Source organism: Rhagoletis pomonella, unplaced genomic scaffold (genome assembly GCF_013731165.1).
Source record: "Rhagoletis pomonella isolate Grant_MI unplaced genomic scaffold, Rhpom_1.0 Rhpom_scaffold_00010, whole genome shotgun sequence".
NCBI lineage: Eukaryota > Metazoa > Arthropoda > Insecta > Diptera > Tephritidae > Rhagoletis > Rhagoletis pomonella.
The window spans coordinates 36,400,164-36,526,163 of record NW_023458564.1 but is presented as its reverse complement, the minus strand read 5'-3'; the positions used below and the strand labels follow the sequence as shown (position 1 = coordinate 36,526,163).

The window sequence follows — 126,000 nt, the reverse complement described above, 5'->3', positions numbered from 1 at the left end:
TTTTTTTTTTCCAGTTGCGTTGCCGGCTGGCAACCCAACCGTGGTTGCGTTGCTATCCGTAATCGACCCATTAATGTCTGGTGAAAATCCGGCATTATTTTTTAAAGAAGTGCAAGTTTTGCAAAAACATCGACGATATATATTTCTTGCAAAAACGGAAAATAAACACTTGTTTAGTAAATAAATTCAAAATTTGTCCCTATGAACAGATCCTGTTGAAGTTGCGCACTTCCTGGGCCTCCCCTTAGCTGAAACAGTAGCCGCTACAACAACAACATTTTTATTTAGTGTTGGGAAATATCGAGTACTTTTGAGGATCGAGTTCTTTGGTGTCCATACTTTTAAGGATCGGGTATTTTTCAGAGTACTGAGTTCTTTCTTTAAATATACAGTTGTTGGTAACATTTCAATGATTAGTGTAAAAATCTCATAAGCTGGTAGCACTTTATTCAAATTAATATATTAATCCCAAATTACGTTAAATGAATGGCTTCTTTAAAACTATTGAAACTTCAAATTGAGTGCAATCATTTCTACTTAGTACTTTCGAGTTCTTTTAGGTTCTGAGTACTTTCGAGCTCTTTTGTGAGTACTGGGTACTTTGGAGTACTCAGTATCGATACTTTTAAAAATTGGATGCTGTCGATCCTTTCGCGAATCGAGTTTCGAGTACTTTTGGTATCGATAAAGCCCAAACCTAATTTTTATTGCTACCTACAAATTTTTTTTATTCTTTTTTTGTTTTGGATGAAAGTTTCGCTCCTTTGTATTTATTATTAAAATGGCGCGTTCAAATTATTAAACACAAAAAACAACAAAGTTATAAAAATCAGTTTAAGCGAAAACAAAAAGCAACGCCCAAATAAAAGTGAAATGAAAGTAACGGAGCACGAATTACTGAAAATTTGCCTGCAGAGGTTAATTTTTGATCAAGATAAGAGTTCTATAAATGAAAATTTTAATCATGCAACATGCCTCTATATTTAATGATTCCTTTTATGTCGGTTATACATACATAATATAATGTTCGTTAAAGGCGGATTCATCGTTATAGTTAGATCTTTTCTTCCATGTGGTTGTTGTTGTGTTTTTCTCTCTGGGATAGCAAATGAGAAAAGTTCTGAATGCTTTTGATTTGTGAACTCAACTTCGACTTTAATTCAGAACTAGAACGATGCATCCGCCTTAACGTCTACGCTCCTGATTTGGATTGATGGCTGGTAATAACTAATTTAGTTATCGAACGCAGCTAATGTCAGAGTTAAAATGCACTTACTTTATACCCTGCTTTTCTGGTACTTTAGCATCTCCAAATAACGTCTTCATATCTTTACGTACCAACGTTACGGTAACAGTTACTATAGCTCCTGCTGTTACTACGTTAGTATTCTCATCATCAATAACTGCAAATTATGTACATATATGAAATTCAGCTGAGTTGTGCCTTCCTTATTTATAATTAATTTACCTTCGCAACGAATGGAAAAGTCAATCAATGGCAATTTTCCCAGCACTTTCATTACATTTTCGTACTCAAAATCTGAAAGACTTTTTAACAACTGTCTGCATTCATCGGGTTTCAACTGTGCGAATTGTTGCAAATTCTTGATGTGCCGCTTTTTATTTATATAGTAAAGATGTTGGTCTTCTGTGAGGTGAGGTAACTGAAGTAAGGGGGATTTGTACTCCCATAGACCTTGTATAATCATAGGTGACAGTTTCATACAATTTTCTATTGTTTCAATGCTCGGAAGACGTGGAACTCGTCTCGCGTATGCCAACATTACCAACTGATGTACACAGGAAACCATTTCTTGAATAAGATATGGACATTTTTTTACAATAAACTGCCGATCTTTCTCTAGAGTTTCTGGATTCAGTGGCATGCGTGATAGGTGAGCATGTAAAATTGCTCGTGCTTTAATGGAATACATTCGGCATAGAGGGTGTTCCTTGCACTTCTCATTCAAATTAGGCAGTTGCCTAATGAGCTGATTAAAAAAAAAAAATAATGCTTAAGTAATAAAAGTATAACTATTTTACATAGCTACTTGTACTCACTGCTGGTACTTCTTCATTGTCAGATTGCCGCTCGACTACTTGCGAGTTGTGCCGTTTATCGAATTCCAAGCTAGCTGCTAAAATCATGAGCGCACGCTTCAGCAACATATGTGGCGTTTTATGTATGAAAAAGAAATACATTTGCGAGGTATCTAAAAGAACTTTGTCACCAGAAAAACGAATGGAACGATACCACCACATGCCCACAACAGATGGTAAAGCCACCATGAAGATCAAACCATAAAGTCCCAACACCCAAACCGAGTTTTCTTTTTCCACAATCCATGAAGGCAACGCTATGCCAAACGACATAGCACCTGGCCCATCTGGATTACCATATTTCTCATAATTCTGTTTGGCTGTTTCATCGGTGAGAGCCTGATAGGCTTTGCGCAGCATCATAAAGGATTTCTCATCTCCAGTTGGCTTATCCGGATGTAAGACTCGTGACAATTCGCGGTAAGTTTTTTTTATTTCTTCCATAGTTGCAGTTGGTGGCAGCTGCAGGATCTCAAATGGATCAAAGCTGGCCATTTCATAATCGAATTGCGAAACGCGATAAGCCAGTAATATGAGTAGTGCCCAACCAAAAACTATACATAGCTTTATAAGGAATGACTTCAGCATACGGTATGGCTCCGCTTGTGCCAAGATGGCTTTCTTTCTTATACAGTCCGGACATTGGCATTCCTCTTTAAGTTTATTAGGATCTGTAATTAAAAATAAAACATATATACATAGATACATACAACTTAAATAAAAAATGTTTTTAAGTGAACTGCTTAAACGCTGTAATATATTAGATACTTTAAGAAATTCTAAACAGACAATTTATGTGTGACAAAATGCAAGTTAATAATCATTGGCAAAGTTTCTTTCAAACCCTAACCGCATAGTTTATGTAAAAACTTGCTATGAATAATAATTGTAAAATGCACTTCCGTCCCCGCGGGTCTTCAATCTAGTTATTACAATTGAAGCAAGCTCGTCACTTGAAGTCGTGTTTTCTTATTGGATTATTCCGACAAGCTTTTCATTGACTGATGTCGTCGCATCGTGATATTTAGTGCTGCTAATTTAAGCCGCTTTCACCACAACACGACTTTTTGTGCTTCTTAATAGAACGTGTCATTTATAGCCCCGTTGAGTTGCTACCTTTCCTATCTGATCTACTTGCCCAACTTATTAACCGCAAACTGCAAGGGGAGCAGCTCAATCGAAACTGCTACTCGGTATTACTCACCTTCCTTCTTTTTACGTGGCCAATAATAAATAGTCGTTGGTACAAGTATTAATGCCAAGAAGGATAATAGAAAATAATAAAATGTGCCACCGCTTTCATCGTATTGAAATTTTTGCCCCGCCATGTTGACTCAAAACGTTTTCCGTCTGCCCGTATTTGACAAATATTTACTAATGCGTCTTCAGGTTACTCCGCGCGAATACAGTATCCTTTGTGGAGACGGAGTACTTAGTTTAGTTTAAAATTTGTTGAAATTTTTACTCAAATTAAAAAAAAAGTAAAAATATTCTGCGCCGCGAACAAAACACCAATCTTCATTTCGATGTCAATTGACACGTCTGTCTATTTGTTGTATGTCAAGCAGCTGTCATTTTTGTGGAAAAACGACGACATCTCTCGGTTAAAAATGAACCACAATTGAGAAATTTCTCAGAAAAGATTCATGAAACAGCGACATCTAGTGACTAGCTAAAAGTAAAATAACCAAGTATATTTACGTTCTTTGGATCGAGGAAACGTTCTCTATAGGCTGCATTTCTTTATTCATTCTGAACGTTTGGAATAAACTTTTTTGTTTACTTATTCTTTAGAACGTTCCTGATGATATGTTAACGTATATTTCAAAGGCATTCTGTTTATTCCGGCTGTGAAATGGGATTATCCGGAATGTGTAAAGAAACGCAGCCATAGATTTCGTACAGTCAATCAATAAAGTTAGGGTACAGCGATTTTTTTGCAATACGAGCAACTGCTCTTAATTATTTTATTTTTCGCAGCTTGTTTAAAAATTTGGTTAATTCTACCCCAAAAATTCGAGCTCCAAACCTTGTGCAAAATTAAAGAAAATTCTGAAAATTTTCATCAAAATATAACCATTTTTAAGTACAATCTTGAGAAAAAATCTAAGTATGTTTTTAGCCCATTAAATTTTAGTATAATAATGTGCAAGTCTGAGGTAATCGAAAATTTTTTTATATAGAGATAATGAGCAACACCTTCAACAAACAAATTTGTCAAAAATCTTTTTTAAGTCCTATACTAAAATTGAATGGGATCAAAGACGGCATACTAAACTTTTTTCAAAAGACTGCAATTAAAAAGTGCAACATTTGAATGAAAATTTGCATTTTCTTTAATTTTGTACAAGGTTTGGAGCTCTGATTTTTGGGGTTTATGCTGTAGAATTAAACATATTTTTATAAAAATTTGAGAAAAATAAAATGTACCTAAACTTTATTGATTGACTATACGTTCTCTGCCAATATCGCCCTTTTAGACCAATAGGCATTTTGGTTTGCTGCATTTCACGTACATATATAAATAAAAATAACAAAAATGATGACCCACATTTTTGTTGTAAGAAAAGTGAATTATCTATTTTGTTTTTTAATAAGGCTTACACTTTTTTAAGTAAAGTAAATACATATGAGCTCATTTAAATTAATATTTACTTCTGAAATTATTTACAATTTGAATTATTCCATTGTTACATCCTCAGGGTTTTCCCCGTCCTTTTCACAGCGTATTAAGCATTCCTCATAGGTCCATTTAGGATAAACTCGTTTGTAGAGATACATAAAAACTGTGTCATACGATCGAAGCTGCCCGTCAAATACGCATTTCATATGTCCGTGTGTTCCTAGGGATTCCTTTATATGCCCCAAGCGTCCACATTTTGTGCGTAGCTTAACCGGCTTAAAGTAATCCACATCTTCCTTATTGAAGAACATATAACGTACAGTGGCCGATTTGCGGTTGATACGCATTGGATGTCCGCTCAAAACGATGCGCTTAAGCACAACACGATCAGGATTACAAGATAACAGACAACCGCGTGCAACCAACGCTAAAGTTGAATCAGGATTTAATTTAAATGCTAACACAGGTGCAGGAGGGAACTGTATTGGCGCAAAAAATGTAGCACATACAGTTGTATGTGGCCGAAAGTAGCGTTCGTACTATAAAAAAAAAAATAAAATTATGCAAACGATTTAGTACTTTCGTTTTAATAATTTTGGTATTTTGGCTTACTTTGTGCTTATCGCCATTGGTGTGTTGACTGAAGATGGGATTAACAATAAAACGGCGGTAACCACACTGTATGATTAAGGTCTCTTTCGATTTTATTGGGGCCTCTGAGTCGGGTAACCGTTTGAGTACAACGTTCACCACAGACATTTGATGTTCATGAGGGAGTAGCCCATATATCACCAAGATATTGCACTTACGAGCCGATATATAAGCTCGCCACTTTTCGCCTGGTACATTTATGATGTATATTGTTACGTAAGCGCCGTGCTAAATAAGTACATCCGTAATTTACAACCTTTTTCAGTTGGGAATCAGACATTTTACCTTAAATCCATCAACGTCTTTGGCCTCCGAAACGATTCGCCGTTTTGTCCGATCAAAGTTCTGAAACTGATAGATGCGAGCATAGTCATAAGGCAGATTTTCTTTTGGATCCCATGGCGATGTTCTAATAAGAAAAAATACTTAGAAATTTTTAAGCTGCTACTTTAGTATTTTTATTACCTAAACGATTCTAGCCCACGATATTTTTGAAACCTGTCCCTCGCTTCGACATCTAGAGGTGTATCAATTTCATCAGGCCATAGCTCATCAACGCGAGCATCTTTAATTTTTTTCATTGTTTCCCGCTCTTCGTGGAAGTCCATTTGGAGATCATATTTTTCGTCGTTTATCGCAGCGTCAGATACTGAAGCAGTTTCTACGTACTCCTCTGTATCAGAATCGGGTTTTTGCACTTCTTCATCAAAGGACTGATTTTCACACGACATAAATTCATCGTCCCCTGCATTTTCTTCGTCATCAGATTCGTTCATGTCTTCTTCACTTGCATCTTCTGTGGCTTCTACTGCTTCGATGTCAGGTATCCATGCGGCCTGGTACGAACTCCACCCTTTGGGTACACGTTTAATCAATTTCGTTTTTTTGGTTTCTTGTTGTGCTGCTTTGATTTCGTCCTCAGTTGGCCACGTTTGTTCTGCATCCATAGCGTCTGGTACATTTTCGCATTGTAAAGATGTTTGATTTTCGTGGTCCGATACCCGAATAACAGGAACTAGCTGCGACTCGGGCCGTTTATCTAACTTGTAGTCATCAAATGCAGTTTTAATTTGTTGCATCTGAAAATCTCCCAAACCAGGAATGTGAACAAGTGAGTTTTCACTAAGAGGTGCACCGCGTAAGAAGCCTGTTACTTTTAAAGTAATTTTGTCATCTAATTGGTTCGGATCAGATTCATATTCAACTTTATCGCTACATAAATGCGGCCGGTTCGCTTTATTTGGAATTACAATTTTTTTTTGTCCACCAATGCGACGCATAACGTTCAGACCTTCAGCATTGGTATCTAGCTGCATTACTTTTTCTTTTGGTAGTAGTTTGGATATAAATTTTTGCACAGAGGCTTTCACTTCGCTCCGTTTTTTGGGGTTGATCGACTCTAAATCCATTAGTGCCACAATAGGAGTAGGTAGACCTTGAGCAGATATCATGTTAAAAATACGGTGTCCCCAACGATCGAATACATCGTTCTCTCCCATGGCCGCAGAAGTTAAAAGTAGAGTGGTATCACAAACTTTTAAGTAATCTAATACCTCCACTTCATTGCCTCGTCCAATGGGGGGAATTAAGAAGGAAAAGCGCTGCTTAAAGCGTGGTAGATTTATATACGTAACACCCGTTTCTGTGCGTTGGACCACAGCTTCCTCATCACAACTTTCTAGTATAGCTAATGCAGATCTTGCATCGATTTGTTGATGCATTGGCAATATACAAACCAAAAACGGCGGAGAGGTTTGAGTTCCCAACTGTTGTTTTTCCAATCTCGCTTCTTCACGCTTCTTTTTTCGAATCTGTATACAACAACTACTTTTAAAAGTGTAAAGATCAATTTTAATATACGCACTTGGTTCATTTGGTTGCGACGCTGCTCTCTGCGTTGTTCCTGTTTGTGCTTGTGTGACACCGCTTTAAGCGAAACACGTCCCTTTAATGCACTTTCAATAGCTCCTTTCGACCGATGTCGCCCGGTTTTATGGGCTTTATTGGTTTGTTTCAACGGACCCGGCCGATGGAAAACCTCCGCCATAGTGTGCTAATTATTTTATAATCTGAAGATTAACTCGGAAATTTGCCCAAAACACCATGTGTTCCAACGAAAGCACGTTCGTAAGAAAAGATAAACGTCAAAGTAAAAGTTGTCAAAATGACGTTTTTACGTAGAGCTGCCGTTCATACTTAAAATACTGGTTCGAAATAGACTGCCGACCAAGAACGTAAATAACGTAAAGATTTACGTTCTTGGTTTTTTGCCACCTATTTGGTCGAGCTTCTTCGATTTGTGTGGCGTACGCCTTAGGGCCAATTTAGGCAGAAGTGCAGCATACGACGCGTTAAAGTCCAGTATGTAGCTATCAAGAAAAGCAAAAACTCCATATAAAATGACGTACAAGAAATGGCTCAGAAATTTTCTCGAGTCAAATTTCCTTAAAGCAGTACGCAAGAATGATAGAATACAAGATTGCGCCGTCCTGGCCGTTGACATTTGTGTACCACAAGTGCACTGCACAAGTACGCTGCACCGTGAGCAGTAAGCAGTTTTTAAGGAATTTGCTACGCTTTCTACTACGGTTTTCTAAAGTTTTTTGTGAAAAAGAGCACAAGGCAACCCAGGTTTTGCAACAGAAATATATGCCCGTTCCATTATTTCTTGAGGAAAGAGTGAGGCAACAGGTTATGAAGTATCAAAAATGTCAAAATTCCTCATGATGCAATAATACAAGGTGGTATCAGTTGTGACAGCTCGATTTTGACACTGCCTCAGTAGAATAAGAAGAAAAACGGGAAGAAATTAATCCCCGTTCGGGGGAAATGTATAAAATTTCCTATTATCTTCTAAACAAAATTTGCTTTTTTATAGTATATTCGTAATGAAATTTTTCATTTTCATTTACTTTTGCGTTTTGCGTTGTCGTAAAAATCGTACGTTTTTATTTTTGGGTGCTCTTGAATTCGCCACTTTTTGTTATCGATAAGTTCCATTTTCAACATCGTTTCCAGCATTATGCGCGTTCCTTATCTCCCAGAAATAGTCAGAAAAAGCCCGAAGTAGTCAGATTTAGTCCAAAAAGCGTTCCTTAACTCGGAAATGACAGCAAAAATGAGAGAGCAACAGTCAGTGAGAGCGACTCTCATCAGTCCGAAGTAGTCAGATTTAGTCAGAAGAATTTTTTCTGGCAAAATCCTGAAAAGTGTCAAACTCAACTGAATTTAAATTAACGGAAATTAAAGAATACGCAAAAAGTGAGAATAATCTAAAAAGTAAAAGAAATGAATTGAAATTGGAAGGAGGCAAAAAATAATTGATATAGCAAGTGTTTATTGTGCTTGTGCTTGTGTGAATGTGTTTTGTACATACATTTCTGTTCTTATTTGACGTTAGTTTTGTTGTTGCCATTCTTTGGACTAAAATCTGAAAAGTGTCAAAATGCCAGAGCGTAAGCAAAATGCGCTCACTAAAAGAGAGTAACAGGAAAAGTAAAGGAACGCAAAAAACCAAATTTTTAGTCCAAAAAGATAAGGAATGAACCTATTATAAAAAGCCAATCCTTGAAGGTATGCAACAATTATCGCACATGTATCGTCCGCACCAAATCGTAAATCTTCGTTGCTTCGATAAACTTTCGTTGCCCAAAACGGAGATGTGTATAATAAATAGTGAATTAAACAAATAAAATCAACATATAAAGTTAATTTTAGGACGCCAAAAATATCGCAAGATATAATGGGCATAATCAAAAATAAATTTAAACTAAGCTAGCTTGTTATTTATGTTAATTTGCCGTTTACTTTTCATTCCACCGTCTCATCGGCAACCGATTTGAAACCGCAAAAATTTTCCGATTTGCGAATTTTGGAGCACGTTGTTTTGCGATTTGAAAACTAATGCAGCGTTTTTGCTGCATTTAAAATGCAACATTTAGCACTTTCGAACATATGTTTTCGAAGAGCGTTCATGCTATAGCATTTAGCAAATGTACATTTACGCGAGTTCGAAATCGTATGCTTTTGTTAAACAGCCGTGTTCCAGTCTCTTATTTAGATCCGTATATATTACGATCAATTCTCACGCAGAAGAAAATGTGCAAAAACCATACTGAAAAGGAAAAAATAAATTTTAAACCAAAAATTCAATACAAAAACTTGAATGATTATAACCATAACCAAACATTTGTTTGTGTATATATTCATTTGTCGGTGCTGTCAATTAAAATTTCCTCACCTAATTAGGAAACAAACCAAACAGAGTTGATCACAAATTGATCCAGATTTCTATCAGCATCACATCGATGTTGAATTTGCTTAACTTTTCTTTATCCAAATATGTAATGTAAAATAAAAGAAATCTCAATCGGCGATCACTGAAACGCAGCTAGCAACTGTATACTCGTAAAAGCAATGTTACCACTTTTTCTCTTTAAACCATGTTCGAATCGTGGAAATTTTGGAAGATCACAGGGTTGCTTTGGCATTTAGATTCTTAATGCAAAAATGGAGTTGCATTTAGTTGCATTTAGGTGACGAATTTTGTATGGATAAATGTACATTTAGAGTAGCATTTAGAGCTAAATGCGCTAAATGTGCTTTTACGCGTAAGCAAAAACAGCCCATAAAACGCAAAATTTTTGCGAATACGGAAACGGGAGCCCAGCTGAAAATAACATTTTAAGAAAACAAAATGTGTATACTGAGAAAAAAATATAAAAATTCAACTATATTATTAGGCAAAGAAGTGTTAAAGAAGTAACACCGTTTCAACTAAGGGTCAAAACATAGTGGAGGGTCGAGCAAAGCGAAGAGCTAGCATCGAGTAAAGCTTCAATTACAAACGTGTATGTATGCTTTGCTCTCCACTATGCGCTTTCCCATTGAAACATATGCCTTTGAAATCGACGCTTTTGCTTAATGCTCTTTGCTCGCCGCTCCACTATTTCTTACCCTAACAGTAGCTACACACGACGAGCATATCCGCGCATATGCGCGGCTTGCGGGTCATGCTCGTCGTTTGTAGGGCGGTTTGCGAGCATGCGCGTCAAAAATCAAACAATTTTGATTTTCAGCGAGCATGCTCGTCGTTTGTAGCGTGGTTTGCGAGCATCGCATTGGAAACAAAAACAACAACCTCATTTTGTGTTGATGCTTGAAGTGTGCACATCGGTATTGTTTTCGCGAAGTCGATAAATTAGCAAGTGCGTTAAAGGCAGAGTTTTTTGGCTTATACAAAGTGGAATTTCGTTACTAAATATATATATATAAAAAAAACCTTTAAAATAACAGAATAGTGCGAAGTGTTTAAAAATGCCTAATGCTAAAATAAACTTGTCAAGACAAACGAGAGCCGAAAGCAAACGAAATCTTACGATTATTTTACGGAACACACTGGTAAAGCACTGAACAAATCTCTACGAATAATTTGTATATTGTATTCGTAATATTCACGTATGGTTTTAAAATTTACGAAATCTACATCTCTGTATTCGGAACCTATTCGTATGCATATAAATAAAAGACTTAAGTCTTATTATAGGTAAAATATCATTTTTTATTAATTCTAAACTAAAGTGTAATCAGAAAATTCTTCTTTCGTAGAACGTATGATTGCTTTTAACACTATAAAAAACATGACTAAAATTATTGCACAACACTTTCATTATATTTCAATCAATAATGTTAAGCGGGGAAAATTTTAGTAGACGGACGGCAAATTCTAGAAAAAGGGGGGATGAGGGGGGGTGGAATAGGACCCCCTGATTTCAAAACTACCCCCCTTTTTTCTAGCAACCCTATAGTTCTTATATAATTTATTGTTAAAGTTTTCATATAAACGATGAATAAGATAGCAAAATAACATACAACTTAGTGCTACCAGACTGGAATTTTGAATAATAAAAGCGGATTTTTAATTCGGAATTTTTACTTAGTAGAATTATTATTTCTGTGTTGCCGAAGAAGGGGGGGGCTGAACACATTTTGCAGAGAACACTTTTTTGCGTAGGCGGCCTTCGGCCGCACTTAGGGATTATAACCTTCAGGCAGTAGAATTCTCCCTTCTGTTTTGCGAAGAAAAGGAGCTGAACACCTTTTGCAGAGAACACCTTTCTGCGTAGGCGGCCTTCGGCCGCACTTAGGGATTATAACCCTCAGGCAGTAGAATTCTCCTTTCTGTTTTGCGAAGAAAAGGAGCTGAACACCTTTTGCAGAGAACACCTTTCTGCGTAGGCGGCCTTCGGCCGCACTTAGGGATTATAACCCTCAGGTAATAGAATTCTCCTTTCTGTTTTGCGAAGAAAAGGAGCTGAACATTTTCTTTTGTATTGATTTCCCCTGTATTCCTTTTTAATCATTGCCTTCTTTGTATGTATTGTTTTGTACAATATGGCAACACATGTTATGTGTCAGTTTGAAACCATGTCTTATTGTAAATATGCGTGAAATTCAATGTAATTTACAAGTCGATAAAAGTTTAATTAAAGTGATTTATATACAAGATAAAATAAAAGAAAAGTGTGTAAAGTATTAAGTACAGTGTTATGTGCATTTATACACAAATGCTTTTTTGTTAAGGAACCAAGTTTAACGACTTAAGAAATTTTAACAACAAATAACTTATAAACAATGATATTATTTATATTTTTTAGTTATACATGTTTTAGAGGATACCTCCCTTAACATCCTGACCAAGTTTCATTTGTTAATTCCACCTGGTTTTCTTAAAACACAAGGTGCGGCTGACTACTAAAGCCCACCCGTTAAGCGTTTTTGCAAAACGTTTTGATAAACAAAAAGTTTTAAAATTAACGAAAAAAACAAAATAAAAGTGTTGTGTTATAATTCGTAATATGTTTTTTACAGTGTGCAGAATGAAAGCAAAATAGCACATTCTACGAAACAAGAGCAGATTTTACGAAAGTTATTTCGTTAAATATACGAATTATTTCTGTGCATTTTACAAAAGTTCGTAACAAAATAAAGAAATAGTACGTATTTTTTTAGTAAATAGTACGAAATTCTTTAGTAAATAGTACTAAATTCTTTAGTAAATAGTACGAATACATTCGTAAAATGCTCATATTTTCGTAGTATATACGAAAACGGTTTTGTACAATCAACGAAAACTTTCGTGGCTCAAAATGACGAAAAATTTCGTAAGATTTACGCAAGTTTTCGTTATAATTACGCAGATTTTATTTTCAGTGTAGGAACGATGCCTGCATTCGGAATTAGATCTGCGTTTATTTATCGACCTCAATGAATTTTATGAAAACGGTGTCTAAATTAAGAGAAGAAACTGGTAACCTCTCTTAAAATGCGTTACTTTAAACAAAAAACTTTTAGAGCAAATTTTAAACATTTTATGTGCAAACTGTGTAATTGTGAACACTAAGAAAATTCTATGGAAATTTTTGTAGTTTAGTATAACTAATGATTTAAAATAGTTAAATTAACGGCCCTAAGGGCCAAATTCACAGTGCTGTACTGAAAATCTGTAGTTAACTGCCGATTCTGAGTTAACTACGCTTTGTGAATTTGGCCTAGAGTGTTTAGAATTCAACAAAAAAATTTCAAATTTGTTCTACGCCACACATATGGTAAGTAAAAGTTAAAAAGCAGTATTTAAGTTGATTAACAAATTTTACATACATTAAGAGAGGAAACTGGTTACCTTTTTTAATATGCTTGAATTCAAACAAACATTTTTTAGAGTTTAGTTACCTCGGCAAATATTTGTTTGTGTATTTCACTGACGAGCTGGCGGTATTCTATTGCAAGTTTAGTAATCGAGTTGGTACGGAATTATCCAGAATTATATAATTTGGCAATAATTGCCAATTAAACATTAGTAAAATAAGTCATCTTGGTTTCAATGAACTTCATTTTACTGAAAGTACCCGACGACGTGCTACGGATGTGTGTGAATTGGTATCCCTGATCGATGCTGACTAGCAATACCTAACTGATACGGCACTGATTTGTGACGATAGATCTTAACTTTTATTATTAGTACCAACTGATTACAACACATTATATGTATGTACTAGGGTTACAATGGCCGGCCAGATGAATTATGTATACTAATAAAGGCAAAATTCTTCCCCTAAAGAGGCTTTCCCATTTGAGTTTCAATACGGTTTCTCCTTAACTTTGATGCAAAATTACTCACGAGGCGTCGCGAAGCACGCCGGGTATTTGCTAGTCAAGTTATAAAACATGTTTCACCATTTAAATTAAGTAAATCCAAATATATGTGTGTTTCCGTTTAATATGGTTTGCATTTAACAAAATTATTTCATTACAAATATTTTTTTGACCACTTGGACTTGTAAAAAAAGCATTAATTAATATTATCAAAATAAAAAAGTTCAATTACGTTATGTTTTATTAATGATGTGAAGCGAATCTCTAATATTTCATACATTTGGTGCTTAAATTTTTCAGTTCGTTTACTGGATATACCGAGGTTTGTATTTAGGTTAAAACTTTAACAGAGTTGCCATCTGTTAAAAGTTTTTGTTCAATTAGTGTGATATGGCTATCAATGGAAATGGCTTTGAAAACGCTTTATCTCTAAGCAACCTCTCACCAGTTGCCATGTTGTAGGTGTCAACTTGGAGTAAATAAGCGTCCTCAATTACTGAAACAGAAGGTTACTAAGTGCACCGAGTTTGGTACAAATTGATAAATCGGTTACCGAGATATACATTTGTAGTCATAAGTGGGCGACGCCACGCCCATTATCCAAAAAATGATAATAATCTAATTTAATGCTAAGAGTTTATACCAAGAATCGATTTATCGCAGTTTTCGTGTTTCTGTAAATTACCGTTATATGGGTAGTGGGCGTGGTTATCGCTTGATTTCAAGTATTTTTAGCGGATGTGTATGTGTGATATACCCTAAGCAAGGCTCATAACGGATACTAAGATACAGCATTTCATCATAAGTGCCCGCCACTCCCATTATCCAAACATTTCATATTAATCCTATTTTGTTCCAAAATTTTACTTCACAATTTTCAATCCAAATTACAATATTTACTGAAATATCGTGGATTTATCTAAATTGACATTTATCTAAATTTTAACGCTTGTATACCCAAAACTATTTCTTTAATCATCACTTATATAACATCAATGTAAAAGAAAATAAATGTTTATTCCGAAATACATAACATAGTTGTTTTCGCTTTACATGCCCGCAGATTTCTAGCAACGCGACCGAAAGGTCTATAAAACATGACTTTTGCTTATATATCGAAAACTATTTTTTTTTTATTTAAATAGATTCATATTCTGGTTCAGTGGCTTTAAATTCGTCTAAAAAGTTTAAGTTTAGTGTTAAAATAGATCTAAAGTAGTGTTACTATATAATAGTTGCGTTTTAAGATTTTTCTTTAATACATTTTCTAAGTAGAGAAATACCACTTATATGCCATTTTCTGTGGGCAATCTTTTCACAGTACATTACCAAATTTCAATTGAACATAGAATAATAAAGCGATTTCTCCCGGGGATACAAACAAATTCCTTAATATTAAAAAAAAAAATACTAGTGGAAAACCGCTATTTTCGTAACATTTAAATTGAATTTTTGCTTCATCATTTTATGATTAAAAAATTTAACTAAAATTTAATCATTACTTTTTAAGAATACAATGCAACAATCAAAATATTTACATAAAACTTTCACGATCTTTATAGAGAGCAAACATTTATTTATAAGCAGCGTTAGAGTATTCTGTTTCCGGTCAACGGTGAGCGTTCGCTGTGCAAGTTAGAAAAGTGAGGGAGACTGGAAAATGTTATTTGGAATGTTCTCTATCTAATGTGACTATTTATTTTAGTTTCCTTTAAAATTTTGTCAAATTGGTTTATGGCCGCCTAAATCGTTCAAATACCCCTATGTACACCGTTTGAGTGCCTGGGGAGAGAGGAAGATTCCATTTCCTCTAATAGCGTGGAATGACAGACGGCGGCAAACGCCTTTGGCGTTCTCTAGCAGTACTGAATTGCTATGCAACTTCGTTTCTTGGATCGCAGCTACCAATATGCTGCACGACCCATGAATACGGGTATCTCTTCGATTTTGCTCTCGAGTCCGTTGCAGTTCAATTGTGTTACGTTTCGTGTGTCTTAGGAGATTGACCTCGAAGTGGAGGGTGAGAGATGTATGAGGTGTTCTACCTTGGTCCAGTTGTGCTTTCCGCTCTGGTTGTTGCTGTCTGGTGGTATATGGCTGTATTATAGGTGTTGATGACTGTGGCCGCATGCACTGCAAGAGGGGGCGCGGTAGTCACTTGTCTCTTTGGGTTTGGGGTGGGCTCATTGCCGCTTTGATGAGGACGCCTGGCACGAGAGGTCCATCGGCCGGGTAGGCTCCGTTAGCATCCCAGACGCCAGTCGCTCGCTACCCTCCGAGGGTTTGCAGCTACCAACGCTGGACTCAATATTAGATTTAAATGGCCGTGAAGGCTTCTTCGGGACCGCTCCAGTGGCTACCGAAGATTTCTCTTGACTATTTATAACGCCGTGTCCGTCGGCGTCATTTTTACCCGTGCAGGGATCCGGGGCTTCATTATTCGTATTCATAGCATCTGGTTCTTTGGTCGCCTACTGAGCCGAAACCGTTCGGCGACCGTGCATAACGGTAAGGGGAAAGAACGGTCGGCCACAGCAGAGCCCCGTGCTGCGGTAAGTCCACCGTTACTCCCGGAGCCGGACAGGTATCCGGTATAAAATACAGTCGGAAGAGCCCCCTGACTCCAAACCATCCAATAGGTACCTGGTACACCCTGGATTAGGGGGGCGTTTTATACCTACCGCCAGGTACCCCCTAGAAATAGCCTAAGTATGCCACGCTGAGTACCTACCTCTTCGCAAAAGAAGAAATAAATGATACTTTATTATAGAGATGGCTAAACTCCCGTATTACTACTTACCAATTCATTTACAACGATATTAGATCATCCTATATTATGACCGCATCTTAGGTATAAACAGAAAACTTCGTAAAATTGTTTCTTTTATTCGTTAGTTGTGCACAGTAAAGAAATTAACAAAATATGGCATAATAAAACCCAATAATCGGTATGACAACACTTTTTATATTAGTTTGCACTGTGGGAATTACAGATTTATTAAATGATTATGTTCATAAACACAAATATAAATACTCAGCTGCTTTTAAAAATTTGAACTTTTTCACTTAAAATAATTTACAAAACCATTATTATTTTTTATTATAAATGCAACTTAATAATAAGTTTTCACTTCAAACTCTTAAGGTGGTATTGTTTTCCAAATAACTTAAACCAGGCTAGAATGACAGCTTAAATTTAGTTCTTTTGAAAAGCAGGGTAGAAGAAGCCTGGATAAACTGGCACCTGAAATAAATACATAAATGTTTTTTTTATGTACATACATATGTATTTTCTTGTACGCATTTTGCTACACTTGCTCACACAAACATTTACGTTGTCTGCCACATGTATGTGAACATTCATTCAAACATCCCTACAAGAATTAATAATTCAATTAATGATTGAGAATTGACTCGAGTGATGGAAACTAACACATTCTCGATTATGTTACTAACATATTTGCAAATTTTGCGTTGGTTAAAAAGAGACTATTAAATAAGGCCATAAGTTGAAGAAGATGGGAGTGTTTGATGAACATTTCCATCATCAATGAGTTACATACGATTAATAAAATGATCTTGTAGGGATGTTTCTTCGTACATCACTATCATGCCTAATAAAGCTATTCAAATTACTGAACATTGCCACATAATCCTAATCTTCAATCTTCAAGATAGAATACTCGTATTCCATCTACTTCGCTTCAAAATAGTGTTCCATATTTTCTTTGGAAAGTAAAACCAAGTCTACATCGACTTGCACTGCGCACACATTGTTCGTGCTCGCGTATTGTCGCGTACGAAGTCATGGACATTGAATTTTCCATCATCGCCATTTACGGTGCCCCGACATTTTAGTTGCCTTAAAAAGAAAAAAAAAATAATAATAATAATTTTTAAATAGATACTTATCGAAGAAGTACAAAACCGCGTATCAAGAAAATGCAAAACCGCGTATGTTAAGTCGCATAAATTATTTTCTAGAGAGTAAAAACACCCATATTTCAAAAGGTTCTCTTTTTTTATAAAGAAATCGCATTTTTGGCTAGTATATTTCAGGATGAATGGATAAGGATTGAGCCAAGGGCTTGTGTGAGCAAATCCAATTTTTGGCAGCCAATGTCAGTTACGCGGTTTTGCAGAATGACGATACGCGGTTTTGTACTTTAAACGACGTTATATATATGTGTATTGATTAAATGTACATATGTACATATGGTAATAAGAATATAACCTCGAATAATTATTTAATATCAGCCAAATTCTGAATACCTCCAAGGAGTTTGTTATCCGGGAATTTGTTTCTCCTGAGAAAGAAATCCTCCAATAATTAACTCCCAGGAAGTAGCATTTTCCCCGAAAGTTTGGGAGGAGAAAATTCGAACTTCTCAACAGCTGTTTGACACTTCAGCTCAACACCGCCATTTGATATAAAAAATCCTCAGGGAATTTTTATTTATGATAGGAGAAAAGGGAAAAGAGAGAAAACTCCCAGGGAGTTTCTGTTCAGAATCGGCCTGTAAATATATGTAGATATTTTCGCACAGTGCATCGTACAGAAATAGATAGGTACTACGACTGGGAGTTCTGTCCGGATTTGTTGAATATCCGTATAATTCAGACAATAAAAATTCGAATAACCGGATGCTTTGCTCTATCGGCCATTGCGACTGTTGCAGCGCCGCGAGCAAAATGGCATACTTATAAGGGTGTTCGATTATTCGCCTTTTTTCCAAAACTGGGTTTCGAGTTATTCGAAAAATTGCAATTTGAAAAGTTAAGAAAAAACTGGAGGAACAATTTTTATTTTACATAGTTTTTATACAGTGAAAAGGCTCATGTTGGTATGAAGTCATGTCCAAAAATTACAATAAAATTATTATTATTAGCGAAACAAAATAAGTTCAAAGTTTTTTATATCAAAAGTAAAGCAAATAAGAGTCAGTGGAAAATTCAAGTTTGGTAATATTTTAACTTTTTAATACTTTATTGCACTTTTTCTGATTCCTTTCGGTTTTGAGTTCAATTTAAGGTCCCAGCGACATCAAAAACAAATTTTTTTTTTAACCTTCGATTGTATTTCTGCTATAAAAAAGCATAAGCAAAGGTGGAGTAAAGGTGTAGGTCTCTCCATTTGTTTCACAACATCAAGAAACAGAACAAAAATTGAAGAAGAAGCTCGGCCAAACATGTAGAAAACGTTTAAGCACATTCATTTATAGGAATCAAATATAATATGTTGTGTACTCCTAAATATCCTAGGATAAAATTTTATAACTATTTAGGGGTTTTTTTTTAAACTGGAAAAAGCTTTGAAAACTTCGAAAAACTTTAAACATTTATTATTTATTGAGAGGTCAAGATTTGTATGAAATGAAAAAAACGGCTTGCTCGGTAATAAAATCCGGTTTATTTGATATTCGAAAAATCAAGTTTTCAAAAAACCGCCTGTAGACAGCCAAAAAAACGGGGGAAACTGGTTTGAAAAAACCGAGCCAGTCACCCTAATACTTATGCTTTCATGGGGAATGAATTGGCAGACTATCCCATTAAATGATATGATGCTACTAGTATTTCTACTACTAGATGCTGATGTATATCCAGACAATTGAAATCTCGTAGGACATCGCCATGTTAAAACTACTAGTCGCTAACATTGAAAAAGGAAAAATGTAAACTAATTGTGCTGACACGCAAACTGCTAGAATTCTAGTTCATAACTAGTAGCTTTCGCTGCAGGGTTCACTGCAGTGAAACCCCAAACTAGTCAGGAAAAATACTAGTTTACAACTAGAATTTCCTGACTGAAACCGATTCGAGTTCGAAAATGGCTAGACTTGTGCCAAGTACAAAACGATTTATTCATGCCCGGTTTTATTTGATTTCGACAGTTTAATACAAAGTACACAAAATATTATGCCTTTTATTTGGGAATATTGTAAACCATTGAGGCGAGTACAAATTCAAATATACCAGACCTGTTAAATAATGATTTATAATCGTAATGATTATTAATTAAGGCATATTTTTGTGGATAACCGTTTGATGATTAAATACCTATATTAGCACATTTTTAATGATTAATAATCTATTAAAGTTGTTAATTTAATATGATTATTTGATTAATTTCAATTATCAATCAACAAGCCAAACTTTAGACAAAAATTAAGAACATTTGATTACTGCAAGAATTATTTTTTTACTTTGTTCTTATCCAAATCTCAAATTTTAAGCGTTAATAATTTCTTTTATTAAATTTTAAAAACAAGTGAAAATGAAAACTTTTATTTTTTTTAAGTTCACTCGAAAATGAACTAAAGTATTTATTTTATTTTTAACTAATTTTTTTTTTGTATATTTAATATTATTAAAAAGTATAAAAAGATGTAGTATTTATTGTACCCAAAAGCTTTTACTTTTAATAACATTTAATGAAAAATGCATTTAAATTTATTTTTTCCTTTTAATTAGTACTCAAAAAATTGTACACTAATTATTGGCAAATCTAAGGCTGCTATTAAAGTGTACTTATTCAAAATGTTTTTATTGTATATTAATGAATTCATTTTATTTCTTGACTCCCATAATTGGACTGGTATTTTTTGTGTTTATTTTGAACTAGTATGAGACTGGTATATTTTTGACCAAAGTCTGACAATTGCCATCTCGTAGGACACCCCCATGTTAAAAATACCAGTTGATTGCATGGAAAAAAGATAGTTGGCTGACTAGTTGTGCATGCGGTTCATACTAGTTGTGAGGTAGTTTGCAACTAATTCATTTGACTACAGGGGTTGTTATGGAGATATGTATGTGAAATCAATCCCATAATTGGACTGGTATTTTTCTGTCTATTTTGAACTAGTATGAGACGGGTATATTTTTGACCAAAATCTGACAATTGCCATCTCGTAGAACATCCCCATGTTAAAAACACCAGTTGATTGCATGGAAAAAAGATAGTTGGCTGACTAGTTGTGCATGCGGCTAATTCATTTGACTGCAGGGGTTGTTATGGAGATATGTATGTGAAGTGAATCCCATAGTCATGGAGGAAAAAAAGGTTAGTATAAAGGGGGTGTGGCAACTCCCATGCAAATTGAGTATTTTATGCTGCATTCTCTGGGAGCATTTAGCTAGAATATTAAAAATTGGTATTTTATAAATGACAGCTCTGAAATTGCGTTGGAAAAAGGAAAAGGGGGCGTGGTACCTGCAGGAGGTTACACGTTTACGTGGCGATAAGAATGAGCAATGCGATGCGAAAGGCAAATACATCAGGGGTTTTCCCTTAAATTCGTAGAAGCCTCGTAAACTTGTAAAGCTCGTAAATTTACGAGCCTCGTAAAAAATGTCAAAATTTGTACGGAGCTCTATTTACGAGCCCCTCGTAAATTTACGATGCAAATTTGATGTGCAAACGGCCTCGTAAACTTCAGTGTTACCGAGGAGCCGAAGATTTTATTCTATGTAAAATGTATGATAAAATACTGAAAACAGATGAAAAAAATAATAGGTGAATAAAATTAGTGAATTTCATCCACCAACTGCATTTACATGGGTTTTCTATTCATTCTCGCACTTTTAATTATATTTTAGCTTTCATTCGAGCTGGCGGGCTATTATGAAAAATACTACGAATCGAAATATTCACAAAACGCTTTTCAGCTTGTCGTCACATCAGTCACAGTCACTTTATGCACCTATTTACACAATTGCAAAAGAGGGCGTACCCGTAACAGGCTCGTAAACTTACGAGTTTTACACAGATTAAGACTTTACGGGTTTAATCGTAATTAAATGCTTGAATCCTAATGGATCTCTCGCATCGCATTTCTTTTTCGTATCACATTGCAGAGTGGCATCGTTTTACAGTAACCTTAGAGGGACGACATTTTATAATTTCATAGTTTTAAACAGCCTATATTAACTCCTTTTAAGCGAAAATACAGTTCTAGCAAAATGGGCACAAAAATAAAATATATCATCGCACAATTTTTTTTTATTTAAGAAAAAAGGAATATAGTTATAAATAATAATACTACCTACGAAATACAACAAACACTAACATATGTGTAAGCGCCAATCTATTATTATTATTATAAAAACGTTTCTTGAAACTCGCTGTATCATGTAGTTGTTCTTAAGTACGATTGCCAACTATGCCAATCACAATGAGGTGTTTAAGCCATTTAAAGTTACCGGTCAGCAATTTAGCAATCCCACGAGTTGGTCACAGTCTCTTCTTCTCAGTGGAAGAGATACCTAATTAGACCTTTTGAGATTGATGGCAATATAGGGCTTGTTTGGGTTGCAATCGGTGTGAATTTCTTCCAGCGTTTTATTAGTTGGAAAGTTGCAATAGTTTTGTAAATAGCATTGTAAATAGTATCTCTATAGAAAAGTTAAATAGGGCCTATGATCGTTCTCACGACAGTCGGGTCTACGTAATCGGAACGATGCAGATTTATATCTGGCCAATGACTGTAACTTCAGCAACACTCCCCAAAAACTCTTTGGGTTATTTGTATGCTGTTACATTAACAACAACATAGCCTACGATCACTTTTTTACATAAAAAAAAAATATATTTTTGTATCTATGAATTTTTTTGTAAGCCTACAAGCCTAAGATACAAGATGATGGTAGATAAAACAGAGAAGATCATCAACTGCTAGGCACAAGAGAAAAGAAGAATGCTTTCCAATTTGACATATGAGCATATTGAAATCCTTCTGCGTGAATCCTAATGGATTTCTTGGATAAATCTAATTTTTCCACACATACGTCACTTTATGCCTTAAAGCCGGGGAAGCTTCAAACATCAAAGTGGAAATCTTTTTTAAGGTCGTTAATAAAACTCTGCAGTTTTTATACCCGAGCGCACTTGTGCACAAGGGTATTATAACTTTGTTCACATAACGGTTGTTTGTAACAGGCAAAACGAATCGAGATAGATATAGACAAATGTATACATAAATGATCAGAATGAAAAGAGAAATCGATTAAGCGGTGACTGTCTGTCCGTCCGTCCGTCCGTCCGTCCGTCCGTCTGTGCACACGATAACTCGAGTAAAAATTGAGATATCTTAACGAAACTTGGTACGTGAACTTCTTTTGGGCGTGGGACGGATGGTATTGAAAATGGGCGAAATCGGATAATAACCACGCCTACCTCCCATATAACGGTAATTTTCAGAAATACGAAAACTGCGATATTTTAGTAACTACTGAAGATAATTCACTCAAGATTGATACTTACAATGAGTTTCAGACGGAAAACATGAATATTATAAATTTTTGGAAAATAGGCGTAGCCACGCCTACTTATGGTTACATGTGTATATCTTGGTAACCGCTGCACCAATTTCTTCCAAACTTGGCACAGTTGTTGGCCTTAGTACAGCATACTAAATGGCTGAAAATTTTAAAAATCGGACAATAACCACGCCTACCTCCCATATAACGGTAATTTTCAGAAAAACGAAAACTGCGATATTTTAGTAACTACTGAAGATAATTCACTGAAAATTGATATTTGCAATGAGTTTTAGATGAAAAATAAGAATATTACAAAATTTTGGCAAATGGGCGTAGCACCGCCCACTTGTGATCACATATATGTATCTCGCTAACCGTTCTAGCAATTTATACCAAGCTCGGTATGGTTATTGTGCTTGCCACATAAAAGCAAACCGTTGAAAATTGTTGAAATCGGACTAAAATTGAGGCCGCTTTTCATATAACGGTAAATTTCAGATATGCTTGAAATTTCAATATTTCGAAATTTAAGGACACTAATTTACTTAAAATGTATACACCCCGGCTTATCATCTAGCGGTAGCTTTCGGAAAGGTGGAAAACATATATTTAATACTTGCGCCGGGTATTTAATGTTCGGCTCCGCCCGAACTTAGACTTTCTTACTTGTTTTGTTTACAATCGGTAGGAAGCAATCTGGACCGGATGATTTGGAGTTGTAAAAGATATAATAGCATATCTTAGGGTATTTTCATTCGTCTGTTAGGTTCTATTAACAAACCTCAAAATGTGCTATCATTACTTGCACAATAACGATCAGGCCTAATGAGTGAACCTCGCTCTTTGGTTTGGGTGAGATACCAACTAAGCCTTTTTCCCCGAGATTTCAATATGACTAAAGTACTCAATGATCTTTAACTTTTCGCAAAGGAATTTTACTAACCGGCTAAAAATTAGTTTTGAAAGCTCGGTTAAGCAAATTTTCGAATCACTCGTGAACCTCTTAAGTTCCTTATTCCATAAGAAAGCATTAGTACGGCTGAGAAGTGGACGAGCCGGACAGGGAAAATCCCAACTAGAACCAAGGTTGGCTCGGAGTCGGGAACGTCGGTGCAGAAGTCGGGTGTTAATGTTCCTCCCGTAAATACACAGCCAGTCCGATTCGTTTACTTTGCCAATTATTTAGTGTCGGAATTCGTTAATAGAGCAAAGCTCAGTTAACTTTTGAGATACTTTGTCATAGCTTGCGACCAAGCGATTATGATTTGCCATATTTATGTCAATTGTAAAAAATCTGAGATCTTTATTTAAATCCTTACAAAGTTTTGGCGAGATCTTTATAAATTTATGTATAAAATGACATTTTCGAGAAAAAAAATTAGGCGGGAAGTTAGTTTGAGAAGTTCTTTCCGGTACAATAAAAAAATTCTTAGTGCGTGGTCGAGTTCACTTAATGTACATATATATTTTTTTTGTTTAATGATCGGTTTTTATTTTACTCACCTAGCGACTGCTGAGAAAGCAAGTTCGACATTCAATCCCGTTTTAGCAGATGTTTCCATAAATGGTACATTGTGCTCTCTAGCTAATCGTTCTCCATCCTCGCGTTTTACTTGCCGTTCGCTGTTGCTGCAGTCCGCTTTATTTCCTGAATTGCGTTTTAAGAAAGCAAATTTAAGCATGTTATTTAATCAAACTAAGCCAGACTATTTAAAATATTTAGTGAGATTCATTGAATTTGAATTCATATTTTTTATACCATTAACACTGTACAGCACTCGGCTGGGTATGGGGCCAAACCAACTTTTTTAGAGATTGAGTCATAAGTTAAAAAAGTAATTTCTCCGTTCTTCGAATTTCGAAATTGAACCTTTGGTAAAAAATTATTTTTAATTATTGCATGTAAAAAGCAAAAAAAATAATAATACAGATGTGGTCCGCCTTTTGCTCTTATTTATATGGTATATAAATGTTTTTGTGAAAGCTTATATTACAGGTGCTATAACGGGTCAAATGTCAGATCTTCGAAAAATTAAAAACTTAATATTTCAGAAAATTTTGAACTGATTTAAAAAAATTCATATCGTTGTAAAGTTGAAAGGGGGTTAATTCTTGTGATATGCCTATTTGTATACTTCGTATATAATTTAAGAAAGAGGTACTCTCATCACATCCTCTGTCTTTGCATCGACATGCCTATCAGGCGGGGAAATCCTGGGAGACGCCTTACCAAAATCTGGTTGCCCGAAATGCCCTTGCCATCCATAGGAAGGAGTTGGAGTTCGCCTTGGGCATATTTGTAGACATTGAGGGTGATTTTGACAATGCCACATTTACATATATAACTTTATTTATAGGAAATACATATGCAAATGTATACAAAACTATGCAAATATACAAACAAGCAAAATATGGGAATATATGCAAAACATAAGAGGGCCATATTAACTCACTTACTCCTATATTGAGTTTCTACTCAGCTTCGGACTTTCTGTGATGTTAAACCAAAAATATGAGTGCTTTTCGCACTGGGAGAAGTATGCACTAAAGCAGCGATCATACGATTTGTACATTTGTACAGATTTATAAATTTTGGCAGACACAGAGTGGTGGTGTCTATAAATATTTATCGAGAATGAGTTTAGCTCAATAAAAAATGTCCAAACAACCCCAGTCTGTAACTGTCAAAATGGAAAAAATCTATACAAATGTACAAATCGTGCGATTCCTGCTTAAGACTGGGCTGTTGTGCCTAAATCTTTACCACCCATCTTATTCCTTGGGTGGCTGTGGAGTTTGCTCCTATGGAGATTATAGCCTTTAGAGCAGAAAATAAACATTCTATATAAGGGGTATTCCATGAGTAAGTGAAACTTTGTGTCCAATTGTAAAGTAGCTTATTGAACATGAAATGCTTGATGAATCAATGCTCAATACCTCAAATTAACGTTTTTTCGAAAAAAAATTTAGTTATATTATTTTATTACACTGTAAATACACTCAAAACTTCAACATTAGAAAAGTAGTTGAATACGAATATATATTTTAATATAGAAGGCTCTGCAAAATCAAGTATTCACAAAGTTATTATTTTTTTGAAGGGGGGAATAAATGTCTCGATCTTTCTGCGCCCCGAAGAAGCAATATGGCATTGAAGAAAAATAGGCATTTAAATTATATAATAGGATAAAATCACTACGGTTTAGCATGTCCAACCCGTGACTAAAAAGTTTTAAACTTCGTATTGCTTAGTTACTACTTTAGGGAGTTTTCTATAATTTCATAACTAGAGTGTGTTTATACTAAGCAGCCCTATTTCATTTCTTTTATTATATTATAAGTACCTACTTAAGCGATTTTGAAACGTTTTATCGTGTCCCGCCCGTGACAATCATTTATAATTTTTTTCTAATGGTGCCTAACAATAAAAAAAATAAGTTTAACGTTTCAAACCTATGTTTAATGCCACAAAACTCTGAAGTTCAGGTTGACTAAACACCATAATACTGTTGGTGGGCTAAGCGATGTAGTAAAAAATTTCGCGTGGCCAGCTCGAAAAGTCAAGATAAGCATTACTATCTTAGAGACGCCAGAGAATTCTATGATGAGGGTTGCTTAACAACAATCCAAAAGTCAATATTAACAATTACCTGAAAAGTTCCAACCAAGAAAATCTAGAAGTTCGCGAAACTTATAAATTCAATCCAATAAATAGCCTTTAAGTGACAAAGATATACATATGTATGTATCTGCTTACAAGTATTCTAATGCAGATAACTTTTCGGATTAGACATCGATACACAAGATCTTTTCTGACGTTCTATGGTTCTAAGGAATAGCTAAAATTGAGCATGATTTGTACATGAAATCAGTTTCCAAAAATAACTCAACTCGAGCCACTCTTAAGCCGGTTACTCAATGTCTGGTCAACACTAACAGCAGGTTAGACATCGCTATCGACGTGATAACAGTAGTCGATATACATGTTTAGCCTGTAGTTAGTATTAGTCAGACATACATAGCTATTCTAAACAAACTTGAAAATCATTAAGGCACATTCGAAATTTCGTTGCAATCAAATGCACCGTGCAGAAGTGCATTAGGAAAATGCATATAAAATTTCATGCGTTTGCAAATAATCCTTTCTTCCATGCATTTTAATACATCAATCTGGCGACTTCTAGCTTTCGTTTGGTATAACTATTGCCCCTAAAATAGATCCTGGGGTCAGCAGTATATCGTGCGTCTTACAATGACTCCACTGTCATAAAAGTAGGTCAATTGATCTTGTATTTGACCTCTAACATTTATCATACCTAATCTCTTTGATATGGATCTCACTAGAAGCTTCCTTTCATGAAGAAAATCGTACGTGTCCCACCCGTGACAAAAGTTGTCCCACCCGTGACAGGAGAATTTTGAATTTTTTAATAATAAACAACTAATTCTTATTATGGTTTGTGCTTTGTTGGGATTGCTGGTTCTTTTCTGTATAGTAAAACATCTAATCCAGATAGAAATGTTAAGTAAATTCACAGACTTTCCTTAAAATATATGTTCTCCAAAAAGCAGTGTCTTTTCTTTGTCCTACCCGTGACGGAAGAAACAGCTCAGAATTTTCCAATATAAAATCAAGTTTGAATATTTTTCGTATTTGGTAATAACTCGTATATTAGTGAACTAGGTGTAGCTTTATCAAAATGTAGAATTGCTTAGTACTTTATACTTAAATTTAAAAAAGAAAAACAATTTTTGCTGTACAAATGTCCCACCCGTGACGATGGAATACCCCATAAGTGGTTTCATTGGAGAATTTGTAAATTTTTTCAATAGAAGCCCTTTTTACGTAACATATTGAAAATCCATCGCTTAACCTAATCTTTACTCCACGACAACTAACGAATTGATATTGCACTCATGTACTCCATTTAAGCGAAAAGTACACAAATACTTAGAAATGTATGCACATTAGGGTGGTCCCAAAAAAGGATGCAAAAAAAAGTTAAGTCCCAATTCTAATGCTCTCAGGTCCTAGGATTATTCTATATGGGAAAATACGTTTGTTTTCTATTACGAAATTAAAAAATATTTAGAGGTCGCTCAAAGCGCTCAAAGTTTTCCACGAATTTTATTTAGGAAAAAGTGACTTTTCGTAGAAAGAATCCAGAACTCTTGAAAATCATATCTTTCGATCGGAGAACTCTGTTTCTCTGCTTATTTTCATGGTATTCCAATAATATTTAATACCAAATTTGTTAAACTATTAAATAGAAGAACAATCCAAGAAGAGGGCGGGGGGAGCGGGGGGGGGGGGGGGGAACAATCCTAATGTACATACATACATATGTATGTACATATATGTATATGTATAGGAGTATACAAACCAATGAGCACAATCACGACATCATCCTGTGCATATTCCCTTATCTCGCCCAGCCATGCGCGAATGTTGTCGTAAGTGGTTTTGTTGGTGACGTCATATAGCAGAAGCAGAGCTATGTAAGGAAAAAAGTAGAAAACTTTAAGTTGATATTTGTATAAAACATACTTATGTAGTACATAATAAAATACTACAACATACCATGTGCATCTCGATAATAGGCATGTGTGACGCTACGAAAACGCTCCTGACCAGCTGTGTCCCAAATTTGCAATTTGACGCGCGTGCCATCCACAACTACTACCTTATTCTATTGTGTCATAAAATAAAATAACAGATACAAGCATACATAAACAAATTTATATGCAATTGGAATTGAATTTTTAAATATTAAGCACTGCTGGTGGTCATTTTCGGCTATGGAATTACAGTACAATAACAAACAATTAAAACATAAACTACTGTTGAGATTTGACAAAACAACTTACTTGAATTTAGAAGAATTTATTTAAAATAATACCTTAGATGATAAATTCAATAAAATTTTACTAAGCCGTTAGTGGAAGTTATTTATGTACATATATTTACCCGGCCAAAATCGCTACAGCGCCAAAAAAGAAGAAGTAGATTTATCTGCTTTACAGACCAAAGTTCAAACTGGAGATAAGTTGTTCTGACAAAAGTGGGTAATCTCACACACTTATGCAAATTATTAAGATAGGTAAAAATAGAAGAACACAAGTAAAGTTAAAATTACATGACAACGTAAATAAATACTGTCGTAACATACATACATACGAACGTAGGGCAGGGGGGCAACTAACATTTGCAACTCTAAATCAGTAACATGGCATTGATAAATTACCACATCTCATTGCTCTCGGTAAATGATTCCAGCGGAATGTGCCATGCGAATTTTAGATCAAATCGGAGTTGCTCACGACATTTTTTCTATTAACTTCGAATTTCGTGAAATCTCCAGAAACAATTCCAGTACCCTACCTCAGATACTTCTTGAGATATTCTGTATGAAAATTCTACTTGTATGGGAAAGACCACGGAAGCTTTTTCCGTTATATTTATGCATTATGAAAATTTGCATTAGTATGTTAGTGGTCACGCCCCCTCGATATATCGAAATTATATTCAGTACATGATCTTCACTGGGAAGTCTGTAGTAAGTGAACCAAATTTGGTTCCGATACAGTCATGTGAAAAGTAATAGAGACACGAAATTTTGACCAGTTTCGACCAGTTTTTCTTTTGTTTGTGCAATTTTTATATATATATTTTTTTATAACAAATAAGAGAGTCTAAGTTCGGGCGGAGCCGAACATTAAATACCCGGAGCAAGTATTAAATATATGTTTTTCAGCTTTCCGAAAGCTACCGCTACATGGTATTTGAGTAAATTAGCGTTCTTAAATTTCGAAATATTAAAGTTTCAAGCATTTATGAAAATTACCGTTAGATGAAAAGCGGCCGTAATTTTAGTCCGATTTCAATCATTTTCAACGTTTTGCTTATGTGTGGCAAGCACAATAACCATACCGACTTTGGTACAAATTGGTAGAACGGTAACCGAGATACATATATGTGATCATAAGTGGGCGGTGCCACGCCCATTTTCCAAAATTTTATCATAAATGTATTTCTTGGTAAAGAATTGTTGCAAGCATCAATTTTGAATAAATTAGCTTTAATATTTACTGATTTATCGAAGATTTTGTATTTCTCTAAATTACCGTTATAAGGGATGTGGGCGTGGTTATTGTCCGATTTGAAAAATTGTCGGCCATTTGTTATGCTGTACCAAGGCCAACAACTGTTTGGAAGAAATTGGTGCAGCGGTTACCAAGATATACACATGTAACCATAAGTGTACACGGACGGACGGACAGACAGATATGGCTTAATCGACTTCTCTATTCATTTTGAGCATTTATGCATACATTTGTCTATATTTATTTTATTTATTTATCAGCCATCATCTAACATTAATTAAGTCTAAATTTCAAACTTTGCATAAAAATTAGAAAAATTCAACAAAATGTTATAACAACAACAAGCTTTTTAATAAGAATTTTCATAAAAAGTTGAAGTATGCCATTTTATAGTCCATTCAATTCTTGATAACTTGATAAAGTGCACATTTCAAGTGGCTAAGAAATCGCGTTGATTTTTGATAATTTTTATTTTCTTCCATACAAAAAAATTGTCGAACATACTATACTTTGTATGGAAGAGTATTTTTGAAGCCCTTCTCGTTAACGCCCATCCTGGGCATTTTGAAATCAGTGCCGTCGGTTTCGCGGCTTCCGATATGCAGCGCTCATTTCTAATTTAGGGAGTTGAATTCTATAAATTACTTATACGCCGTGTATTACTATACATAAAAAAATTGAAAACTACAATCGCATTGCGAATTTTATAAATATATGCCTATATAATATCGATACTGATGTTTAATGCTAGTCATGCTTCAAATCCGAATATTGTGTGGTAAGGTGTAGGGTACATGGCTTGAATCTTATAGAGGAAATGCAGCATGCGGTTGTCAGTAGCACATTGTCACTTCTGGCTAACGAAACATTAGTCATGTATTTGTGACTACATTCTTTAGTATTTATTACTCATACCTCGGAGATATATGAACGATACATACAATCTTAATATACAAATTTTTGACGAGTATACATACTACATACATAGCTTAAAGTTTAATTGGCAGCCCAAAAACACACAATTTTATGTAGTAGGTATGTAGATACCATCATCAATGCAAAATGCCCAATTAGACAGATTTGAAATGTATACAAAGCTTTTTTTTATGATATCAATGAATACCGTATCTCGAAAGATTTCGGTTTGCATTGTGGTGAGGAGGTGTATCTGAAAGTACTTACGAGTAAATTAGGAAATATTAAAAGCGCATAATACCAAACATATGTCAAAAAAGATATTTTGCATTGATGGTGATTATATGAGGAGTGTCTTATCAGTAATAGCAGAAAACGAAAATACACAAACCCAAAAAAAGTGTTGGAAGTGGAGATATCATTTTTGCATAGACTCCTCTCATATGTAATCTGACACCCGAGTTCATAAAATTAAAATGGACTAAAAGTTGTTATTTTTAATTGCGTACCCCCTCATTTTATGGACTTTGTTTTCAAAACAGTCCGAATAAAGTTGTATGCAACTCGGACCACGGCAACCCCTGCCGACTTGCAGTCAAAGTTATCAGAATAAACTTAATGCAACTCGCGTGTTTTGTTTAATTTTTCTTCGCTATAAGACGGTATTACTATACTCTCTACAGTATCAGGACATAATATTGAGTAAATCTGCGTTTTTGGTTGTTTACCCGGTAGTCGAATTTTTTTCCTAAGGACAACAAATTTGAATATATTTCCAAAAGTTTACACCACAAATGGACATATGCCTATCAATTGAATGGCGAACTCGAAACAACATTAATTATAACTTTTCTTTCAATTATCCTTTTGGAAAATTTCAAGATTTTTAATTTTGAATGAGTTTTGAAGAATCTTAGTCTTATTTAAATCCTATTAATCTATATACATATATATGAAAGGATATAAAGGATAAAAATTTTAAAGGATATTTTTCAAATTTTTTAATTAATACTGCCACATATATTACTTAATCAACCCGAGAGGACAATGCAAACACTAAAACACTTAATTTTGTTTATTTTTTTAAAGTAGGAAAAGTATTTATCAAAAAAGTTTAATATAAATATTTAATGTTCATCATACGCCCTGTCAGACCACATACAAATTAGTCTACAATTTCATATTTCATATGGGAAACTTGTCGAACGTTTTGCATTTCCAAAGTTTTCATGGACAACTTGGTAGTCTTGATTCAAGTTTTTAACAAAAACTTTCAACTAAAATTCGGCACGGGTTATCGTTATCCTACGGTCATAAAACTTCATATATATTCTATTTAGGCTAAAAAGCTTAAATATAGAGGGTATGCATATACAAATTTGCAAACAAATTTTTTTCCAAATATTCCTGGGATAGTCTTATGTGGCATATATACATATATATTTATGCTTAACGTGTAAAAACCACAAGCAAGAACGATTCCATTTAAAAACAAGTAATTTTGATTTATTCATAAGCATACATAAAGTTTGTCGCTTATAGCTCCAAACAAATTTTAAGCGCGGATACGTATACGTGCAAAAAAACACGCCTTATATTACTCACGGACAGCACCTTTTTACAATAATAATAACCCAACCAATGTATTTGCAGGAAAAGACAGATGTAGACAATTCATTACACATTGTAAGTAGATAGGGAGGAAACACGTGCAACAATTTTGACCAATTCACATCGATCATCCGATTGTTGACGACACCCAATGCTTACCCGAAAATCAATGCCTACTGTAGTTATGTAGTAGTTTGGAATATATTTGCCGTCATAAAATCTGATGAGAATGGATGTTTTTCCAACCCCTGAATCACCCAACATGATCACCTATTACCGAGCCAACCAAAATAGGAGAACAAATACCAAATGAAAAAATAAGTGTATTTTTTTTGCAGTTATAAAAATGTAAGTGTTTGGCCGAGCTTCTCCTCCGACTTGTGGGGTGCGCCTTGTTGTTGTCACACAAAGCGGAGGGACCTACAGTTTTACGCCGACTCCGAACGGCGATTGTATTTTTATGAGAAGCTGTTTTTCATGGCAGAAATACACTCGGAGGTTTGGCATTGCCTGCCGAGGGACGACCGTTGTTAAGAAAAAAACCTTTTTCTATATTTTTTGAGATGTTGCTCGGGGAGAAGCTCGGCCAAACACTAACATATGTGTAAGCGCCAATCTATTATTATTATTATAAAAATGTAAAAGATAAAGGTGTTAGTTGAAAGGAAATATTTTTGACGCGTTATTATAATGAAATATCCTTTTTAACAGTTTCACCTTCTTTTTATATTTAGATGTGAAATTTTTATTTTAATATGTGGATTAAAACGTTTCTTTCAAACAATTCTTTCACTAATTCGGCTTAAAACATATGATAATTCCGAAAATGAGAATCGATTACGAAATTTGCCAAAAATCTCTCTAATATCAAGTTTTATGCAATGAACCTATTTTGGTGAATGAGTGACCAAAAACTGAGAGTTATTTTATGTGAATAACTTAAGCTCTCTCTCCGTCCAAAGTTGCAGTATTTGGTCGAAAGTTTTACTTAAATTCATTGAAGCTGTCAAATGATCAGCGATGTAGCATTTGTAAATAAAAAATTAATGCGGTAATGAAAGAAAAGAAAGAAGAAAATTGAAATCACCAACGAAGTATTTGGAAGGGTAATAATATCAATTGTCTTTATTTCGCACCAATATGCGAAATAGTGCCAATTGACCTTATTTCCGTTGATCTTGTTACCTGTCACCAATATTCATCAAGTCAATCGGCTATAAAAGTTAAATACATGCAGTTTTAAGTGACATCGTTAATGCAGAGGATATGTACACACTAGGAATGTTAGTCCCGAGATCCCGGTCTTTTTGAAGTCCCGAAAATTCCGGAATTATTTGCCTAGAATCCCGGCATTTTCGGGATTTGTAATTTACACTGGTAGCAATAATAGCACCGCCTTATATTGACCAGTTTTGGCTATATTTCTTTTGTTTATTTAATATTTTTTTTTATAAATGTGTAGCTCAATATACATCTAACTCCTTGCGACAGGCAAACTAAGGGCCAAATCTAGTAAAATTGCGTTCATAATTTTTCTCTCTAATGTCAGGTTTTTTTAAAAGAACTTTGAAATTTGGAAGATATGAGTAATTCAAAATTTAATTAGTAAATTTCAGTGCAATGTACTTCAAAAACCAGTATTGGTATTATATGAAAGAGAAGGCTCTGTAGAGCGAAAACAGATTACATTTTTTGGAGCGTAAGGGACGGGTAGGTATTGAAAATACCCTTTCATAATTTTATCCTTGAAAATCCTTGGAATTTTGCAATTTTTATTTTTGAAAAAATTATATGTTAGGGAATAATTTTATTAGCTTAAAAAGTAAAATAGATTAAAGGGACAATTTCAATTCCTATTCGTCCTTGTGGACCCCAAAAATTCTTTCATTTGGTACCCATATTTTTGTTTTACATTGTACTGAAATTTTTAAATAAGTTTTGGAATTAATCATACCTTTGAAATAATAAAGTCTTAAAACAAAAACATGACGTCAAAGAAATGCCCATTTATATGCAGTTAATTAGATGTGATATGAGGTAGACTTAAAAAATGTAAATTATGAATAAACAAAAGGAATATATATATATATATAATATATATACATTTAATTACTGTCTTTCGTTTAGTTACTTATGCAATAATTTTCTCTTTAAATAAAAAAGTACGTTCCAAACCCACTTACTTATTATTTATTATATGGTAGGAGAGATTCTCAAACCATATTGATGCAATTTTTTCATGTAAAGTTGTTGATACATAATAAATGTCTAAATCCCGGGACTGATTCCGGGATCCCGGGATTGAACCAACGACATATCGAAAATCCCGGGATCGTAAAGATCAAAAAAATTAACATCCTTAGTATATGGATATGTATCGATGGTCCTTTGTATAGTGTACAAATGTAAATATATACATAGATGAAAATTTTGAAAAGCGAAATTAAAACCGCAATATCAGTACTAGCGCTCAAAATGTCAAATATTTATGTTGAACCAAATATTAATGTGCAATCGCTTATGTGACCAAAGCAGCGATATAACTGCAAAGATGTGGGAGTAAACATACGAGTACGTATGTATTTAAGCATATGCATGTATGTATAAGAAAATCCGCAAGTGGGCGTGTGCTCAGCTCAAAGGACTGTTTTGCGTCTGGTGTAATAGGGTTCTGTGAAGGCCAAATTGTGGTTGACATTGATGTGTTTGGCGATTTTTTTTTTCATTTGTCGGAGGCGTGAAGCAATGTTCATATCTACCTACATATTATTTTAGACCTATGTGCATTATGTATGTATGTACATATGCATAAATTCATTTTAGTATAAAAATAATTTTGAAAAAAAGGCTACAATGATTTTCTCCCACATATGTATGTATGTAAAGAGCAAAGTCTATGAATAGTTTGCAATTTTTTACGTTAGCCAATTGACGGTATTGAAAAGACAATAAGTAGGCCGTATGGATTCCCAATTAGTAAATACAGTGAAAGTTTTAATATTATCAACTTCTCACTTCCCAAGCACCGTTTTTATTTAATTCGGAAATATAAGTAAATGTGGGCTCCAAAATGGACTCATAATATTTTCGGAAATTTGGAAAATTCGAAAAAAAATCAAAAAGCCTGAGAAAAGACCCGGGATTAGTCTCCCTGGGTTACAATTGCGTATTAATTACATACATAATGGGAGATCAATTATTCCCCAACTCATCTCTAACGCACTTAGTTAAAAAAAAATTATGTACGGTGTTGGCATTTTGACTGGGTATTCGCTTAACAAACCCATGATCCCTGGTTGGAATCGTAGCTGGCGCAAATTTTGTTTTTATTTTCCAAACGACTAGTCGCTTTTCATACACCTTCGGATAAAAAGCGAAATAATTAGTCTCTTCATAGGACATGCTCGTTCACGTTCGAGGTGATATTAGTCGTATGATCCCTTGCAATTGAGCCCGGAGTCATCCCGGATTAGACAAATTTTTTTGCATGGGAGTCTTATAAGTTATCTACATTTAAATGAAAAAAAGAAAACGATATTATAATCCTTTATACCTCACCTTTCCCAGCATGTCAAACTCCTCGGCACAGTCAGTGTAAGAGTTGACACTGCTCGCATGTGACGCCATCTTGACGTTCGACTTTGTATCCAGTGAAACCATTCGCATTAAAGCGCGGCCAGCATTTCTACAGAATGTAGCACCATCCATGGTTGTCGGTGGTGGATTAAATGCCGCTATTGTTGCGTTGACGCCACCAGTCGCAGCCGAGTCATTCTGCATTACAGTGCCAAAGGACCGAGTATGATGGGCCAGGCTGCCTTTGCGTCGCAATGGAATGCTATTATTAGCGTTCATTTTTAAATCTGCACTTGCGATAGTGTGATGGCGAGTGATTTTGGCGCTGCCACCACTGCTGGAGGACTTAAAACAAACGCCACTGTGCATGCTGGCTCGTCGCAGTTGCTGTAGCGGCTTAGTTGGCAGCTGTAGCTGCTGCTGAACTTCCTTCTCCTGATAATAGTGATGGTGCACAACGACACTTGGTCGTCGCAGATACTCATCTTCGTCCGAGTCTGAAGCGATGCTTAAGCTTTTGCTTCTGGCATTTGAGTTGATTGTGTCGTTTGAATTCGGAAGCGGTTGCCCAGGTACGATATGCTGCCATGTAGGTTTGTGCAGCGACTCACGTCGTGGTATGTCCGCATTGTCACAGGCATCACTATCGTCGTTTTGTGAGCTTTCATATCGCAATTGATGATTTTGTGACTTTCTTGAGGGACTTAGTGAGATGCCTGTTTGCTGTGGAATGGGAGAACTTCCACGTCGCACAGCTGATTTGCGTTGCATTGTGCGTATGTATGTATGTTGGCTTAATATATGTACATATATGGCTAATGAATTATCATAAAATTATTTGTGCACAGTTTTAACTCTCACATCTCGTTATTATTAAATTGCTTTATATTTTGTAGATTATTTTTCAATTACTATTAGTATATTTATAGATTTATAGTTAATGTTATATGTTTCTTCGGGAAAGAATAAGGTTAGCTAGAAATTTTGACTTTTGTTTTATTCAATCGAAGACTGGTTTTAATATACATATTACACTTTGGAACAGTTCTTTAGGGCCCCAATTAAACCATACGCATTTTGCTCCATCTCATCACAATTTTTTCCGCAGCAAATTTGGTTAAACGAATGAACCACTTTCGCCCAGTGGGGGGAGGGCTGTTGGCCCTTATTCTTAATACTTTAAAGGAGCAATTCTTGTATATGAGGCATTCTTTTTCATATCGGCCACCAAATTTATTGTCACACTTTCGATTGGCTTCAAATCTTTTTATGGGTTCCATACATTAAATAAGCTAACACTTATTCAAGGATTTTTCTTTCTTTTATTTCTTCAGAGGTATGCTCTGTTAAAGTTTGGATTTTTTCGTGATTCCGACAAACCCTCAAAAATAGGCTTGACAATTTGAGGACAAAGGTTAACAAAACGCAGACTTTTCTGTGCATGCCGAAATCCACAATAAAATGTGACCCTCCTCAAATAATAACCAGGGTTAGCATTTTAAGGCACTAAAAACTTGAAAAAAGGCAAAAAAAACCACCTTATTTTTTATATTTGTTATGTACATCCTTTATGTAAAATGTGCATGTCCAATTAAATATATAAAAAAAAAATACATACAGTGGTCAGTGGTTTATAGCCGAACCACTTTTTGTTGTTCTTTAATTTTGGTTATTTTTTATAAAAATATAGTTCATTCTTTGACAAAACCCGTGCAAATCCAAGTTTCCAACTTTGTGCAATATTAAAAAAGAAAAGAAAGTTTTCGAGAAACTTTCGTACAAATTTCTAGCTTTTTTAAAAATTCTAAAAAATGAACCGTAATTTTTAGCCATTTGAAACTTGTACTTTATTCTCCTAGAATTCAATGGGCTACAAAATTGCATACCTACTCAGAATCTAATTAAAAACCCCGAAATTTTTGCAAAAATTTGTTGATTTTTGTTTTAGCCTGCATAAATTCTTAAGGCAGTGTCGCTCGATTGATGCATTTGTACAGATTTGTACATTTTGATATTGGGCTATTGGTACAAAAAAAAAGTGTGCCAATTGTAGTCAAAAGATTGGTACAATACAGCAATCTTTCATTGAAAAATTTAAACAAATTACTTTTCGTGATTGGGATAAAGAAAAATATGTGCCCTTAAACTTGTATTTATAAGGATGTTGTTAAATAATGAACTATATAAAACTAACTAAAATTAAATAACAACAAAAATAATATTTTAAAACTTGTCAAAATTTGACTATGATTAGTCGGACGTGCTATCACAGTAGCACAATGCCACTACTATTTGACGTACAAACAAAATACGGGCACGAATTTAAAAATTTCAACCCTGTTTGTGTGAAATGTTTAATATTTATTAGTATCAAACTATGTTGAAATAAAAATGAAAATAAAAAAAATATTTTGTCAGAACCCCCCGAAAAAAAATCCTGGCTACGGCTCGGTATGTACATGCATATCTCTACTATCTATATCTATACTATATATAAAATTCAAACCCAAAAGAGCGTGAGAGCAAAACAGCCGATGTACTGGGTCGATTTCTATGATTCAAGTTTTAAAATGACATATTTCTACCACAGTAGAAAACAGTGGTAAATTTAAAATGAAATTTTAATAATAAGTATGTTTAATTAAACTATTAACCCAGACGTACCTAATGTACTAGATATAGTACAGCAAGAACATGTAGCAGCATGCTCACATTTGAATGTGAGCAAAAGCGCGATGCATACTCAACTGCTTAGTGCGCGTAAGGCGTAAGGGTCATCAGAGATTGAACCCAAACAAAATCTACTGTTAAAATTTTGTGTTCGTGTGCTTCAAAGTTGGACAAAAATAGAAAATGCAAAACTACAACATACGGTTTGAAAGGTAAGAATATAGAATAGAATTGAAAGGTATAGAATATTATATTTATTAAGAAAATTTTTATTTCATTGGCAAGTGAAAGAAATATGGTGACACTTTCGGCGTGACATGAAAAATTAAGATTTTTTTTTTAAATTTCATGAATTTTGGATAAACAAATTAAGGTGTACTATATTTAATACATTAGGAAAATATGCATTGTATTTTTTCTTAATTTCACTTCACGAAGTTCTTGCTATATTAGAGGAAGATGATACAAATGAAAATAGAGTTGAAGAAGTGGTTATTTTTCCACCAAATAATGCCACGGGTGATTTGACAGATGAAGACTCTGGGGATGAAGATTATATGCAGAAGGATAGTCTCCCAGCTTCACAACTACAGGCCCCGGCAGATGTTGTATTTGAAAGAAAAAATTACGAGAATACTTCTTCAGAAGACTCGGATGACGACTTACCACTGAGCCTACTACAAAAGCAACAGAATGTTAGCAAATGCAATGTGGAAAGGCAAACGAAATACAATTGGGTATAAGAAGATTTGGCGGTGATTGTAACAGATTTCGAAAATTTTGAAGTTTTAGTGATCACCGAAAGCCCGCTGGAACTTTTTTCAAAATTCTTTGATGTTGAAGTGATAGAACTTAATTTATCTGAGAGTAACAAGTACGCGCAACAAAAAAATGTTAACGCAATCATTGAGAAGCGTGAGATTTTGGCATTCATTGGAGTTTTGATTCTAAGCGGATATTCCAAGAAGAAAATGTTCTAGGAACACGAACAAGACTGCCACAATGACTTGGTCTCAGAAGTAATTTCTAGGGATAGATTTGATTTGATTTTTTGAAATTTTCACGTGTACGACAATCAACACATGAACATCGATGACAAGTTTGCAAAAGTAAGGCCTCTATTTCGTCTACTGAATAAAAAATTCATGGAGAACGCTCCAGTCGAATAAATGCATTCCATTGACGAGGCCATGGTACCGTACTATGGCCGTCATGGCTGTAATACATCCATGGAAAACCTATTCGTTACGGATATAAGTTATGGGTCGGTGCCAGGGTGCGTCAACAAACATAAGCAACGAATACGCAGATTTTGGTGTTGGTGGAGGAGTCGTGCTAGAATATGCACAAGCCTTACGCGCCAAGTGGCCAAACCGGAACTTCCATCTCTTTTGACGTAGAATACGTCTTACCTTAAGGTATGGGGGCTATGTTCAAATGTTGTAGTTGTAATTTTTAGAGCTTCACAAAAACGCTTATTGCACGAGAACTAATAAAGCGATTTCAAAGAAAAGTGTGGCGTTTCAAAGATAAAATTCCAAACCTGTCGACAAATTCATTTTTGTAAATAACCAATTCGGTTTCTGTCGTAAAAACAACGGTAAATATTGCCTTATTTTGGGGTCAATTTTGAGCCTTTAAAGTGCTCTAGCAACTTATTGTTGGCATATATAACTTTCATTTTCGGGATATAGGTTCTTTGGAGCAGTAGAAATATTATCGGGTACAAATTTTATATAAATTTAACAAATATTGAGCATTTTAAGGCAAAAAATTGTTGAAAAAATTTGCAAATTTTTTTCATTACCAAAATGCTCGAAAACCGCTCGAATGATTTTGTTTTTGTTTTCTTTAATCAAAAATTCAAGAGTTTTCCTTGCGTTTGGTATATGGGAAGTATTGGTTGATATCTTCTATATATGTTTATTTTATTCAAATATATGGGCATAAATGATTTTCCATACAAAATCACCTCGTCATCATTTTGCAAACACGTGCATATGTTGGAAGTGTGGGAAGGAGACAAAAAGTATGTATGTGTGTATTGCAAATAATTTGCAATACAAATTTGCAATGCAATGATGCTAGGCCATTTGCACCGGATCGCGAATAGCCCTAATAAGAGAAAACTGGTTAAAAGACATTTTTCTAACAGATTCGAAGCACATGAAAAAAGTAAGCGGGGAAGCTTCTCTTAAAAATTCTGTTAAATGGGTGTTGATTATAATTGAACAGCCGAAACTTAACCTAACTTAATGCCACGTCGGAATCTGATTCATTTTGATATCTAAGTTCTATGTTCCGTTAAGTTGAATTAAGTTGCCATAATCAGGCTTTTAGACTTAATGCACGCATCAATATGTACATAACTATGTTCAAATTAGAATTGATATGGTAAAGTAATTTAGCACTGTTTTTTATGGGCTGAAGTGGCATGCACAACAGTACATATGTATGTCTATTTGTTGGGCACCATAGGAATTCGGCACATTGTTTTCGCGAAGTTGATAAATTAGTAAGTGCGTTAAAGGCTGAGTTTTTTGGCTTATACAAAGTGGAATTTCGTTACTAAATAAAAAAAACCTTTAAAATAATAGAATAGCGCAAAGTGTTTAAAAATGCCTAAAGCTAAAAGAAATTCGTCAAGACAAACGGCCCGTAGTCGGAGAATAGTAGCAGCGGCGCAAATACTCAGAAACGATGCCTGCAATCGGAATTAGATCTGCGTTTATTTATCGACCTCAAATCAATTATATATGTAGGTGATTTGTACAATAAAGTCTATCTACACATATCAGTGCCGTACCTATCAGTGTCAGTGAAAAATATAATATCGTTGACCAGTCCCAAATAGAGTTGTTCAGACCGTCCGGCACAATGCCGTTTTTTACCGTCAGTGCTGCTTCAGTGTTCGTTCCGTAATTTTTTTATGCACTCTAAAAACTGCATGTAAAACTGCTACTGAAAAGTGTTTATTTTCAAATAAAATCTGTGTATGTATACGCATAAGATGCTCAAGACTGGATTTTTGAACATGAGATGTTTAAAATACACACACCAAATGTTTATAATTGCAAACGTTTTTAACGCAAAAATACAGTCCCTTTAAATAATAAAAATTAAGTACATTTGATGTGTAATTTTGCTCTATGCGACAAATTTGGTATGTAAAAGTAAACAAGCAGTTTTTAATTCTATTAACACGGTGTCTAAATTTGCACACTTAGGAGACGAAACTGGAAACCTCTCTTAATATGCGTTAATTTAAACAAAAAACTTTTAGAAGAAATTTTAAACATTTTATGTGCAAACTGTGTAATTGTGAACACTAAGAAAATTCTATAGAAATTTTTGTAGTTTAGTTAAACTAATGATTTAACTATACTTTAAAATAGTTAAATTTACGGGCCTAAAGGCCAAATTCACAGTGCTGTAGTGAAAATCTGTAGTTAACTGCCGATTCTGAGTTAACTACGTACTGTGAATTTGGCCTTAAGTGTTTAGAATTCAACAAAAACATTTCAAATTTGTTCTACGCCACACATATAGTAAGTAAAAGTTAAAAAGCAGTACTATTTAAGTTGATTAACAAATTTTACATACATTAAGAGAGGAAACTGGATACCTTTTTTAATATGCTTGAATTTAAACAAACATTTTTTAGAGCGAAGTTAATTTGGCAAAGATTTGTTTGTGTATTTCACTGACGAGATGACGGTATTCTATTGCATGTTTTGTTTGATATGGAGGGAAAATTAATCGAGTGGGTACGGAATTATCCAGAATTATATAATTTGGCAATAACTGCCAATTAAACATTAGTAAAATAAGTCATCTTGGTTTCAATGAACTTCATTTTACTGAAAGTACCGGACGACATGCTACGGATGTGTATGAATTGGTATCACTGATCGATGATGATTGGCAATGATACTGAACTGATACGGCACTGATTTGTGAAGATAGATCTTAACTTTTATTATTATTACCAATCGATTGCAACTCATTATATGTACATACATATGTACTAGGGTAACAATTGTAATACACATTGTAGGGCCCCATGGCGTATACGTATCTTTCGGGAACGTTTTATACAATTCTAAATATGGATAGATGAAAAAGGAAAGCAAAAATAAAATTTGTTCTTTTTTCCGGTAGCTATGTAGATGGAACGATGGATGATGCTACTGACACGGCTTCCAATCTTGAGTTGGAGTCATTGAGTTACGCATCAACTTCCAGTGAAGGGAAGGTGACACGATTTTTTCACCCCTCTTCAGTACAAAAATAATACTAGACACTTATTTAGTCTTTGTTTTCATTGCGCTCTAATAGCACGTGCCCACCATTAATTAATAATCTGCTTTATTCGACCACACCGCATTTTTCAATGTTTCTTTTTGCTTCCGTATTGTGCGGGGTGCGGATTTATAAACAGCGCACATATGAACATAAACAGATACATATTTACATTATCGATTTTGCGACATCATTTCATTAGCCTTTGAAAATACGCACCCGTAGTTAATTCATGTACTTGGGTGAAATGAAGCATGTATTAAATGTCGATCTATTTATAGTTTACAAGTTACGATATGAATAAAAAATTTGAGTTTAAGTGAGAGCGTCTGAGTTAAAAAAATATCCTAATATAAGTATCCTTATCTAAATACATATTATATTTACTGTGACTATAGGTTTCGCCGATTTTATTACGTTGTCCAGTTTTTTCTAAAATATTTAGCCTTGATTTGGTTTCACTTACAACCAACTTTGGAAAGTTTTAGGGTTAATGAGAAGCTACTGACTTCATATACATACTTACATATGTACATTAGACCGTATTGTCTTATAAGCAAGCAAAAAAGTTCGTGGTACACCCCTTAGTCTAAAGTATTTTTGCAGGGCAATTTCGAAATAAGTTTTTTCTGTCGAACCTAGGAGTCGCTTTTTACATTTTTGAATGACACCTTCATCTATGCATATAATAAAATTGAAACAATCCGATGTCTTCATTTAGAGCAACAGAAGCCAAATCAACAATTTTTAGAATTTTTTTCTGTCTGTGTGTATGTTTGTACGCGCATCACTTGAAAATTAATGCATGGAATCGAATGCAGTTTTCAACGATGTATTACTAGAGGTCTAACTTAAAATATAGAAGAAAAAAATTAGATGCAATCTGTTGGAAAATTTAACTTTCGGTAAATTTATACGATAAGGTAATTATTGCAATATGGCTGTCAAAAGAAAGAGGTTTACGAAGGCTTACAGCTGTAAATATTTTTGTGGAAGGTTGCCACCTGTTTGAAAATTTGGATCCAATTAAATTGATAAGATAAATTAAATATTGCAATATGAGGATCAAGCGAAAAATTTTAGGAATTTTTACTGCCGAAAATATTTCTGAGAGGGGTTGCCACCTGTTTGAAAAATTGTATTTGATTAAATTGATAAAATAAATAAAATATTACAATACGGATATTAAACAACACAAAAATACCTTTAAGATACGCGGGGTATTTGCTAGTACACAATAAAATATTTTTTTTTTAGTTTGGCCCTACAATTACCACGCCCATTGCGAGAGGATTCTTGGATTTAAAAACAATGTTGCGGAAGAAATGTTTTTAGCGAAAGGACTTTCTGCCAAAATCGACAATAAAATCTTTATTTTGTAAACTTTAGTCTTAAAATTGCCACGCCAATTTCTAGGGGTTTGTCGCATTAAGCAAAAATTTTCCCGAACAACCATTTGTACTGGATGGGTATTCTACCGGAATCCGCAATAAAATTTATGTACATTTTTGCAAAAACACATTTTTGACACCTAGCCTATATAAAGTATATAGCACGGCATAATTTCTAAGTCGATTATGGAGATTAGAAAAATATAGTCATAATTTTGCAATTACTACTCATATCCGTAAAATATAGCAGAACATAGTTAAAAATTAAAAAAAAATTAGCTTTTTTATTACTTCTTTTTAGTAGGCTATAGCTTTCCTGCCAAATTTTTTAAGCTAATATGTATTGCTTTTTTATTTACAACCTTCCGGCAACGCCGTTCGTGGAAACTATTTTTTATATACATACATATCAGTGTTGTTGCGAATATTATTCCGAAATAAAAGTCCTTTCCGTTTATCCCAATTAAACAAGTTTGGTATCAAATAAAAGAGGACTTACAAAACTTGAAAACTGATATGTCTAAACGAGGAAAGTCACATATTGAAAAATATTTCAATAAAAAAATGTTAATTAATTACTATAGAACAAACCTTGTGTCAGGTATATGAATTTCTTTAGTATTGAATTATAAGAACATATAAATATTATTTCTGTTTAAAAGCTATTTTAGTCCTCTTTGTTTGTTTATTATCCGGAAAGGTCTTTTATTTCTGAATAATATTCGCAACAACCCTGATACATACATACATGTTTCGTAGCGAGGATTGTACTTTTTGAAGGCAAAATTAGTTTGAAGCTTTTATTGCTTTTTTTGCTACTTGTAACTTTTTAAAAGTATTTATTTATGGATATACATACACAATGCGCCGGATTCTTGTTTTCGCACAAATCGAAAATTTAAAATTTTTGTATAGAAAAGTAATAGCAAAATTTAAAATTTTCGATTCGTACGAAAACAGGAATACGACCCAATGTGTTACATATGTATGTACATACATACATATATGTATATATTTTTTTACATTCAAAAATTATAGTTATAAGTCAAGTCACTGAAAATCTATGCCTAATTTTAAGCTACCGATTTGTTATTTATCTATTAGTCGTCAGCGAAGTGGCGAATCGATGACGGCTATTGTTACTTAGTTATTTTTATTTATTTATTTTTAAGTACTTATTTACGTTTTTAACTTTCATCTCCTACATCCATTGAAACTAGTAATTATAAATAAACTCTCGGTCGTTTTTTTATGTCATAATCACCGTTGTGCACTAATAAATCTGTCTAATAAATGAAATGAAAGAAAAATTAAAAAAAAAAAAATACAAATTTCACTGATGCTTTCACCTCGAGAATTTTTTGAGCCACAAAGTCAATTGCGGCAAACACAAACGAAAACAAATGTTCGTTTCGTTATTTGATTTTACACTTATTTGCCACTGTTTTGTTTCTGCTTTGAGTTTAATACGAATCTCAAAAGACGTTAAGCTTCGTCCTGTGTTATGCACCGACTGACCGCTGCGGAGTGCAGCAGCTGTTTTAATAAATTGAATTGAAATTCGAGGCCAATGTCGACAGCAGCGCTTGCGTTGTTTCGATTGTAGTGGGCGTTCTTATCACTTTTTCTTGTTGTTATTTTCATTCTGCTGTATCAGGTAAAAAATTTACACACGCTCATGCTGTTTTCGTTGAATGTGGCCAACGATTAATTTCCGATGCAACAATCGCTGTACAAACAATCCGCTGTCGAAACTCAGTTTGGTCTGTATGGGCCGGAAATGCGCAGTAAACTGAAATCAGCGCACGCTGTGTGGCGGCGTTGGAGTCTTTAATTGAGACTGCAACAGTCGGCACCCAACAGATAGTACAGCCCGATGTTGTCTGCCAAGTAAGTAGATATGTAACTAGCAACATGTTGGTAAAGGAATATGTAGCAAGCAACATGTTGCTATGTTGAATTATAATTACAAGTACATACATATAGGGGTTTTCAATAGGGGCGGCAAAGGTGAAATGGAAAAAAAACACGCAGTGCTTGAGATATTAATTCTTTTTTGTTTAAAAATGGTCATGTACGTGCGACCGGCGGCCGCTGTACCTGAGGGGTTAGACGTGCATTCTACCACTTCGTAGGACCTAGGGTAGGGTTCGATTCCTTGTCCCAGAACATGTAAATTAAAAAAGTTGTTTCTAACAGCGATCGCTCCTCGGCTGGAAAAGCTTCGCGTGTCTTTCTGAGGCGGCGTAAAATTGTAGGTCCTTCCATTTGAGTTTTAACATCAAGACGTATATCATAAATTGGAAGAGAAGCTCGGCTAAGCACTTAACAAAAGTGTAAAGAGCCTTATAGCCCAGTTATTCATACTTAGCTTTGTCACATAAGAATCTGTTAAATGGGCTTGCGTATAAGCGGTTACCCAACGCATACCACTTAAGTTGAGGTGGGCTGAGCTGAACTTAGTTGAGTTGAGTTAATTGAAGTGAATTGAGCTAAAATATCTTGAACAACATAACAAAATATAGCATTATGTTACATAACTTAACACAACACAATATAACATAAGATAACATAACAATATAACATAACATAATATAATATAACATAACATAATATAACATAACCTAAGATAATATAACATAGCTTAACATAACATAACATAACATAACATAGAATAATATAACATAACTTAACATAACATAACATAACTTAATAAAACACATCATAGCAACTCAACATAACACAACTTAACATAACATAACATAACACAAAAAATAAAACACGCCAAAACAAATAAATATGGTGAAAAAATTTATAAATTTCAAACCGAATAAATGTAATCAGTATAAAAAAAATTATAATTTATGAGGTGCTGATTCAACAGATGGACCAAAGTCCGGATCTGGAAAGAGGAGAGTGCTTGGTTCTGACAGAGCCAGGGGTCAGAAGCGATGGGACGGGATAATGGAAGAAGATAAGCTTATACGTGGTAGCAAAAATCCTAGTAACATAACCAAAAATACGATTTGTTTATTTTCCTTCAGACATGGGCTGACCTCAAAAGGCGCACAAAAAGAAGATTTCGAACTATATTCGTAATATAAATATGACAGGCGGGGTCCCTTTCGGCATTCACGGTTGACGGGGATCGAAAAAACCCTCGACTGCATCACTTCTATGTCGAAGACCGCAGCACCAAGTGGCGCAGCGCTTGGAGTTTCAAGGCTTTCGGCATCACAAGCAGCAACGTCCACCTCTGATAATTTGTCAGCGACTGACATGCCAGCACTAGTCGTTGTGCGTACAGCAACGATACGCAATTCAAGAGGCTACCCCTATTCGGTATAATCCCAACGTTCGTTGACGCACTACTCGCCACTCCAGAGCCCACTAATAAAAATAATAAAAATAGTAAATAACATTTGACGGTGATGCCCATGTTCTATAAAGTGTACCAAATAAATTAAAAATAATAAAATTGTAAAGGAAATATATAAAAATACCTTAATATTTCAATTAGCAACGCTGTTCCAGACGAATACAACGTAATCGACGTAAAGTCTACACGAAGGCGATCGTTCGACTTACAAAATTGTAAGCGGAGACGAAGTCGCCTGCAGACGAATCGTTCGTGTGACCTATCGTTTGAGATACATGATGAGGCTGATAAGGATTGTGTATGATTAGCAAAAATAATATTCTGAACGAAATTTTTGGAAAATTTCATCACTGATATAAAACTTGAAAAGGAGGACAAGGAAGACATCACTGCTCAAAAGGAGGACAGAGAAGGACAACATTTTGAGGAGGACAATCCTCCTCAAAGGAGGGCGGTTGGTCAACTTACCAATGGTGGACTTCAGTGGGTTTATCCACAAGCCTTTTTCAGGGCACCAGTCTTCAGTACATATACATACATAACGTCGTTTAAAGTAAAAAACCCGCTTATGAACAAAATGCAAAACCGCGTATGTGAGCTTGCATAAATCATTTTCTAGAGAGTAAAAATACTCATATTTAAAAATGGTTCCCTTTTTTATAAAGCAATCTCATTTCTTTCTAGAGCTTGTGTGAGCAAATCCAATATTTGGCAGCAAATGTCAGTTACGTAGTTTTGCAGAATGGCGATACGCGGTTTTGTACTTTACACAAGTTTGTCACAACTTTGTAGTTCTATTCAATTTAAATTAACATGTAGGCACACAAAGTATGTATATTGGCAATTATAAGGGTATACGTTAGTGCCTAATAATCAGGTATATTTACTTGTTTGCGTTATATGAACGCCCGGGTAAAATATGTATTCGTCTAAAAAAGGTTGACATGTTTGAATAAAATATATATTTAGGTAAGGTTATGCGTTTAAGGTGACAGGTCAAACAAAATCAACGGAAATAAGGGCAACTGACACTATTTCGTATACTGGTGTGAAATAAAGTCAGTTGACATTATTACCTTTTCAAAAGTGGAATAAAATCCGTTGACGTTATTGCTCTTTCAAAACATTAGCTTCGCGGCGGACTGCGTCTGCGCCACACCGCGTCGCGCCAAGCTCCCGAATGAATTTTATACATTTGAGTTACTCTTGAAACTCTAAGGTTCATTTTAGCCCAACAATGAACGATTTCTAAGAGAGAATTTTTTTGTAATTATCATTTATTTACAACAGTTTATAACAAGTGCAAATTATTTATGCAAAGAAGAATGTTTTTTTTCATTAATCGCTACCTGGAAAATGTAGTCTATTATTACCTCTAACGTGAACTAAGTTATGCAAATATGAAAAATACTTTATGTAAAGATGTCATACTCTCTGCTCTAATTTTATTATAGCCGTGATAGCAGCATATGGTAGGACAGCTGTATAACTTGGGTGTTATGGAATGAAATGTAATAATAATTTTTTGGCACTGCTGGTGCTTTTATTTAGGTCAAAATATCGCCAATAAATTATATAATAGAAGAAATACAATCTAATTTCCTACGAATAATAACTTTAATATGATTTCACAGCAAATTTTTCAAAGTATGTATTAAATGCATTTTCCAATATAATCATCATACATTTGTTTCGATAAAGTTTCTGGTTTTATTTTAAGGCATTCTTGTTTATTGTCATTGCAAAATCTAAGCAAACTGGAAACAGAGGTATTTTAAATTCGAAAGGCATATCAAAAGGAATTAAAGGAGTCATGTGACTTGTGGTTCCGAAGTTATGGCTGATAAAAAATTCCACGCCTATATTATGTGCCACGTCACCATTTCCAAACTCATTTATATAAACCTTACTATAAGCACCTACCATTGATATGTCTGCATGCCAAATTTAAATTGTATGTAACTTATGGTTCCGCAGTTATGGCTGATTAAATATTCTATGACTATGAGATATGCCACGCCCCCTCCTACAAAGTTATTTATATATACCTTACTATAAGCATCTACCATAGATTTGTCTGCATACTAAATTTCAAGTTCATGTGACTTATGGTTCCGAAGTTATAGCTGATTAAAAATTTGCAGGCCTATGGGAGGTGCCACGCCCCCTCGCAAAATTTACACCACATTTGTAAACAAAACCAATAGGAAAGGCATGAATTTTCCCAGCAGTGCTTAAGTCATATATCTTAAACTCATATATAATTTTTTGTTACTCACCGTTAGTGCGATACCCACTGTCGCGGAGAAGGAACCCAAACGAAATTCACCCGTATTGTACTTTACTAGGAAAGAAGTTTTACCAACACCGGAGTCGCCAAGTAGTATTGTCTGCAAATACAACAAAGTTTAAATATTACCCATGCTACATGAAATTCTAGAAAGTAGGGATTAGTGCATTGAAATTACAATTTAGAGTACTAGCTAGTGATAGTCCACAATTTTTCATTACTACTATTGAGGTTTAGTGGGGAATTGCAAAACATCAGCCTCACTATACAAAAGTGATAAGGAACTAAAAAATATTCCACTAAAATTAACCAGCGAATAGTGAAAAATTTGTTCTTCACTAAAATTGATAATGCAAAACAAAAAACCCCATTAATGTGAGTGGAACACAGGAACTTTTCATTAAATTGAAAGATTGAGTGAAAAGTTTATCGCTTAGTAATATTTTTTGCTGCAGTATTTATTTTGCGTTACCAATACTCATTTCAAATATGAACCAATTTAGAAGGTTTTTACTACGTCCGGATATTTATGCCTCGGATGAGACCCTCTTCTTTTGGTCCACGAGAAACGTATAAAGAAGACTAAAGCTGACATCACCGCCATCCAAGAAATGTAAAGGGGCGCGAATTCGGTGTTGCATTTATGGTCGGAGCGAGACTCCGTCGCCGAGTGTTGTCGCTCACCCCGGTGGACGAATGTCTAGGTACATCCCGCATCAAAGCAAGATTCTTCAGCATCTCGCTAATCTGCGCCCATGCCCCAACGGAAGAGAAGGACGAGGCGTTAAAGGATCTCTTCTATGAGCGTTTTGAGCGCACATACGAGCACGGCGAGGAAGGGATCTTTGGAACCACAGTCGGAAAGTTCAGCCTCCACGATGAACTATCCGACAACGGACTGAGGCTGATCGACTTCGCCAGGGCCAGAGACATAGTAGTACGCAGTACTAGGTTCAAGCATAAAAATATCCATCAAGCTACGTGGCTGTCTCCAGATCGAAAAACGAGCAACCAAGTTGATGGGGAGTGCCAACAAGTTGCAGAGAATAAAAATTCCGCCTATAGGGCCACGCTGCGATCAGGCGCAACGCGAGCCACGTTGGACCGTTATAGCGAACTAAAGAAGGAAACGGTATTTGTCGCAATAAGAAGAGAGAGGCCGAAATACGTGAGTGCGCAGAGTTTAAAATGCTGGCCGACAGGAAAAACGCCCAGAAATTGTATCACAGAGTTAGGCGACTTACTAAAGGTTTCAAGACAAGGGCAAACTCTTGTAGGAACACCCATGGTAACCTAGTGGCGGATGTTCAGAACCTACTTAAATTATAAAGGCAACACCTTTCCACCCTATCGAATGGAAACAGCTTTGAAAGTAGTGGAGAAGACGAACCCGAGCCCCCAGTCGACGACGATAGAGTCGATGTCCCACCGCCTAGCTATGACGGGGTACTTATAGCGATTACGCGGCTGAAAAACTACAAGGCTTCTGGAGCTGTCGGCCCGCCAGCCGAGTTATTCAAGTACGGCGGCGGAAAGCTAAGAGGGTGCATGCATCAGCTCTTATGCTAAATATGGCCAGATGAATGCATGTAATTCACAAGAAAAGTGGCCTCGCAATACTACCGCGGGATCAGCATTTGCACCATAGGTTATATGTTCTTATCGAGTGTATTGTGCGAAAGACTGAAAAGCCCACCGTCAACGAACTGACGGGGCTTTAGATCTGGCAAATCCACCATTGATCAGGTATTTATAATAGGCAAAATCTTATCAAATACCCGCGTGAAGAGGGTCTACACTCCATATATTTGTCGATTTCTGAGCCGCTTTCAACAGCACAAAAGAGAAGCGACTGGCGAGCTTTTTTGTACCTCGACCAAACTAGTTTAGAAAGCAACAGAACCAAACAAGAAGAAGAAGAATAGAGTCGCGTACAAAAATAAAGCAGCAATATCTTCTGACAGCCAGGCTTCGCTATTGGCAAAAGCATATCAGGTTACCAAACCTAAGCTAGTTAAGGAATGCAAAATGAAATCCGCTTAGAGTCTCAGTCAACTATCTTCTCTCTGATCTAGGCTGCCGGACATAGAAACATTGAAGGCAATGAGAAGGCTGATGAACTGGGAAGGGGAGCCTTTGGTATTAATCCGAAGCGGTGACATTGGATTGTTCTCTTTGGAGTAACCCAAAAAGAAATTTTTCTGCATTTGCTTGGACTGGAGGGAAACAGGGGGTCAGATATACAGACATACAAAATTTCAAGAGTACTCTGACTGACCAAAACAGGTCGAAGACCTTGGATCTGCTTAATACATCAAGAAAAGCAGTGTTCAGAAAAGTGGCAACCATCACGGGGCACTGGCCATGAGGCAAATCTTCGACAAGAACAGGACTATTCTATATGTAATATAAATTTTTGCAGCTGTCAGCTAGAAGATATGGAAGAAAGTTGTAATTCGAATAATAGATATGAAACACTAAGAAGATACCTAGTAATGCAACTAAAAGCATAGATAGACGGCAGCGTTGATCCAGTTGATTAAGTCCTAGAGTTAATTCCCAAACTTAACTCGAATCAAGGAAATATTCGATTATAATACTGACCAAAACTCAGAGAGCGTAAAATATAGCACAGATGATAAAAATAATGTACTAAATAAACCGAAAATGTACCAACATTTAAATTAGCATACACACAGTTAAATGTTTTTAAATTAGAAAAACTCTCTATATAAAAGTTGTCCAAAATATTTACTTTTATAGAAATTACAAGATCCCAAAATGACATTCAGATCTGAAAATTGATTCTGGAAAAATTTTTAGCTGCGAAAACTTACAAATGAGAAAATCAAAAGAAAATAGAGCCTTTTGAATTATTTATTGTACATTTTATAAATATTGCTAGTATACAATGAAAGAAAAGTAAAGATATTAGGCACAAAGTTTGTTGAGTTTGTTTTTAGTTATTTTACTATTAATCTCCAGATTTTTTTTTATTTTAAGTAGTGTGTGTCAACTATGATTGCAGTATTCAATTTTCCAAAATAAATAAAAATGCTGAAATGTTTTGGCAGAAATTGTCAGTGGATAATGGAAAAGAAAATGGGTTGGTTTTAAAGGCACATAGCTATATCTACTTTTTTTTTTTTAAACAAGGATGGGTATTTGGAGGAGATCCTTTTATTTTTGAATGCATTATAATGTGGTATCAATTTTGAGAAAAATACATACGTATTCATTCATATGTTAAAAATGCTTTGCGGGGAAAATGCTCCAACCGGATAGTAACTTATCAATTATATCACCTATTAAAACTGGGAAAATGATCAGCTGTTTCAAAGATTGCAAATTTTCTGTATATTTTGTTTCTTTGATAGAAAATGCTCAGAATTTTTTCTGATGGATACTTTTGTCTGGAAAATCCATTCAATAACCCGAAAAATTTGCAAGAGTGCGAATTTTAGAGCTTAACACCCCGATAGAGCTGCAAATTGCAGTCATGCGTCAATTTCCAATGTAAACAAAGTGTGTGTGATTTGATAAAAACATGCTCAAAACAAAACTAGTGAAATGAAAATATGGATGCACAATTTTAATCTAAGATAGATTTTTCGATTTTTGTTAATTATTCGCAACCAAAAGGAAAATTAGGCGGCAAACCTTAAACATCAGAAAGCCAAAATGGCGTAAGTTGCACGTTTTTGCTAGTTTTGTGTTCAATAACTTTTTATGATAATTTTTTCTACATCTCAATTTCACTCTCTACGAGGTAATATTGTTCTACCTATATTTTTATCCACAAAAATGCTAATTTCAAGTATACAAAGTGTGTATCAAAAATGTCAATGTAGTACTAATGTACTTTTGGCTTTCAAAATGTACCAAAAAAGTGCAATTCTCGAAAACGTCGACCAGGCTGTGAGCAACCAGCCCTAAATTGTATTCAAATCTGAATTAGTATGGTGTTTGCACTACCGGTTAAAAGGTATGTATATGTCCATGCCACGATTGAGAGAATACAAAGGTTGCGCCGATCTCGGACCGCTATTCCTCTCTTAACGAGTTTGACAGAATCGTTGTTTGCATGACGTCATACTTGTGCAACTTGTTTACGTTTTCCTTGCAACATTTTTTCTTCTTCTTCCATTCTTGCTCACGTTTTGGCATTTCTCCCTCGCAATTGCACCAGTGTGACGTCACACAAAAGTTATTCTCAAAAATCCTCTCTGATCGGAGCAATCTTGTATTCTATCATTCTTGTGTCCATGCTAGATTTGCATATTCTCTATATTCTACGCTCTCTGAGTTTTGGTCAGTGTTGTCATCGAAATTCCCTTTGGGAATTGACTCTAGGACTTAATGCGGACTGCTGTTATTTCCCCGAGATAATTCCGAATTAACGAGTTCATTCGGATCAACGCTGCCATCTGTCTATGCTTTAAGAACTTATTTGAATTAATACGGTGACTGCATGACCGACGACAAAGTGGATGTCGATGCTAGTTTTGCATTTGCTTTGTGTTCTACGCAGTGTTGCCAGGTCTTCGGCATGAAAAAACGTCATTTTCTACCCAAAAACGTCTTTTTCAATTGCATGCACAAAGAATTGTTCTTATTAAACTTTCATTGTATACAAAGGTACATATGTACGTAAGGTATATTAAAATGTCATTTGCTCACATTTAAAATTCATTCTAAACTGGTTTGAGTTCGTTAATATAAAAATCATTTTATACACACACTCGTGATCAGCTGATCAAGTCGTCGATTTCGGCTGTTTATTTAATGTTTATTATTTTTCCATAAAAGCCTAGCTCATTATATAACAAACAAAATATAAATCCACATTTCAAACTTTGTGCAAAAATTGTAAAAAATTGGCAAAATATCAGCTAGATTTTCAACTTTTTATTCAGATTTTTTAGAATTTTTTTGAGTATGCAGGTTGATATCCCATTAAATTCCAGGGCAATAATGTGCAAATTTTAAGGTGCTAAAGAATCGCGTTGATTTTTAATATATATTATTTTTCTTCTTGTAAACATTTGGTTAAGTGGTCTGTTGTCGAAAATGCTAAATTACGTTCTGTTAAGAAGGAACATAGCAATATTTCAGCCTTTTTACGTTCATTACATTTTCAATAAGGGACCCCATGCGACTAATTGTGTCATTTTCTTTATGCGCTTAAATAAGGGTTAAGTCATCTGTGTCGAAAGAATAAATATTTTTTGAAGCAGCTGCTGCAAAAAACAAAGCTTGTAAAGATTAATTAAGAAAATAACTGAAAATCAGTTCTACTTACAAGATTTAGTAACAGAGAAAAATTACTGGGAAGTTAAAAAACGTCATTTTTTACACAAATAACGTTCAAACGTCAACAGGATACAAAAATACGCCCAAACGACGTTAAAAACGTCAACCTGCCAACGCTGGTTCTACGCTCCCTGAGCCAACCTATAGCAAACGAAGCAGCCAACTACTTCACCCGCGGTAGCCGAGTGGTTAGGGCTGCGTAATAAAAACTAAAAACAACTTTAAAAAAATTTAGAAGTTACAATTGAATGAATAAAAAAATAAATAAATGAATATTCTACTGGCCGTGGTATTCGAACTTACCACCACGCGGCTCGTAAATCCGCATTACTGCCGTATATCAAGGCACAATTTTGACAAGATCAATTGGGGCGTTAATCCGGAACAACGTTGCCTATGCTTTAAGAGACCTATCAGAAGCTACCATAAGTGAAGTGGCAAATGTATCAGATAATCAAAATGGTTTGATCAAGAAACACAGCATTTATATAGCAAAATATTTCCCACGAGAGGTACCTCAGAATGGCACAAAAACAAGGTATTTGTATTCTAGCCTGCTTCTATGCAGCAGAAGAGTACAAAAAAAAGCACCAAAGAAGTTTCACTTCAAAAATCGACTACGGAGCCAGTACAAGCAATAAAAAGTAAGATCATGACACAACAATGTAGATCAATTACAGAGACTCTTGAACATTTTTTGCCTTGATATAACTGCTAAAGTGTGTGAAAGCGACGATTTACATAGTTTGATCATTCCGCAGGCAGAGAAATTCTTCGTAAACTCAATTCGAATAAAACTTACCTTGTGATTGACTGTGTCATCGAAAGGCTGTTGGTGCGGTTGACTATACATGCCCACTTCATCGTAGCGATAGGAACGCCAACCATCCTCATATTCGTCTTCGTAAGCGTCATCATGAAAGACTGCATCTTCAAGTGCATACATCTGCAAAGCTTTCACCGGTGGACGATAGCCAGGATAACCAGTACTGCATGCCTTGCCGCTACTACCGCCTATACTGGAACCGAGACCACTGCTGCCGCCACCGCTGCCACTGAAGTCCACACGATGGCGTACAGTCTCCTCCAGACGACGTTGGGTTGTCTCGGGATCTTCGAAGACGTCGTCGCTCATACTGCTAGCATCATCGGGTATATATGACATATTTAATTAGCCAGCTATTAAACCTCGTTTTATGTGTATAGGCGAGTCTTTGTAGTGAAAAAAGTATACAGCGAAGTGATAGTAGTGCGAGTATATTTTTTTGGCGGGGGAAGCCGGGATACGCATTACACGAATATTACTTATTTAGTTTGTTATTTTGGTTTTGAAATTTCGTATATTTATTTATTAATTTTTAACGAACTGTTTCCACGACTGTTGGTGGGAGACTATTTAATTTCTAACGGGATTTTACACTTTTAGTTTGAGCAACAGGTTTTCATAACAACAATACAATAGCGTTTGGTGCAATTTTGAAAGCACTGTAGTAGTTTGTTAGTGCGAATAAACGCTATGAAGTTAAATTCGTATTTAATAAAGCTCTTAAAACTTCGGGGCTCGAGCTTTGAATGTTTGATAACGCCAAAACTGATTTATACACAAATATAATACACTATATAATACTAGTGCAGCGCAAACAACTGTTCCACCATCTATTCTAATCACATATGTACATATGTTTGCATGTATAAACGCACAGCTGTTCACTAACAGTATTGCATGCTGTAATGTTGATGTTAATGCCAATTGAGCAATGGGGGCTGTTTACTGCCAGCTGTCACTGTTACTTAAATCACAATTGCTATTTGGTGTGCTTTCTGTCTCCTTTGCGCTTTTTTTCGTTAGTATCCGCTTTGCCACCACTGCGCTACCGGTTTTATGCTTATTTCTCAATTTTATTTACCAAATTGTGTATCTCAAAATCGTTTACATATGTATGTAGTTTGGGTGTACGGAAATTTGCATGTGCTATTGCCAATCAATATCTTATGACCATATGCTAAGCTATGACGCTCGATGGTCCCGGTTAGTTGATTGTCGGTATGCTTCGTTCTGGCACCTGATTAATTATTGGTCTGCAGTAGGACAACGAAAAAAAACGGCGGTGGTGAATTGCTTTTAACCGAATGTTGTTACCAGTTTTGTAAATATAAATATTTATTTTTTTTCAATTGAATATAAATATTTTGTACGAATTACTTTGACGCGTTTAAGATTTACTAACTTTTAATTATGTACTTACAAACTTTCTTTTGCTGACATTCTGTTACAATTTTCGCGACAATGATCGAGTAATATTAACGCAAAAGTGTCTGCTACTGATATTTTTTTGCATTCACATGTATTAAATCTTTTTTTATATACTTAGGATTTATATATTTTGTATTTAAACATATTGGTTGCTATTGTTTATTGGCTTATTTTTAATGAACTCGTAAACTACACGTTAAATTCCCTAATTTTGTATTATAGCTTTTTGCTTAAGTTAATGTTTTTTATGCTTGTATGTATATAAATTCTTCTATTTTGTAAATTTTACTATAATTTTATATGATTTTTCAATATTTTTTCATGTAACTTTTATGCACAAATTAAAATTTTTTTTATATTCCTATTATTCCGTAGAATTGTACGAGTATTTTCACACTCATTAGTTATTTTTTACCTCTTCAATTTTTTTGCAGGTTATTCTAAACGACATCAATCTGAACTGGTGAATTTGGTGTTATAAGGAATTATTTAGTTTTGATTATTCAACAATTTTTTATTAAATGTGTGCAGTCTGTTTGTTTATTACCTATTAAAGTTTTTTTTCACTCGCGTCCCGCGGGTAAAAATAACATAACTTTTTGTTTCTAGTAGGTATAATAAGTGTTATATTTTCCATTACATCCGGAACTTGGTTTTTTTGTATTAGGAGAAACGTTATTTTTCCGAAAATTCGTGCCAACTTTCTTACTTAAATTCTTAACTAAAGTTTATATATTTTTGCTGATATTTCGATTTTTTTTTTGCGAATAAATTGGTGTTTCGTTTACTTCTAAAGCACTGTAATAACTACTAAACTAAGGGTAGCTATAACATCTCGGTTATTTGCATTTTGTTCTCAACTCTTACATACAAAAATTTTACATTTGAACATACATACGTTGTTTTATCTTAAATGCTATACATGATTTAGTTGTCGATGGACTTCCTTCTTGGCATAAGTCGGACATGAAGCCGTGTAATCACTGTTTGACCTCACAGACTCTCTTTAAAGCTTTGCTGGTATATATTAATTAGTTATTAACATTAAGTATTTTTTATTAGTGTACACTTGATTTCACACTACAGGTTTATATGTTACTCATCCGCCCCGTTCTACTTTTTTTCTGTTCAATTGATATCAATCTCAGTTCCACTTATATGTATTCTCTTTTGTTATTATCACAGTTATAATGGGAGGAGAGGCGATTTTCTGCATCCACTGTTTGTTTGATTGATCTTTCACAGTATACTACATTTTTTTCTTTCAATACTCCGACTGCTACTTTTCCATTGTTGGCAGTAAATTTCGGCAACGGCGACTTCCAATCTCTGTGACGACACAGCAAAATTGCACCGCGTCCGCTGCATTGTTTGTGGCTCTAAGTGCAATGCCTACCATTAAGTTTGACTCACTTTCAATTCTTTTAGTGTGTTTTTTTTCTCCACCCGCGCAATATACTTATTTGTTGGTATGTGTGTATGTCGTTTGCAAGTTCACGTCCCACTTTCAAGTCAACCCATAACTTTAACTACACTAACGCAGTCATTGAGTGTATCAGGCTAATATATTTTTATTAGCTTATTCATTTTCGATTTTTCCGTTTGCGTATGTTTATATAAAAGTAGTTTTGGCTTTTCAACTAAACTTGTAACAAACTTTATTTCGCCAAACTATATTTATTTGCGTAGTAATTTTCTTCTTTACATATTTTTTTCTTCCTTTCGTTTTTCGCTCAAAATTTTCTTTGCCGACGTCGCGTTGCTCAAATGTGTACTGGCATTTTAGTGTGAAAAATTTGGTCGTAAAGCCCTCTTACTTGCTATCAGTAGTGACGTTTATGTACAAACCAAAGAACATACGAGTATTTACGTGGAACAGAGAAACAATGACACCAACGCAGAGGACGACGGGATACGAGTAGTCGTCATTCGTTCAACCTATGTACTATCAGCGCACGATTTGTGTTTATCGCATTTGCCAAAGTGTCAAACTAGAGCCGCTCTCAATACTATGATACTATATACAGCATACATTCTTCAAAAATGTAGTAACTCTAGATTTGCCGTTTTCCAGAAAACAGGAACAAAAATTTCTTGTACACATGTCTGTATGTAAATACAGATTTTTCTGCTTCAAATAGTTCTCCCAGTAGTAAATATCCTCAGAGAAGAGAATTATTTCATAAAAGAAAAAATAATAATAATAATTTTTGAAGACGTACACAAATTACATTAAGTTAAGAAGTTCCTGTTTCTACGATTAATACACCGCATCGATTCGGCTCATGGAGCAGACACTCAGTACCCGTTATCTGGTTCTTTTCATACCCCGTGGGGAAAATCTCTAGTTCTGAACTGGTGCGCTTCTAGTACATTTAGAACCAGTATTGGTTCGCGATAAAACTCTTTTGAATGCAAACAACTGGCGGATTTAACATGGCGATGGCCACCGCTGCATCCCTCTTTCGATAGTTCCGAACTAGTACTAAATTCTATAGTTCCGAGCCAGTTCTAAAACGACAATTCAATTCAATTTGAAATTAAATTTGTTTGAAGGATTGTATAAAATGTCCGTTTTAATACCTTTCGTTGTAACTGAGTTCGCAGAGGTGCTTGCTTATATTGGTTAGATTTCAGAATATCCAAAGATGTTAAAATGTTAACACAAATGTTTGTTTTGTTTTACCAAGCTATGAAAAAGTACCTGCGAAGTGCAGTATGGAAGCGTATTCGAACGAAAAAGCCGCCAAACACATATCTATGTAAAGTGAAAAAGCCCCCACTGCACCCCTTTTTCGATAGCTCCGAACTAGTTCTAAATTCGACAGATAAAATCTAGTTCGTTCTGCATTCCTTTTTCTATAGTTTCGAACCAGTTCTAAATTCGTCACCTTAGATACACATTTCTAATGGAAAAAGGGAAATAAAATAGTTTTTTAAAAGTACCATATTCCGCTGATTTTGGACTGGTGGGGATCTAGTTACTATGGGACTGGTTCGCTTCTGGCGACAAAAAATTAGTACGGAACTAGAAATTGGATTCACTAGTCCCCGGTTTCCCTGCAGGGTAGTTTCATCCCAACGTAAGCACTAAAATTTGCTGGTATATACTTATAATTACATACATACAGACATACAAAAATACATTTATTCGTGGTAAAAGCGCTCTTACACGATATTGCATTTACATATGTAAATACATATCGTGTAAGAGCGCTATAAGTGGTGGTTGTTTTGGAACGAATTTCCGTTAAACGAAAAATGACACCGAAGATGACACAACGCCGGAACCGGTTTGTCTCCAAACCAAATTTGACAAGGGATCATTGACGTACGCAGAGCATAATGTAGGTGGGCTGAGATTTTATTTAATGTAAATTTTATTAGAAATGTTAAAATATAGCTATTAAAAATTTATAATAATTTACCTCATTAATTTTCGTATTTTTAACCGACTTCAAAAAAAGGCTAAGGTTATCAATTCATAGGAATAATTTTTTCACGTTTGTTAACAGATAACTTTGGACCACATTAACCGATTTCGATAGTTCTTTTTCTGGTGCCTCAGGGGAGGTCCCATACTAATTTGGTTTAGATCGATCATTGGATCATGAAGAAATTAACGGTAATCTTAAAATTTTACATGAAAATTTAAAAAAATTACTTGTTTATTTAAACAATAATCTTCTGCAAATCGATAATTTTTTTTAGCGATGATTTCAAGTACAAACTAAGAGAAAATATTAAAAGATAATAATTATTTTACCTTTTTTAAGTAAATGACTGTTTATCAGACTAACAAAAGTAAGCTGAAAAGAACGTTCACAGGGATGTCAGTGGCAAAAATACATCGATGTTTTTCTTTGATTCGATGCATCGAAATGTACATCGATAATTTTCGATGCAACGAAGAGCATCCATCGATGCATCGATTTGCATAGGATTTTTCAGGTAACGTTTCACAACAAATATGTTATTAGCAAAATTGTACAAAGCTTCCCCTTTAGCCCGTACCTGCGTACGCCCACGCAAGGGATGACGGAAATTCTTTTCAAAATACATCTTACTCCCACCCTGTCCGAAAAAACTATAAACCAAAGAGGTTACTGATAAACGCCCTTTGGCAGGCAAATGCAAACTTCCATAAAAACATAGCTAAGTAAAAGCGTCAGCATTATCTAGCTGTAGAAAATTTAGCAATAAGGCAACACCAACTACGAAAACTACCGAAATACATTATAGTAAAAATGGTATTTAAATAAACAATCATTTATATGCAAGTGACCTGCTTCAGCTCATCTGCTCTTACGACAGATTGCCAGGTCACATTTTTAAAAAAATTCAAATAATTTTATACCTTGAAACTGACGCCAACAAGTTTTTTCTTTTAATCTTAAAGACAATAAGTCTGGAGATTTTTAAGATAGTACTAGAACCCTTATCAAATCAGTTAATTCTTCTTGGGTGAAAGGCTTTGTAGACGCTATTCCTTCGAAATCGCTGTAACTACTCTGTTTATTAAATATTTCTTCTAATGATAGGTCACGGATAAAAAAAATGTTGGAATACGCTTCCTCCGAGTGCGCTAAGGGTCGCCTAGTCGATTCTAAGTCTGCCTCAAGTGTTCGTTTACAATGGCTGCATTTCTTTATTCATTCTGAACGTTTGGAATAAACTTTTTTGTTTACTTATTCTTTAGAACGTTCCTGAAGATATGTTAACGTATATTTCAAACGCATTCTGTTTATTCCGGCTGTGAAATGGGATTATCCGGAATGTATAAAGAAACGCAGCCAAAAAGTTTGGGATATCCTTTGCCTATCTTTATTCAAAATTTTGGATTCCTAGTAGAAACAATTTTCTTATAAAATATCTTAGAGGTTTTTAGAATATTTTAAGTGTACATTCAACACAAATGTAACGAAGTTTTTTCTGCAAGAAGCTTGTGGAACACACCTAATATAAGCAATGTTATTAAGTTTTATGTTTTTGCATGAAAACTCGAAATTCGATGAAACAAAATAAATATTTAACTGGCTGATTGTCAACGCGCGCAAAACGGTGGGAGTCGGCCATCTTTTCGCTTCGCGCTGCAGCCGTAGCGGTCTATGTGTGGCATGCTTTGTGCATTTTCGTACAATTTATCTTATCTGTCAAAGCGAATCTGTCACTCAAAGCGATAATGACGATATCTCGGTATCAAAACATTTTCTTCAAATTGTTGACCTGTGACTTTAATTGACTATTTCGTCTTCGAAATTTCCGATATTCAATACATCGAACGCATGATCTCAGGAAGATCTTAAACATATCCTGAAATTTAACTCTAGCATGGCTTATTCCACGTTGTGGGCAACCCAACTACGTTGAGGTGATTGAGTGCATGTCTAGACTGAAGAAGTACGTGGAGACCCTCGTAACCGATATTTTGAACATTTTAGGGTCGCTTGTTCAATATCCGGTTAAAACAAACCGGAGGTAAAAGAGATGGTTAAATACAACGACTGTTTTATCGATCATGTGTTATATGCTTGCTGTCGAAAACGTCCATAATGATGCTTAACTGGGAGGTAGTGATAACCAGACATTGAACAAACGGCCCTTAATGTTCACCACAGTTGCCAATTCATTAAAAATTTGGCCCGAATTTAAACATTTTCGTATTGTTTTCGTTTATTTATTCGCCGTTTTGTTTCTTAACACCCCAATTATGTCCTATCATTTAAGATTCCTCAATACATTATAGACGTCACTGCTTTTTCTTCTTTGACGCTCTAACCACCCCAGCGATTTTATGCGAGCTCAGCAAAGCGCGCCAGTCGTTTCTCTTCTGTGCCAACTGACTCCAATGCCAAGTGAAGCCAAGCCCTTCTCCACTTGGTTTTTCCATCGCAGTGGGGCCGCCCTTCTCCTATGCTACCTCCAGCGGGCTCCGAGTTGAATACTTTAAGAGATGGAGCGTCGGTGTCCACTCGAACGACATGACCAATCCAACGGAGCCGCTGTATTTTAATCCTATGCACTATTTCGTTGTAAAGCTCAAACATCTCATCGTGTAAATGCCCGTAAATCTCCCGCAAAATCTTTCTCTCGAATACTCCAAGAGAGATGTTGTCATGGGCCATGCACTTGCGCCAAAATCGAGCACGGACATGGTGAGTGACTTATAGAGTGTGGTTTTCGTACTTCGAGAGAGGACTTTAATTCTGAATTGCTTACTCAGTTCAAAGTACGACTTGTTGGCAAGAGTGATTCTGCGTTGGGGTATAGTCGTGGTTCTGCGTATGCAGCTACAGTTTCACGGCTCGCTGTATAAACGTGTATTCGGTTAAGAAACCAACCCCTCCCAGCGATGGTTTGTGCGCTGGGTTTGGGACCTGCCACGTAAAATCAACTTCCAGTGAACACGCGACACAAAGCCTCGGATGACCCTGTCCCTTTTGGTGACAACCACGGCAAACGTTTCAAATACTACGATTTGAGGGCATTCACCTGAAATATCCGGACCCTTAATGAGGAAAGTGCCTCTGCGTGGCTGGTTGATGTCATCATAAGAACAAAGCTGGCATCACCGCCATCCCAGAAATGCGTTGGACGGGGCAAGACAAGCTATGTCTGGGGCCTTGTGACGTCCAATACAGCTGCCATGTAATGGTGCGTAAATTCGGTGTTAGATTTGTGGTGGGAGAGAGGCTCAGTCGCCGAGTACTATCGTTTACCCTGACAACGGGCTGATACTGATCGACTTCGCCGGTGCTCGAAACATGCTAGTATACAGTACTAGGTCCATCCATAAAAAGATACATCGAAAAACGACAACAAGAAAATGAAACAATCGTAACTTCGATCAGTGTTTATGTAATAACTCACAGTGAAATGTATTAATTGATTTAAACAGCTACAAATCCCAGTTTTTTCTGTTCTTTTGAGAAGGCTTTGAAATTTTCGGAAAGTATGGAACAAGGCGTATTTAACAAGGTGGTGTTGGCCGTATATAAGTAAAAAATTACACTAACAAATTATACGCTGATGTCCATACTGTCATTGGTATGAGTTACAACAAACACATCATTTTGACGTAATGGCCTCCACGGCGAAAAACTCAGCTGTCGCCCCAACACCACCTTGTTTAATACACCTTGGTATGGAAGTGGCGATAATTGTTAAATATTTATAAGCATAATAAAGTAGTATAAAGTGCCCCAGCTAGCAATGACATTATATTTCGGTACACTTATTTGGCAATTTATTACCATAATTTGTTCCTTCATTTGACTTTCATGTTTACTCATTTGAGAGAGAAATTATGAAGTTTTTTGATTTGAGTAAAAAATAAAAAAAACATGCCAATAAATTCTTGTCGCTTGTGCAAAAGTACACACAATGAGGATCTAAGCCGAAATCAGGCAAAAAAACCAAGGATTAATGCCAGAAACTCAAATTTTGCTTTGAAATAAGCGTACATCAAACTGGCTACATACTTTATATTATTTCTCTATGTTGATAAGCTATGTGAAAAAAATTTTGGAATATGCTGTATAAAATCTGTCTAAATTTCCAAATGGTTTTAGAGTGTAAATATCATATCAATTAATATTATTATATTGTAGATGGTATTTTGGCACCAAATGTTTCTACTAATAAAGTAGCAATTTTTTAATGCAATAACATTTTGGATAATACTAATATAATGTATATTCTAATAGTGCATAAATAGTGAAAAATCCACGTATAGTTACTGGAGCGAAGAGTTGGGGTTCATCAACGGAATGCAGGACGTGTATACCAAGCGAGAGACGTACGCGAATCCAAAGCCAACATTTGCTGAAACTGTCTCGTACGCTCAGACACGTGAAACGGCAGCACTCCTAAGTAGACCAGCCTACACAGCCCATCGAGTGGAAGTGGAGGAAATGCTGAAGAAGCTAATCCGACTGCTGGGCAAGAAAAAGTATGGATCTGGCAAATGTTTAAATGTGGAAAGCCAGGCAACTTCGCCCGCGATTGCAGCGCAAGTTCCAGTGCGCTCAACAGTCCAGCAGTACGTAAAAGCAGGGCTGGGAAAGACGAATCTAACTCCAGTCAGTCGTTAAACTAAAATGAGCCAGCAGGAAGGGCCGCGTGCTGGCTCTAGAAGTTGAAGGGCCCATAATCTCCGTCTCACAAATTGGCCGGAATGCGAGCAACCTCACTATTGGTGGATGTGTAAATGGGCGGGAGCGAGTGCAGACAGTGGATACTGGAGCGTTACATTCCATTATTGGACTTGATTTGGCTACTTTTTATGTGAAGCCACTACCTGGAGCAAAGCTGCAGACTGCAACTGGTGAGCGAACCCAAGTGTTAGTACTATGCGAGGTAATAACCGACGGGTTGGCCTCGTACATGAAGTTTATAGTTGCATACATTGTGGATGAAGTCATCACCGGCGTGGATTTCCTACTTGGGCAATGCATGAAGATTGACCTCCAGGGAATGATTCTAACATATGGCGACAGGAAAGTGCCACTTAGGGTTGGTTACGACAACCAGTGCTGCAGCAGACGGTTGGTCTTAGAGGAAGTGCCGAAGATTCCACCAGAAACGGAAGTGGTTAGTTGGGCAGAGGTTGGCAATGATGGAAACGAATTGGTTTCGTCAGGAGAAGGAAGTGGTTCACCGATACAGGAAAAGCGTGACGGTTCCGCCAGCTCAGTGAAGAAGAGGTCGCAACAAGGAAGTGGTCATGGCGAGTCAGGCAGTGTTTCCGGCAGGAGGAAAGCCACTGAACCACGTTGCAATGGTGATACGTCGGTGGCCGGAAATGGAAGCACCTGTGGAAGCAGTAGGCGCGCTTTGAAGTGTCCCGAAAAAGTTGGTCGGCAGAGGCGAGCAGTTAAGCCGGAAGCCAAGGTTTAGATTATACATGTCCGGTCAATGAAATTAGCATCGGCGGAAGAGCGAGATACGAACGACGGCGGAAGTTCCAGCGTAAGGATCCGGATGTAACAAGATGTGCTAAAGGCAGTGTAGCACGAAGGCGGGAGTCTGGGTGTCATGGACAGATGATGCGGCATAGATCTGGCGAAAAGGGTGCCCACGAGAAGAGACATGGTATGGTCACCACCAGTGGCTGGCAGAAGCACGACCATGTGCGATGGTGCACTCCCGGAGATAAGCCGGAAGCAATGTCCAGTAACGCATTGTGGTTGTACATGTCGCAGCAGAAGAAAAGCTTCACCTCCAAGCAAAGACGTGCATCAAATCCAGACAATGGGGAGACCGAGGACCAAGATGAAAGTGGTCTACTTGGAAAGACTTGCAGCGTTTGGAGCGGCAAGTGTGTCTGATCGGGACGATCAGACTTAGGTGGAGGGCAGTGTGGCGAATACTGTGGCAACACAAAAGGAACAACGAGAAATAAGCAGCATATTCGAGGAATGACGTAGAATATTCCACAATGAGAAAACGCAAGTGGATGAACGCTGCGAACAGCGAGAGAAAGAGAATGAGCGATGAACTTCAGAACATTCTAGAGTTGCCATGAGTGCGAGCGCAGGTATATAAGGGCACCGCCAGACACCGGAGTGAGTTAGTTAGATGTCAGCAAGCTACAAGTAAAGTGAACAGAGAAATGAGCTGCGAATAAGCAAGCTATAAGTTTAATTGTGTTAACAAGTTAAGTAAAGCGTTGTAATTGCTTTAACGAGTATTGTAAAGTTTTTTACTGTATTACCCCACGTCGCCACCTTTTACAGATTCTGTTAAAAAAGCTGTGGTAAGACAGAAATGTCAAGTAGAAACCGCGAATTTCTACTGTTAAACCATATCTGTCTTGCCGAATTTCTCACCATCGCTGTGTTGTTGTTATTGTTGTAGCGGCTAGAACAACCCCACCCAGATCGGCTGATATCTCAGTCGTTGTCGTCGAGTTCCACTAACGGCAGCCCCAAGAAGCGTGCAGCCTCTATGGGGTCGGTCCACAGGGACGACGCCGTTAGGGTTGTGGAGTTTTCCGGGCATGCGAAGAGATGTTTCGAGTCGTGAGGGGTCTCTCCGCATGCCGGACATTCGTTCGGCACATCCGCATTTAACCTACTCAGGTACTCGCTGTCTTACCATCAGCTGTCATTTTGTAGTCTGACAACTCAGTTTTCATTTTACCTCGCCATCTACTTTGGGTACAGATCGGCTTGATGCCATTTCGAAAGTGATATGTTAAGACAGCAAGTTGCCCACATAAGAAAACGGGACAAAGTTAAAACTGAAATTTGATAGATGTTAAGACACATTTAGTAGAAAATGGAGACGTGGGGTTAGCGAGTATTGTTAATTGTTGCTGTACAATAAAGTTAATTGTACTGCAATTTGGTCATCGTGAGCATTTATTTAGCAATCCAGCGTTACGAGCCGTAGGATATTTGGGAAATCCCTCAAGGTTTCGAAGATAATCGTCACAATAGCATTATTTAATTTAAACGTAGGGTTAACTGCAGAGACGTAAGACTTATATGTGAGCACTGTGTGTGGTCCTTAATTATTTGGTTAACAAATTTACAGAGAGATGGCATCACCGTCAAATTCATAACGAGTAAAATAATTACAACGATTTCATTTGTTCTCGCATTTTTGTCAAAGAAAGAAGAAATTTTGGCGTCGGAAACAAAGTGTTTGTTAATAAGATTCAATCGCGGTAATTATTAATTTAATGAAAATTACTAAATTCGTCTTTGGTACGGCTTAAAACTGAAAATACAACATCGTGTTGTGAGTTCTTGAATTTACACTTGTGTAAAGTTTGAATTTTTCATATTCGTCGTGCGGTGTGACAGACAGCGAGTTGTGGTTTGCGTACTTTTCCATGTTTGTTGCTGGGCTAAGTGTACGGAGAAGGGAGAAACAGCAGATACATTTGTTGAAGGACGTTTTGCATTTTTATTTATGCGGATTTTCGAGCGCTGGCGCTTAATATTTCCTGTACCAGTAAAACTCAAAGTGGTTGCAGCAGATACTTTCGGTTGAACATTGTAAAGATACATTTTGCAATAAGTTTGTCGTATTTTTTACAGGCAAGTGTGAAATGAATAGTTAGTGCATGCTTTAAAGCAAATGTGACTAAAACAAAACATAAATATTTATTTTCATCACATTTCTACATTTATTGCCCGCGCTTTTCTCATCCAGTGAAGTTTCACGGTGTGAAACATTTTGGTGCGTGAGAATAAAAAATCGTCAAACTGGATAACACCATGGGAAGTTCTGACGACCGCGTTTACGCGGCAGAACGTATAATACAAAAACGCATTAGAAAGGTAAGCAAATTATTTAATGTATGAATTACAAATTTAATACAATTTCAATCTTATAATCGGTGACAAAGCATATACAAATTGTAACATCGCTGGCAGTGAAAGGGAAAAATGCGATTGCTTGTCGTCCCATAACATCTGCTGTAGAAGGATCATGCATGCTCATTAAAATTTTACTTTATTCGCCTCTATTTGAATTTGTTCTGTTTTCATCCTTTACATTTTCCTTCTTATTACGTAGTAAACTATGAAGTAGTAGTCACGTACATGCATGTGTACACATGTATGTCCATACACACTACGTACGTATGTATTTATTTCTTATGTTTATAGTAGCATGCCTATCCCCCATACCTCTTATTTTCCAACAGTTATGGCAAGTGAATGAATAATTTGACGTACATACATACATAGCACCTTTAGGCATAAATGTATGCATATCCCTTAGGTTATCCAGCTCAAAGTCACGATCATTTCTCACGGAAACGGTCTGGATCATTCTTATTGGGGTTGGCAGCACTAATTTTATACTACTAGTATGAGGAAGACGAAATTGTAGAAAATAAACTCACTGGGGAGAAGTACTTTTAAACAAAATAATATTCACATAAACTAATGTATGTATATTATTTGTTCATTTTGTACCCTAAACCATGATAATATTTAAAACGTCCCTGTGAGATCGATTCTAGTAGCGTTGGACCTGTCAAGGGCTTTTGACACTGTCAGCCATTCCACGCTACTAGAAGATATAGAGGCTTCCTCTCTCCCACAGAGGCTCAAACGGTGGTCGGCAAATTATCTGAGTGGTCGACACTCGCCGGTAATGTTTAGAGACAAATCGAGCAAACTTAGGAAAATAAAACAGGGGGTTTCACAGGGTGGTGTTACCGCTACTGTTCAACTTTTATATTTCATAGATCCCTCAACCACCAGAGAGAGTCTCGATTGTCTCTTACGCCGACGATTGCTCGATCATGGCGACTGGGAATGGAATTGATGACTTGTGTTCGAAAGTAAACGGGTATCTCCGATATTTCTCGCTTCTTCACTGCAAAGTGTCTAGCCCTCTCCCCTGCGAAATCCTCCGCGACTTGTTCACCACCTGGACGAAGGAGGTTTGGCTACCGCTTGGAATTCACGTCGATGATACACCAATTCCGACGGTGAATAACCCCAAAATACTCGGAGTAACATTTGACAGCTTGCTCTCCTCTGCGCACGCAACCGCTATTGTCAACAAAGTACAGAGCCGCAACAAAGGCAAAGACAAAGAAACGTTGCACATAGATAGATTTTAGCTAATTATCCGGCCATAATTGAGTTTTAGATAGTTGTCATAACTACATAAAGAAGCACTCCCACTGCTTAAAAATAGGCTGGGAAACAATAATTCCACCACCTCCCCTCCATCCCACACTTTGCGCCTGCTGTGAGGTCGAAACTTAGCTATATCTGAAACGCACATTATAGTTTTTTTTTCACTTTTGTGTAATCGCCTGTTTTAGCGTGAATATTTTTAATTTAAACACCATTGAGTTATGTAATTGTGATGGATTCTGACACTTCTGGTGATTATTAATATTCGTTAACGGTATTTATGGTTTTCAATAATTATAAATGTATAGTTTGAACCCTTTTTAGTTTGGATATTGTCTACAAAAATAAATAATATTTTTTTGTGTTCAAAACCAGTTTTGGAACGTTTCCGCGTCCGATCGCCTAGAAATCAGTTTTGAATATGATACCTTGTACAATTAGTTTGTTCCTTACATAAAATTCAGTTGCGGATAGTTACGGTTTTGTTAGATAGAGGGTTCCTTACACGCTTGTACGAAAGTTACAATAAAAAAAGAGTTGTATTGTTTTAAATTCTAAGGCACATTTTGGTTAATGCAGGTGGTATCAGCGCGTCAGGCACAAGAAAAGCAACTCGCCAATATCTCAACGATCACATGCAAGGAGAGAACTTGACATCGTTGGTCGAAAAATTAAATTTCTTAGAAAATCACCTATTGCCTTTCATGCTTACTCAGCTGAAAATATGAAAAATCTAAAGAAAACCCTACCTTATATCAAAGCAGCACTTAAGAAAAAGTCTTTTAAAGCTCATAGAAAGGAAGATATTTTCCTAAAAGATAATCAGTCTTAGTTAAATGGGGCGTTTGAACTTCCAATTCAAGACACTTACGCTCTGGCCGTCCATCGAAGTAATTTGGCGGTGTCCAATGCATATTGGTCGTATTTTGTAGTATCAATTTCGTAGCCACTAGATATGGTTATAGTGTAAAGACATTTTATAAATAAAGGTGGTCAATATATTTAAATAGTAAATGATTGGCTAATATATATATTTTATTAATTTAACCTATCTGTAATACAAATTATTTAAATTTTACATTTGATAAACAATTTTGAGTAGATAGAGGCAATAAAATATTTTTTGCCGCATAAAACTTGAAAATCTACCTATGTGCGTTGCTGGCAACATACAAGGCAATGGGCCGGCCGGATTTAAACTACGCAGCACCAGTGTGGTCGCCGGGGACTAGTAGGACGCAGTGGATGAAGCTACAGGTAGCACAGAACACCGCACTCAGGACAGCCTCCTGATGTCACATGAACACCACCTCCATGACGAGGCGAAAATGCTCCCAATTAAGGAGCACAACATGCAAGCAGTTTCTGGTTGGGAGCCACAGATGTTGCCACCCAAACAGACAGCTGCTCTCAGAGGAGCCCTCGCTTAGGCACGTCAGGAGGCATCTATACGAACTGACGGACGAAGTCCAGAGGTTCATTAAGCAGCCTCTGGACCCGTCAGCATACCGACAGGCTCTGAACGGCCTTCACAGGGACTCAGTCTCGAGTTATGTATACTAGACCTGTGAATGCCGTTCTAGGCACACAAACACCGGACATTGACGCGACGGAGCTCCATCTGCCTCGGGAGACAAGAACAGCAATAGCCCAACTTCGCTCTGGCTACTGCAGCAGGTTAAACTCATACCTGAGTAGACTAAATGCGGATGTGCGAAATGAGCCTCCGGTATGCGGAGAGACCCCTTACGACTCGAAACGTCTCTTTGCATGCCCGGAAAACCCGACAACCCTAACGGCGTTGTCCCTGTGGATCGACCCTGTAGAGGCTGCACGCTTCTTAGGGCTGCCGTTAGTGGAACTCGACGACAACGACTTAGATATCAACCGATCTGGGCGGGGTTGCTGTAGCCGCTACAACAACAACAACAAAGCATGGCGAATATGTTTTCGATGTTCACATTATGAGAATACAAGATGTAATGCGAAATTAATGCGTCGTGTTTTGAAAGTTCTACACGCTCAATATTTATAGACAAAATTGCGATCCGCGATCCAGATTTCAAATTTTTTAGAAATTTTGCGATATGGATCACGATCCATCAATACTGCATGCTACGCCGTCAATAAATATCGCGATACTTGGATCACGTCAATAAATACTGACCGTGTGACAGTGCTCTGTCACAAAATCAATACGGATCGCGATATTTGGATCGCGATCCTGGATCTTGATATTTATTGAAGGTGTAGCATCAAATATTGATGGATCGTGATACGGATCGCAAAATATCTAGAAATTTTGAAATCCGGATCACGGATCGCGGATCGCGCAATAAATATTGAAGGTGTAGCATATTCAAAACGCGATGCATACATTTCGTCAGTACATTTCGTACTCTCATAATGCGAACATCGAAAAAGTATTCGCTCTCGCGACCTTTCAAAACAAATTGAAAGCAGTTAAATTAACCTTAGAAATTTTAAAAGAATTATGGAATGCATTATCTGTAAATTATTGGTACGGAATAGAAATATTTTCTTGCGCCATAATAAGCGTCCAGCACAAAAATTATGCGTTCCCACGACAGTCGGGTCTACGTAACCCTAACGACCCAGATTTATATCTGGCCAAGTACTGTCACTCCAGCAACACACCCCAAAAAGTCTTTGGGGAATTTGTATGCTGCTACAACAACAACAACAACAACAACAACAAAAATTATGCGAATACTGACGCGATAAATTTTGAACGTTTAGCGCACACTCACGATCCATCAATATTTTTAGATCCATCAATATGGATCACGATCCAAATATCGCGATCCGTATTGATCGTGTAACAGGCGCCTTAGATTTACCGCCATATCTGCACGCCAAAGTTTTTCGATACACTTTAAGGCGCAATAGTAGTGTGCCGTGTTTCCGAGAAAAAAAAAAATCGCCAATTCCTCTTTGCGAATTTGCGAACAGGTGTGACGAACAAAAGTATTGGCACAGAGAATTTTTCGCAAAAGAGGCAGTTTTTTATTCTAATTTCTTTTCGATAATTTTTTATAAAAATATTGTTCATAGTATGAAATTCAAACTACCCAAACAAAAAAAAAATAAATTAAGTTCAATAAATTGGCATACTAATTTGCAACTTTTAACTCAGATTTCCTAAGTATACGGTCTCAGCGCATTAAATTTTAATATAACAAAGTGCAATTTTCATGTTGCTATAAATCAATTGAAGATTAGACCAAGTAGTGGAGGTGCGCATTACCCGTCGATATTTCCGGGTTCTATTCCTTGAACCAGCAACTTCGAAGTTTTTTCTAATAGCATTCGCCTCTCGGCAGGCAATTGTATCCTCCTATTGTATGTACCTATTTCTACCCTGCAAAAGTTTCTCATAAATACCGTCTTACTTTCGGAGGCGGTGTAAAGCTGTTGGTGCCTTCACTTGTGGGACAACACCTCTTCCGCCGATAAATAATTTTCTTAATCTTTCGAGATTTACTTAATTTTTTTGACGATGCTGGTAAATTTTATATTTTGGTTTGTAGCGCCGGTTGGCAAGAGTTATTCTCCGCTGACATTGGTTGTGTTTATGCTGGATCTCCGGCATGTTGTTGTTGTTGTTGTTGTAACAGCACACAAATTCCCCAAAGAGTTTTTGGGGAGTGTTGTTGAAGTGACAGTCCTTGGCCAGATATACATATGTAAGTCTGGGTCGTTCCGGTTACGTGGACCCGACTGTCGTCAGGAGGCTCACCTGAAATAGGGTGTTCTGAAAAATTTGCTGAGATAGGGCGTTTTTGAACCGGCTGCTCAGATATCGATCTTCCATTCAGCCATCGATATGTAATCAGTATAACGTCACTAGACACGAATAAAGGCGCGAGCTCAAAAGTTGACCGCGAAAAAAGGCGCATAAAAAAACTTCAGCGAAGAACGACTTAACATAGTTGACGGCGAAGAGAGACGCCTTAAAATATTTGACGGCGAAAAAGGATGCGTAAACTTATTTTCGCGGTCAACTATGTTTGCGGGTGTAATAGTATGCACATTCCGTAAATAGTTTTTGGGGAATAATGCTGAAGTGTCAGTCCTTGGCCAAGTATTATTCTATGATTACGCGTCTTTCTTCGCCGAAGTTTTTCTTAAGCGCCTTTTCACGTAAAATTTTTTTTTATGCGTCTTTTTTCGCTGTCGAAACATTATTCGTGTCTAGTGACGATAAGGTCTGAAGTAAAAAAAAAAAAAATTATGCATAGATCCTCTGCACAAAAATAACTGGTGGCCAGGGACGGTTCTAAACTTAAACTCCTACCTATCCAGAATCAATCGCGACACACCCTTATGTTTAATTTGTGAAGTTGCACCGTGCGATACGAACCACATCTTCAAATTCCTGATCACCCTCCCCATTTGGTCAATGTTTAACACTGGAAATACGGACAGGGTTCACTTACTTTACAAATTTTCATAGTTGACTGTCTATATTTCTTTTGCCAGTAATTGGTATTTCGTGACTTTTTTTAAATTCATAAAATTTATTTAAGTACAACTACCTTAAAAGAGGGATAGAGGTCATTTGACTATTGGCAAACATGTATATATCTATACACAGTTTTTTTGTAACTAAAATAAAATAAAAACCAAAATATAAATTGTATGTTATTTTTACCTTCCTTTTATTAGGTCGGGATGTAACTATGTAATATCGATGCGCCTAAAAGATGCAGCGATTTCTATTCTCAAATTACATACCTGATGACTGTACGAATGGCAATTATAATAGGGAGGTTTTAGTTTTTAAACTATAATTTTTTAAATTTAAAAACAAACGGGTTACAATTTTAAGTTTTATGTTGGGTCGAATGACCGCTGTCCGTATTTCAAGGTATGTCCATTTCCCAGGCTATCCAGTGTTAATGGGACATTTCGATAACCGGAATTTTTTATTAAAAAAAATATATATATTTTTAATGAATAAGTAATTTTTAATTTCAAATTATAAGTTATTTGTTACTAAAACTAATTATGTATATGTATGTATGTATATACCCCCATATGTAAAGATATACTGTATTTATGTACATATATGGTATTTTTTTCTTTTGCAGGGTGTTCTGGAGTATCGTGTAAAATGGAAGGGTTGGAATCAACGATATAATACGTGGGAGCCAGAAGTGAACATTCTCGATCGACGTCTTATAGAAATTTACGAACAGAGCAACCGATCATCAAATACTCCATCAAAACGAGGTAGTAAACGCAAAGAAAAAGCGCAGGACCCCGAACCTGAATCTGAGGAAGATGAGTACACTTTCACCGGTGACGATGTGGATACAAATCAAGCTTCCACCTCAGCCGCGGCATCTGCATTAACAAGCAGCAGTCATCACCATCACTCTTATCATTATGAAAAAGAGAAGGAAAAGGAAAAGAAACGGGACCACAATCATCACCATCATCATCACTCAGCGAAATCTGAACGGAATCGCTCTCGCTCACCACACACAGACTCGCATCGAGAAAATGGCGGACATAAGCGTCATACTTATACCTCCACATCGGCATCGATGTCTGCTGCAGTTGTGGCAGCCGCAGCTGCTTCTAATTCTGCATTGAATTTCATTCCTGAAGCTGATTCAAATTCATCCAGTTCGGAGGACCAGCCGCTTAGCCGAAAAGAAGTAACCCCTATGGGCACTAAACGCAAAGCAGAAGTGTTAAAAGAGTCGGGTAAAATAGGAGTCACTATAAAAACATCACCCGATGGTCCACCGCCGCCTAAACAACATTGTGCGAATGCTGTCAGTGTAGACACAGCCACCTCGATATCAACTCCGTTAAAATCGGAAACTGAACCGCTTTCCCCAGAGACACCTGCTTCGCGACCAGAACAAGCCACACCCGCAGAGAAAAACGCAGCATTGCAGCATCATTATAATGCTTCAGCAGCGGATGATGATGATTCATCATCACAAGCAGATAGCCAAACGGAGAATGCCAATTCGGCAGCGCAAAGCAAGGCAACGGGTGACGACGGTACCTATTCGCCAAAGCGCAACGGTCACACTACCGACGAGCATCAGCGACAAAGTGCGCTTGAGCCACTTTCACCGAAAGCGCTGCCACCTCGCTTTTGGTTGCCTAGCAAATGTAATATATCCGACAAAGTGGTGATCACCGATGTTACAGTAAATTTAGAGACAGTGACTATTCGCGAATGCAAAACTGAACGTGGGTTCTTTAGAGAACGGGAATTAAAATCTGGTGGTACGAAAACTGAATCTGACTCGGTAGCCTAAAAAAAAAATAAGAATCTAGAATTTTAAAGGACTGCATCGGTTGTTGCGTGTTGCCATCTACAATCAACGCAACTATTATGTATTAATTACATATAAAAATTTATGACTTGCTATTTTATTCACTGATTATCTTAAAGTTAGTTGAAAAAGTTCTTGTAAATAATGTACCATAGCTTCTATTAGAATAAATATACATACATATACGAGTAATACATGTGCTTATATTTATACTTACACCTCTACATATACATATAATTGGAAAATCTATAATTAAGAGAAAACCAAAAATATTGTGACAGTTTGTTTAAACAAATCTTCGGGTGTATATTTATGTAGATCTATGCATCTTTTGAAAGTGACGTATGAAAAACGCAACTGTATGATCCCTGAAGCTCAAGCCAAATTCTTCTTTTTTATTTTCTTTAATCTTTTTTCGTCGGAATATTTACCCCTATTTCGAGTGTCGACTAGTAGTTGATAAACGACTATTATTCGTTTATTGCTTTTCCATGGTATTTTGAATGTCGATTTCCCGTTCAATAAGCGTCTGTGAACTTTTTTAGTCGTTCATCCTTCTACAAGTATTTGTTTGTAGAGGGATGAGCGACACTCACTTATTGAAAGAGAAAACGACATTGAAAATAGCATGGATAATCGATAATCGAATAATAGTCGTTTATCTATAATCAAATAATAGTCCTTTATCTATTACTAGTCGACACTCGAAATAGAGGTGATTTTTATATTTATTTTTATTTTTTTTATGTATGTTACCGCATAACTTTGTATCCGTTCACTGATTTCTATATATATTTTTTTTAAAGGTAAGGTGTTTATCTTAGATGGTCCCATACTAATTTGGTTTAAATCGGATCATTGGATCATGAAGAAATTAACGATCATCTTTAATTATTTTATGAGAATTGAAATCGGGTTTGTTTTTTGCTTAAAAATTACTTGTTTAGAATATTTTCCGTTTTTAAGGAAGTGAATTGAAAATAATGGAAATAATAGAAAGATAATAAAAACATATACACATATGTCTAAAAATAAGCTTAAGTTAGGTAGTGGATAAGAGCGTTGGCTGTACAGGCAGATTCCATAGTCGCTTTAAAATGTATGCATTTGTGCCCGTATAATGAGAGCCAGTAGAATGCGAAACAGAAATGCAAATAGCTCTGCATTAAGTCCGAGAAGAAAAGATTCAAATACTTAAAAAAAACATCACTGAGCTATTAATTTAATTCACCAACAATAGTTCAAAATTGGTCTTTATGAAACTAGTAAATTAAGATATACATACATGTATTTTGTAAATTACCCACTCATGCAATATGCATTTGCGTGGATCTAATTAACAACGACGAACCCCTGAGAAGTATAAGAACCTGTGGATGTAATACTACGAAATAGAAGGAAATTTTTGCCATCAAACAGAAATTCTGTCTATAATTCATAAAGCTGTCTACAATTCATACTTAAACCCGTTTTGTCGGTTAATTATATTTCATGACCTTTCCTTCATCATTAGGCGACAAAGTTAGTGTAAATTCCAGCGACTGTAACGGTTACGCTTTTTTTCAAAAAAGTCAAAAAATAATCGTTATTTTCTCACCGATATGTTTTCAGTCAAAAATAAAAGTTATAAATTGACTTTTATTTTTTTGGTCAAAAATAAAAATTAACACTTGACTTTTATTTTTTTGGTCAAATATCGTGCCATCGATAGTTTCGATAGTCGATAGTCACAACCATCGATAGTATCGATCGAAGCTTAAATTAAAGAAACTCAATATATTTACAGAAGATAGAAAACTGCAATTGAGAGGATGTACATTTTGTATTAAAACATATTGTATTGTGAATATGTAAACTGCTATTTTCACAGAAAAAAAAAAAAGTAAAATTTTAACTTTTATATTTGACCGTAAAAATAAGAGAAATTTTTAATTTTTATTTTTGACCGAAAAAATAAAAGTAAAATTTTAACTCTTATATTTGACCAAGAAAAGGAAGGTAAAGTTTTAACTTTTACTTTTGACTGAAAAAATATCGGTAAAAAAATAACGGTTAATTGCTGACTGTTTTGAAAAAAGTAAAAAAGAAATAAATCATATTGGCTAACAAGCATCACATTACTATGTACAAATGTTAAAAAGGCCGACTTTCCGACTGAAATTTTTGAAAATAACTTATTTTCGGTCCCTGGTAAATTCTAATCGCGATTTTTGGAATGAATATTTTACTTTTCTTGGGCTTACCGTTAGTTGAGCTAGATGAAGATGATTGATGGATAAACCGAAATAGGCGGGGCTTAGTAGTGCCGCTGCAACAACAACTAGTCTCAGAAATCTGCCTATGGATTTGTGTTTGACTCAGTTTCGTTGTTAATTAGTTCCACACAACTGTTGCAGCCAGCTTTGTGTAAATATCTTATGGTGATTTCGTTTCTTCCAAAAAATGTTGCCCTTGCGCGTTGCAAAATGTGTTTGATGTTACACTGAACCCTGTAAAAGGGCATGTTTTTGCCTCTTGTCCTTGTCCAGCTCGGGCATTTCATAATATTACCGTTTTCGGCAACTATCTGATTTTTAGGGACAATCATCTCCCCTGACCAGTGATCGGACTTTAAAAAAATTCTGTGGTAGAATCTGGAAAAAAATGTGGTATATTTAAAAAAAAATGTGTTAGATCTCTGGGTTTGGATCAAACTTTTTACAAAAATTAAAAAAATTCTACAAGGTTTCACCAAAATGGCAAACTTTTTAATTAGACTAAACAAAATTTAATTTTAGTATAATAAAGTGCAAGATTGAAGTTGCTAAAAATCGCGTTGAGTTTTGGCAATTTTTTTCTTTGACAGTGTAAAGCAGTTCCTTCCATATTAGTATATTTTTCGAACATATTTTAAGAGATTTCTGCAACCATGCGAAGTCCTGCCAGCTTTTCTTTTTATCACATCACGAAGTAGCGAACAAATGTGGCACATTCCAGAAACAGTTAATTGGGATTTGCCCATTTTGACAATTCTCAAGTAAAAGTAAACAGAAACCTTAGATGCACTTAAATTTGCTAATACTTACACAAACATTTTCGCTATTAATTCTTTTTATAAATCATATATTTTGCAATTTAACACCGCGTTTTATTAACCGCGTTTCCTGTCGAAAAATAGGTTAGAGAAAACTTACTATTTTAGAGTTAATTTTATCCTCCCATTCGGCTTTGTTTACTTTTACATCGTTGCCGGGAATGCGGAATCTTGTATTATACCATTCTTGTTACCATATAGTATTTAGTGTTGGACAATTTTTGCTCTTAAAATTAAGAAAATTATGTCAAGCAAAAATAAAACTACTCTAAAACTACTACTTGAGTGGTAGATGTGGTAGATGCTCAAAAAGTGGCAGATCTACCACAATGTGGTAGAAGTCCGATCACTGCTCCTGACAAAGCTTCAAAGGGCAGAAAATGTCTTTTTTGCCTTACAAGAGTGGGACATTTTAAGAGTCGAACGCAAAATTTTCCACCGTTTGCCTTTATTTTAGACTCGAACACGAAAACCGAAAGCGGCAATAAATATGCGACGTCTTTTGGTGGAAACGAAAACACCATTAAGCATTGATTTGGAAAGATGAGAACAAAATGAAATTATATCCACATATATGTTTTATATATATCCACATAGATATGTTTGATTTATGTATCTAACAGCACAACAAAGAGGAAACTTGAATGTAATTTATTACTGTTGCCGCTATTTTTCAACAATATAATCATTGCTAAAGCAAAAAATAAAAAAAAATGCGTGTGCAACTTGAATGCTTAAAAATAAGTAATTTGAATTGCGAATACGAATTGCAACTGGATTGCCAATCAACATGTAAGCATAGATTTTGTTTTAAACATTTGCATTTTGTCCAGTATGCCGCCAAGCTTACAATTCAGAATTGGTTCTCCACAAGAGCGATAACAACAAAAATAAAAGCAAGCTCATAAAAAAAAATAAAATCAATTTAGTGCTGATGTCCTTAAGCAATATTCCCTATAACATTTTTAGTACTTTGCCGTGTTTATGTCAGTAGCGGGAAAATACGTACGGACGCGTAATTTAACTAGTTTTGGCTGATTTTCTTTTGTTTGTTTAATGTTAACTATTTTTATGAAAGGATAGTCCACTATCTAACAAAAACCATGCAAGTCCGAATTTCAAACTTTGTACAAAAATTAGAAAAACTCGGTAGAGTTTGATAAAAATTAAATATATTTGAATCTGATTTTTTTGCGGCGGCGCACAGTGTTTCGACAAGTGGAAATAATGGTAAACCTGCACCAATTTCACTGAAATTTGATATGTGCTCTAGTTTTACTTACATAGAAATAGGGAATTATGAAATTTGATAAAGATGGCATAATTGCCACGCCTTCTACTCTTGTGGGCGGAAATATTAAATTTTCATCCGATTTCGATGAAACTTAGTTCGTGCTCTCTCTTTTATTAGAAAAACCTTAATATAAAATATGGGGAAGATTGGACCACTATAACGTCCAAAACTCACAAAAAATGTGTGCCAAGATGTTAAATGTGATGGAATTCTGGTTAATTTTTTTTCCTCTGAGAGCAAAAAAGGTTATACTATAAAATGACTTAGGTTTAAATACTCGCGCTTTTTTCCCAATGTTTGGTGAGATTTTTTCATTGTTCGAAAAATTCTTTTCGCGAAATTATGCAAAAAGAAGCTGAATATCAAAAATTAAGAAAATCAAAAATGCATATATTTGCAAAGTCGCGCGCAAAGATCAAATTATATATTCTAGAACTACATAAAATTCTCGAAAACATTTGTCCAATTTCAAGACCAAGGAAACTACCAAATAAAGGATAAATACCTTCACCTAAATATTCCACGATATTTAAATAATTGATCACAGTTGAAAAAGAAACATTTTCTTTAATGGGTTAGTCGCCAAAGGCAACTTAACTGATTACTCGGTATCGCGCCAATTCCCATTTTTCTTTGGAAATGTATCGTTCGTGACGAACGGGGGTGAGTAAATAATAGTTGCGATCCCGTACTAGTCAGAAATAGTCAGAATCAGTCAGATTTTACTGGAAATCGATCCCGTACTCGGTTCTCTGACTATTGAGAGGACAAAAAAGAGAGTAAATACGGTTCTCTCTCTGTCAGAAGTTACCAGTTTTAGTCTGAGAATTTTTTGCTGGTAAATTCTAGTAAATGTGTCAAACGATCAGCTGTAGTGTGTTTGGCAACCAAATTGTAAACAAAAGAAAAGTGCACTCTGCTAATTCATGCTGAAAAGTATTTAATTATCTTTTTAATTGTAGTCTAATCAATTTGAAAGTATTTTCGGTTATTTACATGTGTGAGCTGAATGTGTTTACATTCAAATGAGCGAAAATTCACAAGAAAAATTTTGAGGTTATGTTGAAGTTGTCCGAAGTTACCATATTTTACTAGAAAGCGATCCCGTACTTTTCTGTGTTACTCTATCGCTCTGAGCGAATTTTTATTTTTTGACAGTTTTACTAGTTTTAGTCTGAGGAATACGGGATTGCACCTAATGAGAATTTTGAGTGTTGGATAATTCTTGCTGGATTTTCGACGAACAAACCTAATGTCACATTTTATATTTGTGACTTTTATTTTTCCCTCCTTAAGTCCAACCGGTTTTTTTTTATCAACTGTCACCATGACTTTTCTATCAGCCTCCATATAGTCGAAACACTGTGTAGCGCAGTGTTTCAACTATATTCTGCCATGAAAAGCTTCTCATAAAAACACAATCGCCGTTTGGCGCACCCCACAAATCGGAGGAGAAGCTCGGCCAAACACTAACCGATGTGTAAGTGCCAATCTATTCTGTAGTTTTCGAATATATAATTTGATATTTTCGCGCGACTTTGCAAATATATGTAATTTTTGATTTTCTTAAATTTTGATTTTCAACTTGCATAATTTCGCGAAAACAATTTTTCGAACAATGGAAAAATCTTATTCAACATTGGGAAAAAAGAGAATATGAACACCTATATAATTTTAAAGTATGTATCGTTACCTTAATATAGAAAGGCCCTAACTCATATAGTCGCTGAAATACAAAAGGCAGTAACTAAGTAAATATTCAAAATTCCCTTTTTATTGATTATGATGCATTTCATGTATATATAAGCCCCCACATCATTTTAAGCAATAAAAAGTTTTAGTCAGGGACGGATTTTTTGCATTTCAGCGACTATATGAGTTAGGGCATTTCTATATTAAGGTAACGGTATGTATAACCTTTATTTTCTGAGAGTGTAAAGCAGGAGACAAAAATTAACCGAAATTCCATCACATTTAATGACTGGGCCCATATTTTTTGTGAGTTTTGGACGTTATAGTGATCAAATCCTCCCCATATTTTATATTTAGGGTTTTCTAATAAAAGAGAGATTGCGAACTAAATTTCATCAAAATCGGATCAAATTTAATGTTTCAGCCCACAAGAGTGGAGGGCGTAGCAATTATTCCATTTTTACCAAATTTCATAATTTCCTATTTCTAAGTAAAATTAGAACACGTGTCAAGTTTCAGCAAAATCGGTGGAGATTTATAGTCGAAAGCCTGTGCGGCGTTGCTGATTTTCTCCCATATAAAAAAAAATTATATACTTTGTATTGAAGAAAATGCGTGATACCGCCAGCGAAACAATCCCCAAAAACCAATGCGAATTCTTAACCGTTTAAAACTTGCACAAACAAAACTACATGCCCGAATTTTTTTCTAGAAATTTTGATTAAAAAGGTTGAAATTCTAATGGCCATTTTTTGAAATTTGGCGGATTTTTATAAATCTTGAGCAAGGTTTGAAACTTTGTTTTGAGTTGCATGGTTCCTGTTGCGGTGTAAAGAAAATTAAAAAAAAAAAGAAAAAATAAGTGGCCAAAATTTTTAAATCAGTAGCGTCCCTAATTAATGCGTATTAATTGTCGATGATATGTATATGAGTCACATGTTTTAAATAGGTACTCCATATATTTGTGGAAAATTATTTGTATATTATAGAGGAAGCATTAAGTTTTTGATTTAATTTAAGTAGAAGTTCACAAAAGCGCTCATTATAATTTAAAAACTATGATGTTAATATTGTACAAATACATATACAAATATGTATATTACTTTCTAGATCTGCATAAATTAACTGTAAATACATTACATATAATCAATATGAAGCAATAAACTCAACGTCTTTTTCTTTATGAGTATACTCAGGCTTTCAGGAAAAGTATTCAAGTTCAGGATATATGGCTGTGTTCAAAAAATAGTATCAAAAAAGAAACTCAAGTGTCTAGATATTTCGAGAATATCTAAAGTTTCATATATTAAAAATATTGGTTTGTTTATACACTAAAGCAGTGCTAAATTGAGTTGTTCAAAATAGAAGTAGTGGTTACCTTAATGAAGTTGAAACTAAACATATAAGGTGTGTTCAGAAATGCATCAAGCCAACGCATCAGTGTCTTTTATTTCTAAACTGTAATTGATGGAAATGTCAAATATGCGCAACCACGGTTAAAAGCCGAATTTGAACTTAGTTGCGTAAATAAGACATTTCCATCAATAATAGTTTAGAAATAAAAGATACTGACGCTTTGGCTTGATGCATTTTTGAACGCATCCATTGCTAATTTGTTGTACTTTTTTTTGGTTTATTTGTGTCTTGTATCTTGTATTAAATCATTTTCAGACTATTTTGGACAAATTTTGATGTTCCAGAGGGCCGGTAAAATCCTGATAGACTATAATACTGATTTAAGCCATTTCCCCTTCAGAATTGGTTAGATCATTGTTTTTATTAATCGATTTGTTACTGTTAAGATTTTTAAACCTTTCCTGCGCGCAGACTTTCTATCCTTTTAAGGTCCACATATGGAATTCCTCTTTGCCTTTGCGTAGTTTACTCTTATTTTTTTGGGTGGCTAATCTATTAGGCAAATTTTGTTGGTATTTTCTAACATATAGTATAGTATTACTGCGTGATTTCCTATAGCATTGATCATAGGGACAGGACAATACAAAAAAAAAATTTTTCCAAACCAATAACTTACTAAAAAATTGTTTATTATAGCTTAAAATTATTGTAACCAATAGAGGTAAATAAGTTGTACAAAAACACATAAACAGAAGTTCACAAAAGCTGATATAAAATTATTCGTCGATTTAAATAGTTAACTTTTTATTGTGGATGTTTATTTTACGAGGAGGAAGCATCGAAAGCTTAACCCCATCAGTGTGAGACTTTACCCCAAACTAAACTTCCTACCGGTATATCGTTGTAAAGCTCATACAGCTCATCGTTCCATCGTCTGCGGTACTCGCCGTCGCCAACGCGTAAAGGCCCGTAAATCTTCCGAAAAATCTTTCTCTCGGATACTCCAAGAGCACCTCATCGGATGTTGTCATTGTCCATGCCTCTGCGCCATATACCAGCACGGTCATGATGAGTGACTTATAGAGTGTTGTTTTTGTACGTCGAGATAGGACTTTACTCCTGAATTGCCTACTCAGTCCAAAGTAGCACTTGTTGGCAAGAGTGATTCTGCGTTGGATTTTATTGCTGACATTATTATCAGTGTTAATGCTGGTTCCCAAGTAAACGAAATTCTCTACTTACTCGAAATTATAACTGTCGACAGTGACGTGGGTGCCAAGGCGCAAATGTGCTGATTGTTTGATGGCAGGAGATACTTCGTCTTGTCCTCGTTTACCATCAGACCCAGAGTTCTCGGTTTTTCTTACCGATGATGTTAGATGATGATGTGTCGTCGGCATAAGCCAGCAATTGTACGCTATTGTAGTAAATTGTTCGTGAGCCGTTCAGTTCTGCAGCTCTTATTATCTTCTCCAACATCAGATTAAAGAAGGGGAGCCGCCGTGTCTGAAACCCCGTTTGGTGGCGAACGGCTCGGAGAGGTTTTTACCAATTCTGACAGCGCTGGTGGTATTGCTCAACGTCATTTTACACAGCTGTATCAGTTTGGCGAAGATGCCAAATTCAGACATAGCGGCGTATAGGCAACTGCTTTTAGTGCTGTTGAAAGCCGCTTTAAAGTCGACAAATAGGTGGTGAGTGTCGATTCTTTTCTCGCGGGTCTTATCCAAGATTTGGCGTATTGTGAATACCTGGTCTATGGTGGATTTTCCAGGCGTATAGCCACACTGATAAGGCCCAATCAGTTCATTGACGGTGGGCTTCAGTCTTTCTGTCGGCCAGCATTTCAAGTATTTTTGACTGTTGATTATATAGAAAAACGTGATATAAACAGATTAAAGGAATTGTAATTTTTAATTTTTTTAAATTTGTTTGATCAAAATCGGACTAGTGGTTCTCGAGTTATGTCAAAAAAAGACCACCAAAGGTGACAATTTCCCCTATATGCTAGTTATATATATATCTCGATTCCTAGACGTGACCCAACGAAACGCCGGGACACGTATAAATCTTTTTTACCGATATAACTTTCCCCGGTAGTTTGAACCCTTCCCGATCACTGACCCCTACCATTTGTCTCACAGTGTTATAAATTGTTAGTTTACCTTACAAAATAGCGAAGGAATATTACTGAGTATACGGAAAAGTTAATTTTTTTACATTTTTTATTTTGAATAACGTCTGGTCCGGCTATTTGGTTTACTATACAGGTATGCGGATATGAATTTAAAAAATACATCGGCGTTTAGTTGAGATATTCGCCTTTGACCACTATGTTTTGTACATTTCCCAGTACTGCAAAGATTTTGACTGACATTCACCTGGGAGTGGCCAGAAGTGATTCGTGTGCGTACGATTCAAATCGCAGCTCACTACCGAACCGAACACTAGTTTGGGAGCGAGCTTGGGTCCCGCCACGTTAAAACTCTGCCCGCTGAAAAAACACGTGCCTCGGATGATCTTTTGATGACGATAATTTGAGGGTATGCACCTAGAATATCCGAACCCTTAATAGGGAAGGTGCCTCTGCACAGCTGGTTGATGTTCTAGGGAAAATAAAGGCTGACGTCATCGCCATCCAAGAAATGCGATGGACGGGGCGAGGAAGGTAAACGTGGAGCCTTGCGACGTCTACTACAGTTCCCACAGCCACAATCCGCATCAAAGCGAGATTTTTCAACATCACGCTCATATGTGCCAATGCCCCGATGGACGAGAAGGACGAGGCATCCAAGGATCTCTGAGCTTAGAGCGTATATATTAGCGCCAGTGTCAGAAAATTCAGCCTCCATATAGAAACGGCGGGCTGAGGCTGATCGACTTCGCCGGGACCTGAAACTTGGCTGTATGTAGTACTGGGTTCCAGCATAAAAATATCCATCAAGCTACATGGGCGTCTCCAGATCAAAAAACGGGAAACCAATCGAGTTGTGATAGACGGAAGGCATGCTTCCAGTATTTTAAATGTACATACTTACACTCCGAGGGTAGTCCGAAGGAATATTATTAGTCCGAGGGACTACCCTCGTTCCTACAGGGGAGAAAAACCAAGACCGTCTGGAGACGGGCTCGCCGATATACTTACACATATTTTCAGCTTTCTCTTACACAATGTTGACCTACGAACCGGCAATCCCGCCTGCAGACGGTCTAAAATGCAAACTGGGTTTTATATGTCGGCAAGCCGGTCTGTGTTCGAAAGCAATTTTCTCCATTTCGGATAGTCACACAATTATAGAGCTTATATCAAAATACTGTGCGTTTAAATGCGAAACCCCTCCCCTTCGTGTGACAACATCAAGGAGCACGCCACAAATCGGATGGGAAGCTCGGCCAAACACTAAGAGTACAACTCCACAACAAGCTGTTCAGGCGTTTGGCGCTTTACAAGCTTTTAGCTACACAATTCAGCTATTGCTGAAAGCCTGACAAGCTTGTTGTGAAGATGTACTCGTAACATACATATGTGTAAGCGCCAAACTATTATTAATACAAAATTAGAAAGAAACAAGTACAGATAAAGATCAATGTTATATACTAGGAAATAAATAAATGTGCACGATTTTCTTTAAATTTTTTAACCGGCATTAGGGTGGTACACAAATCCATGTGGGGGAAAAAAGTAAAGTCAGAACTTTAATGCTCTCATCCCCTAGGATTGCTCTAAATCGAAAAAATAAGCCCGTTTTTTATTACGAAATCAAAGAACATTTAGAGGTCGCCCAAAATTTTCCATGTATTTTATATGGGAAAAACTATTTTTCGTGAAAATGGTATAGAATTCTTAAAAATCAATATTTTTCGATCGGAGAACTCTGTTTCTCTTCAGGAGACTGCCAGTAATAATACCCAATTGTTTATTTTACCATTTCTTAACACTATAGTGTACACTATATACATATATATATCGATAAAGAAAATTGTTAATATGAAAAAATGTTTAAATAAACCAATGGTCATTGTTATCGAAAGTCTCCTGAAGGCAACCAAAGTTCGAAAAATCGATTTTCCAGAATTCTTACTGAACATACTATCGAAGATGTTTGAAATAGGAGAAAACCACACCTGTTTACCATGTAACGGTAGTTTTCGGAAAGGTATTTAATACGTGCGCTAGGTATTTAATGTTCAGCTTTGTCCGGTCTTAGACTTCTTTACTTGTTTTATTTGTGATAGCCGTTTAGTAAATGAGTGATATGTATGTAGATTGATATCATTCAATTAGTGCACCAAATTGGCGGTAACAGTTGGCGGTACTCTTTTTCCGGGTGATTCGAATGCGAGAGTCAAGTGGATTAAAAAAAACTTAAAGATACACTTCTTGAGAAAGATAGTCCGCTTTATATGAGGTCAAGAAACCCAGAGCGGCCTATCTACAAAACATTAATACTATGAAGTAATATAATCAACGATTTTTATAACACTTGTTAGGTCAAATCTAAAAAATACATTTAAGGTATCTTTGCTACCTACTTATTTCCTCGTGAGAAAACTAAACGGGATTACAACAATTTGTGTATTTTTAGCAACTTCTCTAGTTATTCACAAATTTAGACAGTCTGTTCCGGTTCTCATTCCCTTCAATCCAATAAAAGTAAGCGAAAGTTTGTTCTTTAACTAATATATTTACGTAAGAATATGTATGTAGTATTGTAGTATGTGTATGTACGTATTGCTACTGTATGATAGTACATGAATAATCCACAATGTAGGTACATATATAATGTAAAACAGTAATAATAATAGTTTTGTTTTTATAAAAAAAAAAAACATCACTTTTTATATAACAAGCTACTTTTTTGTGTTTCAAGGCTAAAACAATGCATTATTAGCACAATTAACTATGCAAATTTTGTTTAAAAAATTTGGAAAGACAAGGGAATGGCCGTATATTTTAAAAGCATTTCTTCATCGAGGTGCTTCTTTTACATAGAATTTATATTTAGCGTTTTGAACAATTATTACACATTATAGTCGAATAGAGACGTTAAGAACGTAATACCTCCGCATATGAATTTGAGATATGGTTTGCTATAGAGGGAACAGCCGATAATTCATTTTACAAAAAATCGTACACCATTTCTTTGAACAATATGTATATGCACATATATATGCATATGTACGTGCAAATATATATATGTATATTTGTTTCAGTATTATAATGTGTATCATATTCGATATTTAAAAACACAAAATCAACCATGCGTTCTAAGTAAATTGTAATTATTTTAATCGCATATTTTTACTCATTTCTACTTTTTGTTACTTTACTCAACATTCTCTTGAGATTAAGCTTATACTTATAAGTTAAGGTTGTTCGTCAAACCCAGACAATTCCTTCGTTTGCTTAATAATTCGTGATTACACATTTACGACGATTCTTTTGCATTTTTTCGATATTCTCTTTAATTGGTGTTTTCTGGTAGAAACACTGAACGATCGAAGTGACCGCCAAGACGGTTGCAATGAACTGATTTATGGATATTTCCCAACTGTCCAGATCTGTCGAGCTGTTGCTGCTGCTGCCTGCGCCACCTCCACTGGAGGAGTTTTGCTTCAGTTCCTCTTCATAAGCTTGGAAGAGTTTTGTCGTCGCGTTAGTATCTGCGGAGGGAGTTGTTGGGTTGCCATTGCTGTCAGGCTGTTTAAAGGAAGTTGGAAAACAAATGTTTAAAGCTTTTCAAAGTCATTTGGCGAAGATTACAAACCTCATCACCGTTACCCAAGTTTAGTTGAGTAAAGCTGTCTAAGCTGATCTCTTTCTTCATGTTATTGTTACCAAGTTCCAGCAGATTTTCATCTAAAAGTGAACAAACATCCATAAAATAAATATTTTTAATGTTGTCTCTTGTAGAGGCACTACCAAGCCCTGCCTAGATCGCCTAGTCTAGCAATCGTTGCCTTCAAATTAAACTAACGGGAACATCCTATGTCGACGAGCCAGACCAAAGAAAAAGGGGTGTTGGCCGGATGGGTGTTAGGAGGCAAGTGAAGAGATGGACATATACTGGGTATGCCGTGGGGTGAAGCTCCGCACTGAAAAAAGCGAGGCTTTTCGGCAAGATAGCTGCTTACTTTTAAACACAGATCAACTATGACATTGCCGGGCGCAGTCGCCAACACATGATATCAGTTCCCTCACATGGGCTGCCTAGGTTAAGGCAATGAGATACCAAAATTTTCATGGTGTTAAGTACTGCGGTTGCGATGAGCCATCATGTTGATGCGTAGTGGGGTTCAGGTAAAGTAAGGTAGTACTTAGTACGGCCCAATGTGTCTTACCTATTAAAGAAGGAAAGTTAGCCGCCGATAAGATTCTCCTCTCTCGGCTAGTTTCCCGGGTGGAAACGCCTTCGTCGGGTTGGACAGGGACCTTGCGGTTGACCAAAGTTTAATTAAAACACATCCACATTTACTCTGCTCAGGTATGAGTTCAACCTGCTGAGCGAAGTTGAGCTATTGTGGTCCGGGTCTCGCGAGGCAGGCGAAGCTCTGTCTCATCAACGGCATTCACAGGTCGAGAGTCTATATAACTCGAGACTGAGCTCACTGGTTTAATGAACCTCGTCCGTCTGTTCATATAGATGCCTTCTGACGTGCCTGGCGTTCGGGTGCCTACGACGATGAACCCTACAAGAAACTGCTTGCAGAGCATTGTGTTATGATCCTTAATCGGGGGCATGTGGGCCTCGTCTCGCAGGTGATGTTGCGGCGACATCAGAAGGCACCCTGCCGCTGTCCTAAGTGCCATACACTGCGTCCTACTAGTCCACGGCGACCACACAGGCGTTGCCTAGTTCAGAACCGGCCGGCCAATCGCCTTGTTCGTTGCCAACAACGTTTATTTTTCTTTGCCCCAGGTGTTGCCGACTAGCGACTTGAGGACCTTGTTGGGGCTTTGTACTTTGTTGACAATTGCGGTTGTATGCGCCGAGAAGGAGAGGACATTGTCGAAGGTTACTCCGAGGATCTTCGGGTTATTCACCGTCGGAATTGGTTCGTCATCGACGTGAATACCCAGTTGTAGCCTGACCTCCTTCGTACAAGTGGTAAAAAGCATTGCTGAGGATTTTGTAGGGGAAAGGGTTAGGCTCCGCGCAGTGAAAAAGTGAGAAAGCTCGGCGTGATAACCTTTTACTTTCGAGCACAGTCATCAATTCCATTCCCAGACGCCATGATCGAACAATCGTCAGCAAAAGAGACAAACGAGACTCCCTCTGGTGGTTGAGGAAGCTTTGAAATATAATAATCAAACAGTAGTGGGGAAAGGACACTACCCTGTGGAACCCCCTGTTTTATTTTCCTAAGTTTTCTCGATTTGTCTCTAAAGATTACTGACGAGTGTCGACCGCTCAGATAATTCGCCGAGAACCGTTTAAGTCCCTGTGGGAGAGAGGAGGCCTCTATGTCTTCTAGAAGCTTTGAATGGCTGACAGTGTCGAACGCCTTGGACATCCAACGCTACTAGAATAGTTCTCTCACAGGGGCGGTTTCGGTTAAGGCCACGAGTTATCTGGGTGTTTGTGGCGCTAAGTGCTGTTGTTATGCTGTGCACTTTACGGAACCCATGCTGATCCTTCGCTGGGGTCAGGTGATTTGTGTAGCGCGGGAGTAGAAGGAATGATGAGAGTGGCCGCAGACAGGTTGAGGACCTTGGTTAAATATTCCACTCGGATTCAGGGGCTTTGGATGCTCTTCCTACTTCTTTCGATTCACAAGCTGCTGAATCTCCGAGTTGAGATCCCGGGATTTCCGGGATCGACCTGACGAAGGTTGTCACGTTCATCGGCTAGGAGGGCCGCTTCAACAGGAAAATTCGGACGGGGGTCCGAGATATATCCAGCAGCAGTGACAACCCTACGAAATTTACGTTCGCCTACGTGAACGTCGGTTGGTGTGGGAAGGGCAGTGAAGGCGCTTTCAGTAACATCCGCGAAGCCTTTTCAATCTGCTTTGGAAAAGTTGACATACATACATATGTAGGTCCGTTGATCCGCGGAAGCAAAGGCGGCTGGTATATCAATCGAGATGACTATGGGCAGATGGTCTTACGCTAAGGTCAGCATAGGTCGCCATGATATGCTGTTTATCAGACCAGCGCTGACAATTGTTAGGTCTGGCGAGCTGCTGCAGCTGCCCATAATCCTGGTGGGTGCGTCATCGTTCATTGTGCAGAATGTCGAATCGTCTATCTGCTCCGTCAAGTGTGTTCCCCTACGATCATTCGACAGGCCTGAATGCCAAAGATCGAGCTCAATATCGTCTGACCGGATAGCAATACCCTGACATTCTAGGATGGTGTCCCTGCTGTCGATGTGTGCTTGGATAAGACGATACTGCACGGTGTGGTGCGTGATGAACGGCTAGGCCAACACCATTATCTCGCTCGCGATCTCAACGGTGCCCGTTGTATCAGGCGCAACTCAACAGTGCTGAATTGCCATGCAACTATTAATATTCCATGCCGGTATATGAAGACGGTTATCTCCTCGATCTTGCTCTGAAGTCCGTTACAGTTGAATTGTAAAATCTTCGTGTGCCTAGGGAGACTTATTGGAATATGGGGTGTCAGTGAGGTGTGTTGCCTGCCCGCCACTTGCCGGTGAGCGGCGTCGCAGCTGGCACTTTCGACCGAGCAGCACACCACGGACCCTCATAGTCTCTTGGCAATCTCGCGTGGCGCGCAGTCCTGAACATGCCCTAAAGTGAGACCAACCAAGGCAAGTGTTGCACTTGACTGTGTCACGTTACGGAATATCCTGGACTGACACACCGAGCAGATTGTCGGAGGAACCACGAGTTGTTGGCGACGGCGTGTGGGAGGTGGTGCGGTTGTATCTGATGTGTGGTCTGTTGTATTATCTATTGTATTGTGATATGGTTGTGTTTGCGTTGAGTTGCTTAGGCGGACTCTGGTTTGCCGTGGAGGCAGCTCAGTGTGAGCAGCAAGGGGCCACGTGTTAGGTGGTCTACTGCCTGTGAGTCGTAAGGCCTGAGCAAACTCGAAGGCGACTCCACCCATTACAGGCGTTGCACCTGACGGAAGTGGAGATATGGTGTAGTCGTCTCTGGCACACAAAGCAGGTGTGGATTTCTGGGCCAGGGTTTGACTCGACGCCAGCCCTGAGCAGAAGTATGCGAAGCAGATGTAGCCCTTTGAACGTACAACTTTTCAGGGATTTCGCCGACCTAAACGGGGTTAGATGGCCGAAACAACAGCCGAACCAGCTGTCGTGGGAATGTCCTCACGTCGTCGGGACCAGGGTTGTGCTGTTTATGTAGGTCTCGATCTCGTCCACGAGCTCGAAGGGAAGCCTTCTAACAGCGATCTGTTCGGTAAGTCTGCAGGTGCAACTCGAACTGGTAATGCTGACAGATCTGTTGCATCGTCGGGTTGACAAAATTTAACCCATTACTGCAGGTAACCTTTCCACTTCTTGCGCTAATGCTGGATTACTAGTTGCCGTATCTCCAATTTGAGATCTTTGATACGAAGATTGACCAGGCTCAGATGGTCACGCACATTCGCTAATAAAGCAGATCCCGCCGGAAAATTTAGGCGGTTTTCCGTAGCATACTCCCTATGTGTCCGAAGTGTAGTCCGGACCAATCCGTCTCCGGCATACCCAGCAAATGTCGGTTTCGGACTCACTGATCGCTCAAAATAGCAAGAATGCAGAGCAACCCTGCAGCAAGGTGTTGCTCCAGGGACTCACAAGAATTGGTAGGTTTCGCCGATCTAAACAGGGTAATTTCGGTAATTCGGTTAATGGATTCTCAATGGCTGAATAAGAAATTGTATAGTAACAATGTAATGTAGCCCAGCTCGAAAGTTTCACGAAGCTAGATTGTTCATTGCTTATGCGTTTCTTTTGGAGGATCGTATCGGTAAATACTAAGGTTCATGCAGCATCTCCCTTCTTTTCCTCCTCTTTAGACTATATTTCTTTACTTACATGCTTTCCTCATGTCCTCGTCTTGCTCTCCTATTATTTCTACAAGTGATCTCCACAAAAATTGGAAGTTCGCCTTTTTCATGTTTGGTATATTTTTATTGGGCGCATTTCCATCGTCTGGTTGATCAAGTAAATATCTTAAACTGCCCAAGCTTTTTGTGTCAGTTGTTGAGTCTGCACGATCTCCTCTGGTAGCCATTATTAAATCACTGATTTGTGAGAAATTCGAAATCGTTTCCACATTTAATTGTGGCGGTGTCACCTTCGCGGCACCCAAATCGGAAATATCCGAAAACGTATCAGTCGATTCGAAACGGCCTTGATGACGCAATGCATTGCCAATAAGATCCGAAGTGCTGCTGCCAGTTGCACCATTTTGTGAGCGAGCAACGTCCATAGGGGCAACATGTTGGCGGGGTAGATCAACATAGAACGTTGACAAGCGTTCTCCGTTAATGGCGCCAGACGATGGTGATGGCTGTGATAGGCCTGCCAAGCAATGCAAATGTTTCGTGGCTGTGATGAGCGCGTACTCGTCATCGTCGAAGTTATTATCTGTAGGCGAGGGGAGTGCCTCGATTGATTCGGATGGATCGTCGCTAGTAAAAGCAAATCAAATGTTATAATAAAATGTTTAAAATACGGAAAAGTTTTGTGTGTGTATATTTATATGTATGTATGCATATATGCATTAGGTACCCGAAAAAGTCCTCAGCTTCAATGGCCTCCTCAGCGTCTTCTTTGGCCTTCGATTTTGGACGTCTGACCTGCTCAATTTCAGCTTTCGAAAGCAGCGGCGGCAGGTGTAATATATAAAGCAGCTTTAGCTTTTCAGTGTATTTGCAAGAACATACTAAACCCAGTGCATTTATAATTTGTGAGAACTCTATTGTTCCAGTACTTTTCTTATCGGTCAGCTGGTGGATAAAAAACAGCAAAAAAAATAAAAAATTATGTCCACAAGCATTTAAGACCAAGGTAAAGACGTTCTTGTAATGTTAACACTGTAAAATAAAAGTGTTTGATTATAATAAATAAATAAAATGTAATGTTAGGCAACATGTAGTCCAACTTAAAAGCTTTTTGTTGTCGGAATGTTCATTGCCTTAAAGTTGCTCTGGGAGGTTCGTATCGACAAAAACTAAAGCTGAATAGTGATTGTCTTCTTTACCCCCGATTAGTTTCACTTCAAACAAATAAAACTCCTTTTTCCATGTACTAAATGGAAAATACACAAATTTTAACTAACAACAAAAAATTAAATACCTTTGAATTAGTTAGCTAGTCTTAAACAAAACGCAAAAAATCCACTTAAGTTTTTTCTGGGTTTCGGTAATTCAAAATATTAAATTCTATGTAATTAACTTCATGTTTTAATGGAATTTTTAAAAAGATTTTAGCGAAAAATAGTTATGGAAATGAAGCGAGTTTTATGTTTAATTAAGTCGAAACTTATTGCAAAGAGGTAGAGATGTGTCAAATTTATGGGGCGATTACGGATTGCAGCCGAACTAGGTTGCGCTAGTTAGACCTTTTCTTCTATGTAGTGCGTTTGGAAATAAAAGGGACTGATACTTTGTATGTCTACCTTCAGGACTTCACCCGTACTCTTGACCAGCTCCCAAGGCCAGGGAAAATCAGTTTTTATGCCTACTACGTTAGATTTCCAGAACAATTTTTAAATGAAGTGTCCTTATGGATGGTATTGGAGTAGAGGCTGGCATCTATACTGACGGGTCCAAAATACTGTGGCGGGGTGCGGCGGCAATCTCTGAAATGATGGATGGCTCTCTCTCGTTCAGACTACCTAACTTTACTAGTATTTTCCAAGCCGAAGATTTAGGATTTTAGAGTGACTGTAGGATTATGAAAAGAAATAAATAGATATTTCACACGTCTGGGCTCCCTGTCATTCAAACAGATATGGTAATCAATAGGGAAATACACTTGTAATTCGCAGGAAATGGCTGATTACTAACGTAAGTAGATTCATCAGCATGCTCTAGGGGTTTAAAGTTACCAACGAATTGTGACAGAAGATAATATCAGAGGTTCCAGAAATAGCATATCAAAGTAGCGCTTATACTGCTAATTGGGACCGGGACCAATTATCAAAACAAAGGTGCAACCAACCAATCAACAACGGATGCTTTCTATCTGGCTGTGATATAATATTCTTAATTATCTCGGTAAATGTTAAAGTGGAGTTATTGCGTTCTGTTATAGAGTTCTTCATATGCTGTAGGTAATGGGAATAAAAATGTACCCTAAACAGCTTTTCTGCTAGATCAATGCTAACGCAGGTGCGCCATGGCGTTAACTCGTGGAATAGTGTCCGGAATGTTTCGAAATCAACATTATAAGATTCGGATCGGCTGCAATTACCCTCCGCATAGCCAACACGTCCTGTTGGTGGCAACAGTATTGGTGATTCCCCACCAAGTGCAGAGTGCGCTTTTTGTTGCAACACTTTACGTGGAGTCGATTTCTCCTCTCGTATAATGGCTAGAAGTAGATGAAGCTCCTCTTTATCAAAGTACATGTTGTCGGTATGGAATTTCACAATTGTATTTTCATTGTCAATATCGAATTGACGTATTGTAAGACGTCGGTGCTTATTTCTTAATTCTTCGATTTTCTGTTGAGAAATCTTGGAGCCAAACTTCGTGTACGCATCGTGGATAAGCATTTGCACTGATTGTGTTTTAGATTTTCGCTTATCCGCTGGTGTTGGTAGTTGATATTCTGGATTGTAAATTCCGTCCAAGAATTTAGAAAGCACCTGCATAGCTTCGCCGTCATCGTTGCATTTGAGTAGCTGTTCGCAGTTCCATTCCAGAATTTGGAGTGCAATCTACGTTGAAAAAAAAAAGATTGAAAACAAGCGGTGAGTTATAAGCTCCCAAATTAAAAAATAATAATAATAATAAAAATAAAACATAATTTGTATTTACCACAAAAATTATCTTGGCACCATCGTAAAAGAAACAATCGATTATATGTAATGAACTTTCATATGAAATGACACTTATGAAAATAGTTAATAGCCACGACAGTGAGATCATACGAATTATACCCAACTGCTCCAAGTGACTATGCAACTCGGGTAGATATGTCTCAACGAGCTCATTTAATACGCTTTGATCGATTTGTGCACCTACTACTTTGTCTTTGTAGTAGTCAGGCAGCAAGTTTTCACAAAGGCTTGCTAGCAACCAGAATGCATTCTCTTCGTCACAAAATAGCAGAAATACTGATGAAACGATATTCATGGCTTGACAGTAACCCACATGAGGATTGCGCAATGCGTATGCTTGCAATACGCGTCTCAGTGCGCCTATACCGTCTGCATGATGAAACGCCGGGTGTTCTGGCAGCGAACGGTGAAGGTCGCGATCAATTTCGTCATGTATAGAGGATTGCTTAATACATGCAGCCTACAGAAAATCCAGCATAAGTAAAAGTTGTTGATATTCTTATATAGTGAATTTTTTGCATACTTTTTCAACCAAGTCTTCATATAGGCCAGGATTCATATCCTTTTCGTGTATTGCACCGGAAAATACTAGCCAGATCTCCTGACGCAGTTTATCAGGAATGCCTTCAACAATCAAATTAATTACTTCTGTAGTACGAAACATTGAAATGCCGCGCCCAAAATCACGGAAATGTAACTCCCAGCGTGCCAGCTGCAAAGGAATTGTCGAATTACGACTATACAAAATAAACAGCGCTGTCTACCTTTTGTTCTTGAATCTTCAACATTTCCTCACTCAAATTAGTCTTAAATGAGTTCATGAGAGCGGCTTGTTTACTCCAGGATATATCGTATTTTGCACGCTCACGGCAGAGAGGACTGCACAGTTGAAAAAGAAGTTAATGTTTTATATATTAATATCGCATGGCTATTATTGCGATTACAACAAGTGGAAATGCTTACACGTGGAATTGTGATAGCAGCTCGCTAATTTTTTCTACCAACACCTCCCGGTCGACAATTTGCGCGAACACAAAGTGTACATTCTCAGCTGTATGTAGGACGATTTGATTATCATAACGATGTGGGCCATCATTTTTCTGTTCAACACTCTGCAAATTCACATATACCAACAATTACGCTACAGATGTTTTTTAAGGGAAAACTTTATAGACTTACCTTAATATTACGCATTGGAATGACAAGGCTGACAAGGTCGGTTACATCACTGCGAAAACAGAAGAAATTTCGGGACAGGTAAATGTTGCCGCCCACATAGCGTTTCGAATATGGGGTCCAGATGTTGGCTATGAAATATTTATTTATTTAAGAAACGGGCAATTTCTTAGTAATATTTTCCCTAGATATGTATTATTCTAAACCATACCCCTTATTTGACCATCAATAATTTCCGACTGTGGTAAGCGAAAATAGTTACGATACTCTTCAGATTTTTGGCGAGCTGTCAAATCCCGCAAAAGTCCCGGTTTATTTGATGTTTTGCGACCGAAGCGTTGAAATACTGATGCATCATGATCGACTATTGGACTATCCGGGTCCTATTAACGTAAATAATAACAAAATAGTGACCTCATTTTTTAGTTTAACAATTTGGAGCCAAAAAAGTACCTGTATCTTTTGCTGTATAGCCATTTTGCTCAGCTGCTCAATCAGTCCATATGCCTCTTTTACATCAGTCAATAAGGTGAAATTATAGTGAACATTGTTAACCGTTTTCAAATATATAATTTGCCCGTGTCTTCTAATATCTTCCAGTTCACTAAACCTTATGACTCGCTTCGTTTGACTACCCAGCATATACGAATAGAAGCAAATGTGATTTAACGAAATGTACAAGTTACCTTGATGTGGCATTTTATTTTTGACATAACTGAAAGTAATAATGGGAATATTATGCAACCAAAATCATCCAATTTAAAAGAATGTCTTCATTACGTGCAAGCATAAGTAGTAACCAAACGCTCCTCTTTGGGCATTTCGAAAATTTGCTGGAATTTCGAAGCTGCCACTTTGAAATTAGCCGATTCATCTGATTCATCGTGATTATTTTGTGCGTTTAGAGATTGAATTTTGCAGATTGTAAAGTTTGTAATCTCTTCCTCACTTTCCATTTCGTTGAGCACTTTGAAAAGGTGTTCGGCAAGCCATTCCCAATCTTTAATGATTTCGTCTTGTGTTAACCCAATGGCGATTTCTATCAGATGGAGAAGAGTAAGTGGTTAGTAATTATGCATAAATACACACATATATGCATACAAAGTAACTTAAATGAATTGTGGGAAAAAGTTTGTTTATAATCACCAAAAACCATATAAATCCAAGTTTCATTTGTAATTTTTACAAGCTTTTTTTGCCATTTATTGAACAAGAAAATTAATACAGTACGATTTTGAATTTTTTATTGTACAACAGATACGAGTGGAACTCAGGTTGGTAATACATTTACAAAAACATTACCATGTTGATATTAAAAATGCAGGCTTGTATATACTTAAGGCTACGTCAATAGTTATAATTTAAAATAAAATAAAATCATGATACAAATATTTAAATTTTTGTATCATGAATAAAATAAAATAAGATGGTCAGTGCACCTACGTAAAGGGATGGAATGTTATTTACAACAAACTTTCGTTTAGGCAAATACTGTCGGTTTTTGTCCAGTGCATTATTGGTAAAATATCTCGATTTACCTTATCACAGAGATCATTAACATTTTCGAAAGAATTTGACAAGTAAAGCTGGACATCGTCTGCATAAACATGCATACTAACAAATATACACAATGAAAAGATGTCATTAAGAAATAGGGAAAATAATATAGGTCCTAGAATTGAGCCCTGTCGTACACCAGAAACTAGTTACATTGGTTGTGAGGATTGATTCCCTACTGTAACTCGTTGAAATCTGTTCTTTAGATAACTCGTCATAAGTTTCTGAGAATATTTGCTAAATCCAAAATAATACGTGAGCTTAAGACAAAGGAAATGATGGTCGACAGTGTCAAAGGTTTGAACCTTGTGAACCACCCAATAGTAATGTAAGGTAACTGTATCGTAGTAAGATATTTTGATATTTAAAATTTTATTTTCTTTATTGTTTGATCGCGTTGAAAGTTTATTTATTTATAAACAAAAAATTTCTTTTTCAATAACAAACAAATTCATAACACAATAAACTTAACTCCAAGAATTTAAACAAGTGTAAAGACATACGGTTTAATTAGCCTACATTTACAATATATCATGATGATATCTTATTATTTTGAATCATTTATTGCTCAATAAAAAATTTCATATTTGTAGGGTGAAGACTTGTATTTTAATGCATTTAAAAACTTTTCATCAAGGCGAATTCATATAAGGTGGTATCGATTCAACAAATACAACAATGACCTGCATTTTGTTTTTGCTTTTAGCTGGTGATTGTCAAATTTCCGCTATTCTTCTCCGAATGAAAAAGGGCGACAGAAAATGCAAACACTCTCACGTTTTCACTCACTCACTAGCAAAATAAAAAAATTTTGACAATCAAACGCTACACACAGCTGATTAAACAACACCACCTTATATAAATTCGCCTTGCTTTTCATTTAGAAATTCCAATAAATTCTAAGAACAACAGGACAAATAAAAATTAAACAGGTATAAAATAAAAAGGTATTTATACCCTATATTTACTCTCCTTCCAATAAAACGAGAAGTTAACTAATATTAGATGGAGCGTGCAAAATAATATAAATAATAATACAAACATACATATGTATAAATATAGAAATATTTATCTAAACATTTAACTAAAAATTTGTATGCTTATAACGACGACAAAAAAAAATTAAATGCGCTAGAATGTTGTTGTTATCGCTGAGACATGATGTTGCTGCATCAGCTGTTGACCTTGCTGTTGATGGTGTAAATGTTGCTGCGTTTGTAACGTAGTCAATGGTTATTGTTGATTAAGAGCCTAGAACCCATTTTATGTTAAGCGGCACAACAGTGACTAACATTTGTGGTGTGGAACTGTTGGCTGTGGTCATCGACGTTGAGGCTTGACGGAGAAATGAACGGCTGCTGTTGCGGTAGCCGTATCGGTAAATAAGTAGGGGGCTAATGCTTGGTTGCTTACTAAAATTGTGGTTGTGGTTGCGCAGATTCAGGAAGATGTGATATGGCAGGTTGTGCAAATTAAGGTTGCAAAATTCTCCATGTGGAGCAATTGACTAACTGAACAAGTGACTTGTTTCCGAGGCTTTCCTTTGTTGATGTATATTGAAGGATATAAGAACTGCGTTTGTACAGTTTGTTGTTGCTTACAGTTGTGGCAGCTGGACTGGCAAAAATTTTCACACTATTGCAGCGGAAAGGACAACAGCGGATGCATATCGAGCTAGCCGCTGAACATTTCGAAAGAGATTGATAGACATTTGATCTTGGTCGTTTTTTGGTAGTCCAAGTTATAATGCAGGATCGCCAATATACCGTAATAAGATATTTTGTTATTTAAATTTTAATTTTCTTTATTGTTTGATCACGTAGAAAGTTTATTTATTAATAAACAAAAATTTTCTTTTTCAATAAAAAACAAATTCATAGAACAATAAATTTAACTCCAAGAATTTAAACAAGTGTAAACACATACAGTTTAATAACCCTACAATAACCTTTGTCGAAAAAAGAACGAGCGTCATCAAGAATTTTTAACACAGCCGTTGAGCAGCTGTGACCAATCATAAAGCCAGACTGAAGCGGATAAAGCAGGTTGTTCTCCTGCACATGACGGGTATTTTGTTCCGCCATTAAATACTCAAAAACTTTTGACAACGTTGTTGGTAGAATACTTCTATCTATGTGCAAAACAAGTAATTTTCAAGCAAAAAACAAAACCGACTTCAGTTCTCATATAAAAATTTAATATTATCGTAAATTTATTCATGATCGAAAGATCGGATTATAGAAATTGGTTAACGTGACCCAAAGTTATGCCGCAACATACATTAAAAATATATATATATTCCGACAAATTGAAAACCTTCTCCTTTTTTTGAAGTCGGTTAAAAAGAAATCAACAAACTTTGTAAAAATGTCGAGCTTTTTAACTCGATTTTTTAGAAATATTTTGAGTATGCAGTTTTGTAGCCCTATTTCAATTATCATTAATTTTGGATGTTTTTTTTCGTTGAAGATGTTGCTCATTTTCTCCATATAAGAAAAACCCTCGACGATGCTTCGTATGGAATAAAATGACTAGCATCGCCCTCCCCTGTATCCGCCACTGATTGTCTCTCTATATCGTGGAATGCATCAAGTCAAACCATCAGTCTGCCACGACAGGCGGTTCTACGTACCGGAATGACTCGGGTTTTACCCGGCCAAGGGCTGTTGTTTCGGCGATCTAACCCCGTTTAGGTCGGCGTAGTATCTCAGAAGTTGTTCGTTCATAGGGCTACATTTGCTACGTATTCTTCTTCTCAGGGCTGGCATCGAGTCAAACCCAGGGCCAGAAACTTACACCTGCCAGAGACGACTACACCAGAGATTGGCAAACGATGCTGATTTTGTGACTTTAAGCCTGCTCACATTAAAAACGGGAGATGAACGAACACCAGCGCATAGCGTACAGCGCTTGCAAATACAGCCACCACAAGTGAACGATACTTATAACAGCTTTTACTGATATTGGCTTCGGCAAAACAGTATTCCGAGTGAACGTGCACGAAACCAGCAACCGCCGTATTTGATCGACTGTCGAAAGCACGATACTGCATTTGGACGGTTGACGAAAGCTCAAGAGCTCATATGGACGGTTGCCGAAAGCATGAGAGCTTATTGGGACGGTTGGCGAAGGCAAGACGCCGCAGTTCATTTGTTGCAGAAGGCGTTTGACTTGTTGCTGAAAGCCATTTCATTTGTTGCTGAAGTCATGTTTGATGGGTTGCCGAAGTCATGATACTGTATTTCAAAAACAATTCAACATTTGCTTGTTTGAAATTAAGCATTGATGTGTACAAACATATATATGTACATACATACGTACGTATGCACATTCCTCACAACTAGCCTGCCAACACGTTCTTGGCGCCAGCAGTGAGTAAAGCAATTGAATGGTAGACGCGCTATAAATAAATACATACATACGAGACGATAAATTACCCTTTACTACATTCGTCGTGCTTTCAGCACCAAGTCAAACGACTTCTGCAACAAATGAACTGCAGCGTCTTGCTTCGCAAACCATCCAAATCAGCTCTCATGCTTTCGGCAACCGTTCAAATGCCGCGTTTGCTAGTTTCGTGAACGAGCATTCGGAATACTGGTTTGCCGAAGTCAATATCAGTATGAGCTGTTATAAGTACCGTTCACTTGTGGTGGCTGTATTTGCAAGACAGTACCCTATGCGCTGATGTTCAGTCATCCTCTAATTTCTTTTAGGTATCGATACTACTAAGTCAACGCGCTGCTCAGTCATACAAAGCAGCAGTATTGATTGAGTATGCAACAGTTGACGTTCAACGCAAGCCAGTCTCTGGACTACACTACAACTCCACCTCAGTCAAGTGCAATGCCTACGACGGGTGGAATCATCTCAGAGTCTGCTCAGGCCTACGGACACATCGGCAGTGGACCACGGCATTTGTGACCCCCTGCTGCTTTAACAGAGCAGCCTTCATGGCTAGCCCCAGACCACCTGAGCAGCTCAACACAAACACCACAGCACCACAATACAACAACACAATAGACCACACCACAACCACGACAGATCACACATCAGACATAACCACACCACCACCCACACGCCGCCGCCAACAACTCATGTTTCCTCCTACAATCTGCACGGTGGGTCCGACCAGGATATTCCGTAACGTGGCACCAGTCAAGTCAAGCCTTGGCTGGTGCCACCTTAGAGCATGTTCAGGTCTGCGCTCCACGCGAGATTGGACGAGGAACTTCGAGGGCCCGTGTTGCGCTGCACGGTCGCAAACCCCAATCGCGACGCCACCCACCACCATCACAGGGCGGCAACCACCACAGCAGCGCGCACAGCCAATAGCGTCACGGCCACACACATCTCTCACACCCCGCATTACCACACGTCTCCCGAACCACATAAAGCTCCTTCAATTTAACTGTAACGGGCTTCAGAGCAAGATCGAGGATGTAACCGTCTTCATGGGAAGGCATGGTATATTGATAGCTGCGGTCCAAGAGACGAAGTTGCACAGAAATTCAACATTGTTGAATTGTGCTGGGTACAACGTGCAACGAGCAAACCTAGGAAAATAATACAGGGGGTTCCACAGGATGGTGTCCTTTCACCACTACTGCTTAATTATTATATTTCAAAGCTCTCTCTACCACCAGAGGGAGTCTCGATTGTCTCCTATGCTGACGATGGTTCGATAATGGCATCTGGGAATGGAATTGATGACTTCTGTTCGAAAGTTAACGGATATCTCTCCGAGCTTTCTCGGTTCTTCACTGCTAGGAGCCTAACCCTCTCCCCTACAAAATCCTCTGCGACCTAGTTCACCATCTGGGCGAAGGAGGTCAGACTACCGCTAGGAATTCACGTCGATGATACGCTAATTCCGACGGTGAATAACACCAAAATACTCGGAGTAACATTCGACAGTCTGCTCTCCTTCTCTGCGCACACAACCGCTATTATCAATAAAGTACAGAGCCGTAACAAGGTCCTCAAGTCGCTAGCCGGAAGTACTTGGGGCAAATACAAAGAAACATTGCTGGAAACGTACAAGGCAATAGGCCGGACGGTTTTAAATTACGCAGCACCAGTGTGCTCGCAGTGGATGAAGCTGCAGACGACGCAAAAAACTGTACTTCGGACAGCGACTGGATGTCTTCTTGTGTCGCCAGGAAACCACCTTCATAATGAGGCGGAAATGCTCCCCTTAAAGGAGCATAACACAATGCTCTGCAAGCAATTCTTAGTAGGGAGCCACAGACGTGGACACGAACAGACACTTGCTTGCAGCGGAGCCCTCGCCAAGGCATGTCAAAAGGCATCTATACGAACTGACGGACGAAGTCCAGAGGACCCGTCAGCTTATCGACAGGCCTTGAGCGGCATTCACAGGGAGTCAGTCTGGAGTTTTGAAGACTCCAGACCTGTGAGTGCCGTTTTAGGCACAAAACCGCCGGATATCGACGAGACGGAGCTTCATCTGCCACGGGAGACTAGAACCACAATAGCCCAACTTGGCTCCAGCTACTGCAGCAGGTTAAACTCATACCTGAGTAGAATAGACGCGATGTGCCAAATGAGTGTTCGGCATGCGGAGAGACAGCCCACGACTCGAAACATATCTTCGTATGCCTGGAAGACTTGACACTGCTAACGCCTTTGTCCCTGTGGACCGACCCCATTGAGGATGCACGCTTCTTAGGGCTTCCGTTAGTTGAGCTTGACAACGATTGAGATATTAACCGATCTGGGCGGGGTTGTTGTAGCCGCTACAACAACAACAATCAGTCTCTTGAATTTCTAAACTATAATTGATGCGAATGTCGAAGTTTCGCAACTAAATTCCAATTCGGCATTTAAACGCGGTTGCGCATATTGGGTACTTGCATCAATTATAATAATAATATAATAATAGATTGGCGCTTACACATGTTAGTGTTTGGCCGAGCTTCTCTTCTCATTTGTGGCGTGGGCCTTGATGTTTTTCACACAAAGTGTAGTGGCCTACAGTTTTACGCCAACTCCGAACGGCTATTTTTATGAGAAGCTGTTTTTCATGGTAGAAATACACTCGGAGGTTTGCCATTGCCTGCTGAGGGCTTGAACCCAGGCGCTGCGGAGTGGAAGCGCGCACTGCTTACCACTACAGCACAGCGGCCGCACCAATTATAGTTTAGAAATAAAGACACTGATGCTTTCGCTTGATGCATTTCTGAACAGAGGGACTAAAAGTCCGTTTACATTTCATTCGATAGCGGCGGGGTAGAGCGGAGGGGTTACGAAATTCAAGAGCAGCCAAAGGGAGCTCAGAGCCGAAAGCTTCATGGATTCAAATGGAAATATGTGCAGAACTTTGAGGGAGATAGATTCACCAATGAACTTCCAAAGAATCCCGAAAACCTAGAGCGTGTAAGAGCGTATGTTTGTGAAAACCCGGACTCTCTACTGGTACACGGTCTAGCGTCTTAAATGTGCCTAGAACATCCTTAAACTGCATCCTTCACAAAGATTTACATTTACATCAGTAGCAAATTTGAATGGAAGAGTAATTAAAGTCTCAAGATCATGCTCACTGTAGGGATATCGGAAAAGCATCGATGCATCGAAAATATCGATGTTTTGCTTCGATGCGTCGAAAATTTTCCACGGGATGTATAAACATTCGATGTATCAATGCATCGATTTTTTTTTTAAACTAACATCTCTGATACATTGAACCGTCCTTTCAGTTTTTCAATTATGCAGAAAAGAGAAGTAACTTTCGACTAAAATAAAACTGAAATCGATTCAAAAATCTCTACTAGATACATAATTAGCTAATAACTAGACATCGGAATTCTATGAAATTTGCATATGCAGAAAATATGGAAAAAAAAATGCAATCAATACTTATGTTAACAGGCTTTTGAATTAAATCAAAACTAGTCCCTGCAAAGTCATTTTATACACAAATCCAGTTTTAACATCATAACATAGTACATCTATTAATTTTTTGCAGGGACGTGAACCGGTATTGAACCGAACCGGTTTTGAACCGGAAAACCGCTTTTTTCTATTAATTAACTGAACCACTAACCGAACCGAAATTTTCCACAAATGTTTGATCCGAACCGAAAACCGAACCACTTTCTTTAAAGGTTTAAAGGTTCGTTTCAACCAATTTTCAATAGATAAATGTACCAACTTTTTTTCGTTTTGTTAAACATGGTAATACCTACCATGTTTTTTTACCACGTGACAATATCAAATGTAAAGGCAGCCCATCCCACTTGACCCTTAACCTTGCGCGTTGTTGCACTTGACAAAGACCAAAAACCCGCTTTGACGAACCAATCCAAAAGTGCAACAACGGTTCGAACCGCTGAACCGAACCGACCAAATTTTTCATCCGGTTCACGTCCCTGATTTTTAGTATGTTGTGGCAGAGAACGTTTATAACGTTATAAACGTTCTCTGCCGAAACCGTTTTGTCTCCAAACCAAATTTGACAAGGGATGACGGAAAATCGTTCCACATTACATCACACTCCTACCCTGTCGGAAACACCAACAACGAAAATGAGAAGTAGATCTTTATTAAGTTATGCATAAGTTATATGAAATATAAAAATATGGGTGTCAAACGAAAAAGTGTTGCGAAATCTTTAGGCTAAATATTAAGATTATTTTTGAAAAGTTTGAAGAGGCTTAAGCCAAATCTTTAAAACTTTAATTCAATTCAAATTATTCAGTAAGTTAACTGAATTATTACAAATATTAGTGTCAATCGAAATGGCTTTAAAAAGGTCTCATTTATAACTAAATGTATAAACGTGGCCACCTGTTTAAAAATTCAAATGTAACTTAATTTAATGCGTTTATATCACATTCTGGGTCAAGCAAATGAGGTTTAGGAAGGATTTAGTTTGAAAATATTTTGAATAGGGTTAAAAAAGGATAAAAAAATATGAAAATCCCCATTTTTTGGATAAACTTAAGTATGTTTGTTGAGTTTTATTGAAATAAATTACACCTAATGTAACACGCAGAAATTTCTTGTATTCAGCGAAGTACATTTAACACAAATATTTGTGTTCCAACAAACCAAAAAGCTTATAATACGAGAGTGGTTCAATAGCTCCAAAATTTTGTTTCGCATTGTAGTGCACTGCGTTTGGAGAAAAAATAAATTTGTTCCAAAATTGTTGAAGCAATCATATGGAAATAGAGTGATCTCCAGAAAGTTTCTCTTATAGTTTTGCCATAGTCTCCAGGGATTTTTATTGACCCATTCAGCCGCATTTACTTTGTATTAAACTTTTAGATCCTCTCTGATATTTTACAAAAATAACTTTTGGGAAAAGATCGCAAAATTGTAGGCCCTTGAACTGCGTCCTTTGCATTTTTCGCCATCTGATTTTGGTGGAAACTTTTTATAGAGGTTGTATAAGGAAATGAATAAGCAACAAGAGCTTTCGGGGAGTTATTGATTAGTTGTTAGCGCTGCTGCATTTGAACATCATAGATGCGGTTTCGATTACTGCTGAAGTCTAGAGAAAGAAGTGTGAAGATTATAACTTCTACCGTTTTGACTTATTGCTATTCCTATAGTTTTTAGTTCCTTATTTAGTTACTTAAAATTTATCATTATCTTTAGTTCACTTGAGTGGGAAACGCTAACTAGATGTATGTAATTTTTAGCCCCCCTAACGCCCCACAGTTCTCGACACGATACGAAATCTTGACTTGCGTGGAGGTTCTTGGTTACATCATGATTGTGAGCTGTCAGAGTACTTTTTTTTGATAGATACCCAGATTTCAGTTTTAATATATTTAGGCCTAGAATTTATGATCCACCATTTTGTTTATGCCACCATTTCGGATAAGGAATTTTTTTCTAAAACGCACTGTGTTCTACTTGTTAAGCTGTTTCATTTGATATCCATATTGAGGAGATTGAAATAAATATGTTTAGTCTTAGTTTGAAAAAAAACACCATTTATGTACATTGTGAACGTAGTCAAATAACATTTCAGGAAATCAGTTCTTATTTTCACGGAATAGCCTCCCTCGTTTGTGAAGGGACATACAAGTGATACAAAAGGGTGCCCAAAGTAACGTAACTGTAGTTGATATTGCCAGAAAGAGATTCGTTTTACTTTAATACTTTTTCATTTGGACGGCTAAACCCGTCTAACACGCCATACAACGTCCACTGAGAAAATCGCCAAGATGTGCTATACAACTGCATACTCAAAAAGATTCTACAAAATTTGATTAAAAAGTTTAAAATTTAGCTGCAACTTTATATAATGTTTATAATTTTTGGGGTTTGAAATATAAATGTATATGATTTTTATTATATAACGAGCTGCACTTTTATAAAAACAAAATATTAAATCAACAAAATATATATAGCCAAAACTGGTCAAAATAAGGTGTTTCTGTTATTTTTGGCTATGGGTATACATATGTATTTAACTAAATTTATTATATCGTTACCACATGATATTTTGAAGAGGTGTACCCAAAATCTCCTGCATTTTAAAGTCCTAGTGGAAATTGGGCATAAAGTAGTATATGCAGGAATACATTTCTGCGAAAGTGCATTTTTTGTTTTTTTTTTTATAAAAATGTCTGATCCTTTAATTTATGTTTTTCTTAATTTTTGCCCTTTTAAATGTATTTTACCAAATTTGTAAGCCACCAAATATTAGTAAGCTTATCGAACGGACTACATAAATGTATGTCTGAATTTGTCTTTTCATGCATACATTTAACAATATTTAAAAAGCTGTTTTAAATTTATTTTTATTATTTTTTATACTTTCAAATCAGCTGTTAACTTACCGTAATAAACTTCGGAATTGGGTGTCTGGTGTAGGATTCGATACGGTGGTGGCTTTGTGTCCCATACACTATCCAAAGTATTCACAAGGAGTGAAGTAAAGCTACGTGTTTCTCCGTGGCCACGACGTTTTTGCAGCACGAAATATTTGGAACGCATTTCGTCAATCCTAAAAAAAAGGTTAATTAATTCTCAAGTAAATAAATATGTACATATCTGTCGTATGGAATAGTAGCATATGTCGGGAAGCTGGCTTTAGTATAATGCGGCATTCCCTTTATTCTTTAAACGACAAGGAAATTTTTGATGAGACTTAATAAGAATATTGACTTGCCAGAATCGGAACTATTTCTATACGTTTATTTTCCAAAAGTTTTTCAACGGCTCGGCGCCAGTGAGTCATTCGCAATTGTATGCTGAGAATGCCGCATTATACTAAAGCCTACCATTCGACATAAGCTACTGTTCCATACGAACGCAGATATGTATGTACATATGTACATAATTTACAATAACTATTAGTGAGACGAAGGTTGTCACAATACATGTATAGGTACTTAATAGAAAAAATGGCAATGTCGAAACATCTGTGATTTGCCAGAGTTCATTGGTTTCCTGATAACAGCAAATGTGTTTAACAATAAAACGCCAATATGAGAAATAGTGCATTTTAAATACATATGTATATGTATGTACATACATGTATGGAGATATGTACATACATTCATATGTATATACTATTGTATCAGCAAGAGGTACATTAAAGCCACTGATGGCACACTAGAATGCCTTTGTAATTGCATTCACCGCTAGAGCAGACTGCTACTCTATTTCGGTGCTGCGTAAAATAAACTCTACTGAAATAGCTATACAGAAAACTCGATGGGTCTTTTTTTCGTATTGCAAGCTACTTGTAGTTTTTCTAACTACATATTGGTAGGCAAATCCCAATGCTGATGCGCCTCACGAACCGAAAAGATATTTACATCTCAAACTTACCAAAAAGCTGGTGGCATTAGCATTTCTTTCGGATGAATCCACATCTTATTGCGTTTCTTCCTTTCTTTATTACGTATGTTGTTTAAAAAAAATTAGAAGATATGATCTCCACTTCTTCGATTAGCCTTAAATCAAGTTCTTTGTGTAAAATTTTACTTTTAGCAGTTGTCTTTAATTATTTGATACCGTCCAACCCAACCACTTTCCCATATAGAGAAATAACACAAAGTTCACTTTATGCTGCAAGTTATCGCTTTTCCTCGTTAGCAAATATTTTTTTATACTGTTGCGAAACTAGAAGTACAGAAATATGCACTTCTTGAAGCATTTATTGTGGTACTTTGTGTAAAAACCTTTTTAAATTTCCACTGTCAACTGGAATTCGCTGCGGTGATTATACGACAGATCCGCCGTTTTCCGTCGTGCGATGGTACTCGCTCGGTTCATCAACTCGTTCCTTCGTTGCGGCATATGTTTTTTGTATTTTTTGCAGTCTTCCTTTATTTGTATTTCTGTATTTTGGTTGACTTTTCTGTTTTGCTTTGTTGTTTGCCGTCTTGTATAGAGTTGCCATTGCTATTTAATAGCAATTTATTTCAATCTTAATGGGTGTTTCCACAATCAAGACATTTTGTACCAGATTTCCCACGACTGCGACGTCTCTCCAAAAAATCATAGAGAAATTGATTTGCTCTTCCAGAAAAAATATTTACATAGGCCTGTGGCAATTGGATAGTAAATTTTTTTCTACAATGAAGTGAATAAACCAAAGGCTTATATTTTCTATTAAATTGCTGCATTTTAATTGCTTAACTGGCTAGTGTTTGGCGCAGCAGAAATGTAAAAATTTTTCACCGTAGTTAAACATTTTCTCACAATTAAAGTTCAATACTCAGTGCCAGTTTTTCAGTGCACGGCCGTGGTTTAAACTAAGATCAGCCAATCAAATGTCAGCCAACTGTTCAATTTAAACTCAGTTCTCTTAATCTAAGTTAAAACTGGCACTGAAAAATAGTGAGCGAAATAACTAAAAGTAAAAAAACTAAATATAAATTAATAAAATTCCTACGTCAATGACAAAACTTAACGGGTGACCATTGTCTTTACTACTGCACCTAATACTCACGATTGAGAGAAATAGAGATTGCGCTAATCCGCTCTTTGTGATTTTGACAGAATCACCTGTGTGCGTGATGTCATCTTGGTGCAATTGTTGATTGTGAGCATACGAAAAAACCAAATAACCATTTTAATATATGTGCGTTAATATTTCTGCGCGGTTTTAAACAATTATTGAGACATTACAAAGTAAAATGAAATGTGCCGTGGCAAAGTGTAATAGTGAAAACAAAATGAAAGCGTGCGATATAAGTTTTTTTTCGTTTCCTACGGACCCAAATCTGGCGGTGAAATGGAAGCAGTTCTGCCGGCGAGGAGATGCATTAAACACCAAATCGAGCTATGTGTGCATGACGCACTTCACTAGTGAAGATATTGAAAAAAATATTTTTAGTGCTGGTATGAGGTAATGCACCAGTGGATAAGGTCGCCAGGCGCTAATTCAAGCGGCATCTTACCGCGCCTACCTAATACAAAACAGTGGCCAAATTATTATGCATTTAAAAGTTCAGCTATAAATTATGTTTACATAGAATATTTGCTTTCAAAGAACCCGCACTCATGCATCCTCTCGGAAATGGTACAAAAGTCATCAAATAAAAGCTGTGGAGTCAACAGCTGTGGAGTTTATGATGGTTGGCTACCGTCCACAAATATAAATATGCACTCTGCATGGCTTTTTACAATGGCGAGTCCTTCGAATGGCGAGACCTTCCTTTTGGTCTACATGAAATTGCAAACACTGTTAATACATCCATTTTTTCATGTGCTAAAAATCGTACTTACCTAAAGGGCTACATGTCCAAAGTTATTGCTACGTGTTCCTAATTAATCAGTCTTTGAATATTTATTGATTCTTGCAAAATTGGGCCATTTAATATTAAAATTAACACATTTTTCTGCATTGTTTACATATTTTTATATGCGTTTTGGCATTTATCTCTCGCAATTGCACCAAGATGACGTCACCCAAAAATTACGCTCAAAAATCCTCTCTCATTGGCGCAATCTTGTATTCTATCATTCTTGCCTAGTACTATGCCGCAAATTTATTTTAAGCGTTCTAATGGTGACAATTGTCATTGTTATTATTATGACCAACTGAAGCTGTTGCCAGATAAAACTTTTTAGCTTTGCCAGCAAAGCGCCAGATGAAAAAGGTATGCCACAATGAATGCCAAGAAAGCATTTTTGTACTGCTTTTTTACTCGTAAAAATTGCTGTGGATTTTATATATTTTGCTTTAAAAATATCAGCAATGTAATTAAGCTTTATGTTTCTACATGAAAACTCGAAGTTGAACGAAACAAAATAAATATTCAGCCTCATTGCGAGAGTCGTGCCGAATGCAAGTCGTTTTTCGAGAGTCGAATCGTATCGAAAATTTAGCGCCATTGCCTAAAATTTCACTCGACTAGTGTATTAAAACGGAAAAACTTGGCAGCACTGCATAGTTTTCGACAATTTTCGTCGTTTACTTATTTCAGCACGACAGTAGACAATGCTAATGTTGTCGAGTCGTACAATTCAGCCTAATTTACGACTTACGCAATGAGGCTCATTGAACTAGCTGAATGTCAACGCGCGCAAAAATGGGCGTTGGCCATCTTTACGCTTCGCGCTGCAGCTTCAACGATCTATGTAGCATGCTTTGTGCATTTTCATACAATTCATCTTATCTGTAAAAGCGAATATGTCACGTAATGCGAAGCAAAAGGTTAAGCTTTGTATACAGTTCAACGCGAGCGTGAGCGTGAACGTTCGCAAAGGCAATGAATTCTATTTGTATTCTTATGGACGTTCACACACATCTGTCAAAACTTGCCGTTCACATGTGAATGCTTTGCGTACGCACACAGTTGAGTGTGAGTTCGAAAAAAGGCATATTATGCATTTTATATCAGTTTTTATTCTATAATATTTTAATTCTCTATCTTTTCATGTCTCAACTATGGCAACAAGTTGAGTAATAACTAAGATATTGGTAAAAATAAAAAGCTCACGCTCACGCTCGCATTGAACTGTATATCAGGTTATACTGTGGCATCAGCTCATGAACGAAAGACACAAGATCACGCCTTAAGGAAAGAAAGAAAAAAGTTATTTTCTAGCTGTCAAAATTTCGACGCCATCTTTGTTGTAAGAAAAAACAACGAAGAGAACAAAAAAAAAAAAACGCGTAATTGTTAAACGCATGAATAATCATTTTTATTATGCAAATTCTTCAATAAATCATGTCGTTGTGTTAAATTATTCTTTACCTTATGTGTGCACACGTTGTCACAAGCGAAAATTAAGAAAATTGCGGTAAAAAGCCACCACCAAATTGTAAACAACGAACAAATGTAAATAAACGGCTAATGTCAAAGTCGCCCAACTTTGTTTCTAAATGCTATTATAACGGGCTACTAAAAAGAAGGCGTGATTTTGTATTTTTGGTTCATGGCATTAGCTTGAGTGCGCGGCAATGACGAAACAAAACCTCGTAAAGTTGGGAGCCTCGTAAAAGAACTGTCAAAATTTATATGGAGCTCTATTAACGAGCCCCTCGTAAAATAGTGAGGCAAATTTGATGCGCAAATGACCTCGTTAACTTCAGTGTTGACGTGGAGCGGAAAATTGTATACTAAAATGTATTATATAAGGCCAGTATACAGCTCTCAAGAAAACGGTAAACAAAAAATTTTCATTAAGGGTATTCATCAAGCCTTATAAATGCATTGTAAACCGTATAAACTTATAATTGTGTAAGCCTTATAAATGAACTGTCCAAATTTATATGGCGACTCGTTTACACATTTCTGATAAATTTCTCCAGCGATTTCACTTAATAAACTTGATAAACTGAAGCCAATGCAACTCTGTCGCAACTCTAGCTATGTTTTCATGGGCAATAATCGGGATCCGCATAAAAATTTTGCACGCAAATTCAACAACAACGATATGATCCTGATAGAGATCTGGTTCAATTGTTATCCGTTCTGTTTGTTTTGTTTCACCGATAATTTGGCCGCAAAGTTTGGTAGCCGCGACAAATGAATTCCTACACAAACAGACATTTGTATATATATCCAAATAGATATTATTTCGTAAATATAATTTTTCCCATTTAGTGAGTTAGTTTTTATACTTTCTTTATCCTCGTGCTAGTAGTATAAAGTTAGTGATACTGAGCTTTATAACCAAAGAAACACGACTATTGTCGTATGTGTAAACGAAAAGAAGTGTGGGTCGTTCACGTAACGGAGTGTGTAAACTTATACAAGGTCCATTCAATAACTTTCCCAGCAAGTACTTGCAGCGAGCGCGTAAAAGAAAAAAAAAGTAAAATTGAGAGCAAAAGAAAATTTTCAGAGAAAGTTATTGAACGCAAAACTAGTAAAAACTTGCAACTTACGCCATTTTGACATTTTCTGACGGATAAGTTTTGGTGCGAAATTTACTTTTTAACTTTGGCGGCGTTCGCCTCCTTCCGCACGAGGTGACCATTAAGTGCAATTTCCACTCTGTTTTTCCCCTCGTCGGGTTGAACAGGGACGTCAAGGTTGATCGAAGCTTACTAAACTTTGGGCCGGTTGTTCAATGTCTGATTAGCACAAATCGGAGGTAGAAGCTCCGGTTAAATACAACGACTGCTTTATCGATCACATGTTATATGCGTGATGTCGAAAACGTCGATAATGATGTTTAACCGGCATATGGGATAACCAGACATTGAACAACCGGCCCTTAGGGTAAGAACATAGTGGAGCGGCGACCAAAGAGCATCGAGCAAAGCGTCGATTTTAAGCGCATATGTTTCAATGGGAAAACGCATAGTGAAGAGCAAAGCGTACATACACGTTTGTAATTTAAGCTATGCTCGATGTTATCTCTTCGCTTTGCTCGCCGCTCCACTATGTTTTGACCCTTAGGCGAAGTTGCAGGTTTCAAGTTTTCCTCCAACTTTTTTCCGCTTATGTCGATTTACTAGTTACCGAATTATCCAAGCGCTCTTCAACAAACCGACATATGCGAGCAGTGGAACCACATTTCCCGCTCATTAAGTACCGCCGCCGAAGAAGTAGTCGGATTTCAGCGATCCCGAAAGAACAACTGGTACGATGAGGAGTGTCAGGAAGCTGCAGAGAAAAAAGATGCCGCCTACAGGGCCACGCTGCGATCGGGCGCAACGCGCGCTATGTGGGACCGCTATAGGGATCTGAAGAGGGAAGCGAGACGTATTTGCCGCAACAAGAAGAGAGAGGCAGAAATACGTGAGTGCGAAGAGCTTGAAATGCTGGCCGACAGGAGGAATGCCCGAAAATTTTACCAGAGAGTTAGGCGACTTACGGAAGGTTTAAAGACCGGGGCGCACTCCTGTAAGAACAATAATGGCGACCTAGTAACTGATGTCCAGAGCGTACTTAAATTATGGAGGGAACACTTTTCCGCCCTACTAAATGGTAGCAGCACGGAAAGTTGTGGAGAAGAAGAACCCGAGCCCGCAGTCGATGATGACGGAGTCGACGTTCCACCGCCTGACTATGACGAGGTACGTATAGCAATAACGCGGCTGAAAAAAACAACAAAGCCGCTGGAGCTGACAGCCTGCCAGCTGAGCTATTCAAGTACGGCGGCGAGGAGTTGATAAGGTGCATGCATCAACTCTTGTGCAGAATATGGTCAGATGAACGCATGCCCGACGACTGGAATTTAAGTGTGCTCTGCCCAATCCACAAGAAAGGTGACCCCGCCATTCGCGCCAACTACCGCGGGATCAGCCTTCTAAGCATAGGTTACAAGGTCTTATCGAGCGTATTGTGTGAATGACTGAAGCCCACCGTCAATGAACAGATTGGGCCTTATCAGTGTGGCTTTAGACCTGGCAAATCCACCATAGACCAGGTATTCACAATACGCCAAATCTTGGAAAAGACCCGCGAAAAAAGGATCTACACTCACCACCTATTTGTCGACTTTAAAGCCGCTTTTGACAGCACTAAAAGGAGTTGCCTATACGCCGCTATGTCTGAATCTAGCATCCCCTCAAAACTCATACGGCTGTGTAAAATGGCGTTGAGCAACACCACCAGCTCCGTCAGAATTGGAAAAGACCTCTCCGAGCCGTTCGCCACAAAACGAGGGAAAGGGAGTCGCCCTGTGACTTCTTTAATCTGATGTTAGAGAAGATAATAAGAGCTGCCGAACTGAACCGTTCAGGAGCTATTTACTATAAGAGCGTGAAATTGCTGGCTTATGCCGATGACATCGACATCATCGCTAACAAAAACCGCGAAGTCTGTTCTGCCTTTTCCAAGTTGGATAGGGAAGCAAAGCGAATGGGTCTGGTGGTAAACGAGGACAAGACGAAGTATCTCCTGTCATCAAACACATTCGCGCCTTGGCACCCACGTCTCTGTTGACAGTTACAATTTCGAGAAAGTAGAGAATTTCGTTTACTTGGGAACCAGCATTAACACCGATAATAATGTCAGCATTGAAATCCAACGTAGAATCACTCTTGCCAACAAGTGCTACTTTGGACTGAGTAGGCAATTCAGGAGTAAAATCCTCTCTCGACGTACGAAAACCGCGCTCTATAAGTCACTTATCATGCCCGTGCTGGTATATGGGGCAGAAGCATGGACAATGACAACACCCGATGAGGCGGCTCTTGGAGTGTTTGAGAGAAAGATTTTGCGGAAGATTTACGGGCCTTTATGCGTTGGCGACGGCGAGTACTGCAGACGATGGAACGATGAGCTGTATGAGCTTTACAACGATATGGACATAGTGCAGCGAATTAAAATACAGCGGCTCGGCTGGCTTGGTCATGTCGTTCGAATGGACACCGACGCTCCAGCTCTGAAAGTTTTCAACTCGGAACCCGCTGGTGGTAGCAGAGGAAGAGGGAGGCCCCCACTGCGATGGAAAGATCAGGTGGAGAAGGACTTGGCTTCACTTGGCGTTTCCAATTGGCGTCAGTTGGCACAGAGGAGAAATGACTGGCGTGCTTTGCTGAACTCGGCCAAAATCGCTTAGGCGGTTACAGCGCCAAAAAAGAAGAAGAAGGAATATCCAAGTTAAGGCCCCTAATCAGTGTTGCCAGAACTTTTGGACCAACCGGCTAAATTGGCAAAAAAAAACGGCTAAAAACGGGTAACTGTTTCAACTAAATTTAAAGTTTTTTTTACATAAATCTCAAGTAGAAAGACTGGTTCTTGGACAGAATTTGCAAATTCAAGCTAGACAAAATTTTGCTGGAAAAAGTTTGCAATTAGGAAAAACATATGATTGTGGCACATGGTTGGGTTTTTTGTCGACGACAATTTAAATAAACAAGTTCGTTAAATTTAAAAATTTACAAACTGAGCGATTTTAAAATGAAAAAATGTAAGTAAATACTTGTTTGCTTAATTAATTAAGTTAATTCCAATGATTTGGAAGGTACTCGGCTGAAAAATACTGTATTCGTAATCGGAATGCAATCTCAATCAGAGTCGATATAGGGAACCCGACAGTTACTAGGAGAAAGAAATTGAAACGTATGATGAAGAAAGGCGGATTAACAAGAAATATACATGTAGATCTTGTTTTTTGCCCCTCTGAAATATTTTTAAAAATTCTATACAAATTCCTTATGTTTGAAATGCAACCGTGGACACTGGCTGGCAAGGAAAATCGCAAATTCCTGCAAATTTGCGCTCGGGCAGAAATTTGCAAGTTTCTCTTCTTGAGAGAGAATTTGGGAGCATTTTTTCTTACTATCTGTTATTTTGAGTGATAATTCTCGCTGGATTTTCGACGAACAAATCTATTGTCCTCCCAGAGAGTTTTGTTTTACAAGAAATTTGTGCTCTTTTATTTTCATTTTGACGCATTTCAGTGTTGGTTCTTTAAATTCAAGTTGGCCTTCGGTTATTAGTTCTCAGCAAAAAAAAGTTTGCTTAAAAAATACGTATGTGTACATAGAGCTTGAAAATATCAATTTTTCCCTTACCTTAAACCTTTAAGCGTGGGCAACAATGATGTTTTGTAATTAGGGCAGAATTGAATATGCGCTATCTGGGAACACAATACCTGTAGTATTTATTCTATGTGTTGGCACTATATGCAAACACAAACGACTTTAAGATGTTCATAGAAAAACATTTTATGAAAAAAAAATCCCCGCTACGGCCTTCTTTTGAAAAAATAAGCGAAATCAGCACCAATTTTATATAACCCTGCCTAGTCATTTCTAACAGATTTTGGGGCGCTTAGTCAAAAACGGAAACATATACATACATATATTTGAATTTTAAGAAAACAAGGAAAATAGCAAGGCGAATTAATATAAGGTGATAGCAGGAGTACAAAAACAAAAATTTACATGTATTTTGTTTTTGCTTGGGCGGCATAAACTGTCAAAATCTGTAAGAGTGTGCGTAGAAATTCAAACAAATTTTTTCCATTTGATATCAGAAGCCGTGCGGCGAAACATATACACAAAATCAGCTGAGCTAGTAATACCATCTTATATAAATTCGCCTTGGAAAATAGCAAAATCGGCTAAAACGGCTAATTTTTTTTTTGCAAAAGGGCTAACAAATCGACTGCCTGCTAAATCGAAATTTCTCCGGCTGTTTGCTATCGCCACCGGCTAAATCTAGCCGGAAAACGGCTACAATGGCAACACTGCCCCTTTTGCGTTAATTTGCGGGAACGACCTGTAGCCGAATAATTGGGCGGATAGGATGAAGCGAACCGCTGCAGCAGTGTCTACCCGTTCCCTTAACAATCGGATCTACGTAACCATAAGGACCCGGATTTATATCTCGCAAAGGATTGTCACTCCAGCATCATTCCCCAAAAAATCAGGGGATATTGAATCCTGTGACAACAACAACAACTGCAGTGGCTAATTTTCGGAACTAATTTTTGGCAACGAGTACGTTTGTGGGTGCAGGAAGGGCAGTGAAGGTGCCAATGTGCGATAGATGTCAGAACATTCTAGAGTGCGAAGAGCGCAGGTAAATAATGGCGTTGCTACAGTGCACGCCAAGTTCAGTTGCGATTCAGCAAACTACAAGTTCAGTTTTAAAACGGAGATCAATTGTGTCAGCAAGTTTTGTTAAGTGTTGTAATTGTTTTAGCAAGTAAATTGTTAATTGTTGTTATTACCTAAACAAGTATTGAAAAGTGTTTGTTGTACAATAAAGTTAGGACAATTGTAAGAGGTGCCGCCGCGAGCCTTTAGTTTTCCCAATAGGAACTCTTCTTCTTCTTCTTATTTGGCGCTGTAACTGCTCCACACAATAAGAATACATTGATTACATGCCATTTGAATAACATGCATGCTAAGATTATTTAAATTGCTAAATTATCCTTTTTTAATCCCTTGTCCTATTTGGGCCAAAGCTAGTATATAGCATTTTTTTTTGGAATTTAAGGAATCTGAGCATGCAGAGTAGGCTGGGTCGATTTGGTATGGAGGAAAATAAAAGCCATTTGGTTGTATTGTAATAGTAATGTTATTTTGTATTAGGACTAGGAAAATAATAATTGGTCACAAAAGTTTAAAATAAAGCATATCTTTAGTCCGCGCAGTTGATGCAAAGGATCAAATTTTTGAAAAAGAAACTTTGGTTCCTAATATCTAATACGTTAACCGTTATACAATTTAGTATCTCGTGTTCATATGTCATTTTGACATAAGACTTCAAGTTGCCGATATAGTTTGAAGGAACACGCAAAAAATAATTGTTTTATCATACATACAAACTTTTAATATCTCGTTAATTCTGTAACTTAGTGAATTTACTTAAAAAATGGTCCGAGAATTATTTCGAATGGTTTGCGTTTTCGGTATATGTTTCGTATGTTATATAAGCGTAGTTAAACCCCGATATAAATAGTTCTCAAAATTATAGCTAATGACCTCAATGCGGGTCACTCTGGATATGGTATTGTTAGATAGTGAGTTCGAGTACTTACATATGCAGATTAACTAAATATGAATAAGTGGAACCACGTCCATTTTTAGTAAACTATTCACTAATTCATTTAATTTAATCTATTATAAAAAATTGCGCAAAATTATTTGATAAGTCACCACAGTAGCACAAATAAGAGACACTGAGATAAAACTTAGTAAAAGGCATGCTGTGTAAAAGTGATGGACCCTTGAAAGATCCAGAATATGTTTTTGAAGGAATCTGAAATTGGATAGTAATGAAGTGTTTTGAACTTCAATGCAACTTATAACTCCTTAGCTAACGTTTCCGCATTACCTTGCTAGTATTTTACAAAAATACCTGTTTTGATAATTAAAGTCCTATTTGGTTTGAGTTCGAAGCTTCCATATTTATTTGCATAGGCAGGTTTTTCCTACGGTGACGGAAAATATAGGTTCGCGACTTTAAGTTACCGAAAATGTTCCTAAATTCGCAATAATTCGCCAACTCGAGCCAATTTGACAAAGCTGAGGGTATATTCGGAATCAGCGCCTTAAACACACCCTGGAAATATGAACACTGTTCTTGGGTCTGCAGACCCATTAAATAATCAATAAAACAATCTATACTTATGTTTGTTGAAAAACGGTAACTTTAAGACCAACCCTAACAATAGGACTGTCACAATAGTTGCTCATTTATATGATTTGGGGTCCGGGTTTAATTCTATAATATCAAAATCAAACTGTTTTCCTAGACCTTGAATTCGTAACGAGGATTCGTATTATCTGACTAGTGTGCTTTGTTACACTTGGTGATCGATGCGCGGGCTCTTGCGCTTCAAATAAAAGGATAATATATTACAGGCTTGTAATTGACTTCATAAAACAACATCTTATCACTACTACAAAAAGATTAAATGAATGTACAAACTTCGACCCGCCCTAATGCACAATTCTCAAATGGCATGTAATCAATAGGTGCAATCCCGTATTCCTCAGACTAAAACTAGTAAAACTGTCAAAAAAATAAAAATTCACTCAGAGCGATAGAGTAACACAGAGAAGTACGGGATCGCTTTCTAGTAAAAAATGGTAATTTCGGACAACTTCAACATAACCTCAAAATTTTTGTTGTAAATTCTCGCTTATTTTGAATGTAAAAACATTCAGCTCACACAATCAATCTCTTAAAAAAAATTGGTTTGGTTCAGTACCCAGCGGAGTGCTGTACAGTGTAATGATTCTAGTATCCTCATTTATGGATATGGTAACTACTAATATCTTAGAAAGATAAGTGTTTTTTTTATCTAAAACTATTAAAGGTGGAACGACGAAATTCGAGGATGTGATAGTTTACATATTGGTCCTTGACATATATTTTTTCCAAAAATAAATATTGTACATTTCCAAGCATATTCAAGGATACAGTTTTAAAAGGACATTTTCAACATTTATTCGTCCTGGTGCAACAAAAAGTTAATTGTTTTTTAAATTCTACAGAAGTTTTCCTTTTAACTGATACCCATATGGCTACTCTACAATGCACCAAATCTTTTAAATAACTTTTTCATTCAATCATGTCCTGGAAATTTTAAAGTGCTTTAAAAAATCCTGGCGTCAGAGAGAAAAATTAAAAACGCAGTTATACTATATTTGGTTCATAGTTTTGTGAACATACTGATTTTTTCGTGTGTTTCAAAAATTCTAGGTTTTTGTCGCACGGTGTAATCAATTGTTGCCGTCTTTGTGTAATCAAACGCTTGGATACTCGTACATGGCGTATGAGTAACATTATTTCCTGCTTATATGTATTTCATAAAAAAATCGTCTTGAATTTACTAATCGATTAAAGCGAAAGTGGTAAGTAATGACCAGGGAACGATTTTATGGACAATGCCTTTTTTTCTTCTGAGGAGATAGAGTATATTCGATTAAGAATTTCCACGTTTTAGCTTTCCCTGATTCCATATATACTCAAATGTGTTGCCTTTTTGGGCTTTTTAAGATATTTGCCTTTTTTGCCTATTGTACCTTAAAAAGTGTTTATAGCGAGAGAAAAGGTCTTCTTCCTGACAAAAGTTTCAAACGTTCCATTTTAATGTAGATTAGGCGCCATGTATCAACTCACGTCGAGCGCACGTTTAGTACATTCTAGGCTGTGTTAAAGTTGATAATGAAGGAAATCGATGGATAAATAAAAAAGTAATAAGTGGTAATTTGAAAATGCGCAAAGATTTTTTTGTACGAAAAATTTGCAGGAAACAATGTTACTCATACACCATGTACACCTGAGAATATCTTGAAAACTTTTGCATAAAATAAAAAAATTAACTCGATTTTCGGAATCTATATAGGATTTGGATATGTAGTGGCGTCCGTGGAACATTTTTCCTGTAAACCAGTGTTATTTTTGTTTTGTTAGTTTTTGTCTGTTTGTAGTGCCTTCTTTTGCCTTTTTTGCTATTTCTAGTGCCTTTTCCTGCCTATTTCGCTAGTTTATTTCGCCTTTTCCAGCTTATTTCGTTATTTTATTTTGCCTTTTTTATAGGGTTTCATAATAATCCGTTCCCTGGTAATGACGTAATACTTCCCGCTCTCTTCGGAAAAAATTGGAATAAATAGTTATTCCTCTGCCCGAAAGGCTGTTCCTTAGTGAATAATTGACAAAAAAGTTATTCCGCCGTCGTGCCATCGACAACTCTATTATCTATGATTAATCCCAGCTCTTCTCGAAAAAGTCTTTGCACCGCAGTTTTCTTTCCTTCTCTTGCCCTTTTGTGTACTTCATTTGTAGCAGACCATTTTTTAAAAGAAAGGTTATATGATATGTGCAAAATCATCTCCATGCATCTACATAATCCAGGCATGTAATGTTGATAATCCATAACGGAAACAGCTTTCGTCTTCAGGTCTGATCAGCATGCAGATGTTTCTTAACCATTGTTAATTGCAGGAACCAATACCAATTTTCCACAGTTCCCGTACCTAGCAGGTAATCGGGCATATTTTTTCTCGAAAACGAGCGCCCCTATTTTAGCTGTATTGCTTACCAATTGTGTGTACTGGAACTGTGAAAAATTAGTATTGGTACCCGTAGTGCGTATTTCCCAAAAGTTCGGTGTGAATTGCAGGTATCAATACTAATTTTGTGCAGTTGGAGGACCTAGCAGGTAATCGTACGTACTTAAGCTTTTATTAAGAAATAGTATTTGTAACACTTTAGTAAGTATAAATTTGCATATTAACATTGCATTAATTAAAGATAGCTTCTTTAAAAATGTCGCAGGCTATAAATTGACCTTAGAGCCACGGTTTAATGGACTTTTTTCATAGAATTTTATGTAGAATCTGAATACGCTAAGAACGATGTCGAAAAAAATTAACGAAAACATGTTTCTGATGTCGGTCAGAACAATGGTATAAGTGACAAAAACAAGAAAAAACGTGAATCAGCTGTTTCTCGACTTGTGGGCACGAAATGTGGTTTTTGCGTTCCCGTACTTCTGGACTTTGTTCCATTTTTGAAAGAAAATGTTTCTCTTATTCTCTAATTACCAAATCCGGTCCGGATTGTTAGGGAAAGAACCTAGTGTTGATATTATCAGTGAACTGTAATTTTCAATTTTCTTTCCTCAACCTTTAAGACATTGTGATTTAAATAATTTAAAATAAATTAAAAAAATAATAAAACCGAAACCGGAACGAAACCGAAACCAAAACCCAAATAAATTTTGAAGAACGAAACCAAAACCGAAACCGAAACACTTGGCAAAACCGAAACCCAAACCGGAACGTTATTTTGAATCGGTTTCATTCCTTGATTTTTATATGAGAACTAGTAGGCCCGGGCAGACGTTGTCCTGCTACGCACCGATACATAGGCAGGTTGCATGCATCGTAGATATTGGGCCTCATGCATAAAAAGTGAGCTCAAGCTACGACTCGATTTTCAGTACAAATTCTTGAGTTTGAGCTCACCTCCTCAGTGCAAAAATGGAGTCTGAGCTTAAGCTCACTTTTTATGCATGAGACCCATTGTTTTTTACGTTTCATTTGATATCGAAATTTACAGAAGAATGTTAATATTGTCCAATACGTTTGAAAAAAAAAACGATCTCTGCTTACAGTTCAAACATCAGCCAAGCAAATGGATAACGGTGGATGGTGTCTAAATGGTAAAATTTTTGTTGCTGTTGATGTGCGCATGTTTATATGTATAAATACATACTTCATTATTTTGTTGCTATACTATTTGTTTTCCCCAACATAAACATACATATGAAGCAATGCTGATAAAAAAGTGAGTACATGTCTATAAAAATACTACACTTTTTTCAGTAATTCAGCAGGAATTTTACCTTGCAACCTGTAAAAAAAAATATATATATTTGTATGAAGGTACATACATACATACATATGTTGTTTTTGAATAGTATTCTTGACTATTTGAGGCATTCGTTCGTTTTTTGGAAAACGTATGTACATTCCCCGTTCTTTGTCAGGATTGTAATAATTTTTGATATGATATTCCTCGCAGTATTATATAATTTTTAATACATTCGATGACAAAAAGTACAAATTCGTAGATACCCACGTTCTTCACTAAGGAACTACGGTTTACAGCGCATCTGCCTCGCTAAACTTCTGTATCTGCGCAGATACGCCTTTTGAACAGGTTACTCGCAAATTTTACGTTCGAGAGAAAGACGTATCTACAGCTTGGTATATATTACGTGTGGACTAGAAAAAGTGCTTCTTAAACTTATTTAATTACCACTTTAAAAGCTTTAGAATAATGTATTACAGATTTTTTGGAATAACATGCAGCAGGTATGCATTTAAGTTTCAATTAAAAATAATTTGAAATTTGAATTCAGTGTTAAATTTATTTCGTAAAAAAGAAAATTTAAAATCAACAAAAAATATAAAAAAAGTCAATTTTAGAACTTTGTTATTTTTCTCAGCGTCGAGGATATACAATTTTTTCCGTTATTGCTAAATTTAATATATGTGTATCTTTTTATTTTCGACTCTATGCTATACTACGCTTTGGGATTAATCGTATTTTTTCCAATAAAACATTCCAAAACAAACGGTACCACCGCGATCTCGTATTAGCAAAATGTTGAAAAAATTCGTAACTTTACAATCGGACATTAGTCCTTCAAAGAATCCTTATGAAGTACGCACCTATATAGGGGACAGTCCGAACGCAAATGATTGGAAGGTAGAGGTTTGTGAAAAGGTGCGAAAATGTGATCGGTCAGATAACTCCACCATTTCTAAAGTAATGACCATTGAGGACGAACTTCGACGGCTGAACCAAAAAGTGAAGGAGTCACGCTTTCAACGTAAAATTAAGAAGAAATGCGCCAAAACTGATGATTACCTCATGTGCACCCATCCACAGCGCACGCCAAGTGAACTAAGAGAGCATTCGATAATGCGCGAACGATTTCTCCGAGTCGCTTACGATTTGA

General features: G+C 36.7%; 5 protein-coding genes across 9 annotated transcripts; 1 reads left to right on the top strand and 4 right to left on the bottom strand.

Moving 5' to 3' along the window:
* Positions 1–952: 952 nt before the first annotated feature.
* On the bottom strand, positions 953–3,428 carry LOC118746308 (translocation protein SEC63 homolog). The gene is made up of 4 exons (XM_036480158.1): positions 3,305–3,428; positions 2,062–2,771; positions 1,469–1,991; positions 953–1,403 (listed from the first exon to the last, which is right to left on the bottom strand). The coding sequence occupies exons 1-4, from the start codon at positions 3,426–3,428 to the stop codon at positions 1,273–1,275; spliced, it is 1,488 nt and encodes a 495-aa protein (XP_036336051.1). The 3' UTR covers positions 953–1,272.
* A 1,289-nt stretch (positions 3,429–4,717) lies between these two features.
* Positions 4,718–7,520, bottom strand: LOC118746307 (pre-rRNA-processing protein TSR1 homolog). Its single transcript, XM_036480157.1, has 5 exons — positions 7,239–7,520; positions 5,840–7,185; positions 5,660–5,783; positions 5,336–5,602; positions 4,718–5,262 (listed from the first exon to the last, which is right to left on the bottom strand). The coding sequence occupies exons 1-5, from the start codon at positions 7,419–7,421 to the stop codon at positions 4,780–4,782; spliced, it is 2,403 nt and encodes an 800-aa protein (XP_036336050.1). The 5' UTR covers positions 7,422–7,520; the 3' UTR covers positions 4,718–4,779.
* Positions 7,521–15,078: 7,558 nt separating this feature from the next.
* On the bottom strand, positions 15,079–59,406 carry LOC118746305 (ras-related protein Rab-26-like). 4 transcript variants are annotated; one of them, XM_036480153.1, is made up of 6 exons: positions 56,143–59,406; positions 50,017–50,127; positions 28,371–28,479; positions 28,174–28,308; positions 24,293–24,437; positions 15,086–17,390 (listed from the first exon to the last, which is right to left on the bottom strand). In XM_036480153.1, exons 1-6 carry the CDS (start codon positions 56,503–56,505, stop codon positions 17,276–17,278), a joined length of 978 nt encoding a protein of 325 aa, XP_036336046.1. In that variant the 5' UTR covers positions 56,506–59,406; the 3' UTR covers positions 15,086–17,275. The 4 variants fall into 4 exon arrangements, with proteins under 4 accessions (XP_036336044.1, XP_036336045.1, XP_036336046.1 ...); XM_036480154.1 differs by having other exon boundaries at positions 16,195–17,390; positions 28,174–28,284; positions 56,143–59,395; XM_036480151.1 differs by lacking the exons at positions 50,017–50,127; positions 56,143–59,406 and adding an exon at positions 35,978–36,829 and having other exon boundaries at positions 15,079–17,390.
* An 8,787-nt stretch (positions 59,407–68,193) lies between these two features.
* Positions 68,194–76,717, top strand: LOC118746306 (polycomb group protein Pc). Of its 2 annotated transcripts, none has more exons than XM_036480155.1 (3): positions 68,194–68,642; positions 68,758–68,885; positions 75,317–76,717. In XM_036480155.1, the coding sequence occupies exons 2-3, from the start codon at positions 68,823–68,825 to the stop codon at positions 76,505–76,507; spliced, it is 1,254 nt and encodes a 417-aa protein (XP_036336048.1). In that variant the 5' UTR covers positions 68,194–68,642; positions 68,758–68,822; the 3' UTR covers positions 76,508–76,717. The 2 variants fall into 2 exon arrangements, with proteins under 2 accessions (XP_036336048.1, XP_036336049.1); XM_036480156.1 differs by having other exon boundaries at positions 68,196–68,266; positions 68,406–68,885.
* An 11,889-nt stretch (positions 76,718–88,606) lies between these two features.
* LOC118746304 (TBC1 domain family member 9-like) lies at positions 88,607–110,525 on the bottom strand. Its single transcript, XM_036480149.1, has 15 exons — positions 110,482–110,525; positions 109,485–109,651; positions 98,890–99,148; positions 98,563–98,824; positions 98,321–98,492; positions 98,113–98,240; positions 97,897–98,045; positions 97,698–97,812; positions 97,457–97,645; positions 96,911–97,393; positions 96,223–96,810; positions 94,656–94,873; positions 93,957–94,555; positions 89,709–89,800; positions 88,607–89,641 (listed from the first exon to the last, which is right to left on the bottom strand). Exons 1-15 carry the CDS (start codon positions 110,523–110,525, stop codon positions 89,348–89,350), a joined length of 3,759 nt encoding a protein of 1,252 aa, XP_036336042.1. The 3' UTR covers positions 88,607–89,347.
* Between the last annotated feature and the right edge of the window lie 15,475 nt (positions 110,526–126,000).

Excerpts from the sequence above, each read along its gene's own strand:
- LOC118746308 (XM_036480158.1), bottom strand. The coding sequence starts at position 3,428 with ATGGCGGGGCAAAAATTTCAATACGATGAAAGCGGTGGCACATTTTAT. Across the intron at positions 1,992-2,061 it reads ACAATGAAGAAGTACCAGCA|CTCATTAGGCAACTGCCTAA; the intron begins GTGAGTACAAGT and ends TTTTTTAATCAG. Across the intron at positions 1,404-1,468 it reads CTTTTCCATTCGTTGCGAAG|TTATTGATGATGAGAATACT; the intron begins GTAAATTAATTA and ends CATAATTTGCAG.
- LOC118746307 (XM_036480157.1), bottom strand. The coding sequence starts at position 7,421 with ATGGCGGAGGTTTTCCATCGGCCGGGTCCGTTGAAACAAACCAATAAA. Across the intron at positions 7,186-7,238 it reads GTCGCAACCAAATGAACCAA|ATTCGAAAAAAGAAGCGTGA; the intron begins GTGCGTATATTA and ends TGTTGTATACAG. Across the intron at positions 5,784-5,839 it reads CGTGGGCTAGAATCGTTTAG|AACATCGCCATGGGATCCAA; the intron begins GTAATAAAAATA and ends TTTTCTTATTAG.
- LOC118746305 (XM_036480151.1), bottom strand. The coding sequence starts at position 36,766 with ATGCAACGCAAATCAGCTGTGCGACGTGGAAGTTCTCCCATTCCACAG. Across the intron at positions 28,309-28,370 it reads CTATTATCGAGATGCACATG|TTTTCTACTTTTTTCCTTAC; the intron begins GTATGTTGTAGT and ends ATCAACTTAAAG. Across the intron at positions 17,391-24,292 it reads GCTTTCTCAGCAGTCGCTAG|GCAACTAAAATGTCGGGGCA; the intron begins GTGAGTAAAATA and ends TTTCTTTTTAAG.
- LOC118746306 (XM_036480155.1), top strand. The coding sequence starts at position 68,823 with ATGGGAAGTTCTGACGACCGCGTTTACGCGGCAGAACGTATAATACAA. Across the intron at positions 68,886-75,316 it reads TACAAAAACGCATTAGAAAG|GGTGTTCTGGAGTATCGTGT; the intron begins GTAAGCAAATTA and ends TTTCTTTTGCAG.
- LOC118746304 (XM_036480149.1), bottom strand. The coding sequence starts at position 110,525 with ATGTGGATTCATCCGAAAGAAATGCTAATGCCACCAGCTTTTTG. Across the intron at positions 109,652-110,481 it reads CTAATGCCACCAGCTTTTTG|GATTGACGAAATGCGTTCCA; the intron begins GTAAGTTTGAGA and ends CCTTTTTTTTAG. Across the intron at positions 89,801-93,956 it reads CGAGGACATGAGGAAAGCAT|ATGAAAATCTGCTGGAACTT; the intron begins GTAAGTAAAGAA and ends GTTCACTTTTAG.